Below are 132,672 nucleotides of genomic sequence, written 5' to 3' on the forward strand. Positions count from 1 at the left end.
TATTTTAGCAGAGAAATGTATATCACAGTCCAATGGCTGGAAGCTGAAGCTAGACACATTCAGGTCAGAAATAAGGTGTAAATTTTTAACGGTGAGGGCAATTCAACCCTGGGGCAACCCATCAAGGACAATAGGGGATTCTCTCACTGGCAATTTTTTAGTCAAAATTGGTTTGTTGTTTAAGGCGTGGGCAGGAATGGAGCTCTCCCCAGGCAGTCTCGCTGCCACCACCAGTAGTACCGTACCTGGCACCGTGTCACTGATAGCGACATTGATTGGTGATGAGTGTTCAGGTCCCTAGACAGGGTTTGGCACTTCTGAGGGGAAACTGGTAGGCCCCTCGTGCCAAATAGCAGGGCTGGGAGAGGATCCCTTTCCACATAAGCCTCTCCACACCCGAGTCTCCAAGTTGTATGTTCTCTATGCTGGGGATGCCAGGCCAGCTCGCTCTCTCAGGGTCTTAAAGGCTAAGCCTGGGTGAAACCATGTGCAAGAGTGAGGGTTGGGTCTTTTGTTTTTGTTTTCTTCTTCAGGCTTCTTGTTAAATCCCACCCCCCCTTGTTTTCACCCGCCTCACTCTGCCATGCTGGGTTTCTCTCCAGTTCAGGCTAAAAGAGCTGGCCGGCCTCTTTTGTACAGAGAATTCATCATGGCCTGAACTGTCCCGCTCATGTCTTTTTTCCCCTCACAGCTGGGAATAGAGACTGGAAGATGTGGAGCTCCCCTCCATGCGAGGCAGGGACCTTCTTCCACTGCTGCTGTTTGCCTGAGACACCTGCCACTGCTTCTGCCTTTCCTCGTGGGTAGGATAATCGCCTCAGTGATGTTTGCTGTCCTCTCCACCCAGTTCGACAGCTCAAAGTCTCTCCTTCCCAGCCCTCCTTCCAGCCTCACCAACTGGGTTTCCTTGATTAGTCCCCGATGGCCTCTGCTGATGGTAGTCCCTGTCAACGGTCATGAAAGCAGAGGTGAATGCTTTCCATCTCCCAGCTGTGTTGCTTAGCAACTGGGGTGCTGACTGTGCTAGTGTCCCTGTACGCTGGTGCGGCAGTGAAGTGACAGAGGCTACCTCCTCCTTGGCTGTCCTCAGCGGTGTTTGCAGTGGTGGTGTAGCCGTGTGAGACCCAGGATATTAGAGACACAAGGTGGGTGAGGTAACAACTTCTACTGGACCAACTTCTGTGAAGTCGCTTTGTTACCCTCACCTTTCTCTGCCACCACCAACCCCGTCTTCCCCACGCCCCTCCCCCTCCCAAGAATAGGCACAGACCACTAATAATTGAACAAGCACTTGTCAGAGAGAGGTGCTTCCTCAGAACCTGACACTTACTGATATCATTCCAAAACTATCTGAGGTAATAGCCATTGGTACGAGGCGGACCAGCGTTAGTAGTGAAGTATTGCTTTGGGTATTTTACATTGGGTGGGAGGCTTTCCTGACTGTCCGTACTTGGATTGCACTGAAAAATGCACTAACGCATGGCATGCGGGTGCAGTGCACTTCATCAACCAACTCATTTGTAAGCCTCCTGGTCTCTGGTTAGATCTTACTAATGGTCCTAAACAAAAGCATGAGAAGCATATCACCACGCTGGTTTGTATTAAAACACCATAGAGGGGTGTGATGCTCTGTAAATAGACAATAAGACAAGGTTTTTGCCCTGAGGTGCTTACAACCTTTCTATATGCAGTCCATAAAGACTTTGAGGGGTCGGAAAAGAGCTTAAAGGAGCAGTTTGTATTTACTTGTGATGTTATACTCATGAGACCTTGGCAATTGTTTAAGTAGCTATATTAACTTGTCGTCTTTTATTTAATGTGGGTATGATGATACTGAGCAGCTGCTCAGTGGAGGGTTAGTGGTGGAATGGTAGATGAAAGAAGTGAGTGCTTATAGATAAAGAGGTCTTTATAATTGAATCTTCATAGAAATGAATGAGTGTTTTGTTTATGATGGAGGGAAATTTCACAAGTCCTCTGCTTCAACTTGTGAAATCCATGGCCTGAATTCTCAGTTAGATTAACTCCTACCCCCACCCCCTTGAACCCGTTGGCAGTTACACCTGCTTCACGCTGTCAAAGCCATGTGATGGGGCATTAATGTAAATGAGAATTCAGGCCCGAAAGGTTTTACGAGCTTCCAAATTGTAACTCTGCTGAGTTCTCCCATCCTATTGAACTGAAACAAATGTGACTAGTCAGGATACTGACCAGGCTTTCTTCAGTCATCAAAACGTGAACATGATGTAACCTGAGTAAGCCTGGTTATCACAAGAATAAAAATTATTGTTGGGTTTATTTGTTTAATTTCATGGTGAAATCCTAGAAGAAGGTTAATTTTCCTTAAGAAATACAGCAGCAAACAGGTGTCAATCACTGTGAAAACTAGTTGACTCAGACCTTTTCTGATCTGGTTTGAAGACGTTTAGGGTGGAGCATCTGGATTAAGAGTCACCTCCTTGCTCTACTCCTCCCCTTATCTGGGACTTTCATCTCACTTCTCCTTACTGCTGCTGCTGCTCACATCTGGAGTGTGAGTGGGAACAGGTGCACCTCACCTCTGCAGCAGGAAGGAAACAGGCAGTGCACCCAGCACAGGTAAATTCTTCCTCCCTTCCATGGGGAGATGCTGAATGATCTGTGTGTGAACCTGGCTTTCTGAGCTTTCTAAGCTCTAAGGAGTTGGAAGGAAGGGTTACCTAGATGCAAGGGGGAACAAGCTGGGAATATGTTTTATGCTGTTGGAAGTGGCCTGGATGAAGAGATGCTGGGGAGGTGTGTTTTGAGTTCTCATGGTTAACCCCTCTTCCCCCAAAAAAGAGTCGCTTTTTGAGGACTGCCTGGCTTTTAAGCTTTGTGATCTTTAGTGAAAAGGATCTTCAAGTGATTGGTGATTTGGAGGATGTTGGAGGGCTATGCTGAGCTGAAGATCTCTCCTTCCTCAGGGATCCCGTCCACCATCCTAACCACTGGGCAAGGTCAGCTATCAAGCAGCCAGAAAGCAGATGCTTCCAGGTGTGCGTGCATGGCAGCTGGCTGAGCTGACAAGCTCTTTTCTCCTTTTGGCAGATTATCTGCAAGCAGGCTCTGATTGTTTATTTGTTTTTTATGAATGTATGTGAATTATTTACCACAAGTGCTGTGATTGGTCACCAGAAATCACATGGTATTGCTGTGTCCCTGATTGGCTGACTGGACTCCTTCTAAGCAGAGAGAAGGCCCTTGTGACACAAATAGTCATGGGTACGTGCACATTCAGGTATTTGCAGGAATAACAGCCATGTCCTCTTCTCCCATGCAAATTAAACCCTGTTCTTGGGAAAGGGGATGTCAACCTTGCCAAATTGAAAAGGGATTTGCAATGCCCTGTGAATGTTCATGACTAAATGGACCCACTTTGTCGAGCTCTAGTGCTTGGCCAAAAGGCTTTGTGGCTTAGGCTGGTATTTATCAACACAGCTGGGCACGTTCCCACACACTGTTGGTATTTCAGGCCCCTTCCTCAGATGAAGTCCAGGGCTGCTTGGATCTTAGGGCATTGATTCAAACTCCTCTCTAGAAATAACTGTTTTTCATATTGCCTCTTCTATCGCTTCTCCTCCTAGACAGGCACCTGTCTTCCCTGTTGGGGGAAGAGGTTGTAAAGCCCTGATTTATTTAAAATGCAACAAAGCACATTTCTCTGCACAGACTGTTGTACCAGTGTCCTGTTATGAAGTAAGCACTAAGCTGAACCCATCTCTGTTACGTAAAAAGGTCCTGGGGTATTTGAGATAGGGGAGAAGGCATATAAAAGAGAGCAGGTATTGGAGCTGAACAGCTAAAAAACAGAACATGGGGAATCAGGGGAGACTGAACACAGTAGTCAATGCAACTATGAAATGTTCTTTAGGGCGATAATGCAGGTGTCTTATCTGACTATCAGGCAAGTGACATCAAAATCTCAAAAGCATTGCAGCCTGCCAGAACAGAGAGAAGGGAAACTCAGGTAATGATACCCTCTGACCACAGCCATATTCCCAGCCTATTGGAATGCAGATTAGTTCTCTGTAAAATGTGACCTGAGTTTTTGATTCTTTGTAACTGCTCTGGGTTTGTTTCTAAACTGCAACTTGCTTAGAATTTAGGCCATCATTTTCCCCATGGATTTATATCTAAATTATACAGCTGATAAAGCGGGAGATGTGATGAAGTAGGTTTCACAGGTAGCGCCTGAGGCTGGTTGAAAGAGTGTGTTTATTTGTTTTTGTAATTTGAAAGTGTCTGACCTCTGTGCTAACAGTAATTCTTCTTTTAAAAAAAAACAAATAAAAAACTGTCTTTCCAACTGGTGTGCCTCTAAACTATTATCTGTCAAAATGGTGAGTTCAGAGTCCAGAAAAGGTTGTTTTTATTATCAGTACAGTGCCCAAAATTATGCCAAGTATGTTAATCAGCAAATAAAACCTAGTTCCTGCCCTCAAAGAGCGTACCGTATAATTTGACGTATGACGCACAATGTGTTTAATAGACTCTCTGCTTTCAGATTCCCTCTCTAAAAGTCACTTCCTTTGTCTTAGCTTCTGCCACTTATCTCCCCTCTGGTGCAATCCATTTCCTCTCTGACCCCTAATTATATTTATGGAAACAACAAAAGCAAAACAAACACCTACAGTGTACATGTCCTGCAAGAAGGAAATACAGTCTTCCCTTGGCACCAATTAACTTTTTTCTCCTCCCTTTTCTGGATGTTTTCCCCTTTCCTGTCTAATTTGGAATGTAAGCTCTTTGAGATGGAGACGTTGTCTTCCTATTTCTCTGCAAAACATCTTGTTCACTTCTGGCAATACATAGATATTTCAGTGCACAGAGTTATTAAGACATGGCATTCTTCAATAACAATAATTCTATTCTGAGTGGCTTAAAATGTTCCTTTCAGTGTTCATTAATTCACACTTACTTTTTAAAATTTTATTTTGCCATTCTGGCTGCCCACTAAGGTTTTAAAATTCATTTTGTCATTCTTCACAATCCTTCGCCAACCTAAATATTTCACAGCAGCTTTTGCTCCCTCCCCATTCACTCCGTATGCCAGGTTACTGATAAATATGTCTACTGGGATAGATCATCAGCTGGCGTAAATTAACACAGCTCCATTTGGGTTAATGGAGCTATGACGATTTATTCCAGCTGGACCACAGAATACAATTAGTTCTAGTATTGATTTCCAAGTTCTAGTATTGATTAACGTCTGTCCATGATGAGAAATATATGGGTATTCCTGTGTCATGTCAATGGGGACTTTTTTGAGTGTTACTTTAAGCTGAGACCCATCATAACTTGTACATAGGCATCCTAAGTAAGAATGAAAGGTAGGCTCTGGTGGTACAAAGGATAGTGCTTTTATCTGAGCAAATAGGAGTAAAGATGAACCAAAACCAGAACACTTATTTGAACCAACTCCACTTGGAGAAAATGAGGCCAGAGCCAATCTATCCTGAGTTGGGTTTTGCAAAACACAACCCCAACCTTTTGAGGTTTTGTAAAGACATCCTGATCCCTCATCTCCAGCACCTGTCTATACCACACCCTATCCTAATTTTGAATTGCACACCTAACTACTCCCTAGCATGGGAGGACTTAAAAAATATGCCAAGGTTTTGTCTATCTAGATTCTGACAGCCTATGTGCTCAGGACTCTACAAACATTCCATAATGATGATCACTGCCCCAAGGAGTTCATAATATAAACTGGACACTAACATATGATATACACAGGAAAAGTTCAATATCATTAGAGTACCATGTTTGTCTCTCTTTTTAATGGATTATTATTAATCTTAGTGGAAAGAGAGTGTTGAGGATCTGATGAAAGAGAGGAAGGTTTGTGTGGCACAAAAGGGGTTGTGTTTCCCAGTGCAAGAATGACACAGAAGAATGCATGAAGAAGAAGAATGGAAGGGTACAAAAAGGCAAAAGAAAAGTTTAAGTATCAGGAAGGTACTAAGAGGAAATGAGGCTGTCTCCAGAGAATATTTATTTAAAGCCCAGCATGCAAATTGTAGCAAGTATTTGAATGATAACTCTTTGTGCATTCCTGTGCTCGCTGCACTTGCTTCTTGGACCTCTTGCTAGATCTTGAGTGTCAGTAAATATTCCTCAAAGTATACAGTTTCCCAGAGCATGGCCAGAAATGCTCATTGGACCTCAATGTCTTCTGTTTTCATTTTTTTTTTTTTTAATTTCAACCAGTTCCAGTCTCCTGGCCTTTCTCTGATTTCAGCTCAGAAAACAATGCCCTCAGACATTAACTGTCTCCTGGTCTCTGAAGATTCAATCTCTAACTCTGGTGTCAATGCGTCTCACATGTATGATGTGAGAATCATGCATGAACATGCCAATGTAGTCATTGTTACATTTGCCATACGTGCTCTGTGATCCTTGCATTTTTGTACCTGGGATGCTAGGCTGTTCCCCAAAACCTGGGATGTCTGGTCACCTTAACTTTATAGGAATCTCATTTGTTTATCTGTTGTTCAGTATTTAAATTTTAATGAAGCCACAGTTCTCTGGAGCAATTAAGAAATCACATCCAACCTTGTTGGCCTGACTCACACCCTATTAATTACTTTGCTTGAAGGGAGTTAATGTTCCTAAAAATCTTACCTACTTGCTTTTTGCCAGCAATAACTTTGCTACCTTTCCATTAAAAAGCATATAGCTGCCATGCTCTTCTGTAAGATAATAGCAATGGAATGGTCTAGATAATTAGTCCTGCCACAAGTGCAGATGACTGGACTAGATGGCCTCTAGAAGCTTCTTCCAGTTCTATGATTCCCATAGCATTAAAAAGCACCTGCCATGGGCATTCTAGCTATTATGCAAATCCTTCCCCCTTCTCCTCCAGTGGTACCATGGCTCTTTCTGTATTTCTTTTCCAATTGCTGTTGATTACCACTCTGTTGTTATAAGGACAGAGACATGCATTGGGATTTCACTGGAAGTCAAGTGCCTTGGTGTGACAACATTGTAAACTCCAAGGCACTGCATTTAGAGAGGCAAGGCTCCTCTGATTCATCCTGTTGTCAGGGTGATCAATGACAGGGCGACTTTGAACATTGTTTTTTATCCTTTCAGGTCCAGGTACCCAGCAAGTTGGATCAGTGATGTCAAGCTTCAAAGGCAATGCCCTTAGAGGCACTTTCTTCCTGATCTTTGGGCTTGGGTGGTCTGTGAAATACCCATTGAAATACCTGAGCCGGAAGCTGAATGCAGACAATCAGGCAAGCCGCTGGATCGAGAAACTGGATATCCTCGAAGGGGCAGCCAAAGCTTTCCTGGCTGTAGCAGGTAAGGATGGATTATTAGTCACTACTTTCCCCAGCAACCCAATGGCCCATGAAAAACCTGCCATCATCCTGCTGCGAGTATTCTCTCATCAGAGATTCTGTGGACTTACCCCGTGGCAGAAAATGGATGGTTCTGTTTTCAGAAGCCTTAGTGGCGTTCATTTTAGCATTTTATATAGAAGTCTTACAACATCCTCAAAAACAACCAGGCAAAGCCTACACCACCCGACAAGCATGCTTTATGAATTGCATACCAAGTAGTGTCTCCAATGAATGATCCTAAACAAACTCCATTGGGACTTCTCATTCTCTCCAGCCTGGAGGATATTCTGCTTCCTATCCTCATTTAGAAGGAAAAAACATGATCTGTATTTGCCTCTACTGTCTAGGGATGCTGGCTGAGCAATTCGTCCCCGATGGCCCCCACATGGGTCTCTACAGTGGAGGGACCTACAGCTGGGAGAAGCTGACTAACTGGCAGTACACCACCATGTACCTCTTTTATGGCCTCTCAGGCATTGTGGATGTTCTCTCCTATTCTCCGCTCAAGCTGTCTCTGGGACTGGATCGCCTCTTGCTGTCTGTGGCTATGTTCACTGAAGGTGAGTAGTAAATTATGATAAAAGGGCTGAACAATTTGGCTGACAGAACTTTCAAATGACAGAAAGTTGGTTGAGAGAACATAGCTAGACATCTAATAAACTGCTTCACCAGTCGCTGGGTCACATTTTGATAGGATTGAATATGAAACTGTGGCTGGTCCCCAGGTTCATGTGAAAAGTCTCAGAGCCTCAACTGAAGCTCTCAATGCACGTGGCCCAAGGTTTGAACCTGCAATTAAACCTGGCCAGTTTGGTGAGGTTTTGTGTTCTTGTTGTGAGCATCTTGCCCAGTTCTAATTACACACATCCAGCAGGGCAATGAAACAGTCCCAAGGCCTTTTGTTTTTGGTGGTGCAACAGCTCAACTCGGCCATGTTGTGTGGCAACAAAGGCAGCAATAGTATATGTCCACTACGTGACAGCTAAAGAGGGGGACCAAACCTTGCTTTAATAACCAGAAAGGCAGAACCAGCTTTGGAGGCATGGGAAACAGGTGTGCATAGGGCACTGCCTCCAGTGATGAGTTGGATATTTGGAGGCTACGCATAATTTACAGCCACTAGATGGCAGTGGTAGCTTAGGGAGAGGAAGCTCCTTCCCCTCTCCCATCCTCCTGTGTGATTATGGGGAAGGGGGTTGGTTGTGTTTTTAGGATTTGCTCTAGGGTGACCAGATGTCCCAATTTTATCGGGACAGTCCTGATTTTGGGGTCTTTTTCTTATATAGGCTGCTATTACCCCCCAGTCCCTGTCCTGATTTTTCACACTTGCTATCTGGTCACCCTAACCTGATCCTTCTTGTGGGGTGACTTATGGTGGACCAAAATGGAGCTTTTTTTCTTGGCTTGATCCTTGGCAGGGAAGAAATTTCAGTATAAAGCTCATTGTTATGCTCCAAGATGAGGACTGATTCTGATTGCTGCTGCTTGTTTTGGAGTGGGAGTGGGTACTGCAGGCACACCTGTCTGATGTCCTATGGGGCAGACATTATAATCTAGGGCAAAAGAAGCTTTAAGCTCTGCCTTGCTGGAGGAAGCAGATAGTCTTGGGTGCAATTTTTTTTAAGCTTTCTACTATGGGGTATAATGTGTTATCCTCCTTGCTGCTCCCCCTGACTGAAGATTATTAGAGTGGGGAGCGCTCACTTGATTTGTCCCATAAAATTCTAATATCCATCTTTGCCTAATGGGCAGGTAGTTGCACATGCACAGAGCAGAAAAAAATGTATGTATCTATTCCATTAAATGCAACCCACGCTTCCTATGGTCACTGATGAATCCTCTTCACTCGTTGTCTTGATACAATTTAATTATGTAATGTGGTTTCATTTTTTTGGCAGGTTTCCTGTTCTGTTTCCATGACTACAATAATACCGCTCTGGATCAGCACCTCCACTCCTTGCTGCTCATCGCTATATTTGGTGGAGCCCTTTGCGCCCTGATGGAAGTGTTCCTGCGGGATCACACCATCCTGGAGTTCTTCAGAACCAGTTTCTTCATCCTCCAGGGATCTTGGTTCTGGCAGGTCAGTTGTTCTGATCTGATCCTTTCAGCTGAACTATAGGTTTGATGGGGACAGGGGAAGAAGAAAAGGCAGTGCTGTTATTGTTTGTATTGTGATGGCACCTAAGAGCCCCAATCATGGAGCAGGACCTCATTCTGTTAAGTGCTGTACCAACGCAGAACAAAAAGACAGCCCCTGCCCCAAAGAGCTAACATTACTCATTATAGACCAATGGTTAGTATCCTTTAATTTTTGGTGATCTTGCCAGGTATTTCTTAGTAAATACCATGTAACTATATAGCTGTTCATTCTTCCAGATAATCTGGTAATGACACATTGGGCCAAATTTTCTTTTACCTTCAGTGGATTTACACTATGGGTGAATTGTTCCCTTTGGGTCCTTAAATCATTTAGCTCCTACTTTGGGAAGGAACGTCCATCTGTGTTTGTACTGCTAAGCAGCTGTTGTAGCATAATGGTATGTTGTTCACCCAGTTTCACTTTATGGGGAAAGGATGTGATAAGACCAATAAAAACTTCTTTAAGGTATTTAAGTCACTGTCAAAAAGGATTTAATCTCTGGATCTATAAATTGGCCTGAATATTTCACCATATAAGCCATAGGTTTCATGCTCTTGTCTTGCACTGCAGCTACTATATGGAAACTTGACTATATATGCAATATTGACCACTCCAAATATTACAAAATCTTGAATTGGGCCTCCCAAAATCAGGAGTGGAAAACTCACCAAATACTGTGAGTCTTGCAATAAAATTGTGAAAGTTGGCAATGCAGTACAGTATATGTACCTCAGGCCGCATCAAAAACCCATGAGCTGTAAGACCTGCATTAATTTTTGCAGTGGACAGGCCACCAGACAGAAGGTCGGGAGCCCAGGGTTCCTCACCAGCTCTGCTTGGGATGCCCTGTACGAGCTCAGGAAAGTCACTTTGCTGTTCATTGCCTCAGTTTCTCTACCTGTCAAATAGGCGTAGCATTCACCTGCCTTTAAAGGCTTTGTTTGTTAGTGAGTCAGAGACAGAATCATGTTGCCTGACTCCAAAGCCTTTGTTTTAACCACTCTATATAATATTTCTTGTCTAGGAAATCTCTCTAATCTCCTTGTGTCCAGCACCTTGGAGGAGACAAATTCTAGTGCTCAGGAGAAGGGTTTGGGGAAGGGGAGAGCAGAAGGAATAGACTAGGTAGAGGTTTACCCCATGTCAGTCATTCCGATCAGAATTGTAAAGGTGAGCCTATTCATTCCTGGTGTCCGAAGGGTTAATAGAGACTGATGTATCATTAACAAATCCCCCTGTTTAAAAAGTTTGTCAAGCCAAGAGGTTGTTGCAAGCAGGAGGAATTGATGAGGGAAGTGGTTTGATAGTGAGCCCAGAGCGTTCTGCTTCTAGTCAATGGGTGGATTTGTCCATTTCTCAACTAAATGCTAAGGCTGGTATAATAATTAAAAAGTGCAGAGAGCTAGAGGGGCTGATACCTATGTTTCGCTGTAACATGGTTAATCTTTTCTTCTTCTAACCAGATTGGGTTTGTGCTGTCCCCACCATGGGGAGGGCCAGGCTGGGACCAGACTGACCGTGGAAACTTCAATTTCCTCACCATGTGTTTCTTCTGGCATTACGCAGCTGCTCTTCTTGTCACAGCAGCCAACTCTGTTTTTTCTTATTGGTATGTGGTGGGGCAGGGCAGTGGCATGCCAGGACTAGACAACCATTTGTGTCTACTTGACAGTAACTAGTCATCATTTGTCAGTGGCAGATAGTTTGTGCAATAATTAGAGCTACTTCAACAGCACTGCAGTGCTATGCTGAGCAACCTGTTCACATTTTGCTGTGTGCATAGAATTCAGATTAGTACCAATGGGAGTGACATGTATGTATCAAGTGTAGGAGAGAATCAAAACAAATGAGCACCTAAAGCTGCTGCTGTTCTATGGGCAACAACCTGTTTTTATGGCGGGTGCTTCCATTATCACTTAATTACTGTTGTTGCTTGAAAATATTTAATTGATTCTCTCATTGTTAACACAGATAGGTGTTCCATTCTATGCATCCGAAGAAGTGAGCTGTAGCTCACGAAAGCTCATGCTGAAATAAATGTGTTAGTCTCTAAGGTGCCACAAGTACTCCTGTTCTTTTTGCGGATACAGACTAACACGGCTGCTACTCTGAAACAGGTAGCCGTGGGCTTTTAGAGAACAAACGGTCTGACTAGTTGAATATACCAGGTTAACATAACCAGACTAAAAGCATATGTCTAAATTAAATGTTCTTATATGACAAATGACCGTGAAGGATCCCATGTTACATAGAGTTGAACAGTTTTTGGTGCAACAAAGATAGCAGGGTTCCCAGACCATTTGAATTTGTGTAAAGCCACTAGGAGACAGACTTGTTGCTATAATCAGTTACTAAGTTAGATCAGTGTTTTATCATCAGGCCAGCGTGCACATTCATATTTTTATTTTCCGTTTTTTATGCAGGTACAGAAAGGCATGTCAGGCAAACTTTGGAAATATTGATGTTGAACTCGACTGTGGGTTTTGTTTTCGGAAGACCAACCAAAGCCCTGAACCTGTCCTCCTCCCAGAGGATGGGATGGATGACAAGTGAGGACTTGACTGATTTCTCTGCTTTCCTGAGGATTGTCCCCTTAAGATGAGATTTTTATTTGCCATTTAAAATAAAGTAGAGACTTTATAATGGAGTATCTAAGGTGGGAGGAAAGTGTGCACAATGTCTCATTGTGCAATATGTACAGAATTAAGGTATAAGAATTTTCTTTCCCCAGCCCCCCATCGCTGCAGATTCCCTTATACTCTTTAAAGCTGAAAAGTGTGCTGATTTTTTTTCCTTTTTAAGTTTTTTTTTTAAGTAATACTGTAAATATTGGGTGTAGACATTCAAATGTTACGACTACACTACATGAGCAAGTTGGCATTTGGAGTCTCATATCTATGCGGTTGGCTAAGCTATTTGCAGCTCCTTCAGCTAATGCAGTTTCCAAATTTAATTGAGATTTAGCATTGAACTGTAGAGTTGGAAACCCTAGACTGGCATTTCATGAACTACCTTGAAATGGGTTTGAGCAAAACCCCTGGGTTACCGGTAGAGTACTGAGAGAGATACAGAAAGGTCATCATTCTCTTTTATGTGTTAATACAATATATTTCATTATTTTTGTGTACAGTATAATTTAATTATATAATTTTCAAGTACATGTGTCTACAAATAAAAATAGTATTTTAAAAAGGCAAGTTTACACACATCTCTTGAGCTAATGCACCAAGAAGGAAAAAAACTTGTGTGCAAAATTATTTTTTCCATTCTAAACATTTCTGAAATTTAGCTCACCACTTGTCCCCAGCCCCTGCCACTCTAAATATCAGCAGAAATTTCCCGGCTGGAAGCTCTTGCTATGGAATAGTCTCCCAAAGGAAGTGATGGAAGTTTCCATCCAAAAAAGAAGTGCAACTCATGCTGGAGGAATCAGTGAAAATTGTGCTATTGGGCTCAGTCTTGCACAAGCTCGGGCACACGAACTAGATGTGCTGGGGCTAGGTAGGCCTCTTCTACCTCTGCTTTCCATGATTCTGTATGCTTTCGAGTGCGAACAGAGAGAAGAGAAAAAGGAACCAAGAAAGAAGGTAACATGGCCATTGTGCCCAAGCATTGCACAAGCAGAGATTCATTTAGGAGGTGCTTGTCCACCAGCCTGTCCAGACTGCTAATTAATATATTGGGGGTGGGGAGATTTGTTAGAGGCATGCGTCCCTCCTTGTGGCTATGGATACAGGCAGTATCTCCATGTTCCTACTACAAGACCTTTCTGCAGCTTTCAACACAGTAGATCACAAAATTGCTGCTGACCTGCTTACCATGCATGGCACAAGCCTCTTGAAGTCATAGCACAGAAAAGAGTGAAACTCGGCAATGCAAGCTATGTACGTTCTACTCCCCTTCCCTGAAGGCATGCCTCTCCATCCACCACAACTGGACAAAGTGATGCAAAGCCCCAGGGTCTCGCTCAACACATGAGTTTGTTAGATGAGTTGACCTGCTTCCCTCTCTGGAAGATATTGCTTCGTTCTAGCCAAATTGGGTTTCTGCTGTACCGACCTTGGGGAGGACCAGCCTGGTACCGGACTGACCATGGAAACATCGTGTTCATTACCATGTGCTTCAGCTGGCACTGTGTGGGTATTCTCCTCCTCATTGCCACAAATTACACCATTATTTACTGGTATGTGATGAGGCTAGGCCGGGGGAGAATAGTTGGATGTGCATATATTACAGAAACTAGCCAGGATTTGTCAGTGAGCCACAATAGGTACAAAGCTCTCTAAAATCCATTAGACCGATACAGTGAGAGGTTTAACTTTGATGTGTCGACAAAACTCCTATTGCTGCCAATAGCTTTAAGATGCACAGGACAGCAGAACCCTGCAGTTCCATATCTTTGCTTGATGCAAGGCAATAAAATATGTAGACTTGGACATTATTTGACTGGTAGCTGCTTATTGAAAGTTTGAGGGCAATCTGAAAAAGCAGGCCAGAAGATACAAAACTTGCAAGAAGAGCAGGGAATAGGGTTGAAATATTTAACCAATTTACTGCTGCCAAAAGCGTACATCCCAGTTGTTGTCTTCTCTAGGTCATCCAGTCAAACCAATGAAATGCTGGGTACATGCCAGGTTGGTCTCAGCAGCATGACTATCTGCATACAAGCATAACTACCTGGCAAGACATTCTTCACTGAAGTGGTTTAACTAAAAGTCAAAGCTTTTATACTATGTTCATTTGGGGGAAAATGGAGCCCAAGAGCCCCTTTTTGGTATCCTCTAACAAATATGCTGAGCCTCCAAAAACTACTTATGCATGCAGGAGGTAAACATATCAGAGTTGTTAGGTTCTTTTTAATTGCATCTGTATCGGTGCATGTCTATTGCAGCTGCCTTAAGAAATGGAAGAGAAACATTGGAGACAAAGAGATTGAAACTGGAAAAATGAAGTCAGATATGCATTTACTCTGCTATCCTCAGTGGATCAGATGAAAAGGGAGGATGATGGGTCCCAGCTGATGGTTCTTTCCTAAAGATCCTGAGGAATTTTAAAAGGAAATTTTGTGTGTGTGTGTGTGTGTGTTTGTTGTGTTTTTTTTCAGTAAACACTTTATACTAATGCATCAGTGGGTGTAACCTGGTAGATAAAGCACTGGACTAGAAATTGGGAGCTGGATTCTATTCCTAGCTCAGCCATGGTTCTGAGCTTGAGCAAGTCTCTTCACCTTTTTGTGCCTCAGTTTCCCAATCTGTAAAATAAGGATAATGATACTGAAGTACTTTATAAAGTGCTTTGAGATCTACAGGTAAAAAAATGCAAACGCAAGCTGGCAAATATTTATTTTTATTTTATTATATAAGAGGCGAGTGATGATATTTTTTCTAGCATAAGCATAGTCTCAAGATGTGGAAACACCTTCTCTCCCCTATTATTTCTATTAAAACCTTTTAGAACATGCATGCATCCATGCTTTTTTTCCTCACTGATGTTTAAAAAATTGATTGTAGATGGCATATTCTTTACATTTATACCGAACCATAGAGCTGAGAGGAAAAGGGTCCGCAGACCAATGCTGCCCCTTTGCCAAGTTGTAGAAAACGTGGGGACTTTGATGTGGGTAGCTTTCTCTTGAAAGAGAAACTAGTGATAAAATCATGGTGGCTAAGTCCATAAATGGCTATTAGCCAGGAAGGGTAAAAATGGTGTCCCTAGCCGCTGTTCATCAGAGGATGGAGATGGATGGCAGGAGAGAGATCACTTGATCATTGCCTGTTAGCTTCACTCCCTCTGGGGCAGCTGGCATTGGCCACTGTCGGTAGACAGATACTGGGCTAGATGGACCTTTGGTCTGACCCGGTAGGGCTGTTCTTAGGTTAGTGAGACAGACTCAGGTGTGTCTTCTAGTGTGATTTTATTTGTACAAATAAATTGTACAAAAAGTCGTGTTAACCTTGAACAGAGATGGACAAATCTGCGCTCTGGCAGTTCCACATACAGAAACCACTGATTCTAATGCTATGGTCAAGAAACAGTTTCCTCCTCTGTTAGCCTTGCTCTCTATATTTAGCCATTGCTCAAGCCTGTCTCAGAAGATCCCCCATCCCTATTTCAGATCCCTCTGGCCTACATTTACTGCTGCAAGGTAGCTTTGATGTCTACAAGCACCTCAGCTTCTTTTCCCATCTTTTTCAGTAGAAATATCAATGCACTTTCTGTCACTGAAAATCTTCTCCTTGCTCCCGACTAAGATGAGTGGAAAGATTGATTATTTTTTTGTTCAGTTGCTGAGCTGAAAAAAGTACTATTTAGTTTCTAACTGAAAGTGAAGGTTTTTAGTTTTCTTGCCAAAGGGAGAAAACACAAACAAAAATTGTTTGGTCAAATGAAATGTTTTGAATGTAAATTCAAAACGCCATTTCATTTAAAAGTCATTTTAAAAACTGGAGACTGTTTTTTTCTTTTTTCCAGGTTTTTTTTCCAAACAAAACTATTTGTCAAATTTGACCTAAATTCACAGATAATTTTGGTGCCCTGAAAAATGCATTTTAGCAAATTAAGTACGCACTGAATTATTTTTTATTATTTTTTTATTTTTTTGGCCTCTCTCTACTCCTGATATTGGTGCTGCTGTTTAAGAGGTAGCTGATTTTGGGGCTTTCAGATGCATTTGTAGCATCTCTTGCTGCATCTTGACATATTAGGCCACTTGGGTGTATAAATATGCAATTCAGTGTCTAACTTGAAGCATCTATGTGGGAAAATTTTGGCCAGTATTCAGCATGAATTTAAGCCCCTCTTTAAGACTCAGTACTGCAAGGTGCTGAGGTCAGTGGCTTGGACCAGTCCAACATTTAAGCACGTGCTCAACTTTAAGCACATGAGAGTAATCCGATTAAAGTCAATGGAATATTCTGAAAGTTGGTCACATGCCTAAATGTTTCATTGGATGCAGCCAGAGGACTCAGCACTTGGCAGGATCCAATCCCTGGTTAATGAATAATTCATAAACTCGGTGTGGTATATTGAGGACTGTGCTGGAATTGCAAGCTATCACTGTAAGAGAATCAGCAGTGAGGGGTGTTTTAGGTCCTGCTTGCAGGGTAGAAGATTCTATAGGGAAGCGTAACAGAGGAGTCAGTTTGAAAAGAGCTCACTTAAAGCAAGGTGAGGTGAGTTGTGCCTCCCTGCAGTAGGGAGCAGCCTGTTTTTCTTTCCCTCTGTTTTTAGATTCTTGCATGTTGTTCTGAATTCTAGAAAATAAAGGGGTGTTATGTTGCAACCTTCCAGGAAGAGTATGATTGGGCTGTTTTAAATTGAATTCTCTGTGTGTATGCCAAAACATAACACTGAGCCTCTCCTGTCTGAATATATTTAGACTTGGAAGGATTAGATATTCATCAGTAAAAGTTGATTTCATGCCGTCCCAACCACACAAACAGAATTGCTTTTTCCCATCAATCAATAATGATTGAAATTTACAGAGGCAAACTAAGAAAAATACTGCTTGAAAACTGATTAGAATTTGATTTAAGGACATTTATTTTGTATATTTTTTGACAACGTGATGTTAATAGCTTGTGTTTTAATGGTTATAAAGCTTTAACATTTTGAATCTCAATGTCTACTGTTAAATTGTCTGACCTCCCCACTCATTGTCTGGCATAATATTTCCCACAACTGTGAAAATTTAACTGCTAAAAATAATTTTTAAAAAAGCTTACAACACAAAATTTTGTGAACATTTAAATAAAAATGCTTACAATAAACATTGAAATTATCTGTCAGAATTATTTTTTAAAATCAAATTGGTTTTTCATAAGTATTCACTGAGTAGTTTGGAAGATTAATTTTCAGGCTGTGATTTGTTTTGACTATTTGCTATTGTGTGGTTGGTTTTCTAGGTCACATGGTTTTGTTTCTGCTCCCTGACTTGATGACTGAAGCTTTTTAAACAAGAAAATAATCAATAACAATTAGCTGAAAGTAACTAATACATTTAAGGGGATGAATTTTGCAGACAAATACTCATTCCTGTTAAAATTTATGAAACTTGGGAGTTTGTGAATGCATCACAAATACATAGTGGTTTCCTGAATACTTCACACTGGATAATATGATTCAACACAAATCGCAATTTTTTGTGACAGTATTCATGAATCAGGGGGGTTGTTTTATGACTGGCACTACTGAACTGTGACTGTTAAAAATCTACAAAGATGAATATTAGCCATAGAGCAAGTCCCTTTTAGCATTTCCTTATGTTGCCCTCAATTCAGTCCTGAAGAATGGACAGGTATTTGAACTTTTGACACAGCTTCTTTTTTGCTATTGCCATTGCTCAGCAAGGAAAATGGCACAGCTGGCCATTTTTAATTTTATGTTATTGCACTCTAAACGAATAGGTGCTATACAAACAAATGCACTGAAATGATTAACAATGCAAATTGTTCTCATTGGGAGCAGACCTGTCACTCAGGCACCAGGGAATGCTAGATTCATGGGTGTTCAAGGAATCAGTGTTGTACAAATGACTGTTGTTTAATCCAGTGGCTCTTAATCTTTCCAGACTATTGTACCCCTTTCAGGAATTTGATTTGTCTTGCATACCCCAAGTTTCACTTCCCTTAAAATCTACTTGCTTACAAAATCAAACATAAAAATACAGACATGACACAGCACATTATTAATGAAAAATTGTTGACTTCTTCATTTTTACCATATAATTATAAAATAAATCAATTGGCATATAAACTACTTACAATTCAGTATATAGAGCAATATAAACAAATCATTATAGTACATTTTAGTTTGTACTGACTTCACTAGTGCTTTTTATGTAGCCTTTTGTAAAACTAGGCAAATATCTAGATGAGTTGGTGTACCCAGTGATGAGCTGCCAAAATCTTAACCAGTTCCCTAGCAGGTCTTTGGCAGCACTTTGGCAGCGGGTCCTTCACTCACTCCGGGTCTTTGGCAGCACTCAGCGGTGGGTTCTTCAGTGCCACCGAAGACCCAGAGCAAGTGAAGGATCCGCCACTGGAGTGCCGCCGAAGACTTGGAGCCCCATGTGTTTTTTTTTATGTTGTATGTGTGTTTGTATGTATTTATTTATTTATTTAGTCGTCCCTGCCAGTGCCCCATCAAAATCAGGCCCCGCTCTTTCTAAGCCGGCCCTGCACATCAGGGTTGCAAAATTGTATTGGGAGCTGGGTAGGAAAGGCTGTGCCTCCCCATCCGACCCCCACCACATCCTGTCCCCGACTGCCCCCCTCAGAACCTGCAATCCATTGACCTTCCCCTGACCACTCCCTCCTGAGACCCCCCCCACCCTAACTGCCCCCCAGGACCTCACCCCCTACCCAATTTTCCCTGCTCCTTATCCCCTGACTGCCCCGACCCCATCCTCCACCACCACCCCAACAGACCCCCGGAACTCCCATGCCTACCCAACCCCCCCATCGCCTGACCGCCCCCCCCAGAACCTCTGCCCCCTCCAACCGCTCCCTGTCCCTTATCCATCCCCTTCTCCCGGCCGCAGCCTGGCCCCCTTACTATGCTGCTCAGGGCAGTGTGTAAGGATGCTGCGCAGCCCGCTGGAGCTCTCAGCCCCCACCCCCCTTACCTTGCCATAAATGGAGTCTGAGGAACATTCTTCAGGCAAATAGCTGGGTCTGTCCCTTTTTCTCACTAATAGGGATGTAGAGATGGAAATGTGATGAGTGTAACTTATGGATGGTTTCACAACGTAACCTTGAGTGTTTTATAATAATTATTACAAAAAAGGAAAAGAGTAAAAAGATGTGAGCGTGTCTCATGGTAACTGACAAAATGGTTGCCTCCTGTTGGATGTCCTTACTCCTCACACACAAGTTTATTTTAAATTACAATCTTTTGGACAAATTGACGAAAAGTTTCTCTCATAAAAGCTAAATCTTAACTGACTGAATAAAATTTGGGTAATTAAACATAGATTTGTGAGTTTAAAAGGGGCAACAAATGATACAGTCTGGCTCACTGACCTCAGCAAGTTGAAAATGGAAGGAGCTGCAACTCTGCAGAGTCTAACTCACGACATAGCAGCACTGAAAATATCTGACAGAGAAATTGGAAATAATGTCAAAGATTATTTTTGTCCTTTTCTAGAGAGGTCTTCAGTATTAAATCTCATCTGGTTTATATAGAACATGAATAACAAACTGCTGTGTAAACTAATGAGCTTAGGGGTGAAATTTATCCCACTGAAAAATGAAATGGAAAAATATGAAGAGAAGCAGAATGACCTAGAAAATAGATCTCTTACCAGGCACCACGGAAGGGGAAAATATTATTTGTTTGCTTCAGAAATTCCTCCCTGAAGTGCTTAAATTGGGCCTTCAGCCACCCCGCACAGTCTGTCAGATCTGGCTGAAAAAGGCTGGAAAATGATAAACCTATGCCCATTATGTCTAAATTGCTAACTATGAGTGATAATGAGATACTGAATGTTTCTAGGAAAGCCCAGGAAATATGACAAAATTGCCTATATATTTTATAACCTTATTTGGATGGTTAGTTGGATTTATTTATTTAGTATGAACTGATGTGAAAAGGGCTGCCTTTAATGGAACAAAACAGCTTGTAAGAGGGACTAACATTAGATATGAAATCATTACTCAGATATGTTAATATGAACCTGGTGGGTCTCTGCAGGATTTTGCAAAACATTAGCAGAGATGTGGCAGTATAAAAGCAGAGCTGATCAAAATAACGTAACTTTTTGACTTAAAAGCTATTCCAACAAATACACTTAATTCTTGTCCACTGCACTTTATTCCTAGATGAATGCATTCTTGTTAAACTTCAGGTTTATCAGAGCTTGAGCAAATAATTTTATTCTAAATATACTTTCAGAATATGTGAAATTGAATATTATTTGAAAATGCATAAATTTACCACTAAATCTGCCATTATAAACAAAATATTTGGGTATCAAGGCAAAGTATTAACACAATATTTTATTGATTATATGGCTCCTTTAAACAATGATTTTTACTAATAAAAGATAAAATGTATTTATACTGATTAAATAATTGTTTGATATATTATACCTATTTTTTAAATTGTATCTACAATTTGGTTGGCTCACAATTAATGCTATTATACATTACTTTAGAAGGTAAATCTATGCTGCTATGTATTAAAATGCAGTTTAATAATTACAATATTTCTATGATGGTAGCATCTAGGAGCCTCAGTCATGCACCAGAGCCCCATTGTGCTAGGTCTTGTGTGATGGGGGCATGTTCTGATCCTGCCTACAATAGGGAGTGGCCTGACCAGCACATGTGAGCATTTTGGTATTTAAAAATCCAAGCTCAGTAGGATATGTCCAATCGTACGCAGAGGCCCAGAGATTACTTGTGAAAAACTCGGGCAGAGAGGTTGGATGGGAAATGTTGTGAGGTTCCATCTGAAGCATCATCTGTGTTGATGCTGAAGTAGGTCAACAAGTCTTGTAAACTTCATCCTCCTGACAGACAGCATCTTGATCAGCTCTTTGCTGTCTGAGAGGGCTAAAGATCAGCTGGTTGCCCATGCTTAATTAGTCCTTGGTCTCACAAGTTACGTGGATGCACTCAAAGAACTTTGTAGCGGTAGAACATTTCCTGTATTAGAGCCCAGAGGGGAATAGACAGCCACTGAATTCTTCGGTGGTGTATGAAGTAGCTTGAGGGAGCAGAGTGAACTTGCACTGGGCCTTAATGTCAATCAGCCAGTTTCTGTCATGGAGGCTAGATCAGGTGAGAGTCTTGGGCCCTGGATGGTGAGGGATTTGTTGACCACTGGCTTTGCACTGGATGACATGAGGCTGTGAAGGCCTGGGGCTTTTCTGTTTTGGCTCTGTGTGGGTTGGCTGTTTGCTGAGTGCGCTGGCTTTCAACAGCTGTCTGGTGTCTCCTCTATAGGTTTCTTCATCTTATGGTTTCTGTTGAGGAAAGACGCAGATTGGTGACCAGGTTGATTGTGCTGGTGCGTTTGTGTTGTCACAGCTACCTGTGGAGCAGGAAGATTGTTAAACTCTCCAAGGGCTTACTCTCCACAAGCCGCTTTATATCAAGAGTTCGTCATAGGAGAGATCCAGTTATCTGATAGTAATTCCTCTGTGGCTTGGGAAAGTCACTTGCATTATGAAAAGCCCTTTTGCAGATGTATGTGTGAAGAAGGGACTCACAAGAGATAGAGCCCATCTACTTAGCCAAACTACTATTCGGCAGTCAATGTCTAGATGCTAAAATGATGGAGGCAATGGAAATGCCTTAGAGAGGTGACAAGAGAACAGACATGTGCACTGGTATTTCCAGGAAATACTTAATACTCTCAAGATGTCTACACAAGCTAATTGGAACCTTACTAGCTAATAATTACCTATCCCGACTGTCCTATAAAAAAAGAACTTTGATAACATCTTCATAGAATCATAGAAATGTAGGGCTGGAAAAGACCTCAAAAAGTCATCAAAATAAACATTGTGTACTGATGCAACACCAAGCCAGCCTAGACTATTCCTGACAGGCAGGGCCGGCTCCAGGCACCAGCTTATCAAGCAGGTACTTGGGGCGGCAACTCCGGAGTGGGGCGGCACTTTAAGGTATTCGGCAGCAATTCAGCGGAGGGTCCCTCACTCCCACTGGGAGCGAAGGACCTCCTGCTGAATTGCTGCAGATCACCATCACGATCGTGGCTTTTTTTTTTTTTTGGCTGCTTGAGGCGGCTAAACCCCTGGAGCCGGCCCTGCTGACAGGTGTTTGTCCGATCTGTTCTTAACCTCCACAACCTCCCTTGTACCCTATTATAGTTAAAAAGGTTTTCCTAGTATCTAACTTAAATTCCCTTGCTGCACGCTAAGCACATTACATTTTTGTCCTATCTTCAGGACAATTGGAGAACAATTGATCACAGTCCTCTTTATAACTGCCCTTAACATATTTGAAGACTATCAGGTTCCCCCTTCAGTCTTCTTTTCTCAAGACTAAATGTGCCCAGATTTTTTTAACCTTTCCTTATAGGTCAGGTTTTCTAAACCTTTTATCTTTTTCGTTGCTCTCCTTGGGACACTATCCAATTTGTCCATATATTTTTTGAAAGGTGGTACCTAGAATTCGACATAATACTCAAGGATGTTAGTTTAGGCTTGTAAAGCTAGTTTGAGTTCACAAACCTTTCCTTCCCACCACCTTCTACTATTAAAAAACAAATGGGAAAACCCCATCTCTTTTCCAAAGCTGATTCAATTTTTCATGCCTTTCTAGTTGAAGAAAAACTTGGGCTGTGTGGAAACGCGGGCCTTCCCCCATCAGCTGCCACAAGTGAGTGCTTTTTAGATAATGTGTTTGTTTCCATTAGGATTTTGTCTTTCTCCCCGTTTGCTCTGTTTTTGCATTTGTTGTTTGCATTTCTTTAATGTGGTCCACAATCTGTTGTTTTCCCATCTTCTCCTTAACTGTATCTTTCTCTCTTAACTCATCCTTTCACTCCTAGAGTGGGTTTGAGATGGAGCTGACCTCTTGAACTCATGCCATTTAAGGGGTGTGTGAAATTACATCGAACAAATTCACCCATTACTAGTTTTGATCAAAGGTACTTATTGGTTATAATGCTCTTGTCTTTCTGCTTTCCTGTTTTGGTGGCTTGGGAAGGCTTTAATTCTGGACCCTGGCTACATTTGAATTTAATTTTCTTTAACTAAAGTTCATCTGTGTCTACTGACTTGGATTGGTGCATTTTTTTAAACTGTTAACCAAGGGAAAATGTATCACAACAATTATCTACGTGTAACCCACTTCCTCAATGTGCATTTCACGCCCCCCTCTGTACGTGAGCTACATAGTATTCAGGTCTGCCAGCTAGCTGTAGAGGGTCACAGTTTTAGCTATAAAGGCCCCAGTGATGACTATCATACAGACAAAAAAAGAAATAAAAAATTATTATATAGTGAACAGTGTCGTGAAAATTGGATCCAGATTTCAACTTCCTCGCAACTGGAGGGTTGTTGAGGCCCAGGGATGGAATTCCCTCCTGTGCAGCCTGGCTGATAAGAGAAATTGTTGACCTAGGCGAAGGAGGTGGGATATCCATGCCAAGTACACCTTTACCTCGATATAACACTGTTCTCGGGAGCCAAAAAATCTTACCGTGTTATAGGAAACCACGTTATATCAAACTTGCTTTGATCCACTGGAGTGCGCAGCCCTGCCCCCACCCCGGAGCACTGCTTTACCACATTATATCTGAATTTGTGTTATATCAGGTCACATTATATTGGGGTAGAGGTGTATTCTCCATCTACAAAAACAACTTTAAAAAAATCAACAAATACACAAATCAAACTTTGAATGAAATAAGGTTACAAATGGATCCTCCACTGCACTCTTTTCACTTATAGAATATTCTTCCCCAGAGATTCTCAAAGAAATAAGAAAATTATTAAAGCTAATGTTAAAAAGTTATATAGTACACGGGTTAAGAAAAGTGTCTCTATATATCTGGGTATAGTGTTTAGATTATCCATAAATATAAAGTTTGTTTTAAAAGCCATAAGATACATATAGTGCATAATCAGCAATAATCCAAATATAGGTGAATAAATTTAACAATACAGTTTAGATAGTCGGTACATCCCTTATGAAAAGTTGTACAGTGAGTTGGTTGTAGAAAGCAAATAAAAGAATGAGTGGAAGATTGTCCCTCAGTAATTGAGAATTTAGGGTAGGTTGCCCATTTAGAAAATTCAATCCATGAGGAAAGTATTTCAATTATTTTCCCGACTGCGCTTCTCATTGGCACTCCAGCTCATCCCTCTTGATATTGTCAATGACCGGTCATGAGTTCTATGTAAAACTAGACTTTTAAAATATATCCTGAATCATCACCCACTGCATCACAGACCTGATCAAACGCCATCTGAAATCAATGAAAAGACTCACGTGGCTTTCAGTGGACTTTAGTTGTCTGTGCTTATAGATTTGTCCAACAACTTATCCTAAAAAGACCTTGGGGGCAAGGGCATTCCTTCCTCTGTTTTTTTCTTGGCACATTCTCCATTCAGAAGCCTGACTCGGTCTCCTAGCTAGTGTTTCCCTGACAGCATCAACAAATGTTGAGACATTTTCCACCCAAAAATATATCTTTAAGATCTTTGATTGGAACTCTGTCAGGATCACTTACCAATGAGAAAAAGCTAAAAACGTGTCCAACAAACCACCTGCTGCAGAACTGGGTTGTGCCTCAACACATTTCTAATTATTCCGAAATGCACGGCTTATCTTATTACTAAACAAGCTTCCAAATCTCTTTAGCCAAAGTAGGTCAGAACAAAAATAACAATTTTTTCCATTAGACTCCTCCTTTTCTGGCATTACATATGAGGATTAGAGGAACTTCCCAGTTTCTTCCTGCACCCACATCCAAAGGGACATCTTTAATTGTCTCTGCTGCTGATGCTTACACCTGGAAGAGGAGCAGGAAGGCAACACCTGGGTCTCCACACTGGAGAAAAAGTGCCCAGAGTGGCAAAGGCAGCACTGGTAAATCTCTTCCCAAATAAAAGGGACTATAAGTCCTGGGTTGGTTCTGAAAGTCCTGGAAGGGAATGGGAAGGGCCAGGGAGTTGGCACTAATAGCTAAAAAGGACGTGCTGGAGACTTTCTGAAGAACCAGGTTTGTTTGACAGGACTGTTCGTCCTTAGACTGGGGCTGGAGTGAATGGCCTGAGTGAGGAGACATCCCTGGGGAAGTCCATTTATTTAGGCCTGTGATTCCTATGCGGAGTCCCCTGATTTCAAAATTCACTCTCATGTACATAGCCCTCAGCCAAAGGGTGTGGGGTTTGAGGCCGAGAGATTCTGTAAGGGGGATACATAGAAACATGAGGCTTTAGCTCTACTCCCATGATCTTCTTCCTAGCATTAACTGCCATAACTCTGGATATGCTGGTTATCAATATAGGTACTCCAGAGGAGTTCTCAGAGACTGGGGTGAGGGGGCTGACCACCCCACACATACAGCCTGTTGATGCACTGGCTGCTTTTCTGCCCATCTAAACAGTGTAGCCGAGGCAGGCAGCCTCTTCCAGCCTTGCGTGATGGGCACAGGGACTACCCAGGGTCTGTCTGGATGGTTTTGATCAGATATATTTATTGGTTATCCTTCCCAGGCCTTACCCATCCTTTCCCTTTTGGTGGACAGAAGAAGAATTGAAAGGACAAAAATTGACTTGCCAAAACAATGCTGCCTACAGCAAACCCTGACTTTGGGCCTGTGTTTCCGCCTGGTTAAAAATGGCAACAGAGCAATAAACTGAAGAGAAAACAGCTAATGATGACAAGGAGTCCGGTGACACCTTAAAAACTAACAGATTTATTTGGGCATTAGCTTTCGTAGGTAAAAAACCCACTTCTTCAGATGCAGCTAATGGTGTTAATCACATTAGAAAAGCAGACACTGTCATTTGAGTATTATCTTCTCCCACCCCTGCCCCTTAGAGAGCCATAAAGCTATTTATGATTTGTATTACTGCAGCATTTAGGAGCCTCATTTATGGACCAGGTCCTCATTCTGATAGGTGCTGTACAAACACCAAACAAAAAGATGATTCCTTTCTCACCCTCAGTGACATGATGGATTTCCTTAGAGGAGACCCTACTTGAGTCCTTATCCTTTGCACTGCCACAAGGAATGGGCATGTTTCCATCCAGTGTTTATCACTTTGTTGATTCTGTAAGAGTCATGGGAACATCATAAAGGAGAACATTAATTACAGAGCTCACAAGAACATATTCTCATTGTCCTTTCACAATGTCTGTAACCCTAGTGATGCTGCCCCGCCTATGCTTAAAGGATTTGTTTTCAAAGGGCAGAATTCACCTCATTCAGGCATTTTCCTTTCTTTTTCTCTGAAGGTTTTATCTGTTAGAAGCCAAAAACTGGAAATCAAGCAATTAATTAAGGCTTCTAAACACTAGACCTAGGTGACTTTTTTTTTTTTTACTAGATTTTTTTTGGTTCAAAAACCAAACAAACAAAGAGCATTTTTGTCAAATTTATCAGCTCAATACGATTTTTTCCCACAAATTCATTTTGATTAATTTCAAAATGTTTTGATTAACTTGAAACAAAGTGCTCAAATTCTGTTCAGATCTACTTGAAATTATTTAGTTGATTCAAAAGTAAATGTTTTCAGGTTTTTTGATTTGACAAAAAATAGCCACCACCCACTACCTCCGCCACCTCCGGTTTTGGTTCAAATTTCCCTGGATTTTTATTTTCCCCTAGATTCCCAGGTTCAGCTTCAATCAAAGAAATATCCATTATTTGTTCAGTGCTACTGTCCATGGAGCTATTGAAATGCCTGTTTTTGCCTTTTAGGTCCAGGTTTCCAGTGAGCTGGCTTCGTGATGGGAATTTTTGGAGATCACACCCTTTCGGACACTTTAATCCTTATGCTTGAATTCTGGTGGTCTCTGAACTACCCTCTGAAGAGACTGAATGAAAACTGCTGCACAAACAGGTGTTACCAGAGTTGGGAGTTTCTTGAAGCTGCTGGCAAACTTTTCTCCTTTGTGGGTAAGTTGCTTAAATTCTTGCCTGCTGTCAGTAAGCAAATTCATGTTAATCTAACAAAATGTTTACTACCAAAAACATGCTGAGACACAGCAATATACAGAACTGACCCATAACGCCCATAGTTTACCAACAAAGGGCACCTGTGCGTGTATTGGTATTATAGATGAGCAATTAGTATCTTCATTCTTTAATGTTATGTTCAAGGGTAAATAAATGTCTTATTTACACCTTCCCTTATGACTTGGCATAGCAAGAAATGCATTGGGCCTCAGTGTTCATAATGCTATATGCAAAATTTTGTGTCTGAAAGTATGAAGAAAACTGTTAACCTGTGTATTAGGTATAATGTTATAAAGGTACTTTAAAATATTGGATTCAAGGTGTCCAGTGTGGTTCTAGATCCCTATATCTTAATAAAGGCTTGTTGTTAACTCTTCAAACTTCCCAAGCATGGCCTGCTTAAAAAAATGCTGTATGTTGGGTGCTTTTATTCTATTGATATTTTGTGCGTGTACATAAAGTATAGCGTAATATTTTCAAAAGCATCTAACTGACAGGACCACTGAGTTTTGGCTCCTCAGTGCCTAAGTCATTTCTGAAAATTGGACTTAGCAGCCTAAGTCATTTAGGTGCTGTTGAAATTTTTACCAATAATAATAATAATTAATATACATTTTCAAAGTGAGTAGCCATTTTTGGTGCCTCTGTTTTTGGTGCCAATTTAAGACACAACCAAAATTTTCAAAAAGAGGCCCATCAGTCCATATTTACAGTGTAATTTTCAAAAGCTCCTAAAGTGATTTGTGGGGCACAAATCCCATTGACAGCAAAAAGAGTTTCAATGGGATTTGTGTGCACTGTAGGAGAAAGGTCCACATTTGGCCTGAGTGAACTATGGTTTTTAATTGACTTTGGCTATGATCATGAGAAATAGGCCCAAAGCATGTGACCAAAAGAAATGGACTCACGAGAAAGCAGGATTGTGTGTGTTAAACTTTGTAGTGACCCTTTGGAATACCAGTGTTATCTTATTTAAGATTTGGGAAATAAAAAAAAGCAACAGGTACAGTAAATTATTGGGTAGAAATGCTTAGTCCAGTAGCTGGAAGAAATATGGCAAAGTGAGAAAAAGGGAAAACCTTGAAGATAGCAGAGTGCAGCCCTAAACTGCTTCAGCTGACTTTAGCTCCAGTACAATAACCAATAATGACATAATTTGTTCATTATAGTGTATAAAAAAGCAAGGCTTTCTAGGGGTTCTTTGTCAGGGATTTTCCTTACTCCTCCTTCATCACGCCGTAATGGGAAGGTGTCTCCCAGACCCAATGCAGTTATGAGTATTTGACCAATGCTTATAACTGAATTGTTACTAGGATATATACTATAAGGGTATATATGCTTTATATTGATATTTTGGATGCAACCAACACCAATATTAATAGAGGAATACTTGTGTGGAAACTGAGTCATGGTAAATCTTAGGTGCATGTTGAGAATAATTTTCTTAAATCGCTCAGGCTCTTCCAAAAATCATCCCATTGAGTGCCTAAATATAGATTCAAAATGCCTCTTAAAAGAGGCCTGGTCTTTCAGACGGCTCATTGTTTTCTGAAAACTGGGCCGCATTCATCTCACCTGAAACCAGAGGCACCCAAAATCACTAATCTCTTTTGAAAATTTAGACTATGGATAACATTTTTCAAAAGGGTCCCTAAGTGATTTAGGAGCCTAAATCCCAACAAAGTTCAGTGGAACTTATAGTTATATGGAACGTAGGAACCTAAGTATTTAAAACACATGTTTATTAGCATCCTTTGCTAATGCTGGCAAGTTCCGTCATGGATGCTAGCATGTAAAGTATCCTAAATATTAATACTCGCAAGACAGATGGGGAATGACCATATTATAAAGATGTGCACCATCCAGAGCAAGAAACCTCTTAAGTGGGTAGAGCCTGAGGAAAGTACCAATGCTTTCCTTCCTCTTTTCCAACCAACCCTGACAGTGCCTTGAAACACTACCTATGGTGCATGCATTTGAGCTAATGGATTTAATCCTTCGTCACCCTGTCCTGGCATGGAGTTGGCAAGGCTAGATTATTGCTTTGCCCTTAGTTTGCCTCTCTCCTTAGCCATGCTGGTTGAGCGGTTTATTCCCACTGGCACCCATTTGAATCTGTACACTGGGAAGGAGCATACCTGGGTTCCCATGAACACCTAGCAGCATTCGACTATGTACCTCTCCTTCCTATTCCCAGGCGAGGTGGACATGCTCACCTATTTCCATCTCAAATAGCCCCCCTGGGCCGGATCGCTTTGTATTCTCCCAGGTTATGTTCATAGAAGGTTAGCAACCCAGTGTATCACTATGGGGTTTTTACATAGAGGGGAAACGTTCAAACCACATGGCTGCAGGTACAGTAACTAATGTGGTGGTGGTGCTTTTCTTATCATGGACGAGCGGTTACCTCTTTCCCTGCAACTGAAGTAGAATATCTATGGAGTGGCACCCATCCCCTCTAGGATTTGTCCCATCACACTTCAACATGTAGCATGCTCATTTACCTTCCCTGAGGAGCAGTTTGCACATGCATGCAATGGGGGGTTGGAGGGGATGGGACTCAGCTATACCATTATGGTAGCCCAACCTCCATGTACACTTGGGGACCAGTCCAGGATGATTCATCAGCTCAGGGACATTAATATCATTTGAACAATGGGGTTTGAATTTTGGCAGGCTTCCTGTTCCACTTTCATGTCCATTACCGCTCTGCCCTGCAGCAGCATGTCCACTTGCTGTCAACCATTGCCCTGTGCGACAATGCCTTCAGCCTTTGTCTGGAAGTGTTCATCCCACACCACCCGCATCCTACAGCTCTTCAGCACCCATGCTCTCCTCACCCGGGATCCTGGTTCTGGCAGGTCAGTCATTCTGTTCCCATAACATCATCCTAGTTGTGACCCTGTTGAGCTCTCTGGGGGGAGATGGAGGACATGACAGGATAAAAGTATATAAAATAATGAATGGTAGATAAGTCCCCTCTTTGTCAATCAGTCTTCACAATGGGTAATCCCCGTGGCAACAGGAAGCAGGCTGGTCTTAGGAAGAACTGTCCCTGTATTCTCTGCGTCCAGGCTGTGCATGGGGCAGACTGCAGGTCTCCCTTTGGAGAAGCACTTTAACTGGGGTTTTTAAAGATTTGACTGAGTTTCTTTGTTGGGGTCAAGGATTTTCTCCTCACAATGGATATGCTCATGAAATATTGATGTTTGGCTCTTGGAGCGGGTTGAAAAGGGAGTACCTGCCCTGGTCTCTCCTCTCAGAAATGCCACAGTAAAGGGAATTGCTTGTTCCCCACAAACTCGCCCGCCGGGAGCCTAGGGCAAAGGCCAAGCTCCCAGCTGGTGTGTGGGCAAAGTCCAGGCCCAGAGAGATGAGCAGGCCATGTGGGGAGCTCCCTTCACTTAGACCAGGCCAGAATCAGCGATGTGGAACCATTGGCTGATCAGACCACTCCCAGACATTAGCTCCCCTATTCCCGCAACTTGCAGAGCCAGGGCCAAAAGAGTGGGCAGTTCCTCCCCCCCTCAACCCAGCTGCCCTTTAGGGCAGTGTATGTCGCCTTTTTAAGCCTATTTTTCAGTTGATGCCACCTCCCTCTGCCCAGTTCCCCTACATTACAAAACCTGGCTCCACTACTCTGCAGAGCTTTCAGGATGGTTTCACTGATGTCTCCTGAACCATGGGGAAGGCAGGATCCCCCAGACAATCAGGAGGAAGGACTTCTTGCTCCCAGCCACTCCTCCAGCTTCTGGTACCAGAGGATCATTTGTCTCCACTGGCTCCAGCTCACTGTTCATTCTGTGCGGTCAGCCCCGACTCAGCAGTATGGGATGCAGTGATTGAGATCCTTTGTCCTTGGAAATGGACTGAGCTCCTGTCACCTTCCAGCCTCCTCGAGTTTCACAGGAGGTTCTGAATGGAGACATGCAGGATGCAAGCCTGCAAACTGTCCTTTCAGTCCCCCTGGTAAAACACCCTCCTCCTTCGCAGCAGATGGAATGAGTGGCCCAGGGACTGGAGGGTATTGCTCACTATCGGCTCTTCAAGGGACAGTGACATTTCTAGATTTCCTGGAAATCAGAATATCCTACTGCCTTCAAAACGCCTAACATTGGCACACATCTTCTAAGATAAAATCTCTGACTTGGCTCCTGGGCTAGTTGGTCTTATGTGTGGATACCCGTCACAATTCTTGTTTCCTTCCAGACAGCAATTACAGGAAATCATTACATAAAGGTGTTGGTCTAGAGCCCATAGAAGCATCTCTTGGTGAATTCATTCTTAGGATTATTTAGCCACTTCCTGACGCTGGGTCCAGAGAAGCGTGTCATCAGTACAGATATCAGAACACGTGAAGCAGGACCAGTTCTGGACTCCAATATGGCTCCGGGGACATGACCCAAGGGAGAAGACATGCAAAAATACCAATTGTGTGGGTGAAGAAATCACAGGTGGTCTGGAAGGCTTTATATGATCTTCCATCTGCATTGTCTCAAAACACTGCAGAGCGGACACCCTGACCCATGCTGCTGCAGCATTTGGTAGAAAAGTGTTATGGCACAGGGTGCCCCAGTAAGCTTTTAAGTTGTTTTTCACTTCTACAAGTGATAGTGGATAGTGGAATCCTCCACTCTTCTGAGGGATGATCTAATGCGTTCTGAACTCCCACCTTGAAGACTGACTGACATAGAATTTTCCCTTCTCAGTCCCTGTGATGAAGTGGGACTGTCCTTAATGTTTTCTCTGAATACTGTGTGGGTCCCGCAGTTTCCCCTAGCTATTTCTTAAGTATCTAGGTGGTGGGATAAGGGTGTGTGATTGTTGCAGAGCCTTAAAGGGCCTGTGTGGTGATGTCTGCACAGAGAATGCCCTGTCTCCTGGCAGCTGATGGCCTGGTCCTTTTCCCTGCAAAGGTGCCAGCTGAAGGTGTTAGAGAACAAAGAGTTCAGATGGCCTCCTGGCTTGCGAAAGAGACAAAGGCCAAAGGAGGGGCTGGAGAGTTTCAGTCTGGAGCTGGCTGGGGAAATGGAGAAGGGCCTGAATGGGGCTCTGGCCTCCCTGCCCCAAGATGGACCTGACTTGGGGTCCTGTTTCTTGTACCTACAAGCTCTGTTTTGGACGGTGTTCCTGTCGTCTAATAAACCTTCTGTTTTACTGGCTGGCTGAGAGTCACATCTGACTGCGGAGTTGGGGGTGCAGGGCCCGGTGAGAAAAGAGGATGCTGAATGCTCTGAGGTCAGACCCAGGAAGGTCGAAGCTGTATAAGCTTTTTGCCCTGGAGACAGTATGCTCACAGAGAGGAGGCTCCCCAGAGTCCTGACTGGCTTCATATGGAGTAGTTCCAGAGCATTGCCCAGTGACTCCGCTATAGTCTCCTCTATCTTCCCTGTGAATTTTCTTTCTGGCCCTGCCACATCAGTTAGGCTGACCCACCCAAGCACTGTATTGCCGAGTTGATAAGTAAGGTGAAGGGGAAGAAGTTGGTTCCTCCAGGAGATCGAACAATTTCATGTCAAGCTGCTACTGCAAATCTTGGAGTTGAATGGGATTTTTAAACTCTTGTAGAATAAAAAATTCTTTAGCTTTGGAAAAGACTGTTTTGGAAAGTTCTTCTTGTGAGGGGGTCCTAAGCCCAGGCTCAAATCAAAGATGGAGTTTACATCCGGTTGCCGTGGAGAAAGAGGGAAATACTCACCATGAAGACCGGCTGATATGGCATACCTTAGGAAGCAAATTCACAAGTAAGCCAGAATTTTAATTTTCTCTTGGTATCAGTAACATAAACCACTGTTCTAACAATTTCCATAGACAGCCAAGAAACACTACATGAAATTACAATCAAAAGACACAAACTATTCCCTTCCCCCTCCAGGGGAAGGTCTCTAACACTTGTCCAATAACAGTAATGCTACGCATGATCCTAGCCGAAAGCCGAGAAGTGATAGAATTTTCCCTTCTATTCTCGGTCTAAAAACACTACTTGCTTACCGCTGATTCCCAGTACATTATTTATTAGCTTCCAAGGGTTCGAGTTAGTGAGATTTTTTTTTACGCTTTCCAATATACGACTTCTGCATTTAACTCCACTTACCCCTCACATTCCCTTTGTAACTATTTACGACTAGGTTTGTCAGTTATTGTGTGTTGCAAACAAGGGCTTCTCTCCCCATCCAGCTGCTTCCAGCATTTGATCTGCACAGTGAAATCCTACAGCTGAATCTGTGCCATCACAATAACAGCCATGGGTGAGATGCTGATGCCAGATACAGGGGTGTGACGGCTTTGCAGACCAAAGCCCAGATGTTCATTTGTTGAAACCAATGGAAGTTAGGAGCCTAATTAGCTGTGAGGCTAGGCTAGGTTCTTTTCTCCAGAAAATAACATACCACTTTATTTTAACAGATTTCTTTTGTGCTGTACCCACCGTGGGGATGGCTGGATTGGGACCAGACAGATGATGGAAACATCATGTTCAGCATCAGGTGCGTCAGCTGGCATTACACCGCTGCTCTCATCAATGTTGCTTTCAATTACACAATTGTTTTCTGGCATTAGCTGGGTGAAGTGAGGGAATTATGTGGTGGGTGTATATTATACTAACTAGCCATGGTGCTAGTCAGTGACCCCATAATACACACCCCTGGGCACTGGGCTGGATTCACAAAAGGACTTAGGCTGGTACGCACATTCAGACCTTGCCTGCTGGATTGGGTCTCTATAAGTGAGATGACCCAAAACAGAGGAGGAGCTGCTGCCTCATAACCCAGGTGTCTGGGTACTCACGTGGGGTGTGTGAGACCCACCCCCCCAAGCTCAAGTTCCCCTTCCACCTGTGGGGCAGCAGGGATTTGAAGTGGGATCTGCCATCTCTCATGTCAGGGCCCTAACCAATGGGCTATGGCAGTGCTTGTCAACCACAGCTTAGGGGTGCCTGTGAGCAGGATTTGGGGGGTCTGACAAGCATGACTGGTATTAGACTCACTAGGCCCCAGGACAGAAAGCCGAAGCCCTGCTACGCAGGACTGCAGCCTGGGGTCCCAAGTCCCACCACCCAGGGCTGAAGCCTGAGCAACTTAGCTTTGCATTTCCCACTTTAGCATGGGGCCCCAGGCAATTGCCCTGCTTGCTACCCCTTAATGCTGGCCCTGGTGTTTATATGCAGAAAAATAGTTGTGGCACAACTGGGCCGTGGAGTTTTTATAGCATTGTGGGGTGCAGGTCAGAAAGGAAAAGGTTGAGAACCCCTGGGCTATGGGATAGTCTGAGCTGGTGAAGCTGTTCCACCGGCTCCTGGGTCTCCCAGGTGAGTGCCCTAAGCAGTAGGCTACAGCATCACTCAGAGTTTTGTGCTTAGTCTCAATTATTTCATTATTGCTCAACAGGGAAACAGCTGTGACAGGAGCCTGAGGGAGACCCTGCCCCCATCAGGGCTTAGGGTACCACCAGAGCCCAGGACAAATCCCTTTTCTCCAGCAGGAAAAGGGGAGGCTTGAAGCAGGGTGTCTCATATCCCAGGTAAGTACCCTGACTGCTGCGCTGAAAGTTACAAGGACGGTCTCCCTTCCCCTCAAGCTTCTTGCTAAAACGGCATAGGTGCCTAATGCCAAGAGAGGGTTCGCAGCCCAGAACAGCAAAGGGCCTGCCTTGCTGCAGCCCAATCTCAGAGAGGGGTGGGGCTTTGTGCAAATCCTTAGCTGGCACCTGCCATTGGCTAGCTTAGGGGTCAGCAACCTTTCAGAAGTGGTGTGCCGAATCTTCATTTATTCACAGTAATGTAAGGTTTCGTGTGCCAGTAATACATTTTAACGTTTTTAGAAGGTCTCTTTCAATAAGTCTATAATATATAACCAAACTATTGTATGTAAAGTAAATGTGTTTAAAATGTTTAAGAAGCTTCATTTAAAATTAAATTAAAATGCAGAGCATCCCCGGACCAGCGGCTAGGACCCGGGCAGTGTGAGCATCACTGAAAATCAGCTTGTGGTGCCACCTTCAGCACGCTTGCCACAGGTTGCCTACCCCTGCTAGCTTGTGCAAGGTGCAACCTGGCATGTTGGCTTTTGTGAATCCCTATCTAAGGTTCTCTTCCCATTCATTGTGCAGGGACCCTAAGCTCTAAACTCAGGCTTCATGCATCCCAGTGATTTTCTAGGTGCCTAAAATGGTAGGCCAGGCACTGCTCAACATCATTGTACTGAAGTTTTGTTTGTGAATGTAGCCCAGAGGGGTATATCCTTGCTTTGCTGCATGGACTGAATAGTTGTTGGTTTCAGGCACTGTTACACACAGAGAGGAATAAAATGTAAAGCAGGTGCTTTCAATGCTTAATGCAAACAATCAAAGAGAAAGAGAGACAAATGGAACAAATGCTACCTATTGGCTGATGTTCTAAGAGTGCAGAAAACCTTTAAATAAAAGCAGAGAACATCCCTGAATTGCTAATGCTACTGACAATATGTAAATACATCACAGATGCAAAACCACTAGTTAAACCAATCAAGTAGCAGGGGAGCACCATGTTAGCCCAGCTCTACTGGAAAGGTTGATCTAGTTTGGGAGATATTCTACAGTGAAATATCTTTACATCTCAGAACATTGTTTTCCTGTACAAATGTGATAGGATTCCAAGACCTGTAAGAATTTGTGGGAGGGAATGTCCCTTGTTCACTTAGTACACAAGGTGTGCTAACTGTGCCTTATCAATATTCATTTTACAACTGCATTAAGTGGACACTCAATCCTATCCTTCCCTCCTCCACAGATCAAATGAGTGTATGAACAAGAAGCTCAGATGGTTCCTCTTCTGAAAGACTAAATGGAGTTCTGCAGGGGGATTTGCTGCAGTTCCACTCTCCAATGCAACTCCATAAAAAGTATGCTAGGGCTCTGTCATCTCTGAATTTCCAGCCCAAAGTGTGCTCACTTTACAGGTAAGTTAAATCTAGCTGGCAGCTGTTCACGTTCAGGCTGACATCTGAAAAAATTATAAATAACTCAGTAGCCAAGGGCCCGCAGTCATTTTAGGCACTGTACACACAAGCAGCAAGACAGTGCCCATCCCAAAGAATGTACAGTCTAGCAGAAACAAGGAGTTCAGAGCAGTAACTACACCTGCAGCTAGTTTCTTGTCTCCTTCGCCCCAAGTAACATGCAAAACAGCAAAGGGAAATCAATCTGGACAGGTATTTAATAGGTGTGTGTTATATATTAAAGCATGCTGAGGTCTTCCCTTCTTTAAGCATCACTAGGGATAAAGATTCTGCAGCTCCAGTTCTGCCTGCATTAACCAGAGTTGCATAGGGGCTATCTGACAGGAATTTTAATGATTCTGTTGAAGGTGCATGAGAAGGGCTAGATGCCAGCCCACTCTCCCCTAACACTGCTGGGTTAAGGGGAAAGTACAAGGCAGCACAAATTTATAGTCATTGAAAGTGAGCGGCTCAGTCAAATAAAAACTAGAGCTGGTCAGAAAATTTCCAAATGTTTTTGCACCTCCAAAAAACCCAAAACAAAATAATTTTGTAGGAAAGGGTCAATTGAGATGAATTGTTTAACTTAAGGCTTGAGTTGAAAAATTCAATTGTGAAAAAATTCTGGTTCAAAATGACTTGAAATTTAAGTTAATTATAGCAAAGAAATTAAAATGGGCAAAGTTAAAACAATTTTTTGACTCAAGTTGAATTTTGGGGATTTTCAGTTGGCAAAAGTTTGAATTTTCATCCTAATTTGGGTCAAGAAAATGGATATAAAAGTCACAGGATTGGAAAAAGTAGTAAGAATGCCCCCCCCCTCCAATTTCATTCATACAGGGCAGAGAACAGTATTTCATGTGCTCAGATACCATGTTGAGTATGGTATAAATTGCCATCTTAAAGTACTCCAGCACTCCAAAGGGGAAGCTCCTCCAATTGCCCTAATTGGTGTAGCATTTTAAAAACCAAATTCTTGATTGTGCTATGTTTAACAGAGCAAGCTCGTGGTGGATACTATCTCCTACCTTACTGAGTCTCATGGGTGTTCTATGCTCGCTCCTAGCCAACACCAAGACTGGTGTTAGACAGGACAAAAAGTTCTTCCATCTGTAGTCCTTGCTCCTACAGTGGGGAATGCAAAGTTGTTCTGTGTTTTGTGCTGTCTAGTTCTCAGATGGAGCTTTCACAACTGCCCTGGGGAGATTAGGCCATGGCCTAAAATTTCCTTAATGGAGATTATACTCAGGATAACTTATGCTTGGGTCAGTTGTAGATGGCTTACCAATGATCTTAAAGAAAAAAAATTAAATATTAGCTTTGACCCTGCACTGAAACCACTCAAACAATTCATTTTGAGTATGTGACACCTACAAGAGACCTGGATTCAAGTCTGATGCATAATATTTTATGACCTGTTGAAGGTGGAGGTGAAACCTAAGCCCTAACTTTGGATCCAGATGTCAGCACCCACCATTTGGGGGTGTTTCAGACCATTATAATGTAGGTCCATCTGTCAAACAAGGCTTAGATGAGGAGCTACAATATCATTTGAAGTGAAACTCAGCATTTAAATGAGTTGTGACCAGCCAACAGAAGGTGTTTTTTGGACAGCATCTGCTCTTTTCTACAGACTTTGAATAATTCATCCACAACATGGCACTTCTGAGTGACTAGCCCTTCTTTAAGGCTGTTGGATGAACACTCACTCATATTACCCCATATATTTTAACCTTTACATCATCTCTTCTCCTCTCACCCTGACTCCCACTAAATGCTGTTGAAGCTGGTGTGCTCAGCTCTGAGTCCAAGAAAGATTAACTCCTAAAATCCTGGTTTGGAACCAGAGGTGGGAATGGCAATGACTCCACAAGCCATTTTAGCACAATGCAGGAGAGGCAGAGTTTATGCATGGGGTCACAATTCAGAAAGGGAAGGGTGAGGGCAGCAACATATTAAACTCCAGGAAACAGAGCCCTGGAGGCCATTCATTTAAATGTAGTGGAAGGGAGACACATGCAGAACATGCCTGTCACGTTGTTAAAATGGAGAAGGGCTGCTATATTGATTTAAGGCACTTTTACTTTTTATTCTTAGCACCTTTTTAAATGTCTTCAGAATGCTAAGTCAAAGGTTGGACACCAAGACAGGAGGTTTAATGGCTTGTGAGTCTTTGTATGCCAGAATGAATTGAGGGGATGCTACAGCTCCCTTCACTTCTACACAAGTCTTCACAACTTCTGTATACAATACAGCCTGCTAGCATCGATTTAAACCAAACATCAGAACAAAGCTTTCCCATGGTGGAAGTTAGAGCTAGATCATTGTACTATAAAAATCCAGTTGTATCTACTGTCACTGCCAGCTAGAGGGGTGGGTGGAGGGCTGAGCAGTCAGCATGGCTTGGCCAGCTTGCTTAAGAAGAATCACCTTTTCTGTAACTAGTCTATGAATCTAAGATGTGGTGCTCATGTCCATTTCAGATTAGGTGTGCGCTTGCCCCATGCACCAGTGTCAGAAGTTTTTCCCTTAGTATCCATAGGGGCACAGGCTGACACCCTCTGGAGTGGTGCGGCTGGCTCCCCCACCCTCAGGTCCTTCCTACCAGAAACTCTGACAGTGGGGAAGGAGGCTGAATCCCCACAGATTCCAGGAGTACCATGAGTGCAGGTGAACTCAACAGTACCACTGGTGCTGGGGCCTGTCCTGCTACGGGGGACTCCTGATCAACACCGGAGTTGTAAGCAGAACGGATGCTGCAGAGTGACCAGAGTGACCATGACCGGCTGGCCTGGCAGCCCTCCTCCCCACAGTGTCAGCTGCTGTGCCTCAATGCCAACCTGTCCAACTGGGATGAGTTTCTTCTGCAGGACCCTGGGGATCTTCAGCATTTGGCCAATCTGCAGCAGTAGACAGGTAATCTACACCTCACATGCTGCTTGACCTGTACTGGGATCTGGAGTTGGAGCAGGCTAGTCACCAGTAAAATCTCCCTGATCAAGGGGATTTATGTCTCAGTGACAGGTGCCAGCGGGCAGATGACTGGTGACCCTGTTCCACTGATTGGTCGCAGGACTGGTGCCAAGGCAGTGGAGACATGACCTCTTGGGCTTCTTGGCCAAGGAGAGGGGAGGGGAATCAGTGCCAGCCTGTGGACTGCACCAGCAGGGCATGCTGTACTGATGCTGCACTGCTCAGGGCGAGTCAGCACTGACTCAGTCAGGAGTGCCTAGAGAAGGAGGTCTCTCCTTTTTCATTCTGGGTTTGAACAACTTACAGATGTGACACTTGTAGCTTGTCCTCCTAGCCACCTTAAACAGTTAACAGCAGCCTAGGGACAGGGCATGAGTCCTGTCCAGGACCGACCAACACTAAGGGTAAATACTAAACTATTTTACAAAGAAATGATGGTGAAAGCTAGCCAAAGCAGCAGAAGTTTCAGCACCATCACTGGCAGCAAGAAGGAACTGAAGGTGGGGAGGCACTAGTGGCACCCCTCATACTGTGCCATGGGTGCCAACTAGTCCCCTACGGATGCTACTAAGAGAAAAACTTCCAGCACCTGTGCATGTGGCAAGCACACACACCGAATATGGAATGGACATGAGCAAGCACTCAAAGAACAGTGTAGTTCTGGCACTTCTGAGAGAGCATGCCAGCATCAGCCTGTACCCAGGGAATGAATTTGGCATTTCAGAACTAGCTAACTTGGAATGTATTTTGGAAACAATCTGAACATGAACAGCAGCCATGGCTCAGACATTGGAGCATTTGGTTTGTTAGACAGCTGCAGTCTGTAGACAGACAGCTATAGAGTAGTCCTCACTGTTGTTTTACATCACTTTTGTCTCCTTCCCTCCACAAAGGAAGGGGCCAAGTGTGCTGTGGATGCTCCTTCCTTTGTGGAGGGAAGGAGACAAAAGTGATGTGGTGGGGGGAGAATACTTTCCCCTCAATAGCAGTGAGCAGCAGTCCTTTCCTTCAAGGACTAACTATGAACTGGAGTTGTAGGTGTGCAAAAAAGGAAAAAAACTCCCTTGGGCTTTGACAAGAGCAAGGAGGGAAAAGACAAAAGATCCTGAATGCCCATGAATAAAGAAAGGAATCCATCTGGAAGTTAAAGTGTTTATTGATGTGTTTAAACTTTGTACATTCCCCACAGACCACATTAAGGAGTTTGCAGGTTAAGTTAAATCTGTGCATAGTGGGAAGAGACATGGAAGGGGGGAAGAAAACAAAGTCACAGGAAAATAGAAAAAATACACCACAGGTTACCAGAACCTCCAGATTTAAAAAAAGCCATGAGCATTAACATCAACTATACAAGCATTACAAAGACATGATGGTGAATGGAACAACACCCCGCTGCTCTCCTCAGGGTCTATGCATCCAGTTTTGTGTAAAATAGGCAGTATCTATTTCCTCTCTCTCCCCCCCACCCCCAACTTGAAGTAAAATCCCATGTTATTCAGCTCCCCAAATGCTTGATTATTGCAAAGCCTGGGCATTCTCTGAGCATGCACACAACTCCAGAACAGCTCAGCCTCATCTGAAAGAGAGGCAGAGCTCCAAAACCTCCATTTTAGAGACTACTTACCATGTGGTAGGGGAAGGGTGGACTGGAGAAAGTTAAAGTAGTAGCAACAGAGCACTGCTAATGCCAGATGGGCACTGAAGGAGGCTGGTTAGAGGATCAGAAGGAGGGATTTAAATTCAATATCAGACTTCCAACTGTACAGCAAGACTGAATTAAGATAAGGGAAATGTGTAGACTCCAGAACAACCATGTTCTAACATTCCACTAGAATGGCTATAAACAAAAGATGCTAGAAGCCTTTTAACTCCTTGCCTCCAAGGAGCCTAGATTCCTAGAAACCACACCACTATGCCACAGAAGTGCACAGATCACTGGCAGGCAGCAGGGGATTTTTATAAAGCTGTTCGTTAAAATCTTTTTGAATTGCACCCTTAGTTATGTTCTCACAGCTCCTAACCCTATTTAATCTCTTTGCAACTTCTGGCAAAATTGACTTAAAAAAAAAGAATACTGCTTTATATATAAAAGCCAAAATGACCAAAGAGCCACAGGTGTCTCCTTTATACAATGTGGCCGGTACAAATGACCTTCAATATACAAGTGGTCTATCAGAAATAAAAATCAACATTTTCCATTTGTATATATATAGCGCTTGTATCAGATGACAATACAACAGAACTGGGATTCAGATTAATTTTTTAAAAAAGAAAAACTACATCTCAGTCAAATTTCCGCAATAAATTCATTTTTCCCATTTAAGAAGATTTATATATCATATATTGTTATATTATCATTTCTTCACCCATTTAAAAGAATGGAAATTGCAATTCTACAGTAGTAATTATAGTCTTAATGATCCAAGAGTTCTGAATGTAAGATGAAGTCCTCTTGAAGCAACTGTTGGTCAGTAGTCGATCCAAAACACTGGACCATTTTGGCCCTCCCTGCCTCGCCCCTTTGCTGGTCAGGGCTCCTGCATTTTCATATCCTTTAAATCTGCATCTGCTCCAGGTATTTGTAAGTTGGGTTCTCATAGCCATGGTTCTGCATCTTGTTCAGATGCCGCTCCTCTGGGGTAAGCATCGGGTCAACCTTAAAGAGACCAGACAGTTACCAAAGTCAATGGAGTCCCCACAGCAATTTGCAGGTCTAACTTCTTTACAACTATGGTTGTTGGGAAGGTGCTAGAACTATAGGTGGCAAGATGTAACAAATACCATCAGCCACTGGAAGCAGCTTGTTTATTATTCCCTGATAAGTGATGCAGTAGCTGAAAAATTCAGTTTTCATTGTTTCAGAAAAAGCTGTCTAGCTACCAAGGCCTTCTCTTGCTTGTCTTCTACCCCAGACTGAGCAGGGGATAGAGAAGAAGGATATTTCTTTAGGTCACTTAAACAGCATGTCACAAATATGACCCTCACGCCCATGTGGAACAGATCAGAATTTTGCATGCTGAGGAAAGAGATAAAGCAGCCCATCTGCAGCCACGCTAAGTCACCATTACAGCTAGGATAAAATCAAGTTGCTGCTGCCTCCCAGCTCCATGCACTGTAATAGCTGCTACATAACATGGAGGGTGAATTACTATAGATTTAGACTTGAAAGCTCATTTAATGCCAAATCTCATCTTCAGACAGACAAGAACACCTAATTGAATTCTTTGTGATTAGTGAACACAACTGTTAAGTGGCAGATCCCAGCATGACACACTAATGAAAAAATACCTGCATGCTAAGACATAAGCCACAACCCTCTAGGAGCTGAGATGCTTAAATCTGAGGATATTGCACAAAGGGGTGTCAGCATCACAAGCTAACTCAATGCTAACAGTTACCCTGCTCAGTTAGTATAGCAGAAGCTATGTCTCACCTCCACAATCCCATGGCTGATGGTCCCATACTGCCTCTTCCTTAGCATCACCAAGCTGATGACTATAACTGTGGCTATGGCAACTGCGATCACTAAGAGACCAATGAGCGCACTGCTGCTCAAACTGAAATCCTCACGAAGGGAACTCTCATTATCCTGCAGAGACAGAAGAGGGGATTGGGGTGGGAAAGGAGATACTTAAATGCAACCCTAGGAGGTAGCCACCAATAAGGTCTTAAACCATCTGTGATATGGAGACATGAGTGATTATTCTTGGCCACCTGAATATTTAACATCTCCCTGCCTGATCAAAAGGGTTTCCCACAAGATGCTGACCCATGCTGCTTATGGCTCCCACAAGGCATTTTTAAACAAGTCAGTGTCATCCTATTTATTGGTAGCTACTTAGAACTGTAGTTCTAGGGAAGAAATCAGAGCAATGCCACTCCCTGCAAGGTGTCAGCAGGGTTCCACCATTCCCAAAACTTTAGCCACATCTCAGTAAGTTGAGACACAAACACCAGATGTTGAAATTGATTTTAGGATTCACTAACGGCTATTCCCTTTTTTGGGTGGCCACATACATACCGGCTCATCCATCAGTCCACCGACTCGCTCTGCATTGAAAATCATTTCCTTCACATCAAGGGTTTCATCAATTACCTGAAAACAGTCACCAAGGCATTTTATACAAGGAGCCAGGAACACCAGGCACAGGATCGCATGGCGGGAGAAGAGATCTTTACTGCACAATGCAGCACAGTGTTTCTGCTGGGTCAACAGCTACTCAACTCTGCTAGATCCCCACCATCTTCTCACCCTCTCATTAGAAGGGGATAGCCAGCCACTATTTATAGTCACCTGCCAGCACCACAACATGCAGGAATCGTTATCTCAAGGACCTTTGTTCAACTGCAGACATTTGCTATGGGCACATCAGCTGTGTTACATAAACCTATCCTCCTGGCTTTAAAATGAATTTAGAAGTCAAACCCCAGTGTTGATTTTACCCAGGTGGGTGCAATTAGAATTCAACTCATTCATTCCACTGAAGACAGAACCAATCCTAACAGTAAACAGTGTTTCCACTGTGTCACTAACTGTCTTTCAGTTTTCATGTACAGCAAAGCCTGTTAAACCACTGAAAATAGTCACCAAAACCATCAGCTGCTTCGTAGACGTGGTCAGAACAGTACTCAGTACATTTGATGTGGTCTTAAAACAGGCAGCTGCCTAACAAAAGGTGGGTCTTCACCAGGTTTCATTGTCTATCAAAGCGCTCTGGTTTCTATCTAGGGAAGCCATTTCTAAACCAGACACCAAGTCATTCTACAACTAGGGATCTGGATCTCCCCCTTCCCTTGTCCTCCCACACTTGGAACACTAAACAGTATTAGGGAACTATGTTAGTCAGAAAACCGCAACTCCCCTGCATCATATGGATAATGAATACATTGACATTCCGTGAGCAGGAAAAAAAGCATGGAAATAAGCCACTAATGTTAATTAGTCTCCAAGTCCAGTTGTGCTTTAGAAAAATACAGGCAGAGGGCTTACCACATTCTCATCCACTTTGTTCTTGCTGTTAATCACTTTCTCTTCAGCACCGATCAGTCCATCCAGATCAGCCATGCCAGAACCTACACCAAAAATTTTAAGTATTACATTAGATGTAGGCAGACACCACTCAGAGCTTAGTGGCAACTAGGAAAGGATTGCCTAGTTTCTGCAGTGCTGTCGCTGCTAGTGGGATTCAGAGCACAAGCTGCCAATTACAAGCCCTTCTTCATGCTATCCTTCAGGACCGGGAGCTTGTGCTAAGCTACAGTGAAACGATTTGGGGGTTTCCTGGTTGATGAAGACAAATGTGGTGGGTGTGACTGGAGCGGGGAGGATGCACAAAAAAAAAAGAGTGTTGGGAGTGTAAAACCACAACTATTCTGCTATTAAAAAAAAAGTATGGCAACAACTAAAGGGAGCGGAGAACACGGCTGATCACCATGACCCCAGGAAGGCAGAACACACCCTCCTCTCCACAAACAGTGCACAGGGAGCACTTTACACAATAGCATCATCAGCACCATCTCTGTCAAGATCAAGCACATCAGCAAGTGCCTCAGGAACAAGAGTCACAAGGTCACCCAGCACAGCTCTGTAATGAGCTGATGTCCCATCACTGGCACAGGCCCAAAAGCAATCAATCCCAGAGAAAGGGAGGAGAAAATGATAAGCTAGTCCTTGTATCAGAATATCACTCAACGATGACTGGGCTGAAATTTACTGTGGGTTGCAAAGGAGAACAACATCAATTAACAGGCTGCTCTGATTAAACAGTTTGATCTGGAGCTTTTATAAATAGATCAGATCAACAGAAAAGGCTGATGCAACACAACTTAGGTCTACAGCTAACAACCTGGGAGATGGCGAGCATCAAATATCAGGGCATGCCAAACAAGTGTCCTTCACAACGCCTATGACAAATCAAAGGGGACAATGCAGCTGAAATCCAAACTCAGCTGAGCCTCCAGCTTCAGAGAGGGGCATGTGCGGGAAATATTAAATACAGCACTTAATGCTTCTAATGGACTGAACACACCTCTCTGCAGTTGCTGAGCTTGCAGCCTGGCTAATGCATTATATTTGCTGCTGGAGTTGTTGCAAGTTCTCTGATGAGGGGGAGGAAAGGAGAGTTGGCTCCAGGGCAAGTCTTTCACCGTGACAGCTTTTATTGCCTGAAAATGCCAAGGAAACTAATGCCTCACTCCAGCAAGGAGTGGCTGGGGTTTTACTGCATCCCTTTCCCCATACGCTTCTTTGGAGACATTCAGATTCTAGGCACAGCCACAGTCGCCTCTCGCTTCCCAGGGCTGCATACGTGGGTCACATTGCTGTGAAAGTCAATGGTTTAGAGTTTCTGGAGAGACTCATCACAAGTGTTTCTAGAGAACCTTCTTGTCAATCCTGGCCTGAGGCTGCTCTGCCCAATTCTAAGGAGCCAGCATAGCAGTCCCTAAGCTGGGAATTGAGCTGCTGTGACAAGTATTGCCATTTGGTATAATGCTGTGCCCTGTTTAATAGCCCCAGGTTCTCGGAGCTCAGAGATGCAGCTGATTATATTACATACATCCTGGAAAACAGTAGCTTTTAATGGAATATTCTGAAAGAGGGAGAATGTAGGGCCTGATCCTCTGCCACCGAAGTCAGTAGGAGCTTTGCCATTTACTTAAACGGGAAACGATTGGCCCCTTTCTTTGCTTCTTGAAATCAATATGAAAGTACAATGTCCACATTCAGTCAGCTGCTAATTGTTCCAGACCACGAATGGAGTTCATTTCAGTTGCAGTTAAATATTCAAAAAGCAAATGAGTTGCAGGCCATCCAGCCTTTGGACTACAACAGTAACTTGTGTGTTTATTAAACAGTTATAAAAAAGTTCATCCCTTTGGAAGTTCTGCAGCAAATTTAGAATCAAAAGCAGGTTGAAGTAAATGGGATCACTTCCAGCATGCTACATGAGCACAACTAAATAGCAACAGTCTTCATACATAAATTTTACTACAAGACTTGCCTTCTCCGAGAGAAAGTGCACACAGACTAGTTGACAAGCTAGGTCTGATTCTATAGTATTTAACAAATGAAAGCCATTTGTTTAGTGTCAGTTCTCCACCTCCCTTACAGCCTAGTTAATTCCCCTTCAGCCACAGTCCTTTACTACATGAATTCAGCAAGAGCTAGTACTGTAGGTACACCTATTAGCAGAAATAGATGAACAGTGAGAACTAGGACAGTACAAAGATGTTCTAGATGTTAAAAAGGGAAGATGCAAAAGATACTATAAAGCAGAGTGGATGAATGAATCATTTGTCTGCATGGTACTAGGTCCCACTAGATACATGCCCTGTTGGGTATTGTTTGAGTGCCAGAATGATTCCTCACCCTCTCTCCAGAGTTGCTCACTCCAGTCTTAGTGCTGTCACCAGGTAGGAGGAAGAGATGCTACAGTCCACGAAACAGAGGCTGTATTTGGATTTACCTTCCATGCTGTCACATTTCTTTGAACCAGTACTAAAGACTTCTCAAAATAAGATCGTGTAAACTGCTGCACAATTCCCAAGGGGACTGCTAAACCTAAACTGCTTTTGGGGGCAAAGTAACTCATTATGTATTCCTTGAATCCTTGTGATAGGCTAGCAAAAGGTCACTGATGCAGTCAAAATAACCTGTTTCTTTAGAAACCAGGGCATGGCTAAGTCAGCCCTGGTCATTACACAGAGAGAAAGAAGGTGAAAAGGTGAGATTGTGAAACTAAAAATGAAGCTACCAAACACTGTAAAGGTAGGGGAGTGATGGGAGACACTGAGGGAGCAGCTTAGAACCAACCTTTTTTCATTGGATGGTACAAATCCGGCTGAGGATCTAGCAGGAGGGAAAACAAAAACAAAAATAGCAGAAAAAGGAGATTAAGAGAGAAAGGAAAAAAAAGGTTTGTGCGTGATTTCTGACAGACCCTGGATAAAGCTTTTATTTTACAGCTTTGTTATAGCTTAGTCTGTTCAAGCATTTTAAAAAAAATTAAAAAGCCACACAAATGCCAGCTGTCCAGACCCTTTGATTAAAAAGAATCCCCCATAGCCCTGCAGCAGTTTGGCAACACAGTTCAATGTTATACTGGAGCATTTTGGTTAGAGAAAGAATTCTAGAATCAAGCCAAAAAAGCAAAAATTGGCACAACCTACAAAGGGAAATTAATAGAACTCCAGAAATGGCCAACAGCATCGAAATGAAGGACAAGCTAAAATGCCTATTAGGGATTGCAGATTACTAGCTGCACTGGCTCTGTCCCAAACCAGCAGACCATCTTCTGATGAGACGGACAACTTAGGACCCTGCTTAGATTTTACATCATACAGGCAGCTTTGACAGTAGTGCTCTCATGAGTAATTCTGCATTTCTGGGACAATTGCTTCAGCCCTGAAAGTTCACAGGGTGACAGAGCATACTATATTGCATGGGCTTTGATGTCAGTTTAAGCTGAATGTGTTCAGGTTCCCTAAAACAAATGCACACTTTGGGCTCTACGTACCTTCATTTCCAGGCACGGCTGGGAAGGTCTTCACCTGGAATGGACGGAAGGGTTTGCCCTCCTGGAGGGGTATCTCTTCGCTTTCCTCAGAGCTGACTCGGACATCTACCTGGGACTCTGAGATGGAGGATGTGAACTGGTCCATGTCAGCACGCTGCTCCTGAAGCAGTTCATCTGTAAGGGTGAACAAGCAGCCAGGGAAAAGAGTAAGAGGAGGAAGAAACTGCTTCCTATACTGCATGTAGTTGCCTCATTCCTTCCAAGAAGGAATTTTTGCTCCTCTCAGAATTTAGTGGTGCTAGCTGGTAGGCTTTTATAGGACTGACACAGAGATCCTAGTTTGCAGAGGCTGCAGCATCCATGTTTGCAATGGGAAACTAAGTTGAACCAACCTGAAAACTTCCTAGCCTCTCTCAAAGAATGTTTGAATCATCTTAATTAGAGATATACCTATCTCCTAGAACTGGAAGGGACCTTGAAAGGTCATTGAGTCCAGCCCCCTGCCTTCACTAGCAGGACCAAGTACAGATTTTTGCCCCAGATCCCTAAATGGCCCCCTCAAGGATTGAACTCACAACCCTGGGTTTAGCAGGTCAATGTTCAAACCACTGAGCTCCCGCCCTTATTGTCTGTTTGGCCAGGATTTTAGAAAGGCAATAGCTTCCTCCTTGCCCTATAGAGAACTCCTGCCATTTTGGTAATGTGCTGTGTAGCAGCAGCCTTCAGCTTTTCCTTAAGGAAGCTACAACACATCAGAACTAAGATTACAGCTCAGCCAGCTAATCGTTTGTTCTTTAGACAATGCCAACTTGTGTCCCTTTGTTTCAACACCTTGCATTGCTTAAGGATTAGAACTCTCCCACAGGGTCTACCTACATTTTCATATTGGTACCCATCAGTGTAATAGCTGAGTGCTTATGGAAGAGTGGTAGACTTTAAATAAAAAGGACTGAGTACAGATAGACTGAGTCAGCTGGGGGGGAAAAGGAGGGTGTATGATCCTTTAAATGTAGTTGGTGTGGGGCAGTGAGGGAAGCTGGTCTTCCTGTGGGTTGTCCGACTTAAGACTTGTGTCAACTCTGAAGGAGGATCCCCATCCTGAGCCATCAATAAAGACACTGGCTAGAGGCAGTGGTACAATCTGAACCAAGAGACATTTGAGCTAAGCAGTGTATGGTGAGGGTAAATGAGAGTCTGACACTCCGATATGGGGCAGGGATCTGCTTGTACTTACTGATTTCCTTTCTACCCAAGAGCAGGGAAGAAAGGAGGAGACTTGAGAGTTATTGCAAAATTTTTGTAGACTTTTATAGCTTCACAGTTTAAAGCCAAAAGTGACGCTTTACAACAGCTGGTCTCCTATATAGCATAGGCCAGAGAATTTTTACCGTTCAATGCCTTCATCAGCTAGATGACTTGTGGTTGAACTAGAGCACAGACTCATAGAACTTGAAGGGACCTCAAGAGGTCATCTAGTCCAGTCCCCTGCACTCATGGCAGGACTAAGTATTATCTAGACCATCCCTGACAGGTATTTGTCCAACCTGCTCTTAAAAATCCCCAATGATTCCACAACCTCCCTAGGCAATTTAGTCCAGTGCTTAATCACCCTGACAGTTAGGAAGTTCTTCCTCATGTCCAACTTAAACCACCCTTGCTGCAATTTAAGCCCAGTGCTTCTTGTCCTATCCTCTGAGGTTAAGAACAATTGCTCTCCCTCCCCCTTGTAACAACCTTTTATGTACTTGAACTGTTATGTGCCCTCTTGGTCTTCTCCAGACTAAACAAACCCAATTACCCCCCTGCCTCATCTTCTCTCATAGGTCATGTTTTCTAGACCTTTAATCGTTTTTGTTGCTCTTCTCGGGACTTCCTCCAATTTGTCCACATCTTTCCTGAAATGTGGTGCCCAGAACAGAACACAATACTCCAGTTGAAGCCTAATCACCATGGAGTAGAGTGGAAAAATTACTTTATGTCTTGCTTACAATACTCCTGCTAATACATCCCAGAATGATGTTGGCTTTTTTTGCAACAGCGTTACACTGTTGACTCATATTTAGCTTGTAATCCATTATGACCCCCAGATCCCCTTCCCTAGTACTTTCCTAGGCAGTACTTTCCCAGTTTACATGTGTGCAACTGATTGTTCCTTCTTAAGTGCAGTACTTAAGACCATTTCTCCAGATCATTTTGAATTTTAATTGTAACTTGCAAAGCACCTGCAACCCCGCCCAGCTTGGTATAGTCCACAAACTTTATACGGGTACTCCCTATGCCATTATCTAAATCATTGATGCAGATATTGAACAGAACTGGACACAGAACTGATCCCTGCTGGACCCCACACATTATGCCATTCCAGCATTGGTGAACCACTCCCTGCAAATGATTTTCCAACCAGTTATGCATCCACCTTATAGTAGCTCCATCCAGGTTCTATTTCCCTAGTTTATGAGAAGGTCATGCGAGACAGTATCAAAAGCCTTACTAAAGTCAAGATATACCACATCTACCAGTTCCCCCTCATCCACAAGGCTTTTTACCCTATTAAAGAAAGCTATCAGGTTGGTTTGACATGATTTGTTCTTGACAAATCCATGCTGACTGTTACTTATCACCTTATTATCTTCCAGGTGTTTGCAAATTGATTGCTCCATTATCTTTCCTGGTACAGAAGTTAAACTGACTGGTCTGTAATCCCGTGTTATTTTTATTTCTTTTTATAGATGGGCACTATATTTGCCCTTTTCCAGACTTCTGGAATGTCTGTCTTCCATGATTTTTCAAAGATAATTGCTAATGGCTCAGATCTCTCCTCAGTTAGCTCCTTGAGTATTCTAGGATGCACTTCCATCAGGCCCTGGGTGATTTGAATCTTAGACAATGATATTTCTGGGGCACACTTTGCCCTAAGAAATGTGGGCTTGGTATTTTTTAGGGTACCCTAATGTACCTGCACCAGCATAGAGAGAGATACTAACCGATCTCATCCTGGATTTCTTCAGCCACATACGGTACCTTGTAGAGCAGAGATAGGCTTTGATTCATCCTCTCCTCAATCACGTGGAGGTGTGTCATCACCTGACAAGACATAAGAGCCAATTTAAGAGCCACTGAAGGTAATACATCTGTAGTATCATCTTACAGAAACAGGACCACAGGATTTGAGATCAGACTGAATCCACTGGTTCATCAAGTCAGATATCCCAACTGTGGCACTGGCTTATACCATGCTCCACAGAAGGCAGCCTCCACAAAGCAACAAACAAGCCATATGCACATTGCTGTAGGAAGTGGTATTCCTCTCTGGCCCCTGCTGCAATCAGTTTTCCCCCCAGAAGCATACAACTGGATGCTTCTGATATACATTAACTATGGTCAATATTAAATATTGTTTCATGTAACTGCAGACAAGTAGTAAATTGAAAACCCTGCCTCTGTTTGGCAGTGGAGACCTCTAAGTGTGCTAAGGTGTACAGGGCAGAGCCTCTGTTCCAACAGACAGCACCTGACTGCAGACCTAGAGAATGTCTACAAAGCCAACAAAAAGCATGGCTTTGGCAATACAATGCTGAGTCTACACACAGCTTCTGCGTAGAACAGGGTCTTGGTCATGCTGCTGCTTTACAAGTCAAGAAACTGCCATGGTTTAGACTTTGTTCTGGTGGAATTTAAGTCCAATTTTCAAACAAGGGCATCTAAATTAGGACATGGAGCATTTTATGCACTTCTCAACCCAATATATATATGCCTATATGCAAAAATTCACTGCCATCATTTGAAAATTGGGTCACATTGTACACAGCCTCAGTTCACCCACTAGCTCATGTTAAATTTAACAGTAACTCCAAACTTCACCCAGAGAGGGTGCTACATGATCAGGGATCATGTGGACTAGATAAACCATTAATATGGATGGCCCAATGTTGAAGAAAATTAATGAGTTGAATGGACCTGCTTTTATAGTCAGAAGTGAACCTGACCTTTAAAAGCTAGGATGAAAGCAATTTAATTTTACATGTGGCCACCTGTCAATCAAGCAAGCCAACTGAAGCTTAAAGTGCATTGAAAAGTAAAGCGAATTGAAATTGAACTGTAACACCCACATTGCTCACATGTCAATTTGTTGACACTGAAGCCTTTGGAATGAATTACGGGCTGTTTAGGTCTTAGCTTAAGCTTACAGTTCACATACCCCACTGTGGGGCTTTGTCAGCACAAGAACAAAGGAGTCAGGGGGTGTGTATTTGATATACTGGGCTGTGTCCGAAGAGAGTACTGGCTATTCTTCATTAGGAGCCAGTATTGTATTTACTATAGAACCCTGTCTAACGGGTGTAAACCAAGAGACAAGGAAGAGTTCGAGGCAGAAAGATCTAAAGACAAAAAGTTGAGAGTCCATCACCAGCACCTCAAATCAACCTGAAGTTCGTGAAACCAGATACCCAAAGAACTCCTGCAAGTGGAAACATGATACTTAGATTAACTTCTGAATACTAACACTGGGTGAGATCTAGGGATAAGCCCCAGTCCTAGTCTCATTCCCAAAGCCCACACTTCTCTCTGAAATTTTGCCTCGCATTACTGCAAGTAAAGCCTCAGGTTACTATTAGAGACACTAATGAACTATACTGGTTTCTGCGTAGTCAGTATCACTGTCTCCCCAGTGTAGCCTGTTCCCTTTTGTTTGTGTGGGTGTTTCACACAGCATCAGGGGAAGAAGCCTTCTTTAGAAAAGAGGAACAACAACAGTGGCTAGGGCACAAGACTGGGGCTCATGAGGCCTGGGTTCCATTTTCAGTTCCATCACAAACCTCTGGCACGTCAGTTTCTCTCTGTGTGCTTGTTTGCCCTCCCCAACTTGTCTCGTCTAAGCTTTAGGAACAGAGACAATCTTCTACTATATGCATGTACAGGATCTAGCACAATAGGGTTATGATCTTGGCTGGCCTTCAATGTTACTAACAAATTTTTGAATGTAAAACCACAGAAGAAGTTAGCTAAGGGCTGAAGGGCAGATATTGTACAAACTACTTACAGTTGAACTGGCCAGATGTTGTGGATAATGCATGGCTAAACCAGGGTACTATCTGAACAGGAAGTATTTAACATTCGGGTAGGTGCTAAGGAAAGCTGCAAGGAAAGCATCTTTAGCACCAACCAGCATGCGTTCAGAAAGGGAAATGAGAGTTCCTCTTCAGTGCACAAAGATGTCAAGCTACTAAGGTATTCAGCTGGTTAGCCAATTTGCATGGAGATAGGACAGATTCTGAAAAAGCCTTTTCTAGACACAGTCTCCAAGAACCATCCCTGGAGTAATAATGTTCCCTTTGTACCTGAGATTTCATCTGTGCAGCCTTTTCTGGGTCAACTGCCAGGACATGCTGATAATGGCGGACAGTGTGCAGACGGTCCTTGTTCTCGGCACGGACGTAACGCTTCAGGGCTTGGAGGATGCGGTGGGGCTGCAGAATTTAAGAACGGTTAAAATTCTATTGGTGGCACAAAGAACAGGATCCCATCCAACAACTACACTGAAATATATATTTAAAGTTGTCTACTCCGTATCAGTACTGGACAAAACATCTATTCTAATCTCTCAGCTAATCTCCTTTTATGGAAAGTGTATTGGGCACAAACAGCTATGCCTAAAGTATGAACGTAGGGAGAACTAAGTGCAGTTTTCTAGACATGAATTTAGATGCTCCGCTGATAGGTCTTTGGTACCAGTTACCATGATTTGGCACAGCTTCCTAAGAGTCTGCTTTCACAGCATGCTAACCCATGCCCCCACAAGACTCGTTCCAGCCTTTCCCATCTCAGCCCATGTGGTCACTGTTCACGTCACTCTCAAAATGCTCTGGCACAACTCACGCGTGGGGGATCAGCTTGCAGGGCAGCCAAGTAGTTCTCCAAGGCAATTCGACGGCGGTCATTCAACATAGCTTCCACTCGAGCCAGGTGAGTCTCCACGAGCTGCTGCTTCTCGCTGGCTGCCTCTTTCTCTAGAGATTTAACCATTGCCTGGAAGTGCTGGAAAGGAGAGAAACAGCTTGTGTAAGTTTGCTACAGCACTGTAGCAACAGAGAGGAACAAACTTAGCAAGAAAGCCTACTCTTGCTAATCTCATTCCTTTGAGTGTGCTGAGATGGTCCCATCCCACACTCCCTGCCCAAGGCATCCAACAGTAAGGAGAGAAGGACATAGAAGACTCATTTTGACTTCAAATGTGCTGTTTAAAATGATAGTCCCGATATGTCTTTCAAATGTACTTCACAACAATTTCAACTGTTTGTGGAGAAGGCAGGGGGTCTTACAGCTGGAGCATCCGGTTTGGAATCAGATGATCTGGATCATATTTCAGCTCTAGTACTGACTTGACGATTTAAGAATCCACCTATCCCTCATTTGTATAAAATGGGGCTAATACCATCTCCTTCCCTCATAGGGCTACTAATTCAATTTTATGAAAGGCATCCTATCTGCATCTGTCCACCTATAGGTACTCAAAGTATTAGAGCGCGTGCTCTCTGGCAGTAGTAAGCCATTGTCAATGCTATGCATCACACCACGATGACTATAGAAACACTACGTTAAAGTTTCGGTATGCGCCATTAGAAACCAAATAATAAACTATTTCTCAAACTAGGAATAAGATTGGTAGAGAGAAGATACAGGCTTCAGAGAGGATTTAGAAAACCATGTGAACAGACCATACTAGAGAAAGAGGCCTTAGCCTACTGTAAGAGAAAATGTAACAGCTGTCCTTAGCCTAGTGCGAGTCTATGGCAGCCAACTGTCACAAGATTCTATACCCATCACAAACCCTGGGTCTCCACTGAGATTTTATTCTCACAAAGCAGGAGTTCAGCAGTTTGCAAGAAAGCCATTTATTTTCAGCCTCATGGGTTTTCACTAGATCTGTACAAATAGGAAACCTGTGTCCACAGAGAATGTCAGAGCCAGACTGAATAGGGCTGTGGGTTCATTTGCAAGCACAGCTGAGCAAAATGAATGCAGGAGGTTTAGAGTCCCCTTTTGGCAGCACTGCTGACATGCTTGATGGTCCTGCTACTCTCCTGCTAGTAGAGGCCGGGGGGGGGGACTGGTAGTACATAGCACCATTTCCAGTTTTCAGATCAAAAGATGCAATTGAGTCAAGTCTCCCTCTACTACATGTTCATCCGATTAAGGGAAGGACTGCTTTTCACTACCATGCTTTTGGCTTTGAACGCTGACAAGCTATCTAGCTTACTCAGGCGAGGGTAGATGCCAGGCACTGAACCTCTGGGAACAGAATTAGCTCCCCCTTTTAGATGTCTCAACTCTTACCTGAATGAGAGTTTGCCTCTCCGCCTTAGGAAGATTCTTGGATTCATATTCTGCTTCCTCCCATTCCTTTTTCACCTAAGCAGGCAGAGAGGAGCACAGTTCAGCAAGGCACAGAAAAACTTATTTCATGTATGTATTTCTGGACTAGCTTGTTTTAACAGGCACACATGGTGACATTAATACCAAGCAAGGCTGTACCAGAATCAGACATCTAACAAGACTGCTGCATCGCTGGCAGATGTTTGTAACCAACCCAGGGTCTAATCTTAGCATTTAACCCCAAAAGAACAGCCTGTTTGTTACTGCTGCTGACTTCTGTCCCAACACCTAGGAGGTGAACTTAAAAGAAAACCCAACCACAAAGCTGTGGGGTCATGCTGCAAAAGCAACACAGAAGGTAATCAGCCATTGATCTGTATAGCAGAAGACAGGCAGCAATCGTGCAGCTCAGATGAACGAGATGACGTGAGACACTCACCCGGTCCATGCGGTTGTGGTGTCGCACTTCCAGCTGCTCCTTTGCTTTCTGGAAGCGGGCATGCTCGTTGTCATCAGCTGGGGTTTCAAAGTACACATCCACATCATCAGTGGGTACAGGAGTAGGGGGAACTGGAAAAAGAAAGTGAGCAGCTCAGACAATTTCTACAGTCCTGGGTTAGCCTATTGTGATAATGATTGCAAGGGGTGGAGAGGGAGAGGCACCTTCACACCTGCAGAGTTCACCCTCTGTCAAACAGTGTGTTGAACCACTACCTACCAGGACTTCATTTTTGTATCATTAAATTGCCAATTTGCTGCACAACAACATCAGTAAGTTACAACATTCCAAACACACACAGTAATGCACTGGGGCCACCAGCATCTGTCCAGTCTTCATGTTAATTCTGAGGCAAGTGTTACTCAGCAACGGAGCTACGCTAGGACTGCAGAACATAGAACTTTCTCTTTCTTGCCACGCCAGTTTGTCTCTGCCTGAATATGACATTTCTACATTAGCTGCTCACTGACAAATGGGCTCAACAGCATCAGCAAACTCCATGATCACAACAGGGAATCCCACAGAAATATTAAAGGAGCAACCCATTCCCACGGAACAAGGGCTTTTACATCTCAATCCTACTTGCCGTATCAGATGCACCAAGCAGGACTAACAGGCAATGGAATGAGACAAGACAGCAACAGGAGGATGTTCAGCAAGACGACTTCAACTTGGCCAATCAACTGGAAAGCAAGGAAGTCTCCCATCTTCTTGAAGCATTCAAATTTGGCAAGACGAGCAATTACATGGAGGATCCTGATATGAAGTCATACACCACAAAGCCCTTCCCAAATGGACCATGCCAAGCACGGCAGCTACTGCGTATTCAGTCACACACAACCTTGGATATTAGAGCTTGTGGGGTGAAATGGGGGTGTGGAGAGGATGAATGACAGGAACACTGGGTTAGCCCTTATTTATTTTGAAGTGGGACAGAACAAACTGGCCTGCCTTAAAATACAGGCAGGCAGGACCTCTGCTTAACATCTAATATAAAGAGACTGCAAACCTCAAACAGCACAGACCTCATTTCATCCTGCACTTTAGCACTGGCACTGGATAGGAGATTTAGTCCGTGTGCGCACCTGAATCCACAACCTCCCAGTCCAATGGGGACAATTATTAGGTGAAACATTGGCAAGACTGTACAACAGGCATTATTTCTGCATGTAAGTGCCATGGCCAGATACGTGTTGTATCCTGGGCCTGCTCATAGCATCGCTGAAATGTAGACCTCAATTTCCATCCCCAAATCCTCTGGACACGACAAATTTTTTGTACAAAGAGCTCTTGACAGCCGCAGCTTTTATTTCACCACTTCAGTCAGATCAGCCCAATCTAATGCACTTCCATGAAGCTCATTTTGTAAACAGGATTATGGCTGTATAGACAGACTGCCAAGCCCCAGATAACACAAAAAGCCTTTCAAAGGGCTTTCACAGCAGCTGAAGTGGAAGTGCTGGAGTTCAACAATAAGATTAATAAGGAGGTTAAAAGGTTTTTGGTAGTTTTATCATCTGCCATAAAAGCCAGCAGAAACCAATGCCAACAACCTCAAGCTATCAAATACAAGGGTTAAATTGCTTTTCATATTTCTAATGGAGCAGAAGGTGGGAACCAAACTTCTGCATTACTTTAGTGAGGATTTTCCAAAGTGCACCAGTCAGAAAAACTTCTTACCAGAAGAATTTTGACTAATAGTCTACATTGCCAGAGCAATTGGTTGAACAGATACATCATACTCTGACCTGGGAAGGCAAGAAGTCTCTACCAGCTGGGTGAATGAACAAATGGAGTAGTTTTATAACAAGAATAGAGACTAAAGAACTTTCCCAGTCCCTGCTACAAATCTAGAAGAGGATAATTGAGCCCTGTGTTCATTAAGTCTGCAGGCCAAGTGTGGGCTTAGGTTGGAGAGACAGACAGTACATGTTGAGAAGTCAGTTTTCCCTAGTTGTAGGAACTTTAACCTAAAAAAAAAATCTAGAGAAGCACAGAGACAAGAGGAGACTGCTGCAAAAGGACAGACAGAACCGCTGCAAACACCAGAACCAACAGGACGGGCTACACATGTATCCTCAATTGACTTAGGCAAGGAGGAGGAAACACCAAATGCCAGACACGACAGTGGCTTGCTGCAAAAGGGCCAGTGGCAGGCAGGACTTACTCATCTTTTTACACACAGCCATACAATATTCCTCTGACTCAAAATTGTTCCTGTTGCCTCCGCAGCCTCCATATATAAAGCGAATGCATTTTCTCTTGTATAGGTCGAAGTACCAACGAGGCATCACAGCCCGGCAGGGACCTGTCATCGCCTCCTGGGAGCAGACAGCTGTGTGGAGACGGGTTAGAACATCAGCTAGTGAGGAGTACAGGCTTTGCTAAGCGATTTAAAAGTCACTGCTGGCTCTAGGTGAGAAATTCTGCTGCGGCACTGCTCCTTGCCTCACTCTGCAACATGCTTTTTTGGGGGCACTTTTGAAAGTGCCTTTCAGTGTTCTGCTGAGGCTACCAGAACAGTGCTGCTGCTGCTGCAGAGCACGAGCAATGCACAGTCTGGAACACTGGAGCAACTGGCCCAAAATGGAGCCTTCATCTGCAAGAGCTATTCTCTTTAAATCAAAGAGGTGGAGCAGAGCACTGAATTGGGCTACAGATAAATTTCAGAGGTTGTGGGGCCATCCCCCATGTGCCCCAATGACAGAGCTTCCACTGTTTAAAATGCTTAAGATATGATGGAAGGAAAGTCTTTCAGTGCTGCATGAGATATTCGACAGGGAAGACATTTCAGTGCAGTTTATTTGGATGGAAGCTTGAATTCAGAGCTGCACAGGTATAAAAGCAAGTGGAAAATGCGGGCTATACACATGGAACATGTCACTGGAGAATAGCAGCAGCTGGATTTTAGAGTTTTAAAAAGCCTGGGGACTAAGCAGGAGAATTCAAGAATTATAGCTACAGCATTTTACACAGAAATGGACATCTCTGCAGTAAGCAGTCAGCACAATGGCTCTGTTTACATGCAGGATTACAGCAGGCATCCTCCTTTCTTTGAAGCACTGTAGAGGGAAATAAATTGGGCATCCCTGGAACAGACACCTTTCAGAAGCTAGCCAGCTACACAGGTCACCCTGTTCCAAGTCCGTTTTAACATCGGCAGATCTCCGATAACCCCACAGATACAATCGAAGTACTGTTTCAGTGAAGTTATCTGCAGCACACTGGCACGTTACCAGCAGGAGTTTTACCCGCAAGACACGAACTGCTACCAGTGACTCAGCCATCTGCAGTTAATTGCATTTCACTCTCGCCCCCTCCCTCTGCAGAGGGGCACTCAACAAGTAAGAATTTACAGCATGAAATCACAACACAGTGGCAGATGCTCTGCTGCAAGAGCACCTGCCCCTGACAAGAGCTACAGCAAATATTTAGATAAAGAGGTGTGGTTGGTTGGACTGGGTTCAGTTTCTCTAAGGAAGAGAAGGATTTTATGCAGACCTGGGTTGTTTAAAATAGAGCAGGAAAGAAAGCAACTACTGGAAACATCTTGTTCAAGGTATATGGGCCAGATTCTGAGCTGGTGTAAATCAGTGTAGCTCCATTATACTCAAAGTTTACATCAGATGAGACCCTGGCCCAACAGTTTTTAGTTTTCTGGAATCCATGTTAGAGAAAAGACAAATCAAGGCTGGCCACTCAAACCTAGGAAGATATTCCAGTCAGCTGAGTGCCTCAAGATGGTCTATCTATAGTATCTGCTAATATTAGGCTATGCAAGTGCTGTTTCCTGACTCAACACTGCACCTGGGTGGAAATATTTGTTCTCTGTGCCAGCCACTGGGCTTTCTGCCAATAAGACTACCATTAATTGGCAACATATGGGCCATGCTCTAGAGACTTAGTGTCACCTTCAACATTTGAAACAGAAGCATCAGCTTTTCTTCGATGACCAATTTGGCAATTAAGGCCTCCGCAGTGGAATCTGTTGGATGGATCGAAAGCACTATCACTGACGCAGAGATAACAAGATCAACTGGGCAGCCAGCCTGAGGGAGCCAGGAGTCATGTACGCTGTGGAGCATAACTTACCTTTCATGTCACTGATCATTTCCTTTTCAGAAAGAGACCTGTCATTGCTGGACTCAGTAGGGGTCTCTTCATTGTAATCATCTACTTTATAGTTATCATAATAGTAATCCCGATCTTCCACCACTTCCTCCTCTTCCTCATCTTCTTCCTCCTCATCCTCCTCCACAGCTGTTCCTGTGAACTCTTCCACATCCGGCTCCGTTGGGAACTCACTAGAGGGATACAATTAAAAGGGAAGCTCATGCTAATGACTTTGCAGCCAACCTTTGATCTACAAGAAGAAAGATGAAAAAAGAATCAATCTTAAAAGCACAAGAGATGGGAGTATAAATGTACTGACCATTGTTCACCCAACCAGCAGCAGCTGCAGGAGTTCTCTCATTACAGATACACCTAGTAGAGCCATAGCTTCTTTCAGCCTCTAGCTCAAAGGGGTTTTTAAAAAACCTCGTCCCCCAATTAGCCTTCCTTACCTAAACTAAAGGCTATAGCATTTGGAGTCAAGCATCTGGTAGAGCAGCCAGCCATCTTGAGTGATTTTGGATGGAGGTGCTCCACTCATTTCAGAGAAGTGCTGTGAATTCGTTTTCCTTCTGTGAACTGCAAGACCTCTCCACTGCCATAGTATTCCCCTTCCTCTGAATCCAGAAGCAGAACAAAGTTCTTTCCCTCGTGGGTGAGGATGACAAATCACCGCTGGTAACAACGAGCCAGTGGCCCCATCGTTACTTGTATTACCGTAGCACCTAGTGGCCCTAATCACAGACCGGAACCCATTGTGCTAAGTGCTGTACAAACAGAACAAGAGGTTTGTCCCTGCCCGAGGGACTTACAATCTACATAAGCAAAGACATTAACCCAGACTCTACAAAGTGATCAGAAGCTCTACCTTTTATAAAGGTCATAGTCGTCATCTTCATCCTCATCTTCGTCCTCTTCCTCTTGCGAAAGAGCTTCATCCACAATTTTGGTCTGAGGGCAGCATACATACTCTGTGCCATGGAACTGGTCCACCCCACAGGGAAGCAGCATGCCGTAACTATGCAGGATCATCCCCTCTGTCAAACAAGCCTGAGAGGGAAGCCGGGGTGAAATTAAAAAGTCGTATATTAAAGCAGCACATTTATTGCTCCCCCCTCATGCTGGAGGTTTAAATAGCCATTACCAATCAGGCAGTGCCAGTGGTAATTCCAATGGTGTAAACTGTATTGCAGACAGGGCACAGGCATTTTTATTTTTTGCATCTCACCCTGTACAATGGGGCAGAAAAATGGGCAAGAAATTTCATGGAATAGACAAAGCTTTGGAAATGTCCGAGACTTGCACCTTGCTGTTGATAATCCGAAGCACTTACAATAACTGGGCCTAAAATTTACCCTAATTGTGAGTTCAGTTGTGGAAACAGTGAGTAGAAACATTTATGAAGTTTTCTAATCACACAGATGCTGATGGGAAGACCTGCATAAAGGCTTCCTGATACAATTCAAGGATTGCGTTTACCAGGCATGATCTTAACAAGAGAAGCATGGGACCAGAAATCAATGAATCAAAATTCAGTGTGGTCGGAAGTTAGGCAGCATTGTTGGACAACACAATGAAGGGATAGGTTACTAAGCTTATCACTCCATTTTGGGGTCCTCAGAAAGACTTGGGGCAGGTGGGGGGAGGAAGCTGGCTACCACAACACTGCTGACTGGAGAAAAGGAAGGAGCAAGCTTCACCATCATGGCTGCTACCTTTAGTGTCTCCTGGGATCCCGGGATCCAGCATGACACCTTTGTACCTTCATCATTCTGAGCCTTAGAGATGTCCCAACTAGACCAGGACAGAAAGACTTCACCACCACCACCAACTCCACAATCCCAAATACCATCTAGGAAGTCAGACACTGTTCCACCGTGGCTCACCCTGATATGTCCTTCCCCCACTTTATTATTTGTCTTCTCTCTCCTTTTGTTTTCTGTCTAATAAGAGCCTGGTTTAGCTGGCCAATACTGTATATTACTGCTCTAAGTTTGAGCAGGGATGCAACTGAAAGCAGTTCCCTAAGCAGTCTAATGCTCGTACAAGTCTGCCGGCTCTCAGAGTGGCTAATAAGAGCAGCCAATGCCTGTTTATTTCTGGCAATAAGGTGTTCAATTATGGGTAAATAACCAGGCTCTAGAATAAATGACAGACTCGCTGTTGGGGCTTTTTTTGTTTTGCAGAGTCCAGGTCAACTGACTCAGGCTTGCGCTATGGGCTAGCAACAGCAGAGCAGATGTTCCCACTTGGACTGGAACCTAGGCTCAGAGACACGTCTCTCACTGAGTTTCAGAGCCCAGGCTCCAGCCTAAGCAGGGACATCTACACTATTTTTAGCCCCACGGTGCATGCCCGAATTAGTCGACCTGGGCCCTGAGACTTGCTTCCATGTTTTTTCTGTTTTTGTACTGCAGAAGTACCCTTAGTGGCAAGAATAGAAAGTTTCATGTCAGGCACACAGCACTTCAGAGCTAGAGCTGGGCTGACCATTTCATTACTCATTCTAAAGAGAAAAGTTAAAGGTATAAAAATTGACTACTTTATTTGAACATGCTGCATCTGGAAATTGGACAATTCAGTACAATGCCAAATATGAACAGCCCGCAGATGCTTTAATTGCATGTTTATTTGAAACTGCATACGTATATGGTTTTATGGCCTGACCAATGAGTGAAATAATGAAAGCTTTGTTGTGTATGTTGGAGCTCTTTTGTATTTCTTTTATCCATACTTCAGAAAGCTAAGGGAATGATCCGTGCTTGTAATCTGGATGAAGCTGTCAACTACATGTTGAAGGCAAATCATTCAACTCACTGGGAACAACCACTTCGAAGTTGGCACGCACGATGGCCCTCAATTAATAGGTGGTCTACTGGTACAGAATTGTTAAAAATAGCTTTGCTTTCCGAAAGCTTTGGAAAAAATCGGAATAATCTTTACTGCTCCAAAGCTGATACATTTCAATCTTATCACCACTAAGACCAAGTGGTTTAATTTAGTCTTTCATATGAGTACATGCTCTGTATTGTGAATCTAGATATTGCCATCCATTCATCACCAGCTGAGTGTGCACAGAATTTACATAATTCTTGCCAAATCAAAATCAGCCAAAGAGAAAGATGGGGCTCTATTCATTCTGGGAAAGTGCAACATGCCTGGAAAGTGGAGACTTGTACAGGAGCTACTCTGTCTTACACTACTCCAAAATGGGCACTCAATTCCAAGATCCAACCACTATATTGTAAAATCTGACTTTCCATTTAAGGAAATTGAGTGCTATGTCTACGACAATGTCTCACCACCACTCTGGTCCTCATCCCTGGGAGGAAGGATAGTTCAATAGTAAGGGTGCTAGACTGGGAAACCAGAGTTCAATTCCCAGCTCTGCCACAGACCAGGACTGTGAACTTGGGCGAGTGACTTGACATGTAAGAGCCTACATCTCACTGAAAGACAAGGAGACTAAGGTTCTTAAGTTCTGAAAGTTTTAACAGAGTGCCTACATTCCAGATCCATAACATGAGGATAATGGCACTTCTCTCACAGGAGCTGCTGTGAGGATGACATTGTAATTGTTCAGATGTAACAATGAAGGAGACCAAGTACATCTGTATTTGGATCTAGTGACAGTCATGTTAATCCTCTTACCTCTTTGGCCACAGTGTGCCAGTGCTGATGACTTTCACACACATCCATCCGTTCCCTTGTGGAAAAATCTGCACTTCTCTGGAACCAGGAGGACATCACTTACAAACTCACCCACTGGAAAACAGAAAGTTTCTATCAAATAACAGTTCTTGTCTTGTCATATACATGTTTGACTTTCAAACTCAAGAGATAACTAGCATTAAAATCTTCAACAACGCACTTCATTATTGACCCCATTAAGAATCTGTATGTTGCTATACAAATCTTAATGACCCAGTTTAGATTAACAGGCACCATTGCAGACCTGCTTTAATACAAGGCCACTAGTTCTATTCTTGGAGCTCAGAACAAAAAGTAGGAGAAGCTGAACAATGAAATATGCTAGCCAAAACCTACAGGTTAAGCTGAATGCAAGTTTATAAAGCATGTCAATGAACAGTTGCTCATGGAATTTGCAGAGAAGAGTGAACGAGTTTCGCATGAAGAAAGGATTGTCTAAATGATGTTCTTTAAACGATTTTAATGATCTACCAATTCCTAAACTGGCTAGTGTCACATGGAAGAAGCTATTCCTGGTTGCCAAAAGCTTCAGTAGTCTGATTATTTGCTGCCATGAGCATTTTTCATGACTATAGGGTTCCCTGGCCATTTTCAGCTTATTCAGAAGAGATGACAGCTAACTCACTCCATTGTGTCAGCTTTGTTGAAGCAGTTCCAGAGTTTAGATTAAAATCCATGTTCTGGGTACCCTGCATTTGAAACTAGACTCAGGGCAACTCAGCCACAGCTATAACTATTCCCCAATTTGGATACTCCGGCCAAAATGCTAAGAGTAGGAAAATAAAAGCCCTGAAGCCCACACAACTGGGTAAAGCTCAGGGCTAACCGATTATGTTGTGCTCTGACGTACACCTAACCACCAACACTGTATTTTGGTATTTGGCAAAACCTTAGCTACAGACTTCCAACTTGGAACAGTTTGCTCTGTGGTATTTGTTGTAACTTCTGCATTAGAAGGGATTAAAGCAAGTTAAACCTAAACAACCACTACAATTTGAGTTAGTAACCATCATCTGCCAGACTAGATCCAGTATAACCACCACTTTCTAGATCATTAGGCAGAAAGTTCACCTTGGCAGACCTTATGACTTGGAAGGTTTAACATTCTAGGCTCAAGTTTCGGGGGATTTAGATACATCTTCCAGTAATTTTACTCAAAGACATGCCCAAATCTAGTCTGCTTAGGAAAAAACCCTTAAAAACTAGGTGTTTGGGAGCAACAAACCCATGTGGAAATAAAATGAACACCCACAGACGAGACTTGTAGTCTAACAAAAATGGCTGCATTAGCTCATGTCTGACATTTACATGGTCAAAAAACTTAACACTATATGCTTTGACTCATTTAAAACCTGAAGTACATGAATTCCCAGGGAAAGAGTCTTTCAACTTCATCTAGAGAGTTGAAATAATTTGGTCAAGTAATCTTGACTGTTGGGTGTGGACAAATTTGCAGCAATCCCATACAGATCATCGGCAGTGACTTTCTAATGGGGCTGGGGGGTACTTCCCTCCTGGCTCTGCCCCAGGCCTCACTCCTACTCCTCCCTTCCAAGGCCCAATCCCTGCCCTGCCTCTTCCCACCCCTGCTCCTCCCATTTCCCCAATGCCTCCTGCATACTGCAAAATAGCTGATCACAGACACTGGGAGACAGAGGTGCTGGTAGGGAGGCTGCCGGTGGGTGCTAAACACCCACCTCCCCCCCCCCCCCGTAGGTGCTCCAGGGGAGCACCCACAGAGTCAGCGCCTAGACTACTCATAATACCCAAGACTTGGAACCCTTGGAGAAACATTTCTTCTGCACATGGATGTGTGCAAGTCAAAACACAGTCTATCAAGTACATTATCTGAAAACAGGTGCCAAGTAATAAAGGCCACATCCATTCTTCAGTTTCTCAAACCAGGGAGAGGTGTTGGTCCCCATCTCCTGCCATCCCTTATAAGTTTAAGGTTATGTCCTCTACTGAAGGATGGACACAATTTAAGAACAGAACACATCCACAGTCTATGTTATGCAATATTTGCCCCAGTGTTTATAATGCTCTCCCTTTTCAGGGTACATCTTCACTAGCATAAGACAGTCCTGCAGCACAGCCATGGATAGCCAGCGTCAGCTGGTTTGGGCTCAGGTTGTAGGGTTAAAAATTGCTGGGCAGACATTAGGGCTTGAGCTGGAGCTCAGGCTCTGGGACACTCTCCCCTCTCCCAGCCTGAGCTCAAATGTCTACATAACAATTCTACAGCTCCACAGCCCTAGCACAGCAAGCTCAAGTCAGCTGACATGGGCCAGCTGCTTAACTGCTATGTAGACGTACCCTCAGAGATCAGAGCCACCCAGGTCAGGCATTTCCCTGCTAACAGCTTCACCAGAATTTTCAGCAGTTTGCTTTTTCACACTTCACCAAACTCAGTCCTGCACCCATCATCCTATTGTTAAGTTTATTTTACAGTTTAGTGACAGTGCTAAGAGGGTCTCATCTCAATCTCTAAGAAACTAAAAAACCTCATCCACAGTGCACAAATAGTTTATCTTCACCTGGTAGTGAGATCCTATCTGAAGGTGGACAGAGGATTAGTGCAGCATGGAAGAGAAGCAACAAATGGAACACAGAAGTACTTTGTACATGAAAACAATAGGTACTTTAACTGGAATCAGATCAGACCTTCGTTCCCAGGGCACAGGTCATTTGTTTACCAGTGATTTTAGAAATCTATCCTAACAATGAAGGTGTGTTTTATTTGAAGAACACCCCATCACTTGAAACTGGGAAAACAAAAATAAAAAGTTGTCCTACATGCTGGGCCTTCATTTTCACAAGAATGGTCATACTAGGTCAGACCAAAGGTCCTTCTAGTCCAGTATTCTGCCTTCCGACAGTGACCAGTGCCAGATGTTTCAAAGGGAATGAAGAGAACAGGGCAATTTTGGAGTGACCCATCCCCTGCTGTCCAGTCCCAGTTTCTGGCAGTTGGAGATTTAGGGACACCCAGAGCATGGGATTACATCCCTGACTTTCTTGGCTAACAGCCATTGACTGACCTGTCCACCAAAGCCTGACAGTCTTTACATGCTCTACTTTAAACCAAGATATTTACTTGTATGTCTGCACTGCTTCGAAACTGTCCTAATTGTCTACAGGCTTCAGAGCGGGCAAGATGCTGGCTAGGGTATGTTTATGAGAGAGGAGGAATTACCCAGCAGATTTAAAACAGGTCAAATGTTGGACAGAGTCCTATAGTACAGGCATCTTAAAAACCTTGGTTCGTAGTTGAAGGTCAGTCCTGAGGAAGGATTGCCTTGTATCTTATGGAGTAGGCCGGCCATTAGGAGACCTGGCTTTCATTCTCACTTCTGTGAGAGGCACCCAGAATAACCACGGACAGGTCATTTATCCTCTGTACCTCAGTTTCCCTATGTGTAAAGTAAGGATAATACATTTAGTATCGAAACACCCTTGGGAGGAGGGTATTAGTGTTTGTGAAGTGCTTTGAGATCCTCTTATGAAAGATGTTACACAGAAAGGCAAAACAGCCCTGTAATCCTGTGGATCTACTTTACCTAACTAGACTAACTGCATTCAGTCCTCAAATGGATGCAAAAATCCTTTGAAGCACTTTAGGAGGAGAAACTGATTCTTATAGCACTTCCTATGAAGCCCTATTGCAACTAACAGTGTTTGATGACATAGGATAGAATTTGTTCCAAGTAGCTGAGCAAGTCTGCTTCAGCCAAGAACAGACAAGAAATTGGACCAAGCTCAGTCTGCTGGTAACTCTTGGGGTGGGCAGAATGCGCTTACGGGAGTAGGGACAAGTCACAGGTCAAAAGCCTTGTCTGCAAAAAAGCTAGACATCTTGCCTCATCGATAGATTCAGCAATAAGTACGCTTTAATCAATCATGTCACGTCTAGCGGTCAATTGCAGTTAAAACAGAAGACATTTTGGATTCCAGTCACAAGAATGAGGAACCATTTGAAACAGCTAGATATAAATAGCCTAAAAAAATAGAGATGTCTTGCCAAGACCAAAGCAGGGAATACGAACGCACCTGAGCGTTTGAGTCTCCAAGGAAACAAAACATTAAAGCTTCACAGAAATAGGATCAGAGTATTAAAGGCCAGAGTTTGTGATACTAGTATAAGAGACTTCGGGTTTTATGCCCAAAGCATAAAGGTGGGGACAGGGGGGAATTCCTTTTCCATACCAGTCACTATTATTACAACACAGAGTTAACAAGCCGTTGAGCTGGGGAAGAGTGTATAGGATTTCATCTTCTAATTTTTATTTATTTATTTATTTTTTTAAGAGAAACCTAGACACAAAAGTGGGGATCTGACGTGAAAACCCTTGAGGTCGATTTCTTCTCCTAGCAAACCAGGTAGTGACCTCTGCTCCCTAAGGGAAAAGATGTTTGAATGAGTTATTTCCCTCACTGGAGGCCTGCTCCACATTAAGTACTTACCGAGACACTTGTAGGGCACAACGATGTGGGTGTGGCCCTTGCACTGCTTCTTGCCTTTCTTACACCAGTTGTCAATGCTGACTGGTTGGTTGGCTTCTACCACATTTGTAATCTGAAGCTCTGGATAGATCTGTTCAAAAAAAACCCATATGCTAAAAAACCGAGACCAAGATACATGCATGCTAACACTGGCAAAAACAGAAAGTGACATAATAAAAGTACTCAATGAGCAACACTGGGGGGGGGGATGGGGGGAGGAAAGACACGAAACCAACTGCTTCTCTAAACTAAAGCAAGCTCATTCACCGTAATTGGGTTAAGGAAACCAAAGATGTAAAATGCATTAATATGATTGCTATGTCTTGAAGTTCTCCACAAGTCTAGACACTGGCTTATATTTAGTTAGCGCTATGTAAGAGAGATGCAGTACTAGTTATGAGCCTTGTAAAATAGTCATGAAAGTTTACCAGCCCAGCCACAGTCTGTTCTACCACCTGCATCATGCTACCCAAAATAAATAAAATTTAAAAAATTACAAGTTATTTGCTTGTCAGCGTTCCTCATCTCAGATCAGGGGATAAATAGATTTTGCCAGGCTGAGTATCTAGAGCATATTGGAGAGGGAAGGGAAGTTTGTAAAAATAAAAACAAACCTTTCAAACACTGTCAACAACATTTTCATAAAGATGTTTTCCTAATATTTAGCAGCTTTGGGTCAGCCTGAATGTAATGCCCACAACAAGACTGAATTTCAAATATTTAGAGTCAATACGGAACACGGTCTTGGAATCCTGACAGCAGTTAAATCAGAATATGTGCAAAATGGTGTAAGTGTACATGTTGGTTTTGGTCATAAAGAATGACCAAAGGAATTAGGCACCCAAGTCCCACTGAATTTTAATGAGACTTAGCAGCTACCTAGCTCGCTTCAGCTTCTTTGAAAATCCCAGCCTAAGTAAATACCCAGATGAGCCTTTTCTCAAAGACTCAAGATAACTTTTTTGGTTTTCAACTCTACACTGACGTTCAGATTATGGAAACAGCATGTCACAGTGGTAAAGTAAGTCTTCTGTTTGAGCTTTCACCCAGCAAACATACTAGATGGGGAACTCAAGTGATGATTTACCAGAAGAGTCACAATTATCTGGAAAGCAGTTAAAGCTCAGCTCCAGAGCAGAATCTCCTCACCTCCTCACAGTATTGTAGAATTTCTTCCTTTGTTCCAAAGCAGCTCTTGGTCCCAGAAGTATCAGGCTCCCATTTCCCAGTCTGGATATTCACATGCATGTTTAGCTTCCCACAGAACATGGCAATCTGAGGCTCAGCCACAGCAAATCCTGTTCCAGCATTGGCTGCAAGCGCCTATTAAGAGAGAGATGAAGATACTGTTTCTTCATATGAAGCAATTAGTTTCATGTGCTTCAGAGACCTAGAGTTGTTTTAGTCACCTTTAAAAGGGGAACGAAGTTTTCTTTAAAGCCTTGCCACCCTTCCTCTATCATTCCACAGCATTAGATAGTTTACTCAAGACCAGTACAGTACAAGTCATTTGCAGATTCCAGAACACACTTTGGGGCACAGACTTCTGGAGAGATTCAAGAGCTCACCTCCAAACACCAACACAGAGGAAAAGTGATGTTAACAGTTAACATGGGAAAGGCCTTGGTTAGAAATACCCAGCAAGGGCTCTTGAAACACCCAACAGCAGTTATACTCTGCTCAGAGTTTTAAACCGGCTGGTGCTGAGAAATGGATGGGGGTGGGGGGAGAAGAGGGTGTTTGAGACTCAATCTGTTTTTTTGAAGTTAAGGAGAGTCAGCCCCCATAAGTACATGGTACATAAGTACATGGTACAAGAGCCAAGGAGCTGCTACTTCAACTCTACAAAGCCTGCCATCCCCTCCCTCCTTCAGTGCATTCCTGTGGATATTTGTATTGGCACAACCTTGATGCAAAATTCCATTGTCCACTCCATCCACCACCACCACCTGAGATTGGAGTCACGATACGAAACTTGCAGCACATGCCAGTCCACACCCATCATCTGAGCACACAGCAAATGTATTAATGAAATGAAAGCTCAGGCTGCTGCTTCTGAAACCTTGCTAACTGCGCAAGAGGAGGGGATTAGGCAGACTCAACATGCAACTGAGTTTTTAAATTGATCAGGCCGGAGTTATACTGGAAATTCAACATCCTGCTTATTTTTTAATAGCCGTTGTAAAGTGAGGTGGCTAAGGCAGGTGGACCACAAAACTCACTCCCAATTCTAAAGCAATTCAAGCACTGAACATGGAGATTTGTTATACGTGTTTCAGACAAGGGGACTAGCAGCAATTAGAAGAAGCATTATTGCCTCAGGGCTCCTTTTCCCTAGCAGACACTGTGGCTTCAGGCCACTAACCTTCCCCGCACATTTAACCTTCCGAGCACACACACACGCGCACACACACACTCTACTGTTCACACTCCGTTGCCTACAGGTCCCTATTAACCTATGTCAACAAGAGTAAATTTAAAGCAGGCAGTTGAACAATCAAGTGAAGACTTCAACTGCATCAAGCCGCAGGCAGCCACCAGTTGTGATATATTAGTGAAACTAGCCTGCATAATGACTAGTCACACAGACTCCCCTTCTGAATCACTACCAAAGAAAATATTGCAACACATCTTGAGGCAAGAATTGCATAGCAATGAGCATACTGTTGGCATTTAGGAGATACGGTCAACTCAACATTTACACATTTTTCCTGATATGGCCACAAGCATCTACAATTACCTGTGATCCACAGGGGGAAGAAATGTCAATGGGATAGAAGTAGATGGTGGAGCAGCTGTCTACTGAGTTTGAACAGTCAGATACAAGGGCTATCAGAAGAGCTCAGTACGGAGCTCAGAGAGGCTTTGAAAAAGCACTTTAAAACAGCAACCCACAGTAATGCCTTGTGGTATATACTCAACCAAGAGTCCTGTGGCACCTTATAGACTAACAGATGTATTGGCGCATGAGCTTTCGTGGGGGAATATCCACTTTGTCGGATGACGTGCACCCACGAAAGCTCATGCTCCAATACATCTGTTAGTCTATAAGGTGCCACAAGACTCTTGGTTGCTTTTACAGATTCAGACTAACACAGCTACCCCTCTGATACTTGTATTATACTGTGCTCCTGCAATTTGGAGGCCTGATACAAATTGTGTGGTGCTTGGTGAACAACTATTAATTTTGTTGTGCCTGCCATACATATTTCATTACAGTGTTTGTCACTGATCCTATGAGTTTATCAAAATGTATCCTCAATTAAGTGGGTGCTTTCAATATGACTAGCCACGCTGCAGCATATTAAGACACACAATCAACTGTTGGCCTCCTGATCTGCCACAGTTCTTTTACTTTCGTACAGCACTGCAGCTGATCCCTGTCATACTCTCTCTACTGCATCCCCCTTGCCATCCGCTCATAGATGCCCATGTTACTACAATTGGTCTATAGCTGGGCTCGCACAGCCTCTTCCTCCCACAGGCCCAGGAGATCTAATATCTGTCTACTCCAAGCCAGAGCATATCTGGATCATGTAGCTGGGATGACGGGTTGGACAGTTGGGCACAACAATGGAGAGCTATTGGATGGGCTCCCCTAGCTGGGCAATCAGAAAAAGGCATTTCAAAACTTGGCAGGGCTTTCAGAAGGAGGGAGCCTTCTGGTCCCCATTACCCCTGGACAGCAGAGTTCATAACTGCAACCAGAGGAGTCAGTGTCAAGCATTTTGGGACAGCTGCTGGAGGACTGTTAGGGTCAAAAGTTAATAGCTTCCACATTCACACTGTGTCAATCTCAATAGATCAATCATGGCTCAACAGCTCTTGGGAAGATGGTGCTATTATGCCAGCGTAATGGAGCATACGTCAGTGGATACAACTTTAAGTGTAGACACATGCATAACTAGGTCAATGCAAGGCAGCTTATTCAGCTTAACTTTGTAGTTTAGACCAGGCCTCAGCACAAAACCCCATGGGATATACCCTCAAACACACAAGGACCAATGCAGAAACACTCAAGACACAGTAACTGAAGCACGCATTTGCAGTGGGGCTGCTTGCACCTGAGCTAGGCTAAGATGCGTGCCAATCATCCAGATTAATTTAGCAGCATAGCACAGACACAGGTCTGTGGGACGCGCATCTCTAGACTCCGGCCATGTCTACATCTAAAATTTTTGCAGCGCTGGTTGTTACAGCTGTATTAGTACAGCTGTATAGGGCCAGCGCTGCAGAGTGGCCACACTTACAGCAACCAGCGCTGCAAGTGGTGTTAGATGTGGCCACACTGCAGCGCTGTTGGGCGGCTTCAAGGGGGGTTCCGGGACCGAGAGAGCAAACCGGGAAAGGAAACCAGCTTCGCCGCGGTTTGCTCTCTCGGTCCCGGAGCCAGCCAGCAAACCGCGGGGAAGGAGACCTGCTTGCTCGGGGTTCCGGGACCGAGAGAGCAAACCGGGAACGCCGCGGTTTGCTCTCTCGGTCCCGGAGCCAGCCAGCAAAACCGCGGGAAGGAGACCTGCTTGCTCGGGGTTCCGGGACGAGAGGAGCAAACCGGGAACGCCGCGGTTTGCTCTCTCGGTCCCGGAGCCAGCCAGCAAACCGCGGGGAAGGAGACCTGCTTGCTCGGGGTTCCGGGACCGAGAGAGCAAACCGCGGCGTTCCCGGTTTGCTCTCTCGGTCCCGGAACCCCGAGCAAGCAGGTCTCCTTCCCCGCGGTTTGCTGGCTGGCTCCGGGACCGAGAGAGCAAACCGCGGCGTTCCCGGTTTGCTCTCTCGGTCCCGGAACCCCGAGCAAGCAGGTCTCCTTCCCCGCGGTTTGCTGGCTGGCTCCGGGACCGAGAGAGCAAACCGGGAAAGGAAACCAGCTTGATTACCAGAGGCTTCCTCCTTCCACGGAGGTCAAGAAAAGCGCTGGTAACTGTCTACATTGGATTACCAGCGCTGGATCACCAGCGCTGGATCCTCTACACCCGAGACAAAACGGGAGTACGGCCAGCGCTGCAAACAGGGAGTTGCAGCGCTGGTGGTGCCCTGCAGATGTGTACACCTTCAAAGTTGCAGCGCTGTAACTCCCTCACCAGCGCTGCAACTTTCTGATGTAGACAAGCCCTATATGTTTAGAAGTCTGTGCTTCAGCATCTACACTACAGACTAACATGGAAGCCAAGTTTTGGCTCGGATGACTGGAGATGGGAGGGAAGACAGCACCAAGTTCCACTCAATACAAATCCTGTCAATATCCATATTCCAGGAACAGGACACTGCTAACACAAAAATATTTCCGATCCTGCTACAGCTCAACATGAGCCCTGTCCAACAATCTCTAGAAACTATTTTAGTCTGTAATTTACATGTGGCAACTGATAAGCATCCATTCTGTCAACAAACCAAGCTGGCACAAATGAACAAATGAATTGCTATGTAGAGCAGGATCTTATTTGCCATCTCACAGAAGAGAGACCACACATCCAAAACTTAACTAAATGGGGGGGGGGGAGAAGAAGAAGAGTGTAAATTTATAGCTTAGCCACTGTCTCAAAAGATAGGAGAAGGTTTAAGTGACTGGGCTGTGTTTCTTTCATGGAAGGCTGAGATGGAGCAAGGCCCCCAAGAATGACCCCTCCCTTGCCCATCCTGTCCATTTAGAGTATGTCTACACTGCAATAAAACACTCACAGCTGGCCTGCATCAGGCAACTCAGACTCTCCAGGATCAGGCTGTGGGGCTATAAAGTTGTAGGGTAGATGTCTGGGCCTCTTATAATTAACTTATGGGCCTGTGCTGTAGCAGATGGCAAATAAGATCTGCTCTGCATAATTCATTGGTTTGTTCCCGCTTCTTTTGTGGACAGAATAGATGCTTATCAGTTCCCTGAGAGGGGATGTCTACACTGCAATTTTACAACCCCAAAGCCCAAGCCCTGTAAGCTTGAGTCAGCTGATGTGAGTCAGACATAGGTGTTGTATTGCAGTGTTGATACCCCTAGAGGTGTAAGGGGAGGCAGCAGTTGAGACAAGCTTCAATTGCTATTCTTCTACTCTGGTGTCACATTCCAGAGTACTAAGTAACCACCTTAGAAGATGCAACCTCCTCCAGAGGGACAGGGCCCTGGCAATACCTGCAATGCACTCCACAGGAGCAGTCACACCGATTTGTTGACAGGACCAGTAGCAGCAGCAAATTGGCCCATAGAGCCCCAGCCAACTGGGGCCCCTAGAAAAATGGGTGCTCTGCCTCCTGCAGACAAGCACTAGGTGGGGCATGCCCAGCCCAGTGCCCGCACCCTGTTCTGCAGCAGAAACACCAGGAAGGGCAGGGCACACTCCAGTGCCTGGACACTGGCTATGGCCTGGGACTGGAGGAACTCTGGCTCCCTGCTGCAGCCCTGAGGGACAGACCTCCTCTGGTCTTGGAAGCTTGGGCAGGGAGAGGGGGGTGCAGAATGGGGGCAGGACTGGGGGGGAACAGGGCCCCACAAAACTTATCTGCCTCTAGCCAGTAGTGTATATGCAAACAGATCTCTCACATCCAGGAAAAAAAAAAAAGACAAAAAAAAAGACAGCACTTCATAACCTTCAGTTGCTTGGACTCAAGATCAACTCCTCTACTATGGTTATCCCTGAAGGGCCCCTCCCTTCTGGGTACCAGAGAGTGGCTGTTTCATCTGATTGTATGGAGCATTTGAACACAATGGCCAAAAAACCCCAACCACCACACCACTCAAAAAACGGAGTATCAGAGTGCTGAGTCAAAAGACCAGCATGGCAGTTTCTGCTACTACTATACAAACCCTGGAAAGTCCTGGCCTTCCTTACTATGGTAGCATCCTCCTTCCATCTAAACCACAGCATTTCCACACTTGGATTTAGCCTCTCCTCTGGGCTCCTTTATTGTACAATATACATGGTTAAACAGAACAAAGCGATGAACTGATCCTCCCTCCCATCATACTGTGAGGTAGATCTCTGTTTTAGAGAAGTGAAGGCTGACATTTTCAAGACAAACATAAAAGGGTGTTAGGTACCCAAATCTCATGGAACTAAAAAAACAAAACAAAAGCACAACTGTAATGGCTTACTACATCCCAACTACATACCCAGGAAAACCCTCACCAAGATGAACAAAAGATTGCAAAAGCAGGGAATGGCTTCTCCTATGGGAACACACCAGTTAGGTTCCCCAGCTGACAAGACCACTGTAGACCACTGAATGAGGAATTCAATAATGAGGCTATACAGTGAATAGTGTCCCTCAACCATACAAAAAGAAGTGTTATACTGACTCGAAGCTTCTTTTGGGGGTGAAAAGGGAGATGTGGCAGAAGTCCAAGGCAGTTGTATGATGGTTCCTACAACCTCTCTTCTCTCCCACTTCCTAGCACCATTGTTGCTATGCATTTGTATGAACAGACAGGCCTGGATACAAAATTCCATAAGTATCAATCTCCTATCTGCCCAGGCAAAGGTCAATCTGCTCATGGGGCCAGCCTGTCAGATCCCATCAGTTCCACAGTGACCTATTGTAGGATAAACCAATTAGCAGGGGAAAATACTATTTAGTCAACTTGAAACATCATTGGCAGAACTCTGTGTGAGAGGAACCAAAGTAAAAAATACTAAAATAAAACCAGCAAATCTACTCCATGCCCGATGTATCATGTTTATCACAAGCAACCCATGATGTATAGGACGCCTCTTACACTTAAGACTCTCCCAGCTTATGTCTGAGACACCATAATATGCAACAAGACACACTGCCTTCTGGTTTATAAGCTCATTACGTGACCCCACCTGCTCCCATCCTGGCTCTAATGCTTTCCGTAGTGCACAAGACTTACTGTGTTGCAGAAACTGACATTTATGTTTGGCTTTCCACAGGTGCATAATTAAACTGTCATTTGGAGACCATGCTAGCCAACCGATCCAACAATTCACAAATAGATCAATAGCATCTATTGTCTACAGAAATTTGAGACGGAATGTGTCTGGAATGCTAGGTAGCACCAGAACAGAATGCAGTATTTGCGTTATGCATGGACTATGTATGTCTGAAGGAACTCGAAGTCATACAGATCAGTATCAGGGCACTGTATTTGAAAGAAGTTGCCTCAGAACAAGTATACCAAATATGAGTAGGCAACTGTATGTGAGGGGATGCCCTGATACCACCTTGATAAGCAGAAAGATGTGGGAGACTAAATCGGTCCACATGAACTTCTGTATGCATATACACACCTTGTTCAAATATAGACATCTACAACTCAAGAACACGCTGCCTCTGAATACTGATGGTATGCATTTATATTTGCTGTCTTTTCAGCTTACTACCTTGGTACTATGGCAAAGATCTTTCCTCCTCAGATTGTTTAAATAGCTTGCTTATCAGTGGAGTGCTGTTACCATAGTTACTTGGAATATTCTAAAACTTAATTCACAGCCAAATAAAACTAGTGTAGTCACTTGCTCAAAAAGTTGATTGCATCACTTTTAATCACATGGAAGACTTTCATGGATTGCACAGTTGCTCCAATAACTTAATGAACTTGTATGGTATGTACAAGTTGTCTTAAACCCCAGGCAGAATATCTGTGGATAAGGTTTAGAAATGGGAGCCAATCAGTCACCCTTCACTCGCAGCAAAATCGTAGAGGTTTAACTATTTTCGCATTTGTATCTTGCCCTACTTGTGATGAGAGAACATAGTATGTACTGAATGTACACATTTGAAAGCACTCACAAAACTGGACAAAAATAAAACAAAAGCATCTCCACACTGATATTTGGCCTCAGATAGTTTTATAACAATCCACTAGAGCCTGCCAGCCCTGAGCGCTCCATTTCATGGATGTTTTGAAGTTAGTGTGAAGGGAGTTCAGCTAAGTTAAGGCCAGGCAGCTTACTGGCATTGGTTTTACAAGAGGGTCATGCTGGAGAGAAGGAGCTGAGGGGAAGAATTTCTTTCCTACACATGTGCTTTGGCACTCATGTAGGAGAATGACCAGTTCCAAATTGCAGAGTGGACAGCAAGTTGAAGACACGCATTTTTCTCATGAGTTTTGTTCCACTCTGTTAAACAGCAACATCCATTTTTATTAGCGTTGGTCCCAACTGGGTAGACCTTTTAGAGGCATTTGAGAGGACTATAGGACAGGGAAGTGATATAGCTATTCAACTGTAGCACTCTGGCCACAGAGAGGATCTTCACAAAGTAGGTGGGCAACCTTCAAAATGAAGGGGCAACCAGGCACGCTGAAGATAGGCCAGTCTTGCTCATCCCTTGTAAAACAAAAAAAAAAAAAAATTATTAAATGCTTTTCTCCCATTAGCAAGATAGGACAAACATCCGTAACAGGAGCCTTAACACAAACACTCCAAATAACATGGGGTAACAGCTATGAAGACACCCTCAGCTTGCTCTCTAGGTTACTAAATGACTTACCATTGATTTCCCTCACTTCTTCCCTTTTTCTATGTAATTTTGTAACCCAGTTTTTGAAAGGTTTCTAGTGCACTTTCCAAGGCTGAAAGTGTTTAATCCATAAACTGCACTTTAACATCACTGGTCAGAGGATTTCAGGTCAACTAGTTAACTAAGTTCCTCGACCTGCCTATGAGTTAAGCTTGGGAAACTGTGGTAAAGCAATGGTGTACGGGAGTGCCCAACCAACCTCCAAGTGGAACGGTCTAAATTGTTATAAGTGTGCAAAGGCTTCTGAAAGTACTGTGGAAGTAAAAAAAGAATTGACAGGGATTTGTAGAAAATCTTAATGCATGACAGTCTCTCTTAGCAAGAGTTAGGCTAGCTGTAACCCTACTAATGTGAAATTTGTAAAAGCGAAAATTGTACAAAGCAAGTAAGAAGACTGTAAAAAATTGTTGTGACCTTGTGTCAATAATAAAACAGACTGGCGTCTAAATAAAAATAAAAAATAAAATATCAAAATGGCCTATATATAAAGAAAATGAAGCTGTTGCTTATTGTTGTCTATAACTAAAGTATAAATGCTTGCTCTAATTGTTTACCTGTTGAGAGACCTGTCTTAAAACAAAGAAGACCCTGTGTCCTAGTGCATTCTCTCCCTGCTGCAGCTGCTAAACAGAATAAAGCATCTAACTTTGCTGTACCCAACCAAAAAGTAAACACTAAGTTTTTCTCCGACAGTACAGTCATCTGTTCTTCTTTGGGCCCTTTCCATTTCAGCCAAAACTTGTGATGTGATGGCCAGAAATGAACAAGGCATTCATAACCTCACTCTCAGGGGCAAGCAGTTTATATACCTATACTGCTTTTTAGTGAAGAGTCTGATCCTACTTACGCAGTTGAACTGCTTTTTGTAATAATGCTGTACAACTCCCAAACTTGTTTAGGTTCCAGAAACCTGCAGGCCTGCTTTCCAACAGCTTGTGTTTTAGCCCTAAAAATGGAAGGCCCTTGGAACATGTACTTGAGATTCAGAGTGGTACCAGAACCGAGTCCTCCAACCCCTTGTCTAGTAAAGCATACACAGGTAGGTGGAATGGAGCAGAAGTCAACTCAGGTGACGTGACCTCCTCTGAAGGACTGGAGTGTGACCCTTTAACTTGATTTTTTTCAAAAGAACTGTTAACATTCTCCATGTCATTTCAAAGCTTTATTATTAATGTTGCAGCAGATGCCACCCCTTCATTGGCTAGACAGTACTGTAGCGAGACTGAGCAGCTAGTTGTTACTGCATGTGCAGCATGGTTGAGAGCACTAAGTATGGCTCTTTGGTGTTCAGAAGGAAGGGTTTGACAGACTTTTCAAGCTGATCATCCTGTTCTTTAAAGGGACAATTCTAATCAATCTTCAAACAGCATTGTTAATTTAATAAAACTAAATTGAGGCTTACAATATACCACAGACCTAAATGGTGATTTCAGAGCTGGCGTGGCCAGATTTCACTGTTAATATTCACAGGCAACATACCAGCAGGAAGGGAAAGATTTTACAGATTGAAGTGAGCTTGCCAATAGTGCTTAGCTACAGGAAGCAGTTTTGATTGACAGGGCCAGAAAATGGTGGGAGAAGCAACTGCTTAGGGAGAGAACGCCAGGTGGGCCTGATGCCCATTTCAGCTAGCTTTAACTTGCACATTTTTTTTTTAAATACACCCTCACTGGATCAATTCCAGCCTCTAACAGCAAATGCAACACCAGAGCTCCAATATGCAACACTCCACTTGATACAGACATCTACCAAGTCCTCCCTCCAACTGTACCACATGCAAAATGGGGTAATAAGTTCCAATTTCAGACACCACTCAAGGACTGAAATATCTAGCAATGTGTTTACAAAGTCAAGCAGATATGACAGGGCTCCCCTTGAAAGTTTTTCCTTTACTCATCTCAGTCTATTTTGCATGTAGTGTCTCCAGTGGATCAAAGTTCCATTGGTTTCAATTCCCTTGCCTAGGTAGTAGTATTTCAGTGTCAGACTGGACTGATCCTACTAGCTAAATAACGCAGTAAGGTGCTATGTGCACTAGCATCTGCACAGATGTATGCATTTAAGGGAAATAAAACGGGAAGTGCACAGATGTATTTTGGTACAGAATCCATGTTCCTGGGGCTTGGCAAATATTGAGTTTGGTGGCAATAAAAGCACAGAGTTGGTTAACTTTTCCACTGGGACTAATGAGGTTCTAAACTCATCATGGATATCACTTCTGTGTAACACTGCCTCTATTGGTAGCATGCAACAGGCCCCAAAGCATGTTGCTTTAAGGGGCTATTACATAATGCTATTATGGTCAGCCCTTTAGCATACTAGTAAAAGCCAATTTATATGCACAGTTAAGCCACTGCGAAATCCTTCACTCTCCAGACACCTCCTGATTTTTGAGAAGTCCAAGTCTAATTCAAATACTACACCGGTTTTAACAAAAAACCTGGTAAAATCCCACACTTGCAAAGTTTTCGTTTGGATCCCAAACAAGGAAACTCAACATGTGGAGTGCAAACCTCTGTTCTTGCCGGTTCCGAAAGGGCTCTCAGCCATTTCAGAAACTACAGTCTGGTTTACACTTAATTTAGGTTGACACAGCTCTGTCAGGAGTGTAAAAAAATCCATACCTGGAACAGACACAGTTATGCCAACGTAGCCTCCAGTGTAACGGCAGCTATTATCATTTAGGGAGATGGTGGTCAGACGGAAAACCCCTTTTGTCAGCGTAGGCAGCATAAAACTACAGGATTATGCTGGCATAGCCACATTGACACAGCTATACTGGTATAGTGTCTGTAGTGTAAATATGCCCTCAAGGCAGATAATTGTCAGTGGAAACTACAAACTGGTTTCTGTCCCAGTTCTTCAGCAGGCTTCAACTTCGTGTATGTGGAAGTGGGAAACGCAGAGAAAGTATTCAAATTATCGTTTACTTTTCTAATGTAGAACTCTGGGCAGATCAGGGGATTTTTTCATCAAGACAGAAGAGTAGCTAAATTTCCCCTTTGTCAATGGAAAGGCATTATGCCTTGCTTGTTGAAACAGGAACTGAGAGTTCCTCTACCAGCAGCACGTCTGCAGAAAGTCAAATTCAACTACATTCTGAATTTTCTAAGATTAATGTTACAGGTGGTTATCCAATCGTCATCTGACAGTAGTAAGCAGGTCCCAGATTATAGTCCCACAAAACCAGACCAAAAAGGAGAAGCACAGGAGCTCGGATTCATTTTTCCCCTCAAACAAGATTTACTGATGCAGCATACTGCTTTCAAAGGGGTAATCTGGAGCATTTGCTATTGAGAATTGTTAGCTCTTGATCACACTTTTTGAACAGCACTTGGATTCAAAATCAGTGTCAAGATAGTGAAGTTATATCAAGTGTTACATTCTGCATTTGCAGTGCACCCTAACTGGAAGTCAGACGTATTGTTAGGTCTATTATATATTGGACAAGATCTGCATGCACAGGCTTTCATTAGGGCAAATAAAGTTTATTTTACCAGTATTACTTGAACCAGTAAGTTGGAAAAGGTTTTAAATTTCTAATTATGTTTAATTTAACAGTTAGCTGCCATACTTAGACTGTTTAAATTTGTCACCTTATTCATTCAAATGCTAGTTTTATGAAGATTTTAGTACCAATAAGAAAAACTGATTTCACAACAGAAACCTCCAATTTGGTATGCTAGAGTAGTCCACTGGTCCATCCAGCCCAGTATCTGCGCACAGCTGATTTTGCAGTTCTGTACATGGAGGAAAGATTCATTCCTTGTTCACAGATGATCAGGTGACACCCCAAGGCAAAAGATGCTGTTACCCCATATCTTAGAACTGAACTACATTACTGTTAAAGTTTATCCACCCCTTTTTAAGAATACAAAGAGTAGGAAAACTAAAGCACGCTTCTTTTGTTTCAAGTTTACCTATTAACTGAACAACACCCTCATTACAGGAGCACAGATTTTGACATGTTGGATCAGATCACTGGAGATTTTTCTAGTAAACGGAAGTTACTCGAACTCCAGCCTCGAATATTTGTAAACAACCAAGAAAAGCCTCTTGTCACAAGTTATGAGGAGGGCCATACCAAGTTCACAGCCAGGAAAATGCATCACAGACCATGAATCTCCTCTCCTTATGAAATCTGGTCTTGTGTGCTTTTACCCTATACCAGGGTTCGGCAACCTTTCAGAAGTTGTGTGCCGAGTCTTCATTAATTCACTCTGATTTAAGGTTTTGCGTGCCAGTAATACATTTTAATGGTTTTAGAAGGTCTCCTTCTATAAGTCTATAATAAATAACTATACTATTGTTGTATGTAAAGTAAATAAGACTTTAAAAATGTTTAAGAAGCTTCATTTAAAATTAAATTAAAATGCAGAGCCCCCCAGACCGGTGGCCAGGACCCAGGCAGTATGAGTGCCCCTGAAAACCAGCTTGTGCGCTGCCTTTGGCATGTGTGCCATAGGTTGCCAACTCCTGCCCTATACTATACAGATTTCACAAGGGAGACCAGTATTTCTTACACTGGGAGTCCTAACCCAAGAGGGAGGCACAGGAGGGAGGGGGTGTCGCAAGGTTATTGGGGGGGGAGGTCACAGTATTGCCACCTTTACTTCTGTACTGCCTTCAGAGCTGGGCGGCCGGAAAGCAGTGGCCGTAGGCAATGCCCAGTTCTGAAAGCAGCACCCCTCCAGCAGCAGTACAGAAGTAAAGGTGGCAATACCGTATCATACCACCCTTTCTTCTGCACTTCTGCCTTCAGAGCTGGATGGCCAGAAACAGCGGCTGCGGACTGAGGGCCCAGTTCTGCAGGCAGCAGCACAGAAATAAGTATGGTATTGCCACCCTATGTCATCCTTACTTCTGCACTGCTGCTGGCAGCAGCTCTGCCTTCAGAGCTGGACTCCTGGCCAGCATCAACTGCTCTCCAGCTGCCCAGTGCTAAAGGCAGAAGTAAGGGTAGCAACACTGCAACCCCCTCTACAATAACCTCTTGCAACCCCCCACCCACAACTCCTTTTTGCGTCAGGATACCTCCACTACAACACTGTGAACTTTCAGATTTTAATAGCTAACACCATAAGATTTAAAATTTTTTAAATCCTATGATTGTGAAATTGACCAAAATGGATCACAAATTGGTAGGGCCCTAATTATGAGGGCTTGAGTGGCCACAGATCATATACAGAATAATGGCTATTGAAGGTACTCAGCACTTCAGAAGGAAGTGTATAGCCCTTTGCTGGATTGGCTTGTATGTCAACAGACTGGGTTTCCTGCAGGGAATGGCAGCATTGAGGCACCAGAAGCAATTACTGTTATGGTGATACAAAACAGAAACAGGTATTAAGTTTCAAAATTTCAGCTTGCATGTGATACATCTTCATTTAGCTTCAGAGTACTGGAATCCATCACTGCTGTTTCTCTTTAATTATTAAGCTAGAGCACAACCGCCAGGCAGTAATATTGCTGATCTGTATTGTGTACACAATACAGCTTGACTCATACTTCACAGTATGCAGCAAAATGCAGGGGTTTCTCCACCACGCTGCTGCATAGACCTGCTGTAATAATTGAGGCTACAAATTTTTACAGGCGAGGACACAAGGTAAAAAAGTGAATGGAAGTTTATCAAGTGTCACAATAACCTGTAAGATAAGTCTTGATGGAAAAACTGCAAAAGGGAGACAGTGAATTAGGACAAACAAAAAGGACTACAGATATAATTCAAGGACTAAGTTAATAAGTAATTGCATGCCTGGTAAACAGGACAGTGAGATGAAAACTGTCAGAAACTAGGCCTAACTGGTGGACAAAATAATGAGAGGATGGGCTATTCCACCCATCACTCCCTTAGGAGAAAGATTGGCTGCTGGAGCAAGCTGCAGCATCATGACTGCAGCCTCCATCATTCCCCTGGGACCTTCTTCATCTGTATCTTCAAAAAATAAAGAAAAAAAATAGAGCCTGTCCTGACCAGACCATGCCAGAAAGAGGAAGCCAGAGGACACTGCCCAGCTCTACTGACTCCAGCTAAATCCCAAGCACTACCTGGGATGTGAAACGGTCTAGCCACTATGTATTCTTTTCCTTTCCCGTCTTGTTTCTTCTTTCCCCTGTCCCATTTTTTCCTTTTAGGACTTAGGCTCGGCCAGACAGCACTGCTTATTACGCAACACTGTCAGTCTGTGACTAGAGAAGCAGTTAAAAGCAATGCCCTAAAATAGCTGGAGGATGGTACAAGTTTGCCAGGTCTCAGAGTGACTGATAAGTCTCTGCTAGGCCTGTGTTTTCCCGGCAATGACGTTGCAAGTGAAAGTCAGCATCACACAGAAGCTGCATTTTCTATCTTTACTGCTTTTTTCTCTTCCTAGTGTTTGTCTAATGTTTCCTAAAAGATGAAACAGCTCCAGCCCATCTCAATTAACTTCCTTTCCTTAGAAAGGACCGTTACCACCATCTCTGATACCATCTAAAAGAATGTCAAACAAGAAAATTTGGCTTTCTAAAATTTTTCTCCAGCCAAAGGGAAAGTGAACAAGGACAGCTATTAAAGTGAAAGCCTTATAGAATACTTTACATTTAAAATGCTTTGTTTTTTCTTCTTTTCTGTATGTTTAATAAAAGATAAGGATTTGTAATGGTGTGTTTGCCATGGTACTCAGCAGGTCAAGCTCTCTGTTTACCACTGTGAAGCCCTCTACCCTGGTGCCAGCTCAGGACATGGCTGCAGGTTAATTCTCTCATATGCCAATAGAAATCAAAAGGAGCATCAAAAGGTATAGAAACATAATCAGACCAATTAACTGGTGCATGAGTTTAGTTCAAAGGAAAATGTTAGTGGCATTGTCTTCACTTATCTATAACCTATTGACTGCTAGTGCATTACAATATGTATATCCCAGTAATTAGTTAACCTTAGATCAAAAGTGTATGTTAGTGTTAAGATGAACATGTTCTTGAGGCGTAAACTTTCATGAAAACTAATGAAGGGTGGTTGTTTGCTACTATACTATCTTTTATATTATATATATCCTGGTAATTAAATTGCTCATCAAATGTGATTGGAGGCTTGGAAAAGTAAAAAGAAGAAGAGTGCTAACTTCAAAGCAAGGGCCATTGTGTTTGACAATGGTAATTCACTGGCCTACGTGGGTGAAGTCTGTGCAGACTGTTGTCTGGAGAAGCAACTACAGTACTGATTCAAAGGAAGATCCTTTATCTGATTGTTTGGACTCGTACAGGGAAAGTATCAAATGCAAAGCAGAAATCTCCAGAAACATCTGGGTTCCCAGAAAAGACTTTGGGAAACAGACTACTACATCTCTGCTATAGTTTTGCATTTACAAACTGACTCACCTGTTAATTTTGTTTGACCTGCTTTAACCTCAATAACATTTATTTTTCTTAGCTAACAGTTCTCTAGTAAACTAACCAAAGATTTAACTGTCAGCATTGTCTTTGGTGTGAGATCCAAAGTACCAATTGATCTGGATAAGTGACTGATCATTTGGGACTGGAGAAACCTGATGTGGTGTGAATTTTTGTTTTAATATCCTTTTATCACAAAAGCTCGGTTTGTCCGAGTGGCAAGATAGGCTGGAGGATCTAAGGAGCAGTCTAAGACTCCATGATAAGACTGGTATAGTGATCTAGGAGTTAACATTTGTTACTGGTTTGATGAAATGCAATACACTACACCACCAGTTTGGGGAGTCTGCCCCTGTTTTCTGACAGCCTGCCTTGAGACTGGCTCACAATCTTTCCTAGCAGCACGACACCACCACCCCAAACCTTGTTTAAAACTTACGTTGGACAGTGACTGGGTTAGGTTACATCTTTGACTCTTGAGGCCTATTTATTCCATCAAAATACAATAGATCCTATATTAAGTAAACCACAAATTCCACATTTATAAGGTTTTTTTTTAATTGTATTTCCTATTCTAGTCTAAAGTCCAACCAAGGGAGTTGTCACAATTGCAGCCCTTCCTATGGTGATGTAATATCCATGTATTGGGAGGATACAAGACGAACTCATTTAAATGCACTGGGGAATACCAGCAGTTCCTTTGAAGCAAAGATAAAATTCACTGTTTAGCAGAATTGAGAAGTGTGGGATTTTTTGCTAAGAAAGCAATCTTAAATGCTCATGTATTCATCTCTTTTTATACCAAATACTTTACCCCCTTCCTTGGTAGCATCAACCAATACATCAGCTGTTTGTATATGATTCATCTAGTTTTTGGCACGCAGTTACAAGTGGCATGTTCCTGCCACCCATATGGCTGGAGCGCATGTGGTTCCCTGACCTCCAGAGGAGGCTGGTCCTGGATGAGATTATCAACAAAAATGGACAAATGCCTCTACTGGATACAGCTTCAACTGCTTCAGTCCAATCTGAGGTTATAATCTGAAGCTTTTAGGAAAAACCAGAACCCCTGGGTTTGTGATGTAGGACTGAACCCTTCCAGGGCACAATGTATACAGTAGGGTCCAGAAGAGCCTTCAAGTATTCAAATGCCTGTAAAATGCAATTGCATTTTATGTTGCCTGTGAAATGATGGGTTAGGGCAGGCGAGCATTCAGGAAGCTGACATTTTAATGGGAAAGGTGGAGAAAGAGGGATTTTATACTTTACTGTGTGAATGTAATGCTTGAAATTCACCAATTTTAGTGGGATTTGGGGAATTTATAACTTCTTGTTAACAGACAACTTGCTTTGTGCTTCAAATTGTGTTTCGTGCTTTGTTTTTCCAAGCTGCTCTTCCGGCCTTTATTTAGCAGGCTTCGTGGCTGGAACCAAGGAAGACTAATGCCTGACGCAGCAGGCAGTAAATCTACAGACTAGCAGCTCATCCTAGCTTTATTGCTTTTTTTGTTTTAAATTGCTGATAATTACAATAATGCACATGGGCAGGGGTCCAAGACAGGAAGAATTACTGTCCACAAGCACATCTGGTGTGAGCTGATAATACTGGCCTGTGTTTGCTTGTGAATTTAGACGGCAGCAAAGTAGTCTTTGGCTTACTTTAACTTGCTGGAAGAGGTGGAGATTTTCATCTTTTGTCCCTTACTGACTTTTGCGATGGGGAATACAGTACAAACAGCTAATTGGAACTGAATGCAGGAGTTGCAGTTGAAATTAAAATTCCCTCTCAGTTTTGTTATCAATACACAGGCTTGATACAGTGTTTGAAGACACTAACACTTGATATTTGCATATGCAGCAGACAGTGCATAATATAATATATGAGGAGTCCTCAGGACTTGGTACATTCTTTGCTGCTTCTGCATACTGCTTTGCCTTTCGGGCTAGAGAGATAGAGATTTGTAAGCCTATGACCATTCACTCTAAAGAGTGTGTTAATTGGAGGCGGTGGAAAATTATTTCCCCACCTACTCTAGTTTATTATGCTCCATAAACCAAGCATTCTTGAGTCACTGGGCAGATAATCTGCCCACCAGATATTTTCACTCTGGAACTGCAAAGTGAAGATAGGCACATTGGTACTGTAAGCAGCTGAGTAAATTAGCCTCAGCCAGTGGCGACTGAGCCACAACATGGTTCAGCATAGCCTTCACTGCACGCTGAAGGTTGCATAACAAAGTTCCTTCAGCATCCTCTACAATTCCTGTAGAGAGGCTGAGTCTGGATCAACAGAACTGGAACATGCCTTGAACAAATACTGCCCAACTCAAAAGTGCTGTCTTTGGATTCAGTGGCGAATACTGCAGGCTTTCAGAGCTGAAGGGTAACCAGGAGGACAGTGAAGATTACATCAGATCTACCCTAAAGGACACAGTGTGAGAAGAGTGCCGCGCAGAGAGCTAGCAAACACTATCCCAACCCTGGGAGATCCTATGCAACTTACTGATAAAGCCACCAGCTTTCTCACTTACAAGTGCTGAAGTTTTCTTCATATTGTATTGCCACAATACAAGCAAGCAGTGAACAATCTCCCTTTTTAAATAACCTTGCTGGCTTGTTCTGTTGAAGTGCTTTTTACCTACAGGAAAGCCAGGTCATATGCAGCATGTACATGAAGAGGACCTATTTTACTGCTTAACTATAGTAAAAATTCAAGTGACCGGCCCAAGGTCATAACCAATGGCTCAGCCTGGATTAGTCCCCAGCCCCTCATTTCACCAATCTGTGTAATTAGTCTATTATTGCTTTCCCACGGGAATTATCTGATCCAGAGAGAAGCCAACGATGTCTTATTCTGAACCGTGTACTTACTTGAAGAGACTAGGTTACATTTATTTTATAAACCAAAGCCCTATTAAAGCAGAAATCAGAGACTACTCCAAGGAAAGGGTGGGGAATGCTCAAACCTTTTACCAATATCCCTTTTCTTCAGTAACACACTGCAGAAGGAGATGGAAATCGCAGAATTATCTTAACCATCACTTTATGTATACTTTATCTTGAAAAGTGAAGTCATCCAGAGCAGTTTCAGATCCTTGGACACCCATCTTACTCAGTGACTACAGATCCCCCATGAAATCTAGAAGGTCTCTGGTGCACAACCAACTTAATGCTGCTATCTTATTACATTTAGCAAGTGTGTTCTTAAGTCAAGCAGCTTCAGAAAGGTGAAGCCATTTGCTTTTCCATTACTAACCAAGCTGAAAGTTAACATGGACTTACGATTTCCTTGGTGTATAGGCTTCACTAATATTAGCAAAACTCTGGGAATAGCATTAATGGCTGCTAAACCACCTGCTGAAGCTCTTACGGATTAAGTGATATTCACTAGCTTAAAAATGTCTCCGCTAGATAAGGCTGCATGTGAATGTGTTCACTGGCACATACTTACCCTCACTGTTCTAAAATGAGAGCTCTCTACCACCTCAAGAACAGATATAAAAAAACTATAATGTATAAATCTTATTCCAAAGCAAAACTATGCCCGAAAACCACACACACCAATACAAACCTCAGAAGATATTTGGGTGAAAGTCTTCACACCTTTTACTGGTAAATGTAACTGGGATATCAATATAAAACAACAGACTTCGGTAACATACAGATTTATTCAAGTCATCTGGTAAGACTGAAAGGGGATATTGTTTTACCAATTCTAACGTAATGAACGCCCCTCTGAACAGTCAGTCCAAAATACTGTTTATTTTAGAGAGTTAATGAGCATAGTAGGCGCGTTACAGAAAACGCAAAGGTAACAGGTCCATGCTTCAAAATGCTAAGTCTAAATGACTGTCTTTACGGACAAGTGAGGGGATATATATGACAGAAAGCAGAGTGGCTGGAAGGACAGCATTTACCAGTATACGAACTTGTGGTTACTCAGGTTAGCCACATGTTTTATCAATTAAAGTATTGTGGGTTGGGTGGTGCCGCAGATGAGTTTTTTTCTCTAAAAAGATCTCGAGAAGGCAAGCATGAAACCAAACAGCTTTTTAGGGTGTGTTCTGTCTTGCTGCCCTTGATGCTTGGAAGAAGGAACAGAAGTTTAGAGGGGAAGATAGATAGGATCCAGTTCAGTACACTGATTCCAACCATTTGGAAGTTCAAACTAACCTCCTATGAAGAGCTTACCTGGTACTTGGGCTGGATAGCTGTGTGTGCATACTGCAACTGTTTCAGAACCTGTTAATATGGGTTTGACATCCTGAAGTTCTGCAACTAGTTTAAGATGGAAGGCCAGGTGAAACATCAGTTTAACTCCAGTGTGCAGAGATGCTTCAGTATATTAGAATGTATTCAAGTCTTTTGATTCCAGATCATGTTTACCCCTTCCCTCCTCCAAACCCTCTCCCAAAACTGTCAACATTCTTATACAGGTTTTTAAACAAGCTAATCCTTGCAATTAATATTCAAATTCTTTGGAAGTGAAAACCCCTTGAAATACCCAAATCTAAACTATCAGAATGTGGAGATATCAAACAAACAGGCAGTAATATGTTTTTAAAGCATCAGCTTTTCACACTATGCTAATGACATTCTCCTGAATGTAGAAAGGCCCACTGCTTAAGAACAAAAATTTTATTCTTTGCTCACAGCCCTTAGGCTCTGCCATGTGTGTGCTTGATCCAAACTAAAATTAAACATGTTCCCCCCCACCCCACCCGAAAAAAAAAAAACCATTGAAAAAGCAAGGCTGTCTTCTTATCTCCAAACTGCTGCAGCCTTTATACTGCAATCTTTAACACACTATTAAAAGCATAGGTTAATTGTATAAATTACAGGCCTCTGAAAGTAGCCAGCAGCTGGTACATGTCTGAGGCTATGTCTACACTACAGGATTATTCCGATTTTACATAAACCCGTTTTGTAAAACATTGTATAAAGTCGAGTGCACGCAGCCACACAAAGCGCAACAATTCAGTGGTGTGCGTCCATGCACCGAGGCTAGCGTCAATTTCTGCAGCATTGCACTGTGGTAGCTATCCCATAGTTCCCGCAGTCTCCTCTGCCCACTGGAATTCTGTGTTGAGATCCCAGTGCATGAAGGTGCAAAAACAGTGTCGTGGGCGATTCTGGGTAAAAGTCGTCACTCATTCCTTCCTCCATGAAAGCAACGGCAGATATTCATTTTGCGCCCTTTTCCCCTGGCAGACGCCATAGCATGGCAACCATGGAGCCCGTTTTGCCTTTTGTCACTGTCACCGTATGTGTACTGGATGCCGCTGACAGAGGCGGTACTGCAGCACTACACAGCAGCATTCATTTGCCGTTGCAAGGTAGCAGAGATGGTTACCAGTCCTTCTGTACTGTCTGCTGCTGTCATGGGTGCTCCTGGCTGACCTTCGCTGACGTCAGCTGGGGGCGCAAAGACCAAAATAGGAATGACCCCCCCCCCAGGTCATTCCCTCCTTTATGTTCTATCTAAAAATAGAGGCAGTCCTGCCTAGGATATGGGGCAAGTGTACTAGAGAACCAGTGTACCAGAGAGCACAGCCGCTCCGTGTCAGAACCTGCAGAAATGATGAGCTGCATGCCATTCACTGGGATTGCCCCTGCAACAATCCCACCCGTTGCTTCCATCCTCCCTCAATCCTCCTGGGCTACTGTTGCAGGGTCCCCTCATTTGGGTGATGAAGTAATAAAGAGTGCAGGAATAAGAAACACTGACTTTTTAAGCGAGATAAAATGACTGAGAGGCAGCCTCCAACTGCTATGATAGTCCAGGCAGGACAGAATCTTTTCTTTAGACATGAAAGGCGGGGGGGCTGATGGGAGCTCAGCACCCAGTTGCTATGATGAGGACCATTACCAGCCCTTCTGTACCATCTGCTGGGAATGACTGGGAGTCATTCCTATTTTTACCCAGGCGCCCCCGCTCGACTTCACCTGAGGTCAGCCAGGAGCACTCACGGGACGACGACAAGGACAGCTACCAGTCCTTCTGCACTGTACCATCTGCCACCGGGGAGAGGAGGGGACAGGATGCTGCTGTTCAGTGCCGTGGCACCGCGTCTACCAGCGGCATGCAGTAGACATAGGGTGACATTGAAAAAAGTCAAGAAACGATTTATTTCCGTTTTCTTTCACTGCTGAGGAGGGAGAGTAAATTGATGAGATATACCCTGAACCACCTCTGACAATGTGTTTGACCCTACAGGCACTGGGAGCTCAGCCAAGAATGCAAACACTTTTCGGACACTGCGGGGACTGTGGGATAGCTGGAGTCCTAGTCTCCCCTCCCTTCCTCCATAAGCATCCATTTGATTCTTTGGCTTTCCGTTACGCCTGTCACACAGCACTGTGCTGTGGACTCTGCATCATAGCCTGGAGATTTTTTTCAAATGCTTTGGCATTTCATCTTCTGTAACGGCTCTCAAATAGAACAGATTTGTCTCCCCATACAGCGATCAGATCCAGTATCTCCCATACGGTCCATGCTGGAGCTCTTTGATTTGGGACCGCATCGCCACCCATGCTGATCAGAGCTCCACGCTTAGCAAAAAGAGGAAATGCAATTCAAAAGTTCACGAGGCTTTTCCTGTCTACCTGGCCAGTGCATCCGAGTTCAGATTGCTTTCCAGAGCAGTCACAGTGGTGCACTGTGGGATACCGCCCGGAGGCCAATACTGTTGATTTACAGCCACACTAACCCTAATCCGACATGGCAATACTGATTCCAGCGCTACTGCTCTCGTCGCGGAGAAGTACAGAAACCGGTTTTAAGAGCCCTTTATATCGATATAAAGGGCCTCATTGTGTGGACGGGCACAGTGTTAAATTGGTTTAATGCTACTAAAAACAGTTTAAATGTGTAGCATAGACCAGGCCTGAGAATGACAGTCTTTTATAGCGCTTATTCTCTACCAAGTGTGAAGACGGTGCTAATTAGAATTAAACCTAAAGGCAGAATCCCACCCCTGCTATTTATTCCAGCTAGTGTCTAATCTTGATGTAAACTGTAATTTTAGACAGCACCTTATATTGCTGTTTACACAGAAAACCCTTTGACTTCAGGCACCTTGAGTAGATGCTGTGGTGATAAGTGCTTTAGAAATGCATCTGCTATTTCTAGGTTGGGATAATAAATGATTCAGAATGATTCATGCCTGATTTTACTAAGCCACAGAAAATCAGATTTTTATTTCTCATTGTGAAACACAGGGCTTGAGGGAAAACCCACTTGACCGATTCCAGTAACAAACGAGGAGAGACTTTCCCTTGTAAGTTGAGGATCTAGGGCCAGCAGCTTCATTCAAAACTAGTCTTTCAATAAAAAAGGGTCCCTAGCACTTAGGTTGCTACAGTGACATTACAAATATGAACCCACTCAATGCAGCCTTCCCAAATCCTCGGACAACTCCAGTGCCTTTGTTGCTGCTCAAAGTTTTGGCAAACAGCTATTTTGACCACACTAGGCAGCAGAGAAGCAGGCACATCATTTCCCTCCACTGTCATTCAGAAGAGCTATGAGCAAGAGAAAGATTCAGAGTTGAAGATGGTCTTATGGGGCTGGGGATTATGATTTTTATTCTCCTCCTACCAAGCAGGAACCACAGGCTGGCAGGAGCAGAAAGACTAACACTCCTTATTTAAGTGTTCAGGAAGTATGGTGTGGGAGAACTGGAAGGGTCAATACTTGTCATCCTTTCCAGTAATTACAGTGCCATGTAAAAGCCAGAATTTAGTGTGAAAGAAAGAACCATCAGCAGAGTCCACACTTCCTCCCTCCCTTCCCTTAGACAGGCTTCTAACCTGGGCCTTTCCCTTGGACAATGTGCCCTTTCCCTTCCATCTTTCAGATCACCCTCTAGGTGTCTGGTAAGATTTTCAAGCCCAGATTTAAAGCAGTTTCTGAAATGTTTCTGCGTCCTTGGAGACCCGAAAGGCACTCAAGGAATGTCATTTCTGCCATCCTCACAGAGGACTGCATACGTTCCTTTTCGTCAGATAAGTGTTAACTGCTATTACAATTGGAGGCACTCTGGTATCTCAGACACTAGAGACAAACATTACACTTCCACCACATGTAAATGGATGGCTAGAGGAGTGAAACCAAGAGGTTCACACAAGTGTGAAGCCCTATCATCAGAGCTGTTTCAGGTGTGCTTAGAAATGTATACGCCACAAGACTGTTTGCTTTTCCCCCTGAATGGAGACATATCTATTACATCTCAACATGGTGCAAAAATGCACTGCTTGAGTTTGACTTGGATAGTGTGATTCAATTGTCTGTCCAAGCTCAGGAGAGGGAGTAGACAAATGCTGAACTAAGGCTTGCTTTCTAATTGAACACTGAGCTGGATCTGCCTTCATGTTTTAACCACTCACAAGAATGGGAAGGTCCTATGTCAATATGAAAGATGCAGATACGTTTTGCGCAAGTGTTCAAGACCCACCCTCTCTTGAGCCACCTGAGAGACAGTCCAGTGTTTGTAGCCAATATTGCCTCCCCATCACTGGAGAACTAAATTCCCAAAGAACTGCAATTGCCTTGTGCTTTAAAAGTTGTTCAGCACAGCAATACTATTTAGTTGTGTGCCAGTTAAACTAAGATCAGCAGGAGGTGATCCATTAATTTTTTTCAGTGAGTAAATAGCTTCAAGTCAGATTATTCCCTATCACACTGTGTGTGTAAGTGAAAGTTACTTATTTCCATCTAATTTGGATGTGTTCATTAACATTTTTCCAGAGCTGTGAAATCCAATTGGCTGCCTTTCATCTGTCACAATCCTACTATACAATAACATGCCTCTTAAGGCAAGTAAGTGTGTGCATGGAGCATGGCAGAAGAGGAAAGTGATAGTAATGCTTCTTTTGACACAGGTTACCAGCTAGTATTATTCTGTAAAGGTTTTGTATAGTAAAGTAGAGCTCAAGAGGTCTACTACTCCAGCCCCCCACACTGAAGCAGGACCACATATCTATACCATTGCTAAGAGATGTTTGTCTAACTCGTTCTTAGAAGCCCCTAGTGATGGGGAAATTCCACAACTTCCCTTGGTAATCTATATCAATAGATAACTGTCCAGTCTAGTATGCTGCCTGGAACTCTCTGGTAAAAGAGTTGTGTTCAGACCCAGTTCAACTAGAATTAAAACCATTACATTCTCAGGCTGTAAGCTCTTGGAGGTAAGGATTTCATCTTTGCATGTGTACATACAATGTACAGTTTGGAGCCTCTGGCCTTGCTCTAATATAAACACTAAGTAATCTACTAATTGAAGTGAGAACTAAAAACCATACTGCCCTACTAGTTAGTCACTAAACATCAACAGATAAGAATTATTTAGTCACACACCACGATAACTGAAGTCTCTCCCACCCTCTCCATTTTTGTTGAGAAAAGGAAACTTGCAACAACTTTAGGTAGCTCAAGCTTTCACTAAGCAATCATGACTAATTTTTCTGTGTTTTTATTCAGTTATTAAAAAGGCCATGTTGGGGTTAGACCAGCATTCTGTAATGTTTGTTGGTTGCAGTCAATAGTTTCTCTAAAAGGAGCTGCAGATCTCCATTTAGAGCAGTAAGTCATTTATAGCATGTAGTAAAGGGGATTGGATCCTGGCCAGCCTAACTGGTTTTACTAGGTCCAAAAAGTCAAATTAGCTGAACTGACTTTATCAAGTGCTCTCATAATTACTGCAGCACTACTGAAGTGTAAATCTGATCTAAGCACATTATTTATCTTTTGCACTTTGCACATGCACATCTGCTTTTTAAATGCACTGGGGTTTTATAGCTCTTGAGTTTATTGAACTAGGTTGGACTGTGGTATTGTCAAGTGAAATCAAGACTAAATGTGAGAACTGCCTTTAATCTTCATCAAACAGCTTTCCAGCAGTTTTCAACTCAGCTTCTTGTTTCAAGAGGAAGGAAGCCACCATATATGAACAGATGCACAATTGCCTTGAGGTTTCTTTGAAGGATTCCCCCACCCCACACCCCCCCAGGGTTCTACCTCAGTCTAACTGCTCAAGTTTTGTAGTAGTTTAATACTAGGTTGGAGGTGGAAGTGGTGGAAGCTGCCTACAGCTGGTAGTCCAAGTCTTCGGTAAAGAGATTCTAACAAACATGGTGCTTTGTAAAGCCCTTAAAGCTTTAGAGTTTGACTATTATTGGTCTGAAGTTTTTAGTATAAAGCAGGAAGTCAGCTAGTTTTTGCAAAAAGTGGGTGAAGTCATGCAAACATGAGCTATTTTCCCAGCCTGTATGCAATAGCTTGTTTGAGGCTAATCCAGAGTGACCTCTAGACCCAGGTCCAAAGTATCTAAACCCCAAAGAACTTTTATCCCTAGACAGAACTTCCTTTTGAAGCTGCTTTTAAACCTAGTCTTACGGGAGCACACAAGGCTCAAGTACCTGCAAGCCACAGGAACATAAGTCTCAAGATGAAGACACTTATGGAATTTATTCACTGTTTTGAATGAAAAGATAGTGGGTAACTGCCTCAAACACTTTTGTGGAATCACCTTCTCCTAAAAAAGGCAAAACACTAGATATGGTTTTCCTGTGTACATTTTTCTGGGTGCTCAAATGCTTCTTGCTAGAGAAGTAATATGGGTATGAGGTTGCTGGGGAAACAATAGAGGCACTTCTTGTAAAAAGTGTGCACTTGAATGAGCTTGCCTTGATCAAGAAGTGGCAAAACAAGCTGGGTACTGGACAACTGAAGCAGCTTGAACTTCCTTGCATTTAAAAAATCCAGACCCAGACAACACCAGAAATGCTGACTTACCACAAAAATTCCATCCATACTGTGCTGATCTGAGGGCTGACTGATTCTAGTATTGATTCAATAGGTCATTTCAGCCTGTGGGCAGGAAACCTGTGAACAATTTCAGAGATTCTTTTCAAAGTATGGAAATGTTGCATAAGTCAATTTCCCATTATGGCCCCATGGTAGGCTTTTTTGATTAGCTGACTCTGGACATGGTCCACTGAGGCCTTATATATGTTTCAGACATTCATGAAAGCATATGCGTCTCAACCACAGGGATTCATCTCACTGAAATCAAGTAAAACACTGCAGTGGATTAGCCGTGTGAAACATAATATTCTTTTCATGGGCAACCGATCTGCCACTTGAGATGTATTCACACTGAAATTACAGCTTGAACATGCAGAAGCCCACAAGATACGAGAACACATCACACTGGTGCCCTGCATGCTTCAATAGCCTTCTGTTTAACATGTCAAAAGCAAGGTCCTATGCCCAACATTTCAGGCCCTTAAGAGACCATAGTTCAGCTACTTTTGAGTAGTTCCATTCATGGCCCAAAACTGATGTGCTTAAGAGGGACACAGATTTACATTTGACTGAATTTAACTATATAGCATTGGAGGCAAGGAATGTTCAGCAAAGGACCCAAGATTATAGAAATCCAACAGATGTTAGACTGAGCCCATACTCAACTATCCTAAGATCACCATGTAAACATGCTGACCTATCCACACAAAGGAGACTCAAATTAAAGTAGCATGGAGATGGAGAGGAAAGTAATTTAAACTAAACTAATCAGATAACAGCTACTGAATTAACAGGCACAAAAGAATAGGGTCCTTCAGAGGTTAACCTACAGTGCAATTCTAGGCAGGATCTAGAGTCCAGACACCAGTGCTGCACCCAACAGAAGTACTGGTACACACAAGTTGTCTATAAATCAGCTACCTTATGTGTAGAAGTTGATTTTTCTTTTCTTTTTTTTTAAAAAAAAAAAACAGAAAATTCTGACCCAGATCTCCTACATACTGAATTGCTGGCAGTTTTGAGGTTACACACCCCCTATCCATACCCATCCCCACAACTTGTGTTGAGGCTGGAAGCTCCTTCAAGTAGTCAGAGTAAGATCTCTAGTCAAAGGGAATGGTCAAATAGCCAGAAGATCAATACCTATAGTCTGGAACCACAAATCCAAATCATAGAAAGATGAATTCAGTACTTAATCTTTCCCTTGTTTTTACTTTGTTCAGGTGTTTTGGAGGTCACCTTAGTGTCCACACACAGCACACAACCCTCCACTTCAAAATATCTGTTTACAGTAGGAGTTGGTCCCAATGGACCCTGATCAAGAGCTTTTCCTTCCACAATTGTTGTGCAGTCTGCTCTGCATCAGTTGATCATATTTCACGGGTGTAGGTAGCTTTGAAGCCATTTAGGATTTTTTAGGATGAAAGATGCTATATACACGCAATTATTGTTCTAACTAAAATGTTCCACTAGACTGAATATACAAATATAGTAGTGCACTCTCTATTTCCTTATTTCATGCATTCCATGCCATGTTGTGAGATCTGCCTCTTCAAGCGTCTTAGTAAATGCTATTTTTATCCTCTCTGCATCACATATAAGAATGTACTCTGCAATGAGAGGGGCACATTATTGGAGGGATGTCAGTCTAACCTTATTAATGATTAAAATATTTTCCCCAAGCACACAGAAATCCTCATCTCATTCCAAAGCAACTATCACAAAGCAGACCTCTGAAAAAGCTTGAAATACTCCAGTATAGTAAAAGCACTAAGTGCTTATAACACTGAGCTACCAGCCCACTAAATAAGTTTTAGACACTCATCAAAAGTCAAGTGCCCAAATTCAGGAGGAATCTCAGCATACAGGCAAATCAGTACCTACAAGTTCAAGTTGTAGCTATGAAAGTGATTACACAAGTGCATATGGTTCAAACTTCAGCTACTAACAGCTGCATGCATTAAACTTGTCCCACATAGTTAATATACAGTTAGCTCCAGCTGGCAGCTATGTCCGCACTGTTTTGGGATTATGAAGTCTTACTTGATCACATGTCTATTACACCTAATACCAGAAAAGGATGAAAAAAATAAGCCACTTTTTTTTTTTTCATTATTAAAGTGGAGCTGAACTCCAAGAGCTCCCTCAAAATTAGTTACAGGCAAGGTGAAAAATCCAGCTGCAGTCAGGACACCAGGCCTACCAAAAGTAAAAGCCACTAAGTCGCTTTGAAACAACTGGTCTTCCACTACCTCTGTTTACTGAAAGACATGCAATCCAAGGGCCAAATATTTAGGGGTCTTTTCAGAATGTTTCTCTAAAGAGAGAGAGTGATTTAGTTGCTGTATGCATTCTCTCTAACAAAAATCATGTTCTCCAAATCTGAATTCCAGGGCCCTTGAGGTCAATTATACAAACACAGCAAGCAATACACACACACACAGGCACACACACTGTTTGTGCTCTATGGGACATGCATTAATGTAATGTCCTGTACTTCTTATCTGAAATAAAGTGAATTAACATGATGCAACTGCCATATGGAAGGTATTTAGGGGTGTGAGAGCACTGCTCGGGGCCTATTCTGTTTCTCTTCACCTGAGAAAAATGTTCTGAGGCAAGACCGATCTTTAAGGGAACTTAGTAAAGACATAACTAATCTAAAATTAACGCACATGAGGAAATAGCACTAATGAAGCCAAGCATCGCAGACAGAAGAATCAAAAGAATGCAAGTGTAAAATGATTATTGACTTGAGTATATTCTGAGCTATGGAGTACAATCAGCTAGGTGTAATGGAAGAGCTTGATAAATGCTAGAGCATGTAGCCAAGGACTGGAGGCTCTAAGCCAACTGTAGGCTGAGATTTAGAAAGCTAGAACTTTGTAAGGTCTGATATGGCTCTCTGGGCTAGAGTCATGCAGGATGCTATACCACATTGAGGATGTGCTGCTGGAGCATAGCCATCTTCTGCCTTTGCTATCTGTAGTCAAAGTGGCTGCCACCGTAAACAGAAGAGTCACCTATGACTAGCTGTGGTGCTGAGCAAGGATTGATGCCATTTGAACAAAGCAACAGGAATCAGTGTGCATGTGTGGGGGGGGTAGGGGGCGGCGCACAGGGAGCGCGATGACAAGTCACACTAGCAGCAGCTAAAACGTTAGAATAATTTACCTCTAGGTACAGATTGGCAGTAGGAGAGGATTATTCATGCATACAACCACCAAGGTACAAACACAAAGCTCGTAACTTTCAGGGCTTGAAAAGCTCAACACCTACTAAGATAGAATAGGTGCCCTCACTGTTCGGGGCAATGCCCTGGTAAGAAGCCCAGCTGCTAATTCCAAGCAGGGTGCTGTTGCTGGATCACTCCTATCTGTCATATGCTACAGCAAGGAGGTGATATACATGCCAAGGCCTCTCCAAACCCCTCTTGCTGCTGGAAAGGAGGAGCAGTCATCTACAGATACCATTCACTGCTTCCTCTTACTACCACTTGCTTCTTACTTCCCATTGAAACAGCTGAGTTTGATATTCTATGCCCTTCCCCTCACATCCGTTCTGAGTCCTCTTTCACAACATCTGCATCCCCCAAGCAGTAATAAAGTGAAATGGATGTCATTTTGGTCAGCTTTGCTGATGCCTGTGGGGTTCAGAGTTGAAATAACGAAACTGACCAGAGTCTTATCCCACTTGCTACCCTATCCAACTAGAGTGCTGTACATTTTGTTCTGAAGGCAGTGAGGATCTTGGTGACATTGATCTCTTACAGGAGCAGGTTCCACCGTGCTGGGTCATCTTCTGAGAAAACTGCCTCCACTACTTGACAGTTCCATTACTGGAGGCTAGTACTCCATTTGTAGACTGGGGAAGACAGCATTGGGAATACATATATGAGATCATCTTCACAATGAGGGCTAGGAACTCATTACTTTTAAATAAAAGCTTAAGCCACCAGCTTCTGCAGATCTGAAGTCCCTCTAATCTCAAGGGCATTTTTTTTTTCTACTCATCACTATAGACATAAAATGCAGCTTGTTAGCAGCCAGTGCAGACTTAGATGCCCCTTAATTATTCCAGTTATTATTTACACTGGCGGAGGTGGGGGTGTCCACAGCAGCCTGCTCCGTTCCAGAGCTGCTACTTTTATGAATGGCAGTCTCAGTGCAGCTTCTTCCCACTTCCCTTCTGCTGGAGGGAAGCAACATATAGGTAAAGCATATGTGGGAAAAGACGTGCCAGACAGACCCACACTCAAAATCTTATTTTCTCACTGAGTTTGTTGCATGAGCTAATGTGCTTAATTTAGATCCTGACATGGTTTCATGGTCTTCAGTTTCCAAACGTCTATGTGATCTTGCTGTGAATGAGGAACCAGACATCAAATTCCATTTCTTTAGCAGCAATTGATGAATTATGCAAAGAAAACCTCATGTTCAAGAGCTGATACATTCACTAGGAGCTCAAACTGCAGGTTTCTATCAACATTTTGCATTTCCTCTTTTGAATCGACTATTTTCATCTCTCCTATTTCAGGCCACAATTACTGAACGATTGACTGCTAACACTAGTAACCAGCTTGCAATGAATCTCCAGGTATAGTCAGTTACACTAATTTGTGCAGATTCGTTTGCCAAAAAAGTAGGTGTCATAACATATTCCCAGATTTGGACCTTAGCGTCCAAAATATGGGTGTTAGCATGAAAACCTCCAAGCTTAGTTACCAGCTTGGACCTGGTAAAGCTGCCACCACCCAAAAAATTAGAGTGTTTTGGGGCACTCTGGTCCCCAAAAACCTTCCCTGGGGACCCCAAGACCCAAATTCCTTGAGTCTCACAACAAGGGGGAATAAACTATTTCCCTTTCCCCTCCTCCTTCCCAGGTGTTCCCTCCCTGGGTTCCTGGAGAGATACACAGAAGCAAGCTCTGTGAATCTAAACAGAGGGACTCCACCCTCTCCGTTTCCAGTCCTGGAAAACACACATACCGAGAGAGAGCTAATCTCTCCTCTTCCTCCCTCACCCAGAGGGTATGCAAAGTCAGGTTAATACATCTAACACGAAGATTTTCCCCCCTGACTTCTTCCTCCCACCAATTCCCTGGTGAGTTGCAGACTCAATTCCCTGGAGTTCCCACTAAAGAAAGACTCCAACAGGTCTTAAAAAGAAAGCTTTATGTAAAAAGAAAGAAAAATACATAAAAATGGTCTCTCTGTATTAAGGTGACAAATACTGGGTCAATTGCTTAAAAGAAATATGAACAAACAGCCTTATTCAAAAAGAACACAATTCAAAACACTCCAACAACTACACACATGTAAATACAAAAAAAAAAATCTCTTTGTACTTACAACTGGGAAACAGAAGATTAGAAAGGTAGGAGACAGAAAAAATCCCTCTCATAGCCGAGAGAGTACAGGCACAAGACAAGAACAAAGGACTCACACACAAACTTCCCTCCACCCAGATTTGAAAAAAAGTCTTGTTTCCTGATTGGTCCTCTGGTCAGGTGTTTCAGGTTACTCCTTTCCAGGTAAAAGAACATTAACTTATCTTAGCTATCTGGTTATGACAGTAGGCCTAAAGCGATCTTATCCCATTCACACCGGTGTTATTCTTTAATTCAGATTTGGCAACAAAGCCCACCGAGTCCAAAACCAAAACAGAATTTGATGATTAAGGGCTTTCCTAGATGCTGCCATACATCAAAGCAGAGACTAGCTACTGTTGCAAAATATGCAATTCAAATCCACTTGAAATCTCAGATGAATGCATAATGTTTATTGTAACAGATGGTATTGCCAAGGTTTCTCTTTTTGCTGCTGTCACTTCACATTATGCAGTGACAATTAGTGGGATTCATTCACTAGAGAGCTGAAACAGAAATGGGATAAAGCTTTTGGCAAGGAGCTGGATCTAAAACATAATGCAAGAGAATGTAAGGAAGAGCCTAAAGATTATTTTAAAAGACACACATTTGGCTTTTTTCATTTAGGCATCAAGGCTCGGAATTTAATGTAGGACAGATCCTGAAAAATGTTTTACCTCTAACTCACCTCAACCTAACAGTAAATATTTTCTGAATGGTGTAGCAAAAAAACTGTTACAGAACACTGTTTTATAGGTTTCATGTCCTAGCTATACTCGTGATAAAGTAGCAAGTTAAATACCAGCAATGGAGTAGCTATGTAGGTATTACTGTGCTCTGTAAGTAACTTCTTGAGTATCAGATCTTGCTTTATTGTGTGATACAGTAACTGAAGGAAAAAGTAGGCCAAATCAGCTCAGTCAGCAAGTCAGAAACAGACAGTTACTTTTTGTGGTGGTGGTGGGGGAAAGAGATATTCTGACTCAGAGGTTTGGTATAAGACTTCCTTGTACAGCTGTTCCCCCTTACCCTCTCCTGCCTAAGCTACAGGCCAGTGAGGTTACTGTACCAGACAAGATGGCTAGTTGCTTGCAAATAAAGACTTGTGGCTCATGTGTGCTTGCCTAGGGTCAGCCACTTAGTGATAGGTATGTGAATAGTGGCTGTTTTTTAAAATCACTGAAACAAACAGTGACCTGTGTGTTGCAAACAGTACTGCTTCTGTAAAGGTTGTATTTTGGCCTCAGAGAGGTGACCTGGGGAGCCCAGCCTCCTTTTGTTACCGCCAGCTAAACAGTTGCGCAGAATTAGAAAGCGGCCACAAAGAACTAAGGAGGACTTCCTGCATCATAGACTCAGACTCTAAGACTGGAAGGGACCTAGAGAGGTCATCGAGTCCAGTCCCTTGCCCTCATGGCAGGACCAAATACTGTCTAGACCATCCCTGATAGACATTTATCTAACCTACTCTTAAACATCTCCAGAGATGGAGATTCCACAACTTCCCTAGGCAATCTATTCCAGTGTTTAACTACCCTGACAGTTAGGAACTTTTTCCTAATGTCCAACCTAAATCTCCCTTGCTGCAGTTTAAGCCCATTGCTTCTTGTTCTATCATTGGAGGCTAAGGTGAACAAGTTTTCTCCCTCCTCCTGATGACACCCTTTTAGATACCTGAAAACTGCTATCGTGTCCCCTCTCAGTCTTCTCTTTTCCAAACTAAACAAACCCAATTCCTTCAGCCTTCCTTCCTAGGTCATGTTCTCAAGACCTTTAATCATTCTCAAGTATCAGAGGGTAGCCGTGTTAGTCTGGATCTGTAAAAGCAGCAAAGAATCCTGTGGCACCTTATAGACTAACAGACGTTTTGGAGCATGAGCTTTCGTGGGTGAATACCCACTTCTTCAGATGCATGTCATTCACCACAGGATTCTTTGCTGCTTAATCATTCTCGTTGCTCTTCTCTGGACCCTCTCCAATTTCTCCACATCTTTCTTGAAATGCGGTGCCCAGAACTGGACACAATACTCCAGTTGAGGCCAAACCAGCGCAGAGTAAAGCGGAAGAATGACTTCTCGTGTCTTGTTTGCAACACACCTGTTAATGCATCCCAGAATCACGTTTGCTTTTTTTGCAACAGTATCACACTGTTAACTCATATTAAGCTTGTGGTCTACTATGACCCCTAGATCTCTTTCTGCCATACTCCTTCCTAGACAGTGTCTTCCCATTCTGTATGTATGAAACTGATTGTTCCTTCCTAAGTGGAGCACTTTGCATTTATCTTTATTGAACTTCATCCTGTTTCCCTCAGACCATTTCTCCAATTTGTCCAGATCGTTTTGAATTTTGACCCTGTCCTCCAAAGCAGTTGCAATCCCTCCCAGTTTGGTATCGTCCACAAACTTAATAAGCGTTCTTTCTATGCCAACATCTAAATCATTGATGAAGATATTGAACAGAGCCGGTCCCAAAACAGACCCCTGCGGAACCCCACTTGTTATACCTTTCCAGCAGGATTGGGAGCCATTAACAACTACTCTGAGTACGGTTATCCAGCCAGTTATGCACCCACCTTATAGTAGCCCCATCTAAATTGTACTTTCCTAGTTTATCTATATGTCATGATGCGCTCCGTGGCTGAAAAACAAGAACCGACTGAGTGGCAGGACAGTGATAAGAGGTACCAAAAGGAGAATGTGACAAATGCTTTTAGAGCATCACATGGACACGCTCCAGGCGCTACTAGCACTCCAAACCAAGCAGCTTTCACCCTGCCCTTCACAAATACTATGGAGCATATAGCATGCAGCTATGAGTATAGCAATAGTGTCATTGGCCAGGTCCAGACTTCCTCACAGGCAGTGCCAGCAGACCTTTTAAACCGCCAAAAGCACATTCAGTCATTCTGCACTTGCTCAGCCTGTTGTTGAACCGCTCCCTGCTGCTCTCAAGGTGCCCTGCGTATGGCTTCAGAAGCCATGGCATTAAGAGAAGACAGGCTTCCCCCAGGATCACAATGGGCATTTTGACTTCCCCTACAGTGATCTTCTGGGAAGAAAGTCCCTATTTGGAACTTCCTGAACAGGCCAGTGTTCCAAAAGACACTGTCATGCAACTTTCCAGACCAGCCTGAGAACCATGCAGAAATACTCCTGCTGATTAATGTATTCAGCGGTTAGGTGGTCTGGTGCCAGATCTGGAATATGCGTGCCATCTATCACCCCTCTGCAGTTAGGGAAACCCATTTGTGCAAAGCCATCCACAATGTCATACACATTGCCTACAGTCACGGTCTTTTGGAGCAGGACATGATTAATGGCCCTGCACACTTCCATCAACTTGAGTCCAATGGTCGCCTTTCCCACTCTGAACTGGTTAGTGACCGATGAGTAGCAGTCTGGAATTGCCAGCTTCCACAGTGTCATCATCACGTGCTTCTCCAATGGCAGAGCAGGTCTCATTCTCGTGTCCTTGCACCACAGGGCTGGGGTGAGCTCATGGTTTTCCTCATCCAGAAGTTCTGCAGTCACTGCTCATCATCCCAGACAGGCCTCACAATGTGATCCCACCACACAGTGCTCGTTTCCCAAGTCCAAAAGCTGTGTTCCACAGTGGTCAGCACCTCCGTGAATGCCATAAGCAATCTCATATCACAGCTACTATGTGTGGCAAGATCAATGTGGAACTGCTCCTGCCTTTGTAGTTTAAGGAATAACTCCACGGCCACTAGTGACATGTTCGTGAAAGCAAGCAGCATATTGGTCAACAGTGCAGGATCCATTCCTGCATACCCAAAAGGCAGAGCATGCAGTACACGAACTGCTGAAAGACGGTGCCAACTGTGGACAGAAGCACAGGGACTGCTGGGATGTGAAGCATCACAGGGCACTGAGACAGGATCCAGGATGCCCCGTGGCCCTCTCTGCCTTCCCATAACTCTTGTGGGAAAAGAGGAAGAAATCATCTGTGGGACAGCTGCTCAGAGTGCACTGCTCTGAATACTGCTGCAAGTGGGAACACGCTATTGGGCAGGCAGCTGACAGTGTGAACAGTGGTTTCCCTTGAGCACTCTGTAAGCGGCACTATAACAGTTGGCCCTGTAACTCTGCCAGTGTAGACATGCCCTTAGCATTCTAACTGGGCATAGATGAATCCTAAAGCTCCTGTCAGCAACCATCTACCAGAATCCCAGAGGTCAGTAAGAATAAATTAGTTTGTATCAGACTATAAAATGAAAACTCAGAAAGTGAAGCTGTCTCATAAGTGTCCATTTATTCACAAGTAAGGCTAAGATGGTGTCATGGTTATTTTTTAGTAAAAGTCATGGACAGGTCACAGGCAATAAACAAAGTCACAGAAGCCATGACCCGTCTGTGACTGCTGCTGTGCGGCTCCATAGTTCCTCCTCCACCCACAGTACCTGGAGGCTGTGGGGTGACCATTTCACCCAGAGAGAAAAATGGTACACATTCTGTGACCTCCATGACCTTCATGACATAGATGTAGCTTTATTTGTAAGAAATAAGCACTTATGACCGAGGAAGCTGATTTCTTCTAACACGCCCCTTCCCTCTTGTCAAACAGATAGTAGGAGTTAATAGAACAAAAGTACTTTATATCTCTTGACTGTAAAGGGTTAATAAGTTCAGTGAGTCTGGCTGTCACCTGACCAGAGGACCAATCAGGGGACAGGATACTTTCAAATCTTGAGAGGGGGAAGTTTGTGTGTGCGCTCTGTTAGTTTTTGGTTGTTTTTCCACTCTGGGGGCTCAGAGGGACCAGACGTGCAACCAGGTTTCTCTCCAATATCTCCGATACAGGCTCTTATAAATTCAGAATAGTAAGTATTAGGAAGATAAGGTGAGCTAGGCTTATGTTTGTTTACTTTATTTGCAAATGTGTATTTGGCTGGAAGGAGCTCAAACGTGTACTTGGCTGGAAGGATTTTAATTTGTACTTGTATACTTAGGCTGGGAGGGTATTCCCAGTGTCTATAGCTGAAAGACCCTGTAACATACTTCATCTTAAATTTACAAAGGTAATTTTTATTGTTTTTTCTTTTTCTTTAATTAAAAGCTTTTCTTGTTGAAGAACCTGATTGTTTTTTATTCTGGTGAGACCCCAGGGGACGGGGTCTGGATCCACCAGGGAACTGGTGGGGAGAAAGGAGAGAAGGGGAAGAGAAAGGTTAAATTTCTCTGTGTTAAGATTACTTTCTCTCTCAGGGAGAGTCTGCGAGGGGGAAAGAGAAGAAAGAGGAAAATTCACCTTCCTCCCTCTGTTTTTAAGATTCAAGGAGTTTGAATCACAGTGATCTTCCAGGGTAACCCAGGGAGGGGAAGCCTGGGAGAGGCAACGGTGAGGGAAAGGGTTTACTTTCCTTGCATTAAGATCCAGAGGGACTGGGTCTTAGGGGTCCCCGGGCAAGGTTTTGGGGGGACCAGAGTGTACCAGGCACTGGAATTCCTGGTTGGTGGCAGCGCTACAAGTATTAAGCTGGTAATTGAGCTTAGAAGTATTCATGCTGGTACCCCATCTTTTGGACACTAAGGTTCAGAGTGGGGAATTATACCATGACACCTCTTATTTCTTTATTGCTACCGTGGCATTGCATTTTATTGAATCAGATTATTTTTAGTCCCTTATTTCCAGGTATTAATACACAAGGTAGGGAGTCATATTGAACAGTCTTTCTACAGTCACTTTTCAATCTAGAACCAAACAAGGAAGAGACCATCTGACCACAAGTTATGAAATGGAGAGTTAGCAAATATTTTGTACACTTATCTCCTGTTTTATGATCAGTTCATACACTGCATAGTTATCTACTCCAGACATGCCCTCCATGAGCTAACAAAAATCTTATCACATCACTTGTTAAACACTAAATCACTAATATGCTGCAATAGCAGTCTGTAGATGATTTCCTATCCAGTCTTTGAACAAGGACTAAATCTTGCAAAAGTTCAAAGAGGCTTAGTTTGCTTTCATTTTTCATCTATATATTAGATTTTGCACCAGACAAATGTGAATATTCCTTTGTTCATGCTCCCACCCAAAATATGTTATTTCAAAACTTTCTGGTTTCTAACAGAAGAGGATTTTATAAGGAAATTTTTTATTCAAACTGTAAGGCAATAGTCAACACATCCAGTTCCTGGTAGCTGAACATAAAAAGTTTTAAGTAGTCTATTTTTGCTACTTTGCCAGCAGAAATGACCATATGATGTCACTCCTGGGACGGCTAAGAGAAATTTATCTTCAGGTGCTATGCTTGGCTTCTGTCTTACAGGCAATATGTAGGAGTAGGTTCAACTACAATAGAAATTTCAAGGTCACTTGTCTTCCTCAAGGCACTTAAGTTAGAGTCACACAATGTTGTTGCATTTCCTGTATCACCAGAGGTGAAAAGGGAAATATGTTGCCACTGTGTTCAGGTGCTGTATTTCATAACATTTTAACTTTTGCACCTAAGTATAAACAAGCAGCATACAGATGAGTAAACAAAAAGGAAAAGAATTCCTGTTTAAGTTACTTTAGTTTAAATATAAATATTTTATCGTTGATAATAGCACGAACATTGACTGCAAGTAAACATGCTCCTGACAGGCAAATGGTGCACAGAAAGCATATACAGGCCCATCTCTCCAAATGGGTCTTCATTTTTCCTCCAAATAAATAGATCTAAAAAGTCCACTAATGCCTGAAAATGAAGTGCTGGTAAGCAGCTTAGTTGCATGAGTTTCTGATCAGGTGGCTACCTGATTACATAAAACCAGAGTATTTTTTGCTGCTACCAAAAAGTTATTTTAGCTTCATTTGCAGAATCATTAGTATTTTGGTCACCCATCTATAGTCTAAAAGAAAGTGTTACATTGTGAACACAATTCTGAAGGGCTGAGTTCTTCAAACTCAAACATTAGGTCAACTAGCTATGGTGCCATTTTATATCAACTCCAGGAAGCTAGACAACGTGAAGTTAAAATAACTTTGGCCTAGTTTCTTTTGGGAAAAAGATGACTGATTTTTCACAGTGTACCTGTGTGAGGCTGGACTACAGCTGAAGCACTTGAATAGTTAGGTATATAAACCATATTCATTCAATAGGGAAATAGCCTAGTAAGCAGTCCCATGGCAGACACTATTTAAGTCTCAACAGGAAATAGTCATTTAGGGCCAGATCCTACACACACACACACACTTACTGCACAAGTAATGATACTTACAAACTTCAATGATTAGAAGATATCAAGCACTTAGCTTTCATGTTACATGTTATACTTGCATGGAGCAGTAAATTAAAAGGTTATATTTTTAAAGCTTATAGGTGGGGCAGTATGCGATCAACTGAAATTTAAAAGAGGGCAAAATACCAGAAAACTGTTGTACAGATCCAGATTCCCTTGGAATAAAGAAAACCCTTTCACAAAGGTACAGTAGATATCCCACTAGAAAACAAACCCCAGAGAAATTGAGTTTAAAATCTTTTCCACCTCTAACAGCTTGATTAGAGTCATAAGTATTTTTAAATTTTTTTAAGGTTCAAGTCCATTAAGACATTTTATTTGAGTTCACCTCTGCATTTATGAGAAAAATACAAATCTCTTTTTAAAAAACACCCCTTATATCCTAGTTTAGACAACCCCTAACTCAGTGAAGAACATTCAGATCCCTTGCACTGTAGGAAGAACTGCAAGAGGAAAAAAAAAAAAAAAAAAGAAGACAGACAATCCCCCCACCCACCCACCCCAAATATTCAAGATTACACTGAACTTGTCTTCTCCTGAAGACAAAGTCAGTATAAGCTCAAAAGCTTGCGTCTGTTTCTCTACCCATAACAGAAGTTGGCCCAAGAAAAGATATTACCTCACCCACCCTGTCTGTTTCATATCCTGGGAGAGAGACTAACCTGTCTACCCCATAACTACATATCAACTTAGGATATCCCTTCAAGATAATCCAATTATAACATTCATGCTTTGCCTACGATCAATTTGTCACTACTGGCTGATGAATTTCCATGTATATGTGATCACTCATTTAACAATATGTATTTCACAAGGAAACACCTCAGGATCCTTCAGCTACAAAACTAGGTATGAAACGACCAGAATAATGTACAGAACACTAGAGATGTCTGAAGCATCCAAACTATGAGCAGCATATCATTGTAGATTGTATGATGTGCTTTCTTCTAGAGAGTATTAATTAAAGTCTTTAGTAAAAGTGAGTTTTCCCTCACAAATGAAAACTGAAGGTGAACAGGCTGAAGACTACTTTATAATGTTTGAGTGTTTAGCAGTTAGTGATGAGGATAGTTTAAAATGTTGCAGTCTAGCATTAGAATTAATGGCTCCGTTTTTATATAATTGATGTGAAACTGGAAAGTGTTACCCTTCTTTTGCATTTTCAAGTTACATGAATGGAGGATCAAAGTCTGAACCTTTAATAAAACACTTGTTGAAGATGCTGCAGGCAAAGCAAGTTCTGCCTGTAAGATCCTTAGCCCATAAACCTTATAGAGAACTCTGCATATAGATTGCATTAGACAGGTTTACGAAAGTAGAAGATTAAGACACTCAACTTTCCTTGAACTACTGGGTGTTGAGGAGGACAAAAGGGCAATATACAGCAATAGATGCTTTGACTCTATTACTTCTATGTTAAGGGGTAAGGAATTAAGCATTACTATTAAAAAATACATATTGTAAAAGTGAATAAATCCATGTCCTACAAGTTGACACAACAACAATGGTCAAATGTGTGAAGACAATGATTCAGAATTTTTTTTCTTTTTAAACAAACAGGAAATCATGTTTCAAAACAACTACAAGCAAGTAACCTCTACACCTTAAATTCCAAGAAAGCTGAAAACATTCTCCAAAGAATGGGGTTTACCTCTCTCCAGCATTTTAACTTGCAATAAGGACAACAGGATCTCCTGGCACTACCTTATGCATGTTTTCTATTTGTCTTTCTTCCTTACATGTAAGTACATATCAGAGGGACCTTACCTTTAAGACTCTGGAAAGCCTTTAGATAGGGTCATGCTGTTTACCCTATGGAGACTGATAAAATGCAGCATGCAGCTTAGCTACAAAGCTAGCGTGCTTCCAGTTCTAACAATGCGGAGGTCAAATTTTGGAAACTAAAATTTTACAGAACTGTTATTTCTTAATGTGGGAGTTGTAATTTCCCTAAGTGGTCATCTGCTGAGTCAAAAGAACAAGTCACTGAGGCTGGCAGCAATGGTACAAGACATCTATATTTCAAAGTGCCCACATGTACCAAAAAAATAACGACATTGACTAAACAATTATGTCTCAAGCTGATCTGGTTTATACCTCACCCAAAATCCTAGTTGTTCAAGATTGGCATAGCCCATAGATGAGCATTCACAGAAGCCATATAAAAAGGCCATTAAAAATAAACCTCATTTTTTAAAATCTTGTTACATTTGTATTACTTCAGACTCAATTACATAAAAGGTCAAGTGAATAAAGCAGAAACTTAATGTCTTTAAAGTGCTTGAGAATAGAAATGAAAGTTGATATTTGGAATAAAGATTAAGTTGCAATGCTTTTTAAGTAATTTAAGTCATCTGGACACACATCACTATGCAAGAGACATCATCATTAAATAGTTGCCACAATCAGTGGACCAGCTCTTATGCTGTGTGTTCATATTCCAATTTATATGGAAGGGACCTTGTCTAAGCTGTCTCTTTCATCAACACATGATAGGGTTCAGGGGAGAAAGTCTGACTGTCACCAATGACAGGTCTTTGCAGAATGCACTGTTCAATATGAAGTTGAATGTACTGGTATTTTCCAACGAACACACACACTGAAATAAGGAAAGGAAAACAAGTTGTTTGCAGATTACTGGATGTACGTAAGACAGAGAATGGCATTGAGATATTGAAGTGATAGAAAATCCACCTAATGGGAACATGCCAAAGCAAAGCACACAAACAGTCATGCATTTCCCTACTGCAAGTAACAAAATTTTAAATTACACACTATCAAAACCATGATATTCTGCAAATTCTAGGAATGACCTAATACCCACACTACAGCATTGAGCACAATATGAACTCACCACCAGGGTCTCAAAAATAACAGTTTTAATTCTTGTCTACATTAACACTTCACAGCTGCTATTCTCCACAGGTAATCACAACAGCAGAGGTTGGAGTATAAACTGGATTCAAACTGAGTTGTTTAACCCTATTAGAGCAGGTTTAAACAGTGGTAAATATGCATAAGTTACAAGCTCCACTATTCACACCACTAACTCCATGTCCTAATTCTTCTAGTGTAGACAAAGCCTTGAAATAAAATTAAAGCTATTTTTGCTTTCAAACAAAGCAGTTGGCACTTCCCACATGCAGTGCAAGCTCATAAGCAAATCTTTCACAAGGGATGTGTATAAGCAGCTGAACTCGTCTAGGATACGACAGAGGAAGTGGCCTACAAAGTTGGCAGAGATTTTAACAGGTGCAGGAGATTAACCCAACCATCACAAAGAAATACTAAAGCTTCTTCACAGGCAAGTCAGTGCTAAGTAATCTGATCTAGGCTTTAGCTAGAATTCCTCAGGCCAACCTTGGTTATCTCCCTGGCAAAACAACACCAAGGCAGATTTTTCAGGATCATGTCCTGTCATCAGCTTCCCACCACAATACATCAGACCTGTAGTAATTTTTAAACAGAGAATCCTAACTCATGCAAAATAAATAGGTGAAATGCCAGTCTCTAAGTGATAGTTGCACAGGAAAAGGAAAAAAAAAATCACTCAATATTAGTTCTGCAGAACAGCTATGAGGAACATTTAAAGAAATGTTGTCAGTTGGTACGCACAGATGGTATGTACAGAGAGCATGGGGCTTCAGATGTTAGTTCAGTTCTGCTGTAGCTGTTCTGCTTAATGAAAGCTGCTACAGTCTTACAGTGAATTAAGGTGTCAAATCAGGCCATTCATAAATATCCATAGCATCTGTCCCTTTCTAAAACACTATGAATTGCTACATCTATCTTGCACTGAACGTATGTATTATGAAATTAGAACCTTTGTTTTTGATGATCAGCATGTGCTATTATGAGAGTTCACCCTGGTAGACAGGGTATGTTGAAAACACAGTCCTAAACTACTGAGAGATCTTCCTATCTGCCATGTCTCGTAGCTTGTTAGATTAGAGAAGTTTGTTGTTTAAGGACTTCAAGGAGGGGAGCCTTAAAAAAGAAGAAGTGTTATACCCAAATTGGGGAAAAGAGGTATTTAAATATTTCATAGTTATCAGATACAAACTCACTGCACATGGATAAAGCGTTAATCTGAAAGACAATGCAATGCATAATTTAAAATTGAAGATTTATTCAGAATCTATTAAGAGGATAATGAAGCCTTGACCAAATGGATGCATTTAACGGAGGCTTTTCCCTATGAAGTTGCCCTCTAATAGCCTAAGCTTATAGACCTGTCTGAGAAACTCACAATTCTTGTTACCATGCCAAGAATGCAGAGGTCAGTTCTCATAGGGGGTGGGATGTAGAGGAAAAAGGTACCACAGAGGGATTCAGCTAGTTAACCCTGAAATCTGCAACTAGACAAGACATTCCCAGCCTGCTGAAACAAAATGAAAATAAGAATTTGTTTCCTCCTACACCAGGACAGATTTGCATATACCCATCCAACTCAAGATCACAGCATCAGTTCTTTCCCCACAGCAAAAAGCAGCTTTATATATTCCAGGAATCCTAAACTGTCTTCACAGGCAAAAGGAAATTTCACCTACCCTTATCCTTTCAGATCAGAAATTGCTGCTGGTGCTTTAGAAACAACACGGTAAGATGGCGAAACGTCCTCTTTCCTACAGAACTGATACCACCTTTCCTGAATCGTCTCCTACCTAGATCTGCTGGCCAATGAATATTTCATCGCTTTCTATCACAAAAGCGCTGCCCTTGGATAGCATTAGATCCTTTTCGTACATGTAAGAAACATACGGACACTGATGACATCTTTTCCTTAAGCTAAATCCACAGCCCACCGAATTAGGAAAGCAATTACACCTAGTTGATACTGGACAACTGTAACAAATGGGCAAACACGAGCCAAACATGCAAGCTGGTATGCCAGCATTTCTACGCTACGTCCTGAGACACTAAGGCATTACCAACGTAACACAATCCAGGCGAACAAAATTATCAGAAACAAATCAGGCTGCGAGACTCGAAATGGCAAGTTCAGCTCCGATATGTGAAGAACGAGACACCAGCTACACTCCCCACCCCCAAGAGGGCTTTAAATCACCAAGAGGGCAATGGGGTAACTTCCTTTTCCAGGCTCGTTTTACCCTCATAGACTCATAGGTCAGAAGGGACCAATATGATCATCTAGTCTGACCTCCTGCACAAGACAGGCCACAGAAGCCCACCCACCCACCCACTTTTATAACAACCCCTAACCCAGGACTGAGTTATTGAAATCCTCAAAATTGGTTTGAAGACCTCAAGCTGCAGAGAATCCAGCAGCAAGCAACCCATGCCCCACGCTGCAGGGGAAGGCGAAAAACCTCCAGGGCCCCTGCCAATCTGCCCTGGAGGAAAATTCCTTCCCAACCCGAAATATGGCGATCAGCTAAACCCTGAGCATGTGGGCAAGACTGACCAGCCAGCACCCTGATTTGTTATCCCTCACCTGGACATTGGTGGGTGGGGTGGGGGCAAAGCTCTAGATCCTGAAGCAAGAGGGAAAACAGGCTGCGAAGCGAACAACAGTGTTGGATCCCAGAGAGCGAGGCTCTCCCCCTCTTCGGAAATGCCCCCCCCAGTCAGAAAGGGGGTCGCTCCCTCCCTTCGGAAATGCCCCCCCAGTCAGAAAGGGGGTCACTCCCTCCCTTCGGAAATGCCCCCCCCAGTCAGAAAGGGGGTCGCTTCCTCCCTTCGGAAATGCCCCCCCCAGTCAGAAAGGGGGTCGCTTCCTCCCTTCGGAAATGCCCCCCCCAGTCAGAAAGGGGGTCGCTTCCTCCCTTCGGAAATGCCCCCCCAGTCAGAAAGGGGGTCGCTCCCTCCCTTCGGAAATGCCCCCCCCAGTCAGAAAGGGGGTCGCTTCCTCCCTTCGGAAATGCCCCCCCCAGTCAGAAAGGGGGTCGCTTCCTCCCTTCGGAAATGCCCCCCCCAGTCAGAAAGGGGGTCGCTCCCTCCCTTCGGAAATGCCCCCCCCAGTCAGAAAGGGGGTCGCTTCCTCCCTTCGGAAATGCCCCCCCCAGTCAGAAAGGGGGTCGCTCGCCCCCTTCGGAAATGCCCCCCCCAGTCAGAAAGGGGGTCGCTCCCTCCCTTCGGAAATGCCCCCCCAGTCAAAAAGGGGGGTCAGAACAGAACCTGAGGGGGACAGCGGGGGGGCTGGTGATTCCCCCTTCCCACCACGCCCTCGGTGCCTTTCACGCGGCCTCTGCGGCGGCTCCGCGGAGGCCGGGCGCGGCCACTGCGCCAAGGCGGAAGGGGGCTCTGCGGCGGGAGCACCCCAGACCCAGCCCCCGCTCCAGGCCTCACCTCGATGTAGCCGGCCAACGTGGCCGCGGGGCCGGTGAGCGCCAGTAACGGGAGCAGCAGCAAAGCCAGTTCTCCGCCCGCCACCATCCTGCCCGTCTGCGCCGCCGCCCAGCAGCTTCTGCGGCCTTAACGCCAGAGCCCGGCGACAGCGGGGAGCCGCCTCACAAAGCCACGCCCATGCTCCCAGACACGCCAATCAGAGAGAGGGGCCATGAAACCACGCCCCTGTCCCACCTCCGGCCAATCACAGCGACGTACAGACGACGCGGCCGCGCCCCAGCTCCAGCCGCTACCGGAGAAAGACCCTGCGGGGGAAGGAGCCACGCCCATCACTCCCAGTCTCCGCCAATCAGAGCAAGCGGGACAGGGGAGCGCCACAGCGATGCGTGCAGCACCCGCGCCCCCAAGTGCCAGCCAATCACGGAGAGCGGCCCCAGGCTGCCAGCGCCCCCACCTGACACCATGGCATGGGCTGGGAAAGAGCCGGGGACTCTGCGGGTGGGAGACGGTTCCACTAATCTCTGACTCCCGGGCCCAAGCACAATCTCTGCTGAGCAGCCGCCTTCCTAGCCCCTGCAAGAAATTGCCACCTGTGGTACTGCATTACTTAAAACCTACAGTAGGACCATGGAATGAAAGAGAGCCTCAGAGGGGCAGAGTTAAGGCTGGCTGGTCAGCCTTTCTGGCCTCAGAATGCTTTTGCAACCTTAGTTTTCTGTTTTCAATGTTTTTGGATTGGATTTCTTAGGATTTTTTAAAAGGAAGAACAAAAAGATACAACAAAAAGGAGCCTCTCTCTGTAAGAGACAGAAGGAAGCTCCGCTGGTTTGCAAATAAAAGAACCAAACAGCAATCCCACAGTCCCTTTGTAAATTGGTAAATTTCATAAAATGGAACAATTGGTCTGCATTACTGCAGCACTTAAACTGCAGCAAGAGAGATTTAGGTTGGACATTAGGAAAAAGTTCCTGTCAGGGTAGTTAAACACTGGAATAAATTGCCTAGGGAAGTTGTGGAATCTCCATCTCTGGAGATATTTAAGAGTAGGTTAGATAAATGTCTATTAGGGATGGTCTCGACAGCATTTGGTCCTGCCATGAGGGCAGGGGACGGGACTCAATGACCTCCCGAGGTCCCTTCCAGTCCTAGAGTCTATGAATCTATGAAACACCCCCGTAAGGAAGGGAAGGGCCACAAAATCCACTCAAACCCTTTTGGACCGTGTTATTTATTTTTAGAGACAACATGTTGCATAACTCAGAAGTGTTTGTTACAACACAGCATTTAAAATATAACTAAGTGTTTTTAAATATAAAAAAACTTTAAATAAAACAAAATTTCAACATAAATCTTCGACTAACCCTTTTTGCAGAGGATTATTAAATGAAAACAACAAAGGTTAAAATCTTCTTAACTTTGATGGGCCAAATCATCTGGCTGTGGTCCCCAGACTGCCATTACCCATCCCTGGTCTATACAGTTTTACATTGACAGCAGGTTTGGAATGCTATGCTCTGCAATCACAGATTCAAATCCCAGCATGATGAATTCAGCTTTTCATGTTTTTGAGAGAGAAAAGTTGAATAATAATAGTAACAGGATTGCAGTAAAGTCATACTCCAAATCCCAGCTCCATCGTGTTAGGTGCTGTATAAACAAACTGAAAGCATTAAGCTTCAAATCCTCAAAGCTGTTTAGGCACTTACAACGCTCATTGAAATCAATGACATTTAGGTGCCTAAATACCATTGAAGAGCTGGGTCTAACTCTGAGTGGAAAAGATTACAATATAATAAAGTGCTTTTGGGTTTGTTTGTTTTTGTTTTTAAGGGAATATCTACATTAAAGATCTCAGAGCAATTTTTGTAAAATAATATGTTTGCCCCTCGGATGTCACCTACCCCCACTTTTGTGTAGTATGCTGAGGATCCTTTATTTTTTTGCAGTTTACCCAGGAAATGGTTTGATTGCAAATGACAAAAAAGCACAGTCAACTCAAAAATAATCAGTGTAAACAGACATATTTCTCTACCCATGCCATTTAAGACGTTATTAAAACTGAACGCACTTTAAAAATCCTATTTACTTGTCACAGTTATAACACTTATTTAATTTTTGCTTTTCTCGGTTTAGAAAAAAAGTCAGTGAAATCAATTGTATTGCTGTTGATCGTTTCACTTTTAGAGCTTCTGTGCTGTTATGTTTGAGTTGCAGCATTTCAGGAAATGTTTAAAATCAATTGTAGCAAATCTGAGTTGATGTGATTTCACTATGTATATAATTTGTAAAACATTTGAGTCCTTCAGAAAGAAAAACACTGTATAGATGTAAACCACTTATTAGTTATTTATTGTTTGGCTTTCACAATGATGGAGAAGATAGTCAAACAAAATGTAGTGGGTGAAATCCTGGTCCCATTGAAGTCAATGGTTAGGCATTAATTTCAATGGGGACAAGATTTCACCCCCTAAATCTAAAAGATGCCGCTACCCGAAACAGAAATATTTTCTGTAATATAATTAAAAATAGATACAATTTAATATACATCAGAATAACTTCAGAAGCAATTTCTAGCTTTGAAAGAATAAACATTATTTAAAACGTATAAAAACCCATCAGAATTATTTCATGGAATAAATTAAGGAAGCATCTGCTACAATTTACACACTTTATTCTCCATAATTTTCATAGCCAGATGTGCAAGAGTGCATACATAAAAAAACCAAGCAAACAGAAAAATCCCAAGATTTTCGGACAATTAGATAAAATTACAAACCGTTTATATTCTTTAACTTTTACATTCTTCACACACAATCACAAGTAATTTTATTTTTTCTGAAACGGATGCAAGGAAGATTGCTGAAGTGTTGTAAATGGGGACAATCTGTATTACAGATCAATAAGCAGCCCAGTTTTAATTAAAATGGCCAGCTGGTCCACTAGTCACTTATTACAGTCTCATTTTTTTACAGTACTTGAAAAACCTTTAAATCTCTTTTACTGCAGTCCTCTGGCATCTGTAATCTTCTTTTAAACTTACCCAAACCCAGCTGGAATATTAATTGACTCCTTTCAAATCATACATTTTAACGTATATACATTTTTAATAACAATATGGGTGTATTTGATTCAATTGAATATATTTTGAGTTAAATTTTTCCCTTTTACAACATTATCATTAAGATATTTTTCATTCTCCCCAGCTCCACAAGAACACATTGTTTATATATCTTTGGGTACAGCCTCTCATAGCAAAGATATCTTGAAGTGCTATATAAATTAATGAGCTAGTAATACTTAGCATTTTTATTTATATAGCACTTTATGAGCATTAATTAATCCTCACAACTCTCCTTTGAGGTAAGTAATTTTGCAGATGGTGAAAAGAAGGCAAGAAGAAATTCAGGTGTCAATTTTCAAGTGTCCACTAATTTTGAGTCCCCAACTTGAGATCTGTTAGGGCTTGATTTTCAGAGCTGCTGCATAGATTGAAGTCAACCAGAGCGTGGGTACTCAGCACCTTTGAAAATCACTCTTCAAGTGTCTCCAGCTGGGCATCCAAAGGCTGAGGCACCTAAAATTGGTGGACCCTTTTGAAAACTTAGGCTTAAGTGACTTGTGCAGGTCACATGGCGTCAATATCATTGGTCAGACTAGAACTCAGGTATCCCTCCTTCCAAGGCCCACGTTCTGTCCATTGGATCATTGCTGCTCCAAAATTATAGCGATGTAGCAGCTGTACACATAAAGATGGCAGCATCTGTGCATCCTGTAGCCCACATGATTATTTTGCTAGCTATTATATCCTACTATCCTATTATATCCTACTAATCCAGCCAGCCGTATCAAATATGTTTCTCTTTCTGAATTAATCCATTTCATTTGTATATTTTATCAGTATTAATTCCTATGAATTTAGGATGTGTTGAGGCATATGATATATGTTTTCTAATAATTATACATAGAATAAGTTTTGCTGAAATGCAAGAAGCCTACCGGTCTGTATCCAATACGATTTGCTAAATAGCTAAAAGTATAATCAGTTAAGAGTAAATCAGCATAAAAGCTGTTAACCTTTGGCACAGATAGAAATGGTCCCTGAATTTTGGGGAACCAAAGGGAGGAACTATACACAACACTGATCAGGTTTATCTGGCATCTGTAACCAGTTGGTAACTGCAGGGTATACCACAAACCTGGAAGTCACCAAGAGAGCCTAGGGTGGCAGTTTTTGGAGTGAGATAATCCTTATTAATATAAAGAGAGTAAGTGTCATAATCCACTAACCTATAGGATAAGGGTACCCATAAATATCTTAGGGTACGGAAATAAGATTTGGGTATAGTAGGTTGGGCATGAATTACAGTGTCAGGATCCTATAAAATACCTTCTAAGAAAGGGGCTTTTAAGCTCTTTCTTTTCTTTGTTCTCCGAAATTCTATAGACCAGTGGTTCTCAAACTTTTGTACTGGTAACTCCTTTCACACAGCAACCCTCCCCGCCAAATTAAAATCACGTTTTATATATTTAACACCATTATAACTGCTGGAGGCAAAGCGGGGTTTCGGGTGGAGGCTGACAGCTCGCGACCTCCCACGTAATAACCTTGCGACCCCCTGAGGGGTCCCAACCCCCAGTTTGAGAACCCCTGATATAGACTATCTTCTATCACACTATCAGCTCAGCTTGTGTAGTACAGTATAACAACTCAACATTCCTAACTATTGGGGAAGCCAGCACCACCCTGTTATCCGGCATGCCAGGAGTGAGGCTGGTCCTTCAAGGAAGGGTATGAGTATGTTAGGTTAAGGTACGTATAATAGCAATGTTACCACCAGGAGTTTTGGAACTCTTTTACTGTTTTTCAGTTATAAGTTTCACAGCATTTATTATTCTTTTGTTAATCTCAATAAAGTTTTTATCAATTGGTATGGTCCTCAGTGTAAGAGTTTCTGCCAAGCACCCCGAGAGTCCTCTTCCGATGTACAACTCTCTGAGTGCTCGGACCCTGCAGCGTTAGCAATGCATATCAGGTGAAGTCCTGGCGTGGGACATGAACTTACAATCCTCTACCTCAGAAACCAGAGTAGCCAGATAGCCATATTGTCACATTTACACAGGGAAACAAAAGATAAGTACAATTTTGGGGCTTCTCCCCCGTGACGTATTTCCCATTCAAACAGAGATACAACAAAAACAAAATGTGTTCTAACAGGCAAATCTTGCTTTTCACGGGCAGGCACAGAGGGCTCCAGAAGGAACAGAACTAGTGCAGTTCTGCTGCACAGGGACTAGACTTAAGGGATATATAGTCTTGTTGAAGAGCCAATGTTCGTAGGACTTTTTCACATTTCCAGGTCATGAGTAGTTCAGGGAAGGAGCAGCAGCAGGGCCAATGGATCTGCTACTACAACAATCCATCAGCCACTGCCTCTTGCGGAATGGGGGAGGGGGTATAAGTGGTGGGGTCTAGAAAGAGCCATCATAGTGTTTTCCATTTCTACTTGTCTAACGCCCGCCACAGAGGATTAATTTCCCTTCAGCAGGTGTAGAATCTCTTTGCACAAAGCCTAGCTAGAAGGGGAGATTATTAGCTCAAAATGCATTAAAAAGTGTAGCATTGTGGTTTGACAGTAGGTATGATAAACTGATATTTCAGTATCACAAGACCAGATATCCATCTGGCAGCCTAATTAAAAAGAATGGAGTGTAACATTTTGCAAATGACATGTGGTGCAAAAACCTGTGTTTGGAACTCCTAGGAGAGAAGGAATTTTTAAAACAAAGCTTTTGCTTAAAAAAACCACCCAACTGAAGTAGTTTGGGGACAGTTTCCAAATCGCTTGTGATAAAATTAATAGGTGCTCTCTATAAAAATAGTCTGATGACATTATCATCTTCTGGGGTTACTTTGCTAAAGCTCAGCTAGGTGCAGATCTCTCTTATTGTCTTTGCTGAGTTTATCAAGACATGTAAGTGTGAAGAGGATGATTATTTACAGCTCAGTATTCCAGTGCTCTCAGCAAGCCCAGAATTCAAGGAGGGACTGTTGCTATCACCATGACCCATCCATGCAAAATGTCCCATTGGGAAGGTTGTTTACTTTATAAAGTCAAGGTTGTGAAATGGGCATGGAAGTGGGTAAAAACAGTAAGTGAAAGGGAGTTCTGTGGAAAATAGATGAGTGAGGTGGCATGAGATTGGGGCAAACTGTTTGTTGTACTGACAAGGATATGACTGTATGGTGAGAACAAGGGCTGAGAAGCAAGACACTTAAGTTCTAATTCTCGGCCCTGTCACTGTGTGACCTTGAGATAATCACTCAAATTCTACTTCATTTTGCCCATTAGTAATATGGAGATATTTGTCTACCTCAAAGGAGTGAGGCAAGCTTTAATTAATGTTTCCAAACCTCCGATGAAAGATTCTCTGTAAGTGAAAATATTAATTATTATCTATGTTATTGCCTACAGTTTCTAAAGAGTTCTTAACTCCACTTTGTTTTAGTCCAGCCGCGATAGTAGCAGAAACTCTCTGTAGATCAGTGGTGAGATTCTGTGCTGTGCATGGGGTACACCACAGAACTCATAGTCCATGGACCAGCGGGAGAAAACCACCTTTGTGCCCTGCTATTCTGGGTTGCTCCAGAAGTCAGAGTGATCTCCATTGTAACGCAGACAGCCTTGGGGGCTGGGCTGCCTATGGTACCTATGGACAGCACTGCTACTCAGAATCAAAGCACTGCTATGTGCTGTGGCCCAACCCTGACGCACCCGTCCTGTCACCTACACCAGGTCTTTGCAGGGGGTCAGGGCAGGGTTGGAAAAGAGCCTGCAGTTGTCTTGCTTGATTAGTTTTTGCGCCAGGGGAACTTTCTCCAACTGGATCCAAGGCTTTTAGAATCCCCTTTTTTGCTGCTCTGGCCATTTTACTCAGTGTACTTGTGCCAGAGCAGCAGCTCTCACTTTGTATCTTTGATCAGCTTCTTGTTTAAATGAAAAATCCTTGTGTGTTTGTGTTACTCCTGTAAATAATGTTCCAGTGGAACCTTTTCTGTTATTTACAACTTGTGAGTCTGCACAGCTGTTTAAAAGGAAAGAGGCGACTCCTGGCTGAAAAGATCTGCCCCCAAGGCATGTTAAGTCAATTGGTAAGGAAGAAGAACAGAAGAGGTTGAGGGGCCTGTGGTTTGTTCCAGCAGAGAGGCACTGGCAGCAGCAAGCTGTGCCAGGAGCATTTGTCTGAATCAAACTCATCCTTGCAGAATGAGTCTATGAGAATCACAAAGTCCTTGAATATTCCCTCTGCTCCCCTCAACTCAGCAGTTGAAAGGTTGTAATTGAACTAGCCTTCAAATAGTAGTATTATATGGGGATTTTAATTAAAATCTTGATGGAAGATTTAAATGGGATTATGTCATTTGTAATAGTGGTGAATGATAGTTCCATGCAAGCTAGAAATTGCAGAGATAGAACTGAGCCAAATCTAATTTTAGGAGCTAAAATACCACCCAAACAAGGAAAATTTGCAGGTATAAAGATGTTTTCAGCTATCAGTCCTCTAAGCAGCTTTGCAAAGACACCATGTAAAAATAATTTGATTGCAATTTCCTCCATTATTGTACATAACATTCTTCCAACAAAGACAACTACAGTAGAAGTTAGGATGAATGAAAAGCCTTTTGCCTTTCACCTCTAGTCGCATCCAGGCTTCAAAAACAACAGAGCTCATGACACAGCAAATCCAATTACAAGAAACGTTGCCAAGTTGTGTCCAAACACAGCAGCTTTTTTCAAAACGCAACTAACAGTCAAATGGATGCATCTGTGCACACCTATTCTGCTGCCTGTGTTTGTGTCAGAGTGTTTCTGGAAAATCTGGGCAGCTATCCCATATTGCCTCAGCAGTGGATAGAGTATTTGGAGGACATGAAAGCAGAGCAGCAGCATGTATGGTAACGCACTCTGGGAGGAAGAAGGACTGGCCAAACTGATTACACAGGCACACAGTGGAGTTCCCTACCATGTGGCAATACAACCTTACAACTTGCTTTCAGAGGAAACCATGTGCCATCCTCACCATCTGATAAGGGTCAAATACACTTAGGTCCAGATTTTTAAAGGTATGTAGTTGTTGCTGTGCTCAGCATTGCAATGCCTAACTGATTTAGAAGCCTAAATCTCATTTCCAAAATTCCACTCACAGTAAATGGGATTTAGATGAAGTACCTAAATCACTGTTGAAAATGAGATTTAGGCTACTAAATCAGTTAGGCACTGCGATGCTGAGTGAAGCAATATCTAAATACCTTTAAACTCTGGGCCTAAGCTACTACAATTTATTATTAACTATGTTGTACATGGGCAGCAGCCGCATCTAGGGTCAACCATGCAACTAACTCAGGGGTCTGCAACCTTTCAGAAGTGGTGTGCCGAGTGTTCATTTATTCACTCTAATTTAAGGTTTCGCATGCCAGTAATACATTTTAACCGTTTTAGAAAGCCTCTTTCTATAAGTCTGTAATATATAACTAAACTATTGTTGTATGTAAAATAAATAAGGTTCTTAAATCGTTGCCTACCCCTGAACTAACTGGTTATTACAAGGCTAGTGAAGAGATGTAGTGCAGACACAGCCTTTACAAGTCAGCTAGGCCCAGATGCTCAAAGGTATTTAGGTACCTATCTCCCATTTTAATTCACTAGTAGTTAGGTGTCTAAATGCCTTTGAGAATCTGGGCCCCACAGCTTGGTCCAAAGTCTATCTACCCAATAGCCTTTGGGTAAGAGTACTTATCTGAAAAACAGCCAACTCCAGTAGAAAGTCACCACTCATACTTGACATTGGTCCCTTGAGTTTGGCAATGGAACTTGCTCAGAAAAGGTCCAAGGCTCATACAGAGTCAAAACTCAAACTTGCCCTGGAGAAGATGACATTCGAAGTCACAAAGACAATACATGGGACAAGAGGTGCAAAGGCTTCATGGGTAAGGACAGCAATGAAGGAAGCTTTGCTGAGGAAGTGGGTTTTAAACTCTGGGTGACAGAGAGGGCTCCTGGTGTACAGGAAATAAGAGGCTGTTCCAAGGACAGAGGAGCAGGATGATGGGTCCTTAAAAACCAGGAAAAATGGCACAATTCTGACAGTAAAAATGACAATAACTGTTAAGAAGAGGCCTACGGAATGAGGGGAGATGTGGAATGAAACACAGATAAATATATATCGTAAATAGGGTGGAGTTGTGCTCAGAAGACAAGGATAAAGACATGAAAGATGATGCTGCAGGCAAGAGGGAAGCTAATGCAGGGATCTGAGGAGGAGAAGTAATGTGGTAGAACAGTGAGAGATTGCTGTATATGTGGGTAGTGGCAACTCCTTCTGTCCCTCCACACATGCCTATTTTAACAGGGTGGTCTGCCCTTTTCCATGCCAGGAATCTGGGAACAGCCAGCCCTGTTTGAGTACCAAACCCAGCTGGGAAAGGGTCAGGTATAAAGGGGCTGAGAGAGCTCAGTTGAGAGGTACTGTGCAGGAGGAAGATGGGCTCCTGCAGCAGACTCTAAAGTAGGGGGATCGACAGGAAGGGTATGTCTTCCTATTAGCCCTGAGAGAGGCAAGGGGAAAAGCCTCTGGAAGATGTAGCCCAAGATGGGCATAGGAACTGCTTCGTTTTAATGTTGGCTGTTTTGTATTGGCATTAATAAACCGTGCCCTGTGGGGAGGGCCTGAAAGAGACTTGGGTGTGGCACTGTTTCGCACTGGCCTGCAAATCTTTAAGGGGCATGGACCCTATCTTAAGTTATCTCACGGGACCCCTAGCATTTGAAGAGTACTACTGCTCTGTATTCTGCACATAAACATGTACCGTTAATCTGGATTTCACATAATGATGTTGGGCAGGTATTTTAATTAAACCATTTTTTGTAAGATTTACATTGTGGCTTATGTTATCTGTTATAGTGATGGATTCTAATCAGATCCTGTCTCACATACAGGCACAGACTCTTATAAAGAGACCCCCATGTTATTCCGATCCTTGTTTAAGTAGACTCCAGAATACATTAAAAAGGAAAAAGTTGAGAAGTTTGCTTCTTGGGCTAGTTGAAGAATGGCAGCATCGGCCCTTGCCAATGGAAGCAGAATTGTGTCTCATGCTTAAGCATCCTTTAATTAGCAGGAGCCCAATTGTCACTAAAAGTCAGCATGTGTAAATGCTCTTTGGCGGTATTTTGTACGCACTTTTGCTGACAAAATACTTCCAGCCCCGCCTGCAGCATTAGCTTTGTGACAAAGCCGCATTCACACTGCTACTTGCATCGGCAAAATTTTTGTCTTTCGCAGGAAGGGTGACCAGATGTCCTGATTTTATAGGGACAGTCCCGATTTCTGGGTCTTTTTCTTATATAGGCTCCTATTACCCCCACCCCCACCCCCGTCCCAATTTTTCACATTTGCTGTCTGGTTACCCTATTTGTGGAGGGGTGCGGGGGAAGCTTTTTTAAGTACCCGTGAAAGACAAAAGTTTTGTCGACAACTTCACAGTGTAGACATACCCTGGGAGATCTGACCAGGAAATGGATACTGGTGTCTCCAGGAGAAGAAGTGGTTCGCCTGCAGCTTATGTCCACAAACTTAGAGCCTTAGAAGGAAATCAAATGACGGTATGGCTACACTTGAAATTTCAAAGCACAGCCGTGTCAGCGCTTTGAAGTGTGAGTGTGGTCAGAGCGCCAGCACGTAAACCACATCCCTTATGGGTGTAGCTTGCAGCACTGGGAGCCGCGCTCCCAGCGCTGCGGCACTGACTACACCGAGGCTTTACAGCGCTGTATCTTGCAGCGCTCAGGGGGGTGTTTTTTCACACCCCTGAGCGCGAAAGTTGCAGCGCTATAAAGTGCCAGTGTAGCCAAGTTTCTTTCCTGAAGTATTCTGGTGTTTCAGAAGAGGGGTCACCCTCATGAAGACTCTGCTTCTCCAAAGTCCAAGCCACTTCTCCTATAGTTTGCTTCTTATTATTGCACCTGCCTTGAAATGAACTGAATTTAAAATGTATCTGGTTTGGAGAGCTGGGTTCTTTGCTGAAGTGTTATTTTACAACTTCTTATTACAATATTCCTCAGTGCATAAGAAGAGATACAGCAGCCCCATGCCTCCAACATCCGCAATCTCAAGTGAATTGATGGCCTTGTTTTCTCAGCAGTAGAGGAATACAATTGCACAAAGACAGGCTATAGTGGGAGCTGGCATTTTTAACACTGATATCAATAAGACCTGCAGTTTTAAAACAGACTTACAAGGATTATCCTGATTCTAAATTTTCCTCACTTGTCTCAGTCATTTGTTTTTATCCTTAAGGACTACACTGAGATGTAGCTATCTGGTAAATTATACAAAGGACGTCTTAAGTAGAGCCCTATTGGGGTTTGTTTTTTTCCTTTAAAATGCAAATAGCTAGTAGTTAATTCCCCATTTGGGATCTAACAGCTGACTTTAAAATATGCAGCTATGATAGAAAAATACATTTCAGAAACTCCTGTAGTGTGGGAAAAGAAACATTGTTACACGAGTACAGATTATTCTAGTTAGGCAGATATCTTTATTCATCTGCATTTTAGGCACCTTCACCAACAGTATATTGAAACACATAATTATTCATAACTCATTACAGGCCAGTCTCATCTTACGCGGGGATTCCGTTCTGCGGTTAGCATGTAAAGCGAAAACCACGTATAGTGAAACACTCATTGAGTTGAATGGCGGGTGTAATCACCCAAACTACAGATGCAGTTTTTATATTGTTATTTTTCTTTTTTGACCCTGTTTTTGCCAACCGTGCAAAGCTGAATTCGTGCATGTTAAATGAGCCTAAGTTGCGATTTGCTTGTATTGCTTTTGGCCAAATTCTGCACCAACATACACCTTGGTGCAACCTCACTGAAGTGTATATAAAGGTGAAATTTGACCCTGTTGTCTACTCTGTAAAATACTGTAAAAATTATACATCAGCACATTTAAATGTATTAGTGCAATAATCTCTCTCTCATTAAAAGAAGTCATACTTAAACATTCTGCTTTATTGAGAACTTAAAAATTCAGCATGTATATCCTGAAAATAGAACCAGCTAACAGAAGAGTTGTTTGCCACCTTTACCTATTATACACTCACTTATTCTCAGCTTCAAAAATGACAGAAAGGCTAAACCAAGTATCAATCCAACGATGAACTGAAAGTGAGATTTCCTTACTAATTCTAAAGGAAAATTTGCCATCTTATTCTTCCATTTCACCTTCCTTTCAATTTCAGTAATTGCCAGTTTTTCAAGTATAAAACATAAGAGAACTGAATAATAAATAATAATAATAATAAAAGCCAGAAAACACTTACGCCTTTGAACCACATTATGTTTCAAAAAATCTGCATCCTAGTAAAGACGAGCAGGGTCCAGTTCTCTCTGTGCTAAATGACATTGTCTTCTAGCGAAGTCATTGGGCCTTCAGAATGTTCACGGGATCAGTCCCTAAGTAGTTAGTTTAACTAGAGTCCTTGTATCTGCTAGTTGTTCCATCTTCTGGAAAATATATTTGATTCTCACATTTTAATATAACCCCTTCCGAAAAGATACATTCGTACACACACAAACACACACTGAACGGTTTTAATCCCATTCATGCCTCCAAAAATGGATTTATTTGTCATAAGGATAGCATGGAATGAATGAAATTTTGTCTAAAAAGAAATGACAAAGCTAAATGTCCATTGTAGTCTAATATTAACAAATAATATCTAGTTACAAAAATATACAGTATTTGGATAGCTCCAAGATGGAGAACATTTGCACAGCTCAGGATGGACATCAGGCTGCTCCACAGCATAAACTAGAGGAGCCTATAGTCTACTTTAATCATGATGGCTGCTGCCAATGGGCAAGAGGCCATTCTGGCAGCTGGGGGTTGCCAAGATGCCCTTGCCATGTGTCCCTTCCTGACTATCCCCCCGCTCGCCACACTGCCATCCTTGAGTGATGACTGGTGGTATAAGAGTTTCTACAGTGACACTCCATCACCCGAGGATTCCACTATACTGGAGGGTGGCAGGGGAAGCCAGTTTTAAGACCAATTTGCATAAGACACTGACTCAAAAATGCCCTAAAGCAGGGCAGGATCTAGGCCAAAGTCTCTGCCCATATCTAAGGCCCTGATCTGACAATGGGTTCTGCAAGCATGCACCCTTGTGCACATGCAGAATCCTGTTCACTTCAAAGGGCAAAAAGGTAAATCCCAGGACAGATCCCTTGGCAGAGTCACAGACTAAACAATGCCTGCAGATCCCAAAACCTGAACAATTAGTTAATAGTGAAAGTATTCCTCAAAGAGATACTTACATTTGGGGGCAGAAGGGGGGAATTGAATATAAGAAACAAACAAAACTTTTTATGCCTTTCATCTATTTTCTTAATTTTTTTTTTCTGATTCTATTTTCTTAGTATCAAAGCTATCGAGGATCTCTTCTCTCTTTAGTGCTAGAGACTGGCTTGAATCAAAACATTCAATCTAAAAAAGCCCCAACTCTGAGGTATTTGAAATCCACTCTTGGATCGAAAATTTATAGTTTGAGTCCATCTCTAGTAGCTATGTGTTTAACTCCCACTGACAGTGAGCTGCAAGATCTTTCTCTCTTCCAGCCAATCCTCTTGTATCTGATTTTGCAGTGAACCCTGAACTGGGTTTGTCTAATTCCCAGTCAGATTATTCATGCCAGGAGTGGGAATAATTGACATGGAATGCAGGCTGAGTGGGTCTGAGTCAGGGCATATACATGCTAAGGTCTGTGGATCCTGGCCTCCTAACTCTTGCTGAGGGCCCCCCAGAGCATCCTCTCTGCAAGTTTCTGGGTTCCCAGAACCAGATCATGACACTGTACCTGTACCTTCTGGCTGGGGCTTTTCAGGCATATGCATACAGAGAAGAAGTCAGCCCATACTGGTGAATTTGAGAAGTCATAATAAGTAAGTAAGTAAATCCTTTTATCCATTAGCTGAATATCAGTGACATTAAAGCAGAATGTTTGGAAGCCTTCATGATCCATCGCTAACTTTGATCACTCAGCAGTTGACTTCCCAGTGATCTGCCACAAACCATCCATCCATGTTCTCGCAGGTCGTCCCCTTGGCTATGTCTACACTAGCATTTTTGTTGGCATAACTTATATTGTTCAAGGGTGTGAAAACAACACCCCTCTGAGTGAACAAGTTACACTGACAAAAGCGCTGGTGCAGATACCATTACGTCGCAGGAGACACTCTCTTGCCGACATAGCTATCGTCGCTTATTGGGGGTGGTTTAATTATGTCGACATCGGCAAAGAGCAGCTACATGGAAGATCTTACAGCGGCACAACTGCAACACTACAGCTGTGCTGCTCTAAGATCACTAGCGTAGACATGGCATAATGACCAAGTTAGTTTGTTTTTTGTATAAACGGTTTCTCTTCATTCAAGTTTGTTCCAGTCTGAAATTTCTTCTTTAAATACAGATGAAGAAAACAGACGTGTACACCAAACTGTCCTACTTACTGTGTCTCAAATATTTGCCTATGGGGTTTTCAATAATTATATGATTCACTGGTTGGTAATGCATAGTCACAGCACCTCACCTTCTGTGTGACAGAGGGTTCTTTTATTGCAGATCAATCAAGCAGCCAGATGTTGAAAAATCTAATAAAAGAGCATGAAGCGATAATAATTTCAAGGTGAATAAAGCCATTTAGTGTATGTTAAAGGACTGCTGTAAAGTTATTTAGGCCTAAATTATGCTGCTGATATGCTTTTACCATGGTGGAGTTTTTTTATTCAAATGAAAACAGCATTTTGTTGAGGTATTAAATTTTCCTGCAGTGTATGCAAGCTAGACACAGTAGCACAATTAAAATGTAAACAGCAAAACAAAACCCCAAAGGGTGAAAAATAAATCAGATTGAAAAAAAAATCTTTCACTTTAAATAATCATGAATTATTAGTAACAATGGTAAAAGCATTTTGAAATACATATATACGAACCTGAGTGAAAGTGAAACCTGGGCTCTAACCTACTCACACCCACTATGTCAGCTAGCCTGGACTGAAAGCATCAGCAAACTCTAGTGAGAGGTTTGCATGTCTAGATGGGAAGGATGCTTAGGGGCAACACCTGGGCTAAGTCTGCATTGAAGACATATTCTCTGTGATATTTTCCAATATGATCCAACATCTTGTGACCATCAGGCCCAATTTTAATTCTTGCGTAGGATGGAAACTCAATGGTTTTTGTTTGTTTAAATGGAATTAGACCCTAAAGAGTGCACTGCTTGACATGTTACTGTACACAGTATGTATGTGACTATAAAAAAATAAAAACTGCTTTTCAAAATCTGGCTAGGTAATACAGCTATTAGGACTCTATTTTGTCTCAACCTTTCCGATATATAACTCTGTAGGTTGAAAAACCAATAAGCTGAACAAACAAACAAAAACACAGCATGAGTTTGCCACGTTCCCTTCTCAGAAACAATTGTATACATTAAGCAAAGAATAAGAGTTACCAAAACATTCTCTAGCTCAGGATTTCTATCCTAGACCTGCAGTCTTGGATTCAAAGCCCATTTGCTCCTGGAACAGCTTCTTTTATGGCACTATCCAAAGAGCCTCTGTATTAGAATGATCTGTTACTAAATCCTCAATTACCCCTAAACCCTGCCACAAGCTTTTATATTTTACAAGCTTTCCAAAGCAATGAATTGTATATCTGCAGTGCAGAGACAATGCAGGCAAATGAATCAGTCAGGGCCTTTTAAAAACTGGATATCAGAATATTTTATGGCTATTTATAATGCATTTCTTTTACTATTAGTTATGAAATATTACTTTCCACCTGACAAGTGGCATGGAGAAATAAAAATAAAATCAATCAGCAAAATTGCAGACATGCAGAGAAATGACATTTGTTTAGAATCTCCAGACTGCTTCATCCTTATTCCCAACCCGAACACTGAACAGACATCACTAAATATAACATCATTCACTTCTCAAAAATGTGTTTAATGGAGTTAATGGTGTGTGCCTCACGTCCTTCCAAAACATCGAATACACCAATACTTAAATCACTGGAAATCAGGAAATACAGAGTCAAGGTACACACTAGCCCCGTCCCACAACTGTAACTCTGCCCCTGGAGCTGGCGAGATCCAATGAGGATATATTGTAGGAACGTTTCAGTCAGGGCTATCCCATAACAGGCAGTCATAAGTAAGTGTGCCATTTTATATGGAGTGTTGTGTCCCACAGAACTACTTTCTCATTCATCTGCATACACACCAAACTCTTGACCAAAGGACTCCAAATGTGCACCAAAACAAACAGTCCTGCACCTGCTGCGGCATAACAATATTCAAGATAAATTCATTATGCACATCAGATAGATTTTAGAGCATTTTAAACCAGGGCCGCCCGGGGGGGGGCAAGAGAGGCAATTTGCCCGAGGTCCCGGGCTCCGCAGGGGCCCCCACGAGTTTTTCGGGGCCCCTGGAGCGGGGTCCTTCACTCGCTCGGGGGCCCCAGAAAACTTGCGGGGCCGGGGCCCCGGAGCTTCTTCCGCTCTTGGTCTTCGCTGGCGGGGGAGTCCTTCCGCTCCGAAGGACCCCTCGCCATCGTATTACCACCGAAGGGGACCTGCCGCCAAAGTGCAACCTGGTCTTCGGCGGTAATTCGGGGGGGGAGGGCCTTCCGTTCAGGGACCCGCCGCCGAAGTGCCCCGAAGACCCGTGGCGGGAGGCCCCCGCCACCGAATTACCACCGAAGAGCGGGCTGCACTTCAGTGGCGGGTCCCGCTTCGGCGGTAATTCACCGGAGGAGGGACCCCGCTGCGGGTCTTCGGGGCACTTCAGCGGCGGGTCCCAGAACAGAAGGGCCCCTGTCGCCGAACAGGGCCGGCTCTAGACATTTCGCCGCACAGGGGGCCCCCTGCCGGTCCCGCGACTCCGGTGGACCTCCCGCAGGCATGGCTGCGGATGCTCCACCGGAGCCGCGGGACCAGCAGACCCTCCGCAGGCACCCCTGCGGGAGGTCCACTGGAGCCGCCTGCCGCCGACTGCCCCAGGCCCCCGGAATCTTCTGGGCGGCCCTGTTTTAAACATTTAAAAGAGCACAAAGTATCAGGGGATGAATATTGGGAAGCGAAAGATCAAGTGACCCAAATTGGCCCCCAAACTCTACTTCAGCACCTGTTGTAACATACCAGTTTTCAAGATAATGTCCCAATGCATGTGGATTATAGAGCACTTTGAAATGTCAGATAGTAAACCAGCAGCTTTGGGTTCAGGGCAAAACTTCCAGGAGCCATGCTGAATACAAGCAGAGAGCACCTCATGTGCATAACACATATTCTCGGAAAGCTATGTAGGAAAAGACTCAAGTTTACAGTAGAGGAGGGATAGCTCAGTGGTTTGAGCATTGGCCTGCTAAACCCAGGGTTAGGCGTTTAATCCTTGAGGGGGCCATTTAAGGATCTGGAGCAAAAATCTGTCAAGGACAGTACTTGGTGCTGCTGTGAAGGCAGGAGACTAGACAGTTTTTCTAAGAGCTCTAAAATCCACATGCCTAGTCAAATTGTTTTTAAAATTGCTGTTCCTCATGCAGATCTGGGGTAGGGATAATGGTCTTAATTTGAGGTAATTTGAGCAAGGGGTTCTTGAGAGATAGCACCCCCCCCAATCATATGACAGCAACATTTTATGGTTCTTATAATTTTTTTTGTGCACACCTGTAGCTTAAACTATGGCCCTAATGCTCCCCAAATTTATATAAGTAAGAAAAGTCTAAGGAATACAGTATTAGGAGTCAGAGGGGTAACTGTGTTAGTCTGTATCAGCAAAAACAATGAGGAGTCCTTGTGCCACCTTAGAGACTAACAAACGTATCTGGGCATAAGCTTTTGTGGGCTATAATCCACTTGGCTATAACCCACTTTGAAAACTTATGCCCAAATAAATTTGTTAGTCTCTAAGGTGCCACAAGAATGCTTCGGTTTTTTTAGTATTAGGAATGTAATTAGGAATTTCTTGGAGGATTAATTGTTATGCACGATCCAAAGTGTAAAGCATCTGGATTCATTTGACAGAAACTGCAAAGTGGGATAGGGTGATGGTTCCTCCCAGTGTGCCCAGAACTGTGAATCATCCTGTTACTCCCCCTGCATTAGTAAGAGAGAGACTTGCTGGTGCGGGTGTCAA

At 43.0% G+C, this 132,672-nt stretch overlaps 2 protein-coding genes across 2 annotated transcripts; one reads left to right on the forward strand and one right to left on the reverse strand.

Moving 5' to 3' along the window:
* Window positions 1–7,145: 7,145 nt before the first annotated feature.
* Window positions 7,146–12,319, forward strand: LOC115637306 (transmembrane protein 45B-like). Its single transcript, XM_030538454.1, has 5 exons — window positions 7,146–7,329; window positions 7,718–7,930; window positions 9,269–9,453; window positions 10,977–11,122; window positions 11,937–12,319. The coding sequence occupies exons 1-5, from the start codon at window positions 7,146–7,148 to the stop codon at window positions 12,064–12,066; spliced, it is 858 nt and encodes a 285-aa protein (XP_030394314.1). The 3' UTR covers window positions 12,067–12,319.
* Window positions 12,320–40,260: 27,941 nt separating this feature from the next.
* APLP2 (amyloid beta precursor like protein 2) lies at window positions 40,261–114,563 on the reverse strand. The gene is given in 19 exon segments (XM_030538092.1): window positions 40,261–41,778; window positions 42,556–42,711; window positions 43,144–43,218; window positions 44,113–44,195; window positions 46,936–46,971; window positions 47,639–47,812; window positions 50,623–50,722; window positions 52,978–53,106; window positions 53,516–53,674; window positions 54,974–55,048; window positions 55,452–55,582; window positions 57,679–57,846; window positions 59,604–59,815; window positions 60,493–60,674; window positions 63,276–63,329; window positions 63,331–63,389; window positions 67,800–67,929; window positions 68,988–69,161; window positions 114,411–114,563. Coding segments are annotated over 19 exon segments (2,286 nt in total). The 5' UTR covers window positions 114,498–114,563; the 3' UTR covers window positions 40,261–41,676.
* Window positions 114,564–132,672: the final 18,109 nt, after the last annotated feature.

Source organism: Gopherus evgoodei, chromosome 19 (assembly GCF_007399415.2).
Source record: "Gopherus evgoodei ecotype Sinaloan lineage chromosome 19, rGopEvg1_v1.p, whole genome shotgun sequence".
NCBI lineage: Eukaryota > Metazoa > Chordata > Testudines > Testudinidae > Gopherus > Gopherus evgoodei.

Coding starts and splice junctions, on each gene's coding strand:
- LOC115637306 (XM_030538454.1), top strand. CDS start 7,146: ATGTCAAGCTTCAAAGGCAATGCCCTTAGAGGCACTTTCTTCCTGATC. Junction 7,931..9,268: donor TGTGGCTATGTTCACTGAAG/GTGAGTAGTAAA, acceptor TTTTTTTGGCAG/GTTTCCTGTTCTGTTTCCAT. Junction 11,123..11,936: donor AACTCTGTTTTTTCTTATTG/GTATGTGGTGGG, acceptor TTTTTTATGCAG/GTACAGAAAGGCATGTCAGG.